The 144,179-nt window shown below is 43.4% G+C and overlaps 2 protein-coding genes across 3 annotated transcripts; one reads left to right on the top strand and one right to left on the bottom strand.

The window, feature by feature from the left end:
* The first annotated feature begins 5,715 nt into the window (after positions 1-5,715).
* Positions 5,716-118,451, top strand: LOC147438898 (Met-10+ like family protein / kelch repeat-containing protein). The gene is made up of 11 exons (XM_086484856.1): positions 5,716-6,327; positions 77,355-77,545; positions 77,635-78,032; positions 99,312-99,692; positions 100,038-101,042; positions 116,480-116,609; positions 116,710-116,945; positions 117,019-117,154; positions 117,410-117,486; positions 117,568-117,674; positions 117,818-118,451. Exons 1-11 carry the CDS (start codon positions 5,829-5,831, stop codon positions 117,922-117,924), a joined length of 3,267 nt encoding a protein of 1,088 aa, XP_086340982.1. The 5' UTR covers positions 5,716-5,828; the 3' UTR covers positions 117,925-118,451.
* A 16,253-nt stretch (positions 118,452-134,704) lies between these two features.
* On the bottom strand, positions 134,705-139,718 carry LOC147438899 (splicing factor U2af small subunit B-like). Of its 2 annotated transcripts, none has more exons than XM_086484858.1 (6): positions 139,341-139,718; positions 136,481-136,567; positions 136,313-136,394; positions 136,111-136,237; positions 135,648-136,034; positions 134,705-135,131 (listed from the first exon to the last, which is right to left on the bottom strand). In XM_086484858.1, exons 1-5 carry the CDS (start codon positions 139,575-139,577, stop codon positions 135,668-135,670), a joined length of 900 nt encoding a protein of 299 aa, XP_086340984.1. In that variant the 5' UTR covers positions 139,578-139,718; the 3' UTR covers positions 134,705-135,131; positions 135,648-135,667. The 2 variants fall into 2 exon arrangements, with proteins under 2 accessions (XP_086340984.1, XP_086340983.1); XM_086484857.1 differs by having other exon boundaries at positions 134,705-135,537.
* Between the last annotated feature and the right edge of the window lie 4,461 nt (positions 139,719-144,179).

The following is a 144,179-nucleotide window of genomic DNA, read 5'->3' on the forward strand; positions in this document are numbered from 1 at the left end:
CTCCTTGGACCGATTGTTGTTGTTGTTGTTGTTGTTGGAAGTGCCTTGGGAATTATTTTGAGCATTGGATTTCCCCTTTGCATCATTTTTATCTTTGTTTTCCATGGGCTTGACATTACGTCTAGCCCCTTGATGGAAATTGATGCGTGAAGCAACCATGGTGTGGTGGATTACTTCGGTAATAGTACCGGGCCGTTGAGAGTTGATGTATTCGGCCATCTCTTCAGGTAATCCCGCACAGAATTGCTGTCTTTGCTCGGCAAAGTCTATCTTTTGAAAGACAGTAGCTTTGAGATGTAAATCCCAAAACTTGTCTACATACTTGTTGATAGACTCATGAGAGAGAAGCTTCAAGCCGCGCCATTCGGTAAGAACTTTATCTTTAGTATCGCTTGGCAGAAATTGCTTCATGATGGAAACTCGTAGAGTTTTCCATGTCTTTGGGGCTTCTCCATTGCCACGAAGGCTAGCCCACCATTGACGAGCTGATTTTTGGAAGTGCATAGCTACATGACGTAGCTTGGAGGACTCTGTGAAGCCCTCGTCCCCAAAGGCCGCGTCAAATTGCTGGATGAAGGCCAAGACTTTGTCGGTAGCACCAAAGGTGCCATCGTACGTGAGAAAAGAGATACTCTTTCCTCCCTCCTTGAACTTCTTTAGCTTTTGTGACCTTCGCCATGCAGGAAATGATTTGCGATGTCCTCCCCTCTTGTATTCTCTAGGAGAATAGCCATAACTTTCATCGGAAGAGGAGGAAGGTGAAGAAGAAGGAGAAGAGGGTGACCTCTTCCTAGCCCTTTTCTTACTTTGTTTCCTCTCTTGCCTTTCAGAGTGATGAGGAGAAGGACTATGGGTTGCTCTTTTCCTTTTGGGAGGAGTAGGCGATCGTCTAGACCGCCTTCTTCGTGGAGCCACATCTTCAGAAGAACTTAGACTTTCATTGCTTTCTTTCTCTTTGGATTCCTCCTCTCGAATGGGAGAGAGTCTTCTTTTGGGGGTCTCTTCAAGAGGCCTCCTAAGCTCTCTCTCCTCTTGGAGAGGAAGGGAAATTCCATAGGCACGAAGTTGTTGAGTAACTTCGCCTTGCAAGGTAGGGTTGCCCATAGCTTGTTGCAACCTAGTCACAAGATAATTCACAAACATGGGAGCATCATCATTAGCACCTTCATGTGCAAAATCAAAGCTATCAATGTTCATTCTACTCTCTTGATTATTGTCAGCCATGTTAACAAAATTTTATGTATGTACTTAGTGTATGCTTTGGCAATTCAAAACCTTAGTTGCCACTCCTCTTAGCCTTTGAAAATTGGCTCTTAAGTATCTACACCCACGGCTCAAAGTGGTTAATTATAGAGAGTAGAGGAGTAGGTCTAACATAGCAGAGTTGCCAAGGGCTAGCTCCTTTCGGACTTCTTATGGCTCAATAATGGTAAAGCCGTAGGCAAGTCTAAAAAGACTCCATTATTAAGTCCAAAGCTCCCGAGGTGTGCACCATCCCCCACATAGTGGGCTTAACAAAACCGATATTAGATCCCAGTTCCACTTACCCTATTATAATTAACAACATCAACCATTTATAGGCTACTTAAGGACCTCTCTTCTTAAGCAAGAAAAGAGAAACCAAATGCTCTGATACCAATGTAATGGAATTAGCCTATTCAATCTTGAGAATAGTGGAAATTAATGAGAATACTTTCGAGAAATAACTTTGTGAGCATAGCGGGTAGACATAATTGAAGATAGCAACATAATCATAGCAATTAGTTAACTTGGCATGAACAATACTTTTGCAAGAGAGAGAATTTAGAGAACATGACAACAGTTGAGGACCGGATTTATGTGGAGCCGGTCCCCCCTCCAATAGGCATTTGTATTATGATTTCTCCCATTAAGAGAGACTTGTTACAATACATTCTTTGTGTTCCTTGTGACCTAGGTGATGCAATGAAGATGGAAAGCTTCATGCATCACAATCATAGCATAACATGAACTTGAAGAAAGCTTTAATTGTCCCAAGCCTCAGTCCCAAGACCTCAAACACCTTCGAAGGTGGAGAGAGCTAGCAGGGAATGAGGGTAGGGAAGAGGAAGAAGAAACATTTCATAGGAGAAAGAACTAGTTCCTCACTTATCATACTCTTGTTGCTAGCATACATAATAGCATAGTAATGAAGAAGAAGGAGATGCCAAGCTCAAGCATTGAAGCATGGCTCTTGGTTGGATTTGCACTCCATAGCCAAGAGTGTTGGTGTAGGCTCTCAACCTCTACTTGCTTGGAGAGGGAGCTCTTGCAATTTGCATAGCACACAATGAGAGTGATTGTGAGTGTGTGTGGGTGAGTATACCCCTCAAGCAAGCCCCTAGCTAGCTTGGGTCGACTCCCCCTTGTAGCTCATGCTTGAAGCTCATTGGACCCCTCCAGGCCTAGCCAATCACAAGCAGGAGCCATTACAAGCAACATGGGTAGCCTTGGGACAAGTGTCCCCCTTTCCCCTTTGAGAGAGAGGACTTGATAAATGCAAAATCAATTAGATAATTCAAGTAATTTATCATTGGACCCCTTTGAAGCTTAGCCAATAGGCTTCAAGCAACACATGAAGGTAACATGGGTAGGGGCCTGACATGTGTCCTTGCTGCCTCTTCAAGTTGGGGCTTCCCTTGTGTGTGTGAGTGGGTGTTCTCTCTCTAGCCCCTAGGAAAAGGGCTCGCCCCCCCTCTTGTAGGAATGCTTTTGACTTTAGGTGATCAAGCACCTTACTCACCAAGCATGACAAAGCACTTGAACTAGGGGGTGTTCCCACAAGCATCTTAGGCAAGCTTCTCAAGGCACCTCAAGTACCTTAATCATGCAGCAAGTCAAGCACCTCAAGCATGGAGCCAGTCAAGCACCTCAAGCATCTTAATCAAGCACCTCAAGCATGACAAACACCTCAAGCACGACAAGCACCTCAAGCACGACAAGCACCTCGAGCTTGGGCCGGGTTCCCACCTCAAGCTCAACCCTAGCTTACTTAAGGTCAAAGGACTTTTACACACATTTATTGGAGGTCTTCAATGAAGCTAACCCTAAGGTCTTATGCTCCATTGGTTAGCCTTGCTCTTTGATAGACCATCTCCCTTTTGGGCCCCTTTACCATTGGCCCCGTGTTGAGATAGATCTATAAGCACATATCTATATCTTAACACTTGTTCCCGTTTATTCTCCCACATTAAGTGATCAATTTAATATGAGAAAATCATTTGGGTTGGTTAGATATTAGATTTTATGACACCTAGTTAGCTTGGCATGAACAATACTTGTAAAAGAGAGTGAGAGAATTTGAGAAATTGACAACAATTGAGGATCGGATTTACTTGGAGCCAATCCCCCCTCCAAAAGGATTTTGTATTATAGATTCTCCCATGAAGAGAGACTTGGTACAATACATGCTTTGTGTTCCTTGAGACCTTGTTGATGCAATGAAGATGGAAAAATTCATGCACCCAATTTATGCTCGTAACTACCTTGCAAAAACATTAACTTGTCCACGGCTTCAATCCCAAGACCTTAAACACCTTCAAAGGTGGAGAGAGCTACCAGGGAGTGAGGGAAGGGAAGATGAAGAAGATGTAGTATACGAGAAAGAAGTAGTTTCCTCACACATCATTACTCATAGAGCATAGCATAGCATAGTAATGAAGATGAAGAAGATGGTAAGCATTGCTTTGAAGCATGACTCTTGGTTGGATTCACATTCCATAGCCACGAGGTGTTAGTGTAGGCTCTCAACTTCTCAAGCTTGGAGAAGGAGATGGAGTTCTTGCTCAACACAATGAGAGAGTGTGTGAGTGTGTGGGAGAATGAGCGAAAAGGAGCCTCCCTCCTAGCCTTGGTTGACCCCTCTCACTCCCTACTCTTGCTTGCACCTCATTGGCCCTTGCAAAGCTCAACCGATCACAAGCTTAGGCCATAACCAGCAATAGAGGTAGCAAATGGACAAGTGTCCTCCTTTCCCCTTTGAGAGAGAGACAGAGGGCTTGAATAATTATTTAATTATTCTAAATTCTCATTGGACCTCTCTAAAGGTCATCCAATAGGCTTTAGGCACAATATGAAGGCAACCTTGTTAGGGGCTTGACATGTGCCCTATAGGCCTCTTGTGGAAGGGGTGGCTCTTGGTGTGTGTGGTTGAGTGTTCTCTCTCATCCCCTACTTCTTGGGCTCACCCCCTCCTTTGTAGGCCACTTTTTGACTTTCAAGCACCTTAGTCATGAAAAACGACAAGCACCTCAAGCACCTTAGTCAGCTCAAGCACAACAAGCACCTCAAACACCTCAAGCACAAGCCTAGCTTGCCTAAGGTTTTAAGTACTTAATGGTCCTAGGTCTAAGGACTTTTAACACTAACCTTTAGAGGTCTTTAATGAAGCTAACCCTAAGGTCTTTTAAGCTCCATTACCTGCTTATTGCTCTTTGGTAGACCATCTCCCTTTTGGACCCTTCATGAGATGTAGCCTTCTCTCCCTTTGGTCCCGTGCTGAGATAGGTCTAAAAACAGATATCTATATTCTAACTCTTGTTCCCATTTATTTTCCCACATTAAATGATCAGTTCAATATGAGAAAATCATTTGGGATAGCTAGATATTATATTTTATGACATACCCTTTTTATTCAATTGGCCATAGGTTTACAAATTTGTAGGTTTAGACAATGTACTATGTTGATATATACAAATTTGGCAAATTAGACAACCTAGCTCCTTGGGTGACATTCAACGGTTTAGGTATTACTATATATGGATTTCTTTTGGAAATGAAGCTTTAAAGTGTTGATTTATTAGTTTAGGTAGCATGCCTCCTTGTTGTTCTTTATGCAACATTGTACAGGGATTGGTTTCAAATGTGCCGATTTGCTATTATAAGTAGCTCATCTCCCTAGTGATGATTGCTAGCTTAAGCAGCACCCAGGGATTCCTTTTGGAAGAGGCTGACCAGCCTTGCAAATTTATTGGTTGATTGGAAAGACATGGCAAGACTATGGATATGGATATGGACCTATTATAGGTAGCTCATCTCCCTAGTGATGATTTGCCAACTTAAGCAGCACCTAGGGATTCCTTTTGCAAGAGGCTGACCACCCTTGCAAATTTATTGACTGATTGGAAAGACTTTGGGACAATACTATGGATAAGGATCTTTCTTGTTATGGACATAATTTTTTTTGTACAAAACACTTGAATTATTGATGTGGCTAATGATCTCCTGTTGAGTCACATATGACACATACTACTTATTCTAGTATCACAAGACACTAAAACATGTAGTATGCGGATGACCAAAGGCATAAGACTAGAATCACGAACTTCGTTTGTGCGTTATCTTAGTGTGTTTGGAGGGCCACCTCGCTCTCGACTCTACGTGACTAAATGATAATGTGTGTGATGGGATCAATGATCTAATCCCACCGCCCATGCCAATATCTAACATGGGGTCTTAATGATCCCAAGGCGGTGGGATCGACGACTGCACGATTTTTGTGCGAATCTCAGGGAGGACAAGAGATAGAAAAAAGTCAATGCGTTGACCCGTTTCGTTCACGTCGAAGATTCAAACCCGAGACCTCACCTTTGGCAGCCCAACTCTCTAACCACATGCCTGCGTGGGATTGCTCATCCCCAAAACCATTCCACTCCCTTATAAAGTGAACTCGGACAGGGGGTCCGAGCTTCGCGAAAACTCTTAGTCCGTCGATCCCACCGCTGGCACTTCATTTAGTATAGTCGTGAGGACTGACGGCCGACAGTCTTATTAGGCTCTACCCCCTCGTGAGATCGACCGAAGAAACTTCCATGGACTTTGGGGTTCGTAAGCTCTCAGCGCTCAAGTCGCTCTCTTCACCAGAACCCGACAAATCTCGTAAGGGCGGGGTGGACGAGCCCATCATCCCCCTCATCACGCGCATCAATGCTCATCCCTCCTACTTCACAACCAGCTCTTGTTCAGGACGCATCTCCATCTCCGTCTTCCAAGACAGCCTCGAAAAAGTAACTTTGAAGAGTGATGGGGATGACGTTCCAGAGCCTCACACTGAAACGAACAGCAAGCCAACAAAGAAGAAGAAGAAGAAAGGAGGTAATTGGAGCTTTGTCTCTCACTCTTATGCAGATGCTGAGGACGTTGTCTGCACCGTCTTGCATGCGTGTCAACGCTTCAAGGAGGAACAAGAGCATCCAGTTGACCTCATGGTGTTCCGTTTTGAGCCCTTTATTCTGGCAGTTGAGTGCATAGACGTTGAGGCAGCTCAAACCCTTGTTTCCTGTGCCATTTCATCAGGATTCAGAGAGTCTGGTAGGTCTACATTTTACACTGTTTGAAGTTGTAATTTTATCATTTCAATAGTAAGTTTTCTCCCTTTGTAGATGTGCACATAGTTGGCTTTTATTTATGATCAGTTAGGTTTTGAACTATGATTTGCTTGCCTCTGACCGGCTGTAAAGTATGCATGTTTGTTTGCATCCATGCTTTGTCAAGGCCCTGCTTTTCCATAGTCACGACAACAACTCAGTATGTAGACCTTTGTGTTGATGTGCTCGTGTGTTTGTGTGTGGTGCATGCTGGGAGCGTATATTCATTCTTAGTTCTCCACCGACATTGGACATTGACAATGTCAGTGGGAATGTCCTAGTCAATATTATGCACGATAGAGCTGATGTTTATATTGTGTTATGGATAGCTACCATGAGCTTATAACTTGCAATTCGGCTACTCGATGGATCTAAGATTTCCTTAAATTCATCTAGGTATATGTGCAAGTGCGCAGATGCATGTGCTCACATGCATGGACACACACAAGCCTATACTTAAAGCTGTTGTAAATTTTCTTACATAAGGTCATAGGTGCACACTATCACGCTGCCTTCAGTCCACAAGGAGAAAGTAGTTCAGTCCACCTTGAGCCGGTGAGAAATTCAAGGTAGCTGGTTGAGAAGAGATTTAAAAGAAAAAATTCTGTTTGGATTTTGCAAGACAATAGTGTAAAAACAGCTATAATATTGTATAAGTTGCTGCTTTTTTTTTTTGAGGATTGGCGTGAAGGGATTTGTGTATGTCCGGGTTAAAGGGTTTTTCAGAAAACTGCTTTGGCACATGGACTTTTGGGCATTTGACTTTTGGATTCAATGGCGCCCAATATTGGATATTTGGCAAAGTGAAAGACTTTTAGCTTTTGAACTAATGACCGTCCAACTTCATAATAGTGCTTTATCTCTTTGGGCTCCCACATGGCTTTCGAACAACTTGGCCTTTTGGCCACAATGGTCACCCAACATGTTTTGGGGCGTGGCTTTGGGCATTACTTGGTTTTGTACATTATTTGTTCCTAAAATAAATTGTATTTGGTATGATGGTGATCATGAGGTCTATGAGAAGAATTTTAACAATCCGGAAGGATACGAAGATTCATTCGAGTCAAAGAGGTTTACCTTTTCCACCCTATCTTGGTAAAGGTGGTATCAAATCGATATATGGCTTGTAGGTTGCTGACTTGCTGATAAAGGGGTATGAAGAGGGTGAAAAAGAGGAGTCTTTAGATCATAGAGGGTTTAGAAATAATGTTGCTAACCATATTGTTGAGGTGATGCCATCTTATCGAAACTTTAGGAAGTGAATCTAACCCTTTCTGGACAAAAATCTACTTTTTGGGTTAATGAGGTCTTCATTGGACATATGTGCAGTCTTGAAGGACAAAGGCCAAGCTTGCTAATCAATATGAAAGAGATATTGTCACAAACTAATGAAGTGGCATGCATGTGGCATGGCCTAACTAACAGAATTCAGCCGAGGAGCCTAAAACCTAATGGAAGAAGCAGAAGAAGGTTTTACCAACTATCAGATTCTTGCTAAGTGGCCTAAAGAGGGTTAGGATTTAAATCCTAACCCTACCAACTTATTAAAACTTGGCTTGGTAAAACTTCTTCTGCCGCTTCTGCTTCTTCTCTTAGGGTTTAGGCCCCGGGGCTGAGATCTGCAGGCCGGCTAGGGTTGGGTTTGGGAACCCCCAACCCGTCGGGTCCTCAGTGGCTTGACATGTCAGCAATTTGTGACATCTCCCCTTCTTGAAAGAAGAGTAATTGTCCGCGATTACAATATACATGCAAAAAAACTGAAGTTAGCTCAAAATTTTTTGAGGGTCATTCCGAGGGACAAGCGGAGCTCTTGATATTCTGGCGTAGCAAAATTAGCTTTCACACCGAGACCGCGTTGATTTGTAACAGGTGTCTTGAGGCACTAAAATTACATACCGAGTCAATCTCACCCAATTAGGAATATTCAGTGGTTGGCACATCACAATGCAACACAAATGCTCACATATGCATGTTACAAGACAATGCACAACGCCGCTAAGCATTCCCCTGAGACAATCTGTGGTATGAAGCTACTCAACGACTACCTCGTCACTCCCCACGCGCACCAACCTTAAAAGGTCGAGGCCATGAGCTCAGAGGAGAGATACAACCAAACGCTCCCCAGGCTGCAGCCTGCGGCGCTCGGAGGTTCTAAACGCTCCCCAGACACCTCGTCTTTGTCGTTCAGAGGTTTTCCAACGTACAACAAAACGCTCCCCAAACATCCCGTTTGCGTCGGTTCTAGGCTCAAATGTTATCAAACAGCTTTTCTCACACTCCACTCTCAAGAGTAAATCACCAAGCTTTGAAACCAATCTATTTCAAACAAATTTGAAACAGTCTTTCTTAGACAAAATTCAAAAGCGTTCAAATACAAAACAACATCGTGGACGTCCGTACAATTGTCATGACATCATCTTTTACGCAAGAAATTTGTGTGTTGGTCTTGCTTTATTTTTGGTCACTTGGGTGCCATCGGACGGGGTCCCATAAGTTGGTGGGAACTCTTCTTTAAAAATAGGCCTCTCGGCAAGACTTTGTAAGTTGGTAAAACTTCTTGTGTTGCTTCTACTTCTTTTGCTATTTCTTCTTAGGGTCTAGGCCCTTCAGTCGGGATGTGTAGGTTGGCTCCGTTCTTTAGTGGCAAGCTTGACACGTCAGCAGTTTGTGACAAATTGTTGTTGGAACTCCAATGCTTTCTTCCAATGCACTGGATCAGGGTCAGATGGCGGCACCATATTCTTGAAGACTCCCCCGATCAGAACAGACGGCTAGGAAGGTCGTCGGTTAGAAGCTCTCGTACTTTTGGGTGCGGGAGGAGGGGGTACCACGTGGGGCATTTGAGGGGATAACATGTAATTTAAAAACTGTTGGAACCCCTGCAACATTGGGAGATTCTGCTGCGGGTGCCGTGAAAGAATGTTGCGAAGCTCGTCGAGGAGAAATTGCAGTTACTCTATTGAATCCATGAACGCCATGGTGCTTCGTGTGTTCTGGGAAGGACCGGTATGCTTTAGAAAAGCACACGACTAGAGCTCTGATACCACAACGGACAGGCACCACGTGCCAACGGAAGAGAACAGACGAGATAACTTTAAACACTTAAAAACAACTGAATTGAGAGAGAGTGCATGATACATGAGACGGGGATTGACGGAGTTCCACCCCAAGAGAGCTCTAACCCCAAATTGCACCCCTATCGGTATTTCTTGATATTGCTTCACCAAAGTATAAATGCTGGGACTCTTGCTCTGCTTCACCAAAGTAAAAACGTTGGGACTCTTGCTCTGCTTCTCCTCCTGCGAGGATGTCAGAGAAGAGATCTCCAACCTGTATTTAAAGGCCCTTGGCCTACCAAATGCAGTTACATAAAAAGCATCCAACTCTAAAAGCATATGGTCTCCAAAAAACAGCTATCACAATTTCAGGGAAATCCGTAGAGTCTGTCCGCCATGTCATCAACCAGCAACATAAAATGCGGAAGTCCGTACAGATTGCCACGTGGCACTATGAGCACAAATCACGGGCGTTCGAGAGTTGCCACGCCATCATCTTTTACGCATCAGATTGTGTGTGTGTGTGGGTCCTGCTTGCTTATTTTGTAAGGTGCAGCGGAATGAATGTTTGAACTTTGCTCAAGATGAGTGCTCCGAACTGTGCTCAAGGTTCCTTTTGTTTTTATGGAAGGTAGAGCCTTCCGTTCTTAATGAGAGAGTGCCATGATCACAACAAAGTAAATGGACACTGTGCGTGCAAGTGTATGAGACTAAGAGATAGAGATCTGCTTGGCGATGAGGCTTGATGAAAAATGCTATCTGATGGTGTCTTCAGGCGATGCAATCTGTGATGAAAACGCTAGGTTGATGGGATGAAAAACGATAGCATGGGGAGTCTTCTGTTGGGAGGGAAATCGCCACCAAGGGTTCTTGCATGAGAAGTTGCCCGTTGAGCGATGGAGCTCCTGCTGCCTCTTCTACCAAATAGTGCTAGTCTAGGTTTGCTTATATACAAACTTACTCAATTTGCCCTACCTACTTTCCAACAAAAGTCACTTAAAAATAATAAGTGAAAAATGTCAATAATAGGGTAAATAGGCTAAATGCACTGGAAAATCCCCTGAAGGATTTTGATGGATTCTGATGGGAATGCTTATGATCATGCTGTGTGCAACCAGAGGATATGCATCTACACTAAGTGACTGGGCATGCACGGTTTGCGAACAGACTCACAAAAGTGCCAGAACACTTGCTAATCTAGACTGACTGAACCCTTGTGTAACAAACTGCTGACGTGTCAAAGCCTGAAGAATGGAGCCAACTTACAGATGTGGCCGAGGGGCCTAAACTGTCACAAAGTGATGACGTGGCTGTCCGAGAGTAGAAACCCTAACTCTAATTTTTGCCAAAACCCTAATTGATGAAACCCTAATTTTGGAAACCCTAATTTTGTCCAAAACCCTAATTTTACTAAAACCCTAACCCTAAAATGTGAAACCCTAATTTTGTCTTTGCAATGAAGGATTTAGGTGATGCTGAGCACATCTTGGGCATGAGAATCAAGAGAGATAGAAAGCTGAAATTGCTCATCTTATCTCAAGAAAAGTACATTGCTAAATTACTTGACAGGTTTAACATGGTTGAAGCTAAGTCACTTGGAGTACCTTTACCTCCACACACAAAACTTAGCAAAGCCGATTGCCCAAAGGATGACGTGGCAATGAATGCTATGAAGGGAATCCCTTATGCATCAGCTTGTGGTTCTCTTATGTATGCGATGGTTGCCACTCGTCCTGACATTACCCATGCGATGGGAGTTGTTAGTAGATACATGTCCAATCCAGGCAAAGCACATTGGGAAGTTGTGAAATGCATTCTGAGATACTTGTCAGGTACACAATCTAGGTGTATATGCTATGGCAAAAGTGACTCGAAGTTGCAGGGCTATTGTGATGCAGATATGGCAGGTGACTTGGATACCAGGAAGTCCACTAGTGGCTATGTGTTTGCTATTGCTGGTGGTGCTGTCTCTTGGTGTTCACGACTGCAGAAAATTGTGGCATTGAGTACTACTGAGGTTGAATATATTTCAGCCATTGAGGCTTCTAAAGAGGCCATATGGTTGGGCAGACTTGTCAAAGAGCTTGGTATGCCTGCTAGTACTCCTGTCTACCCTATTTCTGTCCGAAACCCTAACCCTAATAAAAAAACCCTAACCCTAACCTTAACCCTGATTTGCTGACATGGCGGGCTAACACGTGGCTTGCTGTACGGACACCAGCGCGATTTTACGAAAAGCTGGCAGTTTTTTGGCTTTGCTTTTGGACCAGAAGCTTTTGAGTTTTAAAAGCTTTTTACTGTAACTGCTTTTCAGGCCAAGGGCCTTCAAATATGAGGCTAGGGCTCATTCTTTGGCATGCTTCCTGGAGAAGGTGCAGAGTCTAGAGTACCGGCTTGTACTGTGTTGATGCAATATAAAGAAATACCGAAAGGGGCGCCAAGGTTTGGGGCCAATACTCTCTGGGGTGGAATTTCGCCACTCCGTGTCGCGTGTCGTGTCTCTCTTTCAGTTCAGTTGTTATTGAAGTGCTAAAAACTGTATGTTCTTTTCTATTGGCACGTGGTGCCCGCCTTGTGACAGTGGTATCAGAGCATCAGGCGTGTGCTTTTCTGAAAGCATACGGGTCCTACAAAAGAGCAGACAGAGCTATTGGAATTTTATTTGACTCCAACCCGGACTTATTAGCCACTCCCACCGCGCATCGGGCGCGCTCCCGTCTTCACCGCTCATGTCTTACAGGGCATAAGCCATTAAGATCACTTGCAAAGAAGGATCCGATATTTGTTTCAAGTCACTGTTTTTCTCAAAAGCAGTGCCATGCAGATGTTGATGTCTATAGCTACCAAGCTGCACACTCCAAGTACTTGGCAAGCCTTCAAGAAAAAAATTTTGTCCGAAGTTATTTTGTTTCTGACATCTTCCTTCGGAGTGCAACTTTTGGCAGAGTGGGGTATCCTGAAATGCTTGCCATGGAAATCCTAACAGATTATAACTTGAAGTTTTTCGACATCTCCGAGTAGATGTCTCCTCACGATCAAACAACCTTGGAGGTCCAGTGCGATTGCTATCTTGGGACTACCATCGCCGCCAAAAAACATTGTTTGTCCAAGAGTTGATGGACCATGCTGTGCTCGGCTACGACCTTATGGAAGGAACCTAACCCTAATTTTTGATGTAGGTTTCAGGATGGAAAGTCAGTCGACTTTTCGAGTCGATTGATGTCGAGATTGCTTTTTGAGTTTGACTTCTGTTTGAGAACTTCTTCGATGATCTTGTTTGAAATTTGTTTGAAATGGATGGTATCTGTTTTGAACCTGTGTTGGTGCTGATTTGAATTGTTTGACTCTGGTTTAATACTGGCTTCATTGATTGGTGATTTTACTCCGGGTGTAGTAGTGAAAAATGATGTTTGAGAATGCTTGTTCATACTCATGGCCCAGACCCTTGTGGTTATTTGCGGGGGGAGTATTGAATGATTGAAAAGTGACGTTTTTACTCATGGCCCGGACCCTTGTGGTTATTTGCGGGGGGAGTATTGAATGATTGAAAAGTGATGTTTTTACTCATGGCTCGGACCCTTGTGGTTATTTGTGGGGGGAGTATTGAATGATTGAAAAGTGCTGTTTTTTTACTCATGGCCCGGACCCTTGTGGTTATTTACGGGGGGAGTATTGTTGTGGTTACTCATGGCCCGGACTTGGATGGTTATGCGGGAGGAGTATTAAGAAGTCTGAGTAGTGGTTACTCTCAGCACCTCTAAATGACGCAGGCTGCAATTTGGGGGGCGTTTGGTTGTAAAAGGCCTCTATATCTCCCGGCCCGGACCTTTTTAGGTTATGCGGGAGGAGTGATGAGGGAGTCGTTGTATATCTCCCGGCCAGGACCTTGTTAGGTTATGCGGGAGGAGTGTTCATCGGCGGCTTTATGTTTCTATGTCTTGTAACATGCATATGTAAGCATTTGTGTTGCATTGTGATGTGGCAACCACTGAATATTCCTAATTGGATGAGATTGCCTGGGTATGTAATTTTAGTGCATCAAGACACCCGTGGAAGATCCGTACGGTCTGGGTGTGATGGCTAATTTTACTACGCGGGAATATCAAGAGTTCCGATCTGGACAAAAGGAGAAGCTAACTCCTTGATCAAAAGAGCAGAAAGGAGAAGCTAACTCCTTGATCAAAACAGCCGAAAGGAGAAGCTAACTCCTTGATCAAAGGAGCAGAAAGGAGAAGCTAACTCCTTAATAAAAAGAGCAAACTCATTGTCCCTCGGAATGACCCTCGGAAATTTTTGAGCTAACTTGAGTTGTTTTGCAGATATGCTGTAATCGCGGACGATTACTCTCTTTCAAGAAGGGGAGATGTAACAAACTGCTAATGTGTCAAAGCCTAAAGAATGGAGCCAACTTATAGATGTGGCCGAGGGGCCTAAATTGTCACAAAGTGATGACGTGGCTGCCCGAGAGCAGAAACCCTAACCCTAATTTTTGCCAAAAAACCCTAATTGATGAAACCCTAATTCTGTCCGAAACCCTAATTCTATTGAAACCCTAACCCTAAAATCACAAACCCTAATTTTGTCCGAAACCCTAACCTTAAAATAAAAAAACCCTAACCCTGATTTGTTGACGTGGCGGGCTGACACGTGTCCTGTTGTACGGACACCAGCGCGATTTACGAAAAGCTGGCAGCTTTTTGACTTTGCTTTTGGACCAGAAGCTTTTGAGTTTTAAAAGCTTTTTACTGTAATTGCTTTTCAGGCCAAGGGCCTTTAAATATGAGGCTAGGGCTCATTCTCTGGCATGCTTCCTGGAGAAGGTGCAGAGTCTGGAGTACCGGCTTGTACTGTGTTGATGCAATATAAAGAAATACCGAAAGGGGCGCCAAGGTTTGGGGCCAATACTCTCTGGGGTGGAATTTCGCCCCTCCGTGTTGCGTGTCGTCTCTCTCTTTCAGTTCAGTTGTTATTGAAGTGCTAAAAACTGTCTGTTCTTTTCTATTGGCACGTGGTGCCCGTCTTGTGACACCGTCCACGGACACATAGGGTTGGATGTGTCACGTGACATCCCCTCCTTTTCAAAGTGAGGTACTGGTACCGAACTGTATGGCGTCGAGGGAGATTGCCAATAGCATCCGGAATCCTGGAAGGGACTCTTCATCGGCCCACTCTGATGTGTGGGTTGTGCGGTACTTGATCTTCATAAAGGTCTGCAACGCTTGCTTCTTTGGGCCACGCCGAAAGCGACAAAGTCTTCTGTGGCTCCTTCAATGCTTCAACTTCGTCGAGAGTAATGCTTCTTTCTTCTTCAAGAATCTCCATGGTTGAAAATTCCTGAAACCACTTCCAATCCAAAAACATGAACATACCCATTCCATGTAAAGTGAGTGGAAAAAATCTTGTCTTCCTAAAAGACTGTGCATGCAATGTAGATGAACAAAGAGACAGAGTGCCAAACCATTCACCCAACACACGCAAACAATGAGATCGAATCTTGTCGTGATGATCTAAATCAATCAACTGTGGCAATTCACAACGGAAATGCCCATGCTTGGTGCTCATACTTTCATGTGCTCGTTCTATGAATGTGTCATGCCAAGGAAGAGACATGGAATGTGACTTCCTTACATACATACTTTTTAGCTTTTCATGAACAATCCGCATACATTCGTGCTCATTCATGAGTGAAACGTGCCCAACGTACAATATGTCATGCCTAGGAAAAGGGATCACATAAAGACGCTGACTAAGATACAGGAAACGATCACGAATAAAATACTCGATCAATGCGTGCTGACTAATCATGCGAACACATAATACTTCCTGTGAGGGTTCTTTGGACCTAGGCTCGAGAGCCAAGATCGGTTCTTCGTGACTGATCGAATCTGCAATGAGGTTAGCTTCACTAGAGAAAGTATCAACTAACACATCATCCTTGTGAACAATCACATCATCTTCATGCAACTCATCATGCTTGTGAGAAATCACATCTTGATCATCATGCTTGTGAGAAATCACACCTTGATCATGCAAATCATCATGCTTGTCATTGTCATCCAAATCATCATGCTCATTATCATTCAAATCATCATGCAAATCATTGTCATTCAAATTCTGTGTATCATGCTTTGGAGAAGAAGAGACTGAGAGAGTCTCCTTATCTCGAATCTCTTGCATCTGTGCCTGAACTTGAGAAAAGAGTCGCAAGAATTCTTTCAAGTGAAGTCAAGTGTAGTGCCAAGATTTTCAAATACAGTACTCCAAAAAACACTACAAAATTTTGAGTCTCGATCAGAAATAGTCACTTTAGGCAAACCATGATATGGAAAAACAGTTTTCAGAAACAAAAGTGCAGCTTGATGTGCTGTGAGTGTTTTCTTACATGGAACAAAGTACGCTTGTTTAGAGAAACGATCAATAATAGTCCATATCATGTCATGTTTGTGTGTTGTGAGTGGGAAACCAGTAACAAAATCCATGGAAATATGTTCCCAAGGTCTTTCAAGAATTGGGGAGAGGGTGTAAAAGTCCCAATTTCTTACCTGTAGCTGCTTTGATGTTTTGACAAATCAAACAAGTTGAAACATACTGTTTAACATCCATTCTCATAGTAGGCTAATAGAAATCACGACATAAATTTTGAAAAGTTGCAGCAAATCCTCTATGTCCAACATAAGGTGGTTTGTGCAATTCTTCAATAATTAATGTACGAAAAGGTTTAGTTACACACAATTTTTGTTTGAAATAAAGGAAGTTTTCTTGAATAGTGTATTCGAGGAATGTGTGTACAGAATTATCAAGCATGTGCAACCATGTCGTTTTGAAGTCATCATCATGTGCATAAGTGTCAGGCATAGTATCAAAGGAAGTTCCCGTAATGGTTGATAGATGATTAAGTGAGGGTCTTCTACTCAAAGCATCAGCTATAATGTTTTCTTTACCAGGTTGGTATTGAATGTTGGGCTGGAAACTTTGAATAAAAGCGGCCCACTTAATATGTCTATCATCTATTAAGGGCTGAGAAAGTAAATATTTGATACTTTGTTGATCAGTTTTAATGATCAAGTCAGTACCCATTACATAGTGTTTCCAAATTTTCAATGCATGTATCACAGCAGTTAACTCTTTATCATAAGTACTGAACTTTGTTTCAGACGGTTTGAATTTACGACTTTCGAAAGCAATGGGATGGTTATCTTGCATAAGGACTGCACCGATACCTTTCCCACTAGCATCCGTGACTACCACAAAGAATGGTCTTTCAAAATCAGGCAATTGCAATACAGGTGCATTAGTCAAAGCATGTTTAAGTGCATTAAATGAGCTTTCTTGCAAATCAGTCCATTCATAAGGCGTCTTTTTCTTCAATAAGAGAGTCAAATAATGTGCTTTGTAAGCAAAATTACGAACAAATTTCCTGTAACAGCTACAAAGACCAATAAAAGATCGTAGCTCATGCAAGTTTTTGGGTCTAGGCCAGGATTGAATGGCTTCAATTTTCTTTGGATCGACATGTATTCCCTTACCCGATACAATGTCCCAAATATTCAATTTCAGATTGGAAAAATGAACTCTTGTCAGGATTCAAATACAAGTGATTTTGTGCAAGCAGATCAAATACACGTGTTAAATGTTGCTGATGCTCTTCTTCAGATTTACTGAAAACCAAAATGTCATCAAAAAATACAATCACAAAATCTTGGTGGTCAATGAAAATGCGATTCATCATGCGTGTGAATGTAGCTGGTGCATTTGTCAAACCAAATGGCATGACAAGAAATTCATAGTGTCCAGTTTGTGTTCTGAAAGCAGTTTTGTAGACGTCATGTTCAAACATTTTGACTTGGTGATATCTTGATTTAAGGTCAATTTTGCTAAAGATGTGTGCCCCTTTCAGTTTGTCTAATAGGTCATCTACTCTAGGAATTGGAAACCTATTCTTAATGGTGATCTTGTTTAAAGCCCTGTAGTCGATACACATACGAAAGGTTCTATTTTTCTTCTTGACAAGAAGTACTGGAGCTCCGTATGGTGAACTACTAGGTCGGATTAGGCCTCGGTCAAGTAAATCAATGATTTGAGTTTGTATTTTCCTGTGTGCGGTAGGATTTACACGATAAGGTGCTCTACAGGGAGGTTCACTACCCGGTATGATGTCAATTTTGTGGTCTTCGGGGCGTGATGGTGGAATTCCAGGTGGCAGATCATGCATGAAACAATCTTTAAATTGTGAAAGAAATTCATCGTGTGTGGAATGACGTGAAGTTTCAGTTTCAGCAGAAATTTGATTTACCAATACTAGATATGTTTTCCCCTGTTTTCGAATTGCTCGTTTGGCTTGAGTGTGAGAGAGAAGTGGAAATTTTTGTTGTGCTAGTGTTGCTTGGATGGAGAATGTTTTATTATGATGAGTGAGAGACATTGTACGTGTTTTATAATTAATCAACGGGTCAAATTCATGACGAAATGGCATTCCCAAAATCATATTGAGTCCATGCAATGGTGCTACCAAAAATGTACGTGCTTGTGTGAATTCACCAATGCAAACTTCAACAGTGACTTGAGTTTTACAATTAAAACGATGATTATTAAAAACAGTTTTGACCTTGTGAGGTGATGAAATTTCAGAGAGTGATAGTTGCTGTGCCAATTGTGTGGAAATGAAATCATGGCTACTACCATCATCTAGCAGAATGGTGACATTTTCACCCTTAACAGTGCCTTGCACTTTAAACAAAGTGTGAGGAGATATAGGAGTACCTGAGGATGGGTTGTCATCGTTATCATAATCAGGATCATATCCCTCACCGTAGTTAACTTCCACTTCATTGTCGTCGGGTGTAGCATCTTCGATGAGGGTAAGAGTAGCTCCGTTGGGGCGGTTGTTGTTGAAGGGTTTTTGATTTGAATTTCTGTTGACTCCATTGGAATGGCTATTGGATTGACCATTGCCCTTAGCATGACCATTTGGGCACTTGTCTGCATAGTGACCATATTGAAAGCATTTAAAACACTTCACCTTTTTGTTACCATTAGAATTTGGAGGAGAACGCTGGTTGAAAGGATGTTGGTTGCCTCGTTGCTGAGTGTTGTTGTGGTTGTTGCTTGTATGAGGTTGAGCAGTGGTAGGAGGATTGTCAAATCTTCGTCTTTTGAAAAAAGTACGGCTTTGGTGTTTACTTCTGTCAAAGTTAGGAGAAAAAGGAGGTCTCTTGTTGCGGTTAGTCCTAGCAGGTTGATCAGTGTGAGAAGAATGTCCACCTTTCTTCTTTTCTGCGTTGAGAGCCAAATTAATAGCCTTTGACAGAGAATCTGGTTCGAACATATCTACCTCAACACCAATTTGTAGTGCCAAGCCTAATATGTACTTACGCTTCAATTTCCTGCGACTAACATGTTCAATAGCTTGCAGTTGAATTAAACAGTTTCAAAAACGATCAGTGTAACCCTGTACATCTTCATTTCGACCCTGTCGAATTAAATCCCATTGACGTCGTGCTTTAGCTTTGTATTGTGTGGGCAAAAATTGAAGTAAAAACACTTTTTTGAATGCATGCCAGGTGCGTGGTCTCCTACCGTGTTGTTTGGTTGCGTTCCACCTCAATGCAGCGCTGCTAGTGAGATGATTGGATGCACACTTTACCATTTCACGCTCGGGAAAGTCTTCATCATGAAAATAGTCACCTAGTTGACTAACCCATGCTAGAACCGTGCTAGCATCTTTAGTGCCATCAAAATCTTTGAAAGTGAAGGCTTTTCTGCTAATTTTGTTTTTCTTGGGTGCCGATGCAGATTCGGTGCGTGCAGAATGCAATAATTTATCTTCAAGTTCTTGCCTTCGCATGCGTTCATATGTGAGTGACTGCTGTAAATTTTGAAGTTGCTCTGCAATCGTGGAGGCATGAGGAAGATGCGCCATGATTGCGTGCTTTTCTTTTTCTTTTCTTTTTTATTTTTCTATTTTTTATAAATAATTAAATGGTAATGCTTAAAAAGGCTATTTGGTGATATTTGCAGATGCAATATGCGGAATAAAATAAAATAAATAACAGAAATGTAATGTACTTAGCTGAGAACGAGCGGTGGCGTCCAGTCCAGAATGGCGATGCGCTAGGAAATTGCTAGAAGAGTGAGCGGTCCGATGGTGCGTCTGCGAGTCGGTTGAATTTCGTGGCGCTCGATATCTCGTATCCCCAAAGCAAAAAGCAATAGCAGTCGCAAAATTTTATCGCAAGTTATTCAGGTGACGTGCTTCTTGGCGGATTATTGTCGACTCAATTGTGATAGCCGGTTTTCAAAAAGAATCAATTTTGTTCTTTGAAAACTCGACGACTTCGAAAGAAAATTTGTCTCCGTCGGTGCCGATTAATTTTTTTGTTTTATTTTTGGCCAGTTTGAAGCTGAAGAATTTCCATCGGTGCCGACCAAGATTCACTGCCGTGGCGGATGGGTGAGTTTTGTCGAGGACCAAGAGTATTGAAAGAAGGGGTGTCTGACTTCTTAGAAAAGGAAGACTTTTAAGTTAAATTGGTGGGTTTGGTATTTAAATAGCAAAAGGAGACTTTTAAGCTTTCAAAACGGCAGACGACTGAATTCAAAGTCTTCAAAGTTAAAGTTAAGTTAACTTTTATGCATGATAATGTCTTGGCAGCGAGTACAAGAGGAAAACGAGCAGGCTGTGATGATTTGGGAGATAGCACTTTCTACAATGGAAATTGGGCTTTGTGATAGTAGGAAAGTATGTTCCCCAAGCAAAGGCGATTCTCTTGCTACCAATCAAAGGCACTGGTGCTACAGGAAATATGACATATCAGTCTAAGTGGCTCCATAACTATCATCCACTGCCAGTTCAACGTGTTGTTTATCTTGCTGATGATATTACTTGTCAAGTAAAGGGTATTGGAGACTTATATCTTGGTACCTTATTTTCTTCCACTCGAATTTTGCGAGGAGTATTACATGTACCAGATCTTCAACGTAATCTTCTTTCAGTTGCTAGACTTGTAGATCTTGGTCTGTTTGTTGGATTTGATCATACCAAATGCCGAATTGAGAAAGATGGACAGACTATAGCCACTGCTCCTCGAAACGGTAATTTGTTTGAACTCTCTCTCAACGATGCTATAGCAAATATTGTCACCGCTCCAGGTGATCATGATTGCAAAGTATGGCATCACCGTTTTGTTCATGCTGATTTCTCAAAACTCCTTGATCTTCAACGTCGTGATCTTGTTCATGGCATGGATCTTAAAGCCCATCCCCATATGGGAATTTGTGAATTTTGTGCTCTTGGGAAACACAATCGTAAACCCTTTCCTCTTTCAAATACAACTCATTCTCATGACATATTGGATCTTGTTCATACTGATATAAGTGGACCTCTACCTTCTTCGAGATCACAATATCGCTACTTCATTACTTTCATTGATGATTTCTCAAGGTATACGACTGTATTTCTACTTAGATAAAAATCTGAAGCCTTATCTGTTTTCAAACAATTCCATAAGGCTGCTGAACTTCAAACTGGTCGTCGCCTTAAGAAGCTTCGTAGTGACAATGGAGGCGAAAATGTTTCTCGAGAGTTTGTGAGTTACTGTGCTGACAGTGGAATTCATCATGAACACACTATTCCATATTCGCCTCAACAGAACGGTGTTGCTGAACGAAAGAATCGCACTATTCTCAATGTTGTAAGATGTATGCTGATTCATTCTGGCTTATCTCGTGTTTTCTGGGTTGAAGCTACTTTGACAGCAGCATTTATTCAGAATCATCTTCCTACTACTGTACCCTCTGGTAAGATACCCATCACAGCATGGACATGTGACATTCCTTCTGTATCTCATTTTCGAACCTTTGGATGTATTGCTTATATTCATGTTCCCAAAGAAACACGAACAAAGCTTGATGCTCCTGGTCTTAAAGTTATTTTTATTGGATATTCTGACACTTCCAAAGGCTATAAATTCTATGACCCTTCCTCTAAGAATATAATTGTGAATCGTGATGCTATTTTTAACGAACAGGTTATGGGAGGCTCATGGTCTATGGATGATTCTGATGATACCAGATCATTGCTTCAGGCTTTTCCATTTCTTTCAGAAGATGAAACTCTTCCTATAGAGCAACTTTCCTCTTCATAACCATCCATTCCAAATGTTACCAATGATGATATTGATATTGTTGTTGATCTGCCTATTGATTTTGAACATGGCTCATGTCATGTTTATGATGACGATATTGCTGATAATGCTTTTTCTACTTCTGAAGATCCCGTTACTTATGATGAAGCTATCTCTTCACCACAAAAGGATCAATGGCAAGAGGCTATGGAAGCAGAGTACCATTCTCTTATCTCTAAAGGTACATGGATACTAATTGAATTACCTCCCGGTCTTACAGCTATTAAATGTAAGTGGGTGTATAAGACAAAAGTAAAAGCAGATGGATCTTTTGACAAGTTTAAGGCGCGTTTAGTTGCAAAAGGTTACTTCCAAGTAGCTGGTGTTGATTATCAAGAGACTTTTTCACCAGTTGTTCGCATTACAAGTGTTCGAGTTTTATTGGCATTTGCTGTTCAATTTGATTTAGAAGCTCATCAAATGGATGTGCGAACTGCTTTTCTTAATGGTGACTTGGAAGAGGAAATTTATATGGAACAACCAGAAGGGTTTGTTATTCCAGGTAAAGAAGACCTTGTTGCTCAACTCCATAAGGCACTATATGGTCTCAAACAAGCTTCGCGAGCCTGGTATACAAAATTTGATCTTTTTCTCACCTCTAAAGGATTCATCTCTTGCTCGTCAGACCCCAACTTATACATAAAACGCCAAGGTAGCAGTTTTGTGATTCTTGCTCTTTATGTGGATGATACCATCCTTGTTTCCAATGATTTGGGATTTCTTCAGCAAGTGAAAAAGTTATTGTCTTCTGCATTCGATATGGTGGATCTTGGAGAGATTCACTCTTGTCTTGGCATTCAAATCCAACGGAACCGTACAATAGGTATTTTATTCCTTCGACAATCAAAGTTTATTATAGATACTATTCAAAAATTTGATATGGAATCTGCACATTCAGCCAACACACCTTGTCTTCCGAGCTCTACGAAGAATACTTCTGACAATGGCGGTCAACTTGTCACAAATCAACCTTATGCTAACTTGATTGGATGTCTTCAGTTTGTTGGCATGAACACTCGTCTTGATATTCTGTTTGCTGCTAATTATCTTGGACAACATCTTGCATGTCCTTCTCTTAAGCATTGGTCTGCTGCAAAGCGTGTATTGAAATACTTGAAAGGCACTACAGATTTTGGTTTAGTCTATCGACGACAACTCACATCGGATTCTATGAAATCTCTTTCTCTTTTGGGTTACACAGATGCAGACTGGGCAAGCTCACATTTATCTATGCGATCTACTAGTGGAAATTGCTTCTCTATAAATGGTTGTTTTGTTTCTTGGACCAGCAAGAAACAACGTTGTGTTGCAGTTTCTACGACTGAGTTAGAATATGTTGTGGCATCACTTGCAGCTCGTGAGTTGATTTAGCTTCGACAAATGCTGGTTGATATTGGTCACTCTCCTCTTTCTAGCACACCCTTGCGGTGTGACAACCAAAGTGCTATTAGTCTTGCAAAAGACTATGTTCAACATAATAAGTCAAAGCACATTGCTGTCCATTATCATTATGTCAGGTATGAAGTACGCAAAGGAACCATTATGGTTGAACACTATCCAAGTGACCAGATGATTGCAGACATTTTGACCAAAGGCCTCAATGAGTCACGTTTCATTCTCTTGTGCTCGGAGCTTGGAGTTGCTTCGGCCTCACTCTTTCTAGATTAGCTTCTTTGCTATTGTAATAGCTTTGTACATATGACATTGTAATCTTTTAGGTACCATGCACTATGCACACTCCACATTTGCACCTTGTGATATCTAAGTCACTTGAATATTTGTACATAGATGCACAATTCACCTTCACATCATCACCGCTGGTTCATATTTCACATTGTATAGGGGCTTGGGTTTTTCCCTTGAACTCCCCAAGGGTTTTTTCATCCAAAGAGACCTTCGTTTGAGTGGGGGGTGTTGGAGCTATATATGGCTCACTCTACTGAACTTGGTCTCACCTATATATTTGTATCTTGTCCTCAATATGAATCAGTCTTTGGGAGCGTATATGGTGCGTCTCTTGTCTCGTCTCTCTCTCTTTCTCTCTACATCTCAACATGATACCACTGTTGGTAGAAGAGGGGGAGATCGACCACTTAGAATATTCAACACAAACTTTCAAGCCATCACCATCAAACTGTCCACCTCTTCTTCCAATTTCCAAGCACACACACTCACCTAGACTATGACACACACACACATACAATAAACATAGAATTGACATAGACATGCTTGTAAGAGAGTATAAGAGATGTGTAAGAGATGGAGACTAGATTAGAGAGTACACAGCAAATAACCATAGCTTAAGAGAGTAGAGAAGAGAATCTGCAAGAGAAAGGTCTAAATTTAGCCCCAAACTCCACGGCACCACTCTTGTGGAGTTGGTATTTAATATATTACTTTGAGTTTAAGGTGCCAAAAATTGAGGCCCCTCTTTTACAACCACTTTACTTTTGCAAATGAGTGAAGCTCATTAGTTCTTGCATGACCCATAAGAGGAGTTCCCACTACAACTATTTACAAAGCCATAGTGGCTTATTGAAATGATGTTCTAAGATACTGTGCAAATATAAAGTGGCCAAGAGTAGTTGCCGTCGCCTCTTCATCAACTCCCCGCATTATACTCTACAAAACCATCATCAACTCAATTAGTAAAATAAATAGACAGTACATAATTAACCATTACGCCCAGCTATCCCAATTGCAGCTAACCACTACAATAGGAGGGTGCCCAGTCTCGTAACATCCCTCCCACCAGGGATAGCAACTGTCCTCAGTTGCTCAATAGAGAAATCAACTGGACCGTGAGTGATGGAAAGTGTGGAGAAGGTCGGGAAAGTTGCGAAAAAACTTTTCAGGCATCCATTTGGCATCTTCTCTAGGGTAGCCTTTGAAAATCAAAAGGTAACGGTTATAAACCATTCCAGTGCGTGTAGTGGTGGTGTCATGGTCAACTTTTTTGTCAGGGATGAGCTGCTCTTCTTGGTCTACATGTGAAGGTGGGTCTTCATAAATGTGGTGTGTAGGTAGGGGTCCTCGGAATGGGCGTAAAAGACTAATGTGAAAGGCATTGTGAATATGCCAATGTGCAGGTAGGTCTAAACGAAAAGAAACATTGTTAATGACCGCTGAGATTTTGAAAGGTCCATAAAAACGACGAGCAAGTTTAACAAAGACATTAGTATCAACACTTTTGATCCTTCGTTTGTCGATGCGAAGTAAAACATGATCACCTTCTTTGAATTGGTGTGCCTTGCTGTGCTTGTTAGCATGCTTGGTGTAAAGTTCTTGTGAGTGTTTAATGGCAGAATGCACACTTGCATAAATATCATGGAAGTCAGTAGTGAAATAATCAGCGGCAGGCACAACATTAGAAAGACGTGAAGCAGGAGTAGGAAGTGAGTGACCATATACAATTTCAAAGGGAGATGTACCCGTGGCAGTGTGAGTGGTGTTATTGTATGCAAATTGCAAAATATGTAGGTCGTCATCCCATTTCTTAGGTTGAGAGGAAACATAAGCCTTCAACAAGTCAATAATAGTGCGGTTGGTCACTTCGGTTTGACCATTAGATTCATGATGAAATGCAGAAGTGAAGTCAAGTGTAGTGCCAAGATTTTCAAATACAGTAGTTCAAAAAGCACTACAAAATTTTGAGTCTCGATCAGAAATAATCACTTTGTAAACCATGATGTGCAAAAACAGTCTTTAGAAACAAAAGTGCAGCTTGATGTGCTGTGAGTGTTTTCTTACATTAAACAAAGTATGCTTGTTTAGAGAAACGATCAATAATAGTCCATATCTTGTCATGTTTGTGTGTTGTGAGTGGGAAACCAGTAACAAAATCCATGGAAATATGTTCCCAAGGTCTTTCAGGAATGGGGAGAGGGTGTAAAAGTCCCAATTTCTTACCTGTAGCTGCTTTGATTTTTTGACAAATCAAACAAGTTGACACATACTGTTTAACATCCATTCTCATATTAGGCCAATAGAAATCACGACATAAATTTTGAAAAGTGGCAGCAAATCCTCTATGTCCAGCATAAGGTGGTTTGTGCAATTCTTCAATAATTAATGTACGAAAAGGTTTAGTTACACACAATTTTTGTTTGAAATAAAGGAAGTTTTCTTGAATAGTGTATTCGAGGAATGTGTGTACAGAATTATCAAGCATGTGCAACCATGTCGTTTTGAAGTCATCATCATGTGCATAAGTGTCAGGCATAGTATCAAAGGAAGTTCCCGTAATGGTTGATAGATGATTAAGTGAGGGTCTTCTACTCAAAGCATCAGGTACAACGTTTTCTTTACCAGGTTGGTATTGAATGTTGGGCTGGAAACTTTGAATAAAAGCGGCCCACTTAATATGTCTATCATCTATTAAGGACTGAGAAAGTAAATATTTGATACTTTGTTGATCAGTTTTAATGATCAAGTCAGTACCCATTACATAGTATTTCCAAATTTTCAATGCATGTACCACAACAGTTAACTCTTTATCATAAGTACTGAACTTTGTTTCAGACGGTTTGAATTTACGACTTTCGAAAGCAATGGGATGGTTATCTTGCATAAGGACTGCACCGATACCTTTCCTACTAGCATCCGTGACTACCACAAAGAATGGTCTTTCAAAGTCAGGCAATTGCAATACAAGTGCATTAGTCAAAGCATGTTTAAGTGCATTAAATGAGCTTTCTTGCAAATCGGTCCATTCATAAGACGTGTTTTTCTTCAACAAGAGAGTCAAATAATGTGCTTTGTAAGCAAAATTACGAACAAATTTCCTGTAATAGCTGCAAAGACCGATAAAAGATCGTAGCTCATGCAAGTTTTTGGGTCTAGGCCAGGATTGAATGGCTTCAATTTCTTTGGATCGACATGTATTCCCTTACCCAGTACAATATGTCCCAAATATTCAATTTCAGATTGGAAAAATGAACTCTTGTCAGGATTCAAATACAAGTGATTTTGTGCAAGCAGATCAAATACACGTATTAAATGTTGCTTATGCTCTTCTTCAGATTTACTGAAAACCAAAATGTCATAAAAAAATACGATCACAAAATCTTGGTGGTCAATGAAAATGCGATTCATCATGCGTGTGAATGTAGCTGGTACATTTGTCAAACTAAATGGCATGACAAGAAATTCATAGTGCCCAGTTTGTGTTCTGAAAGCAGTTTTGTAGAGATCATGTTCAAACATTTTGACTTGGTGATACCCTGATTTAAGGTCAATTTTGCTAAAGATGTTTGCCCATTTCAGTTTGTCTAGTAGATCATCCACTCTAGGAATAGGAAATCTATTCTTAATGGTGATCTTGTTTAAAGCCCTGTAGTCGATACATATACGAAAGGTTCCATTTTTCTTTTTAACAAGAAGTACTGGAGCTCCGTATGGTGAACTACTGGGTCGGATTAGGCCTCGGTCAAGTAAATCAATGATTTGAGTTTGTATTTCCCTGTGTGTGGTAGGATTTACACGATAAGGTGCTCTACAGGGAGGTTTACTATCCGGTATGATGTCAATTTTGTGGTCTTCGGGGCGTGATGGTGGAATTCCAGGTGGCAGATCATGCATGAAACAGTCTTTAAATTGTGAGAGAAATTCATCGTGTGTGGAATTTCGTGAAGTTTCAGTTTCAGCAGAAATTTGATTTACCAAGACTAGATATGTTTTCCCCTGTTTGCGAGTTGCTCGTTTGGCTTGAGTGTCAGAGAGGAGTGGAAATTTTTGATGTGCCAGTGTTGCTTGGATGGAGAAATTTTTATTATTATGAGTGAGAGACATTGTACGTGTGTTATAATTAATCAACGGATCAAATTCGTGACGAAATGGCATTCCCAAAATCATATGGAGTCCATGCAATGGTGCTACCAAAAATGTACGTGCTTGTGTGAATTCACCAATGCAAACTTCAACAGTGACTTGAGTTTTACAATTAAAACATTGATTATTAAAAACAGTTTTGACCTTGTGAGGTGATGAAATTTCAGAGAGTGATAGTTGCTGTGCCAATCGTGTGGAAATGAAATCATGGCTACTACCATCATCTAGCAGAATGGTGACATTTTCACCCTTAACAGTGCCTTGCACTTTAAACAAAGTGTGAGGAGATATAGGAGTACCTGAGGATGGGTTGTCATCGTTATCATAATCAGGATCATATCCCTCACCGTAGTTAACTTCCACTTCATTGTCGTCAGGTGTAGCATCTTCGATGAGGTTAAGAGTAGCTCCGTTGGGGCGGTTCTTGTTGAACGGTTTCTGATTTGAATTCCTGTTGACTCCATTTGAATGGCCATTGGATTGACCATTGCCCTTAGCATGACCATTTGGGCACTTATCGGCATAGTGACCATACTAAAAGTATTTAAAACACTTCACCTTTTTGTTACCATTAGAATTTGGAGGAGAACGCTGGTTGAAAGATTTTCATTGACCAGCAAGATTTTGTGATTGTATTTTTTGATGACATTTTGGTTTTCAGTAAATCTGAAGAAGAGCATAAGCAACATTTAATACGTGTATTTGATCTGCTTGCACAAAATCACTTGTATTTGAATCCTGCCAAGAGTTCATTTTTCCAATCTGAAATTGAATATTTGCGACATATTGTATCGGGTAAGGGAATACATGTCGATCCAAAGAAAATTGAAGCTATTCAATCCTGGCCTAGACCCAAAAACTTGCATGAGCTACGATCTTTTATTGGTCTTTGCAGCTATTACAGTAAATTTGTTCGTAATTTTGCTTACAAAGCACATTATTTGACTCTCTTGTTGAAGAAAAACACGCCTTATGAATGAACCGATTTGCAAGAAAGCTCATTTAATGCACTTAAACATGCTTTGACTAATGCACCTGTATTGCAATTGCCTGACTTTGAAAGACCATTCTTTGTGGTAGTCACGGATGCTAGTAGGGAAGGTATCGGTGCAGTCCTTATGCAAGATAACCATCCCATTGCTTTCGAAAGTCGTAAATTCAAACCGTCTAAAACAAAGTTCAATACTTATGATAAAGAGTTAATTGTTGTGGTACATGCATTGAAAATTTGGAAACACTATGTAATGGGTACTGACTTGATCATTAAAACTGATCAACAAAGTATCAAATATTTACTTTCTCAGCCCTTAATAGATGATAGACATATTAAGTGGGCCGCTTTTATTCAAAGTTTCCAGCCCAACATTCAATACCAACCTGGTAAAGAAAACGTTGTACCTGATGCTTTGAGTAGAAGACCCTCACTTAATCATCTATTAACCATTATGGGAACTTCCTTTGATACTATGCCTGACACTTATGCACATGATGATGACTTCAAAACGACATGGTTGCACATGCTTGATAATTCTGTACACACATTCCTCTCACACTGAACAACCTGCTAACACTAACCGCAACAAGAGACTTCCTTTCTCTACTAACTTTGACAGAAACAAACACCAAAGCCGTACTTTTTTCAAAAGACGTAGATTCGACAATTCTCCTACAACTGCTCAACCTCATACGAGCAACAACAACAACAACACCCAACAACGAGGCAACCAAAATTCTTTCAACCAGCGTTCTCCTCCAAATTCTAATGGTAGCAAAAAGGTGAAGTGTTTTGAATGCTTTCAGTATGGTCACTATGCAGATAAGTGCCCAAATGGTCATGCTAAGGGCAATGGTCAATCCAATGGCCATTCAAATGGAGTCAACAGGAATTCAAATCAGAAACCCTTCAACAAGAACCGCCCCAACGGAGCTACTCTTACCCTCATCGAAGATGCTACACCTGACGACAATGAAGTGGAAGTTAACTACGGTGAGGGATATGATCCTGATTATGATAACGATGACAATCCATCTTCAGGTACTCCTATATCTCCTCACACTTTGTTTAAAGTGCAAGGCACTGTTAAGGGTGAAAATGTCACCATTCTGCTAGATGATGGTAGTAGCCATTATTTCATTTCCACACGATTGACACAACAACTATCACTCTCTGAAATTTCATCACCTCACAAGGTCAAAACTGTTTTTAATAATCAACGATTTAATTGTAAAACTCAAGTCATTGTTGAAGTTTGCAGCGGTTTGCGTACATACCCGAAAAGCAACTTCTGTTTCAAAATCTCAGCGGTCATTAACAATGTTTCTTTTCGTTTAGACCTACCTGCACATTGGCACATTTACAATGTCTTTCACATTAGTCTTTTACGCCCATTCCGAGGACCCCTACCTAAACACCACATTTATGAAGACCCACCTTCACTTGTAGACCAAGAAGAGCAGCTCATCCCTGACAAAATAGTTGACCATGACACCACCACTACACTCACTGGAATGGTTTATAACCGTTATCTTTTTATTTTCAAAGGCCACCCTAGAGAGGATGCCAAATGGATGCCTGAAAAGTTTTTTCGCAACTTTTCCGACCTTCTCCACACTTTCCATCACTCACGGTCCAGTTGATTTCTCTATTGAGCAACTGAGGACAGTTGCTATCCCTGGTGGGAGGGATGTTACGAGACTGAGCACCCTCCTGTTGTAGTGGTTAGCTGCAATTGGGATAGCTGGGCGTAATGGTTAATTATGTGCTGTCTATTTATTTTACTACTTGAGTTGATGATGATTTTGTAGAGTGGAATGCGGGGAGTTGATGAAGAGGCGACGGCAACTACTCTTGGCCACTTTATATTTGCACAGTATCTTAGAACATCATTTCAATAAGCCACTATGGCTCTGTAAATAGTTGTGGTGGGAACTCCCCTTATGGGTCATGCAAGAACTAATGAGCTTCACTCATTTGCAAAAGTAAAGTGGTTGTAAAAGAGGGGCCTTAATTTTTGGCACCTTAAACTCAAAGTAATATATTAAATACCAACTCCACAAGAGTGCATGGTACCTAAAAGATTACAATGTCATATGTACAAAGCTATTACAATAGCAAAGAAGCTAATGTAGAAAAAGTGAGGCCAAAGCAACTCCAAGTTCCGAGCTCTACGAAGAATACTTCTGACAATGGCGGTCAACTTGTAACAAATCAATCTTATGCTAACTTGATTGGATGTCTTCAGTTTGTTGGCATGAACACTCGTCCTGATATTCTGTTTGCTGCTAACTATCTTGGACAACATCTTGCATGTTCTTCTCTTAAGCATTGGTCTGCTGCAAAGCGTGTATTGGAATACTTGAAAGGCACTACAGATTTTGGTTTAGTCTATCAACGACAACTCACATCGGATTCTATGAAATCTCTTTCTCTTGTGGGTTACACAGATGCAGACTGGGCAAGCTCATATTTATCTATGCGATCTACTAGTGGACCTCTACCTTCTTCGAGATCACAATATAGAAGAAGCTACATAGCAGAATCATGCCTGAAAAGCAACTTCAGCTTTTTGTTTTTGATTTTTCTGCTAATTGAAAACGATGTTGCAGAAACTACCCGCAGGAGAGATCGGAATCGATGTGGTCTACAACTTTGCAGAAGGAAGTTTTTTCAAATTCTTCACCGATTTTGAGTTATCGTTCGCGGACTGCGTACATGCCTGAAAAGCATATATACATCATCTCATGTGTGTATTCTACATACTTTGGGGTTCTATTTCTGTGCTCTCTCTTTCTCTCTCAATATGGTATCAGAGCAGTACGTTTTTGTTTTTGATTTTTATGCTAATTGAAAACGATTTTACAGAAACTACCCGCGTGAGAGACCGGAATCGATGTGGTCTACAACTTTGCAGAAGGAAGTTTTTTCAAATTCTTCACCGATTTTGAGTTATCGTTCGCGGACTGTGTACATGTCTGAAAAGCAATTTTCGCTTTTTGTTTTTGATTTTTCTACTAATTGAAAACGATTTTGCAGAAACTACCCGCGTGAGGGACCGGAATCGATGTGGTCTACAACTTTGCAGAAGGAAGTTTTTTCAAATTCTGTACCGATTTTGAGTTATTGTTCGCGGACTGCGTATATACCCGAAAAGCAACTTTTGTTTTTTGTTTTTGATTTCTCTGCTAATTGAAAACGATTTTGCAGAATCTACCCGTTAGAGAGATTGGAATCGATGTGGTCTACAACTTTGCAGAAGGAAGTTTTTTCAAATTCTTCACCGATTTTGAGTTATCGTTCGCGGACTGCGTACATGGTTGAAAAGCAACTTCCGCTTTTTGTTTTTGATATTTCTGCTAATTGAAAACGATTTTGCAGAAACTACCTACCAAAGGGACTGGAATCGATGTGATCTACAACTTTGCAGAAGGAAATTTTTTCAAATTTTGCACCGATTTTGAGTTATCGTTCGCGGACTGCATACGTGAAAAGCAAGTTTCGTTTTATGTTTTGATTTTTCTGCTAATTGAAAACGATTTGCAGAAACTACCCGCGTGAGGGATCGGAATCGATGTGATCTACAACTTTGCAGAAGAAACTAGTCGCTGCAGTCATCGGAATCGATGAGAAACTAGTCGCTTGAGCCATCGGAATTGATGTGGTCTATAACTTTGCAGAAGAAAGTTTCTCTAAATTCTGCAAAGTAATTGTTGTTGTCTATAACTTTGCAGAAGAAAGTTTCTCTAAATTCTGCACCGATTTTGGATTATCGTATCGCGGACTGTGAATATGTTTGAAAAGCAAAATTTTACTTTGTTTGATTTTTCTCATAATTGAAAACTTCTCAATTATATTTTTTCTTCATCGATCATATATTTGTTACTGACGTAACTTTCCTTTAGAAGCCAGTTACATATCGTTCCGATTCAGTCGAGTAGTTGATGATTGTCCAAATTCTATCGAGCTACTGTTGGTACATGATCTTTTGTTATATGATATACTCGTTCATTGATTCTCGTATAATTATTCTTTTAGAGATATAGTTTCGTCGTTTTATTGATAATTTCTCGTTGATACCATAGTGGTTTTGATGGTACCATGATGATGTTTTGTTAGTACTTTGGTCATGGTGATTTTTGTTGATACCATGATGATATTTCATTGATACCATGGTTATTCTCGGTGATGCCATGATGATGTTTCGTTGATACCATGATGATATTTCGTTAATTCCATGGTGATTTTTGTTGATATGTATGAACTGCCTACTTCCCAAAGCCTCAATGAGTCACGTTTCATCCTCTTGCGCTCGGAGCTTGGAGTTGCTTCGGCCTCACTCTTTCTAGATTAGCTTCTTTGCTATTGTAATAGCTTTGTACATATGACATTGTAATCTTTTAGGTACCATGCACTATGCACACTCTACATTTGCACCTTGTGATATCTAAGTCACTTGAATATTTGTACGTAGATGCACAATTCACCTTCACATCATCACCGTTGGTTCATATTTCACATTGTATAGGGGCTTGGGTTTTTCCCTTGAACTCCCCAAGGGTTTTTTAATCCAAAGCTAGAGACCTTCGTTTGAGTGGGGGTGTTGGAGCTATATATGGCTCACTCTACTGAACTTGGTCTCACTTATATATTTGTATCTCGTCCTCAATATGAATCAGTTTTTGGGAACGTGAATATAAGCAATACATCCAAAGGTTCGAAAATGAGATACAGAAGGAATGTCACCTGTCCATGCTGTGATGGGTATCTTACCAGAGGGTACAGTAGTAGAAAGATGATTCTGAATAAATGCTGCTGTCAAAGTAGCTTCAACCCAGAAAACACGAGATAAGCCAGAATGAATCAGCATACATCTTACAACATTGAGAATAGTGCGATTCTTTCGTTCAGTAACACCGTTCTGTTGAGGCGAATATGGAATAGTGTGTTCATAATGAATTCCACTGTCAGCACAGTAACTCACAAACTCTCGAGAAACATATTCGCCTCCATTGTCACTACGAAGCTTCTTAAGGCGACGACCAGTTTGAAGTTTAGCAGCCTTATGGAATTGTTTGAAAACAGATAAGGCTTCAGATTTTTGTCTAAGTAGAAATACAGTCGTATACCTTGAGAAATCATCAATGAAAGTAATGAAGTAGCGATATTGTGATCTCGAAGAAGGTAGAGGTCCACATATATCAGTATGAACAAGATCCAATATGTCATGAGAATGAGTTGTATTTGAAAGAGGAAAGGGTTTACGATTGTGTTTCCCAAGAGCACAAAATTCACAAATTTCCATATGGGGATGGGCTTTAAGATCCATGCCATGAACAAGATCACGACGTTGAAGATCAAGGAGTTTTGAGAAATCAGCATGAACAAAACGGTGATGCCATACTTTGCAATCATGATCACCTGGAGCGGTGACAATATTTGCTATAGCATCGTTGAGAGAGAGTTCAAACAAATTACCGTTTCGAGGAGCAGTGGCTATAGTTTGTCCATCTTTCTCAATTCGGCATTTGGTATGATCAAATCCAACAAACAGACCAAGATCAACAAGTCTAGCAACTGAAAGAAGATTACGTTGAAGATCTGGTATATGTAATAGTCCTCGCAAAATTCGAGTGGAAGAAAGTAAGGTACCAAGATATAAGTCTCCAATATCCTTTACTTGACAAGTAGTATCATAAGCAAGATAAACAACACGTTGAACTGGCAGTGGATGATAGTTATGGAGCCACTTAGATTGATATGTCATATTTCGTGTAGCACCAGAATCGACAATAAAAAGTGATCTATCACGTACATGAAGTATTCTGTCTGGAGCAACTGAACATAGGACGAAGCTTGTTTCTGGTACAATGTTATTTCGATGTTCAGTAGCATATGCTCTATTCCGATCTGTGTCGAATCGACGCTTATAGCACATATGAGTGGGATGATCAGATCCTCCACAATATTCACAAGAAGAAGAAGAAGAGTCTTTAGATAAACGTGGTTGTTTTGTGGTAATATTGTGTTCTTCATCATATTGACGTGCCCAACAATGATCTTGAGTATGGCCATTTCTGTTGCAGTAAGAACATTGCGTATTAGGAAATGTGAGACGAGAGAAAATATTACCGCGACGGCCACCTCTGCGGTTTCCTCGTTGAAATGGACGTCTTCGAGCATAAAAAGCACGTTCCATCTGTTGTGACTCAGTCTCCTCTTGTGAAATCATAGCTGTATCGTGACCAGCATTCCGACGTTCTTGACGTTGAGAGTATTCAATTAAAGACATGCAAGCTTGGTCGAAATCAAGACCATCTTTATTAGAAAGAATAGTAACAATGTTATCATAAGAAGAGTCCTTCACCATATCAAGGAGAAGTGTAATCAGTTGCTTTTGTGAAACAGGATCATCGGCAGCAGCAAGTTGATTAATAATAGATTTGAAAGATTCAATATGTCCCGTCATGGCAGTACCAACTTCATATTGTAACTTGTTAAGCAACCCTCTCAAATAAAGTATTTCTATAACAGATTTCTTCTGAAAGTTTGCAATAAGATACTTCTATACATCGTGGGAAGTAGGCAGTTTATACACCCAGATTTGTGTAACCTTAATTATAGACAAGAGTGCACCAGCTGACATCGACGGCCATGGCGGCTGCGAGCTCGTCATAGTAGCGGCCCAGCCAGCTAATAATATATTTGTATATTTGTAGATTAGATTTGCCTTCATTAGTGTCAGCATGGGAGGTGGAAGAGAGAGCATGCTTTCTGGACCTACCAAATCAGGAGTCCCCTCCTGCTTGCTTCCCTTATCCACGCTTCTGATGGGTCAGCTTTGACGATCCCTGTAACAAAAGATGCTTGCTGCTTTTGTCCACGATTCTTGACGCTTCTTGTAGTGATCCATGCTACCAGCTTATGTTGAGCTATATATAGTATCTCTCTCTCCCTCTCATCTCTCGTCTCCCTCGTCAACATGGTATCAGAGCTTCAACTTCATGCACGGCTCTAAGAACTAGAAAGTAGTTCTCGACAAACTCTACCACAGATGACGGTTCTGTAAAGAACGGGTGGATCACTACGAGGATGACTAAGCTGTTGACGAGGGAGACGAGAGATGAGAGGGAGAGAGAGAGAGAAAGAGAGAGACGGCTCCACAATATTTGCAAACCCCAAGAGTGTGTAAAGTTATCACACGAGATAAGTTTATATAGAGGGGACCAGGGTGCTATATATAGAGATACTATATATAGCTCAACACCCCCACTCAAATGAAGGTCCCTAACTGTGGATGAAAAAACCCTTGGGGGCTCGAGAGAAAAACCCACAGCTCTATATATATCCACTGTTATATTGAAATATTTCAAATATATATTTACAATGTTCAAAGGAGCTACATCACTCCTGTTTTACAATGTGCCCTCTCAAGGGTCTTTAACAAGCTTATACATACAATTGATGCAAATTCTTCAATATCTTTGAAAAGCTTTAATATCTTTGAGTAGCTTGAATATCGTTGAGCCCCACATCACATCGGCAACTTGAATATCTTTGAACCTCTATACACAGTACTTGACATGCCTTTCATCCTGTAAACAATATCAACTCAAGAAACATATCGAGATGCGAAGGTTAGAAATAATCACATCAAATTGTCCTTAGAGACGATTCGCGACACCGCTTTAGAGACGACATAGAAGCAAACGTAATGCCGATGCAATCATATGTGCAGATGACATAGAAACAAATGTAATATCAATGTAATCACATGTGCACACATATATACAAAGCCGAGATGTAATGAACATATTGGGACCCCCAAGATCTCAACAACTGGTAGTTGTCATCATCATGGCTTTACGAACCATGGCAACACGATATTGACGATGACATAAGAGACGCTCAGAAAAGCTTTGAAATAGCAATCATCATGGTTTTACGTACCATGACATCAGAGACGTCTTCTTCAAATCAAATAAAAACTGTAAAATAGTAATCATCATCATGGCTTTATGTACCATGGCATCACGGTATTCACCATGGCATTAGAGACGCTTAGAAAAACTTTGAAATTTCAATCATCATGGCTTTACATACCATGGCATCAGAGACTTTTTTCTCAAATTAAATAAAAACTATAAAATAGTAATCATCATCGTGGCTTTACGTACCATGAGATCGGAGACGCTAGTTTTGTGTAAAACCTCAAGACAATGATTAGTTAGTAGATAATGTCAGAGGAAAACTATCACACACATTAGTATACGGTCCCATAAGACGATCATAAAATTACGTGAAATATTTATGACAAATTGCAACAAGATCAATAGCAACAAATTACAAGTTCTGACGTCCAAACATACAATCTCAATATGGCAAGACATCATAACTTGCAGGACAAGGACGCTTGTAATAGACTTGTCGCAGGATGAGGAGGCTAATAATAGACTTGCCGCAGGATGAGGAGGCTAATAATAGACTTGCCGCGATTGCGTAGCACCTCAGTATACAAATTAATCGGCTATTGATCACCATGTGCTAGTATAAAGCGTAACATACGCTCGTATGCACGCTCGCCACTCCAAAAATACAAGCCGCTAGGAGGATTCTAAGGATAAAACGCAACATACGCTATACAAAGCTCCGGCAGTATGCACGCTCTTCATTATATATATACATATATATAAATCTTTGTATTTCCTTAAAATAAAAATAGCATTCTGTTTCTCTGTTGCAGTCCCTTCACGAAACACAGATGATATCCCTTCAATCTTCAAAATGGAATATGCAAGAAATTAAGAATATAGTGTACAAGAAGGCTACGGTTACTCTACTAACGCTACGCTTGCTACTGTGTTTTTATCCTCGGGCAAGTTCTATCCTAATTTGGATTAGCACGGCAGAGTTTCCTTGAACTAGAGTTCCTGAGAGTCAGGGTAGAAGCAGTTCTCTCTATCGAAAACGTGAACCCCCTTGCAACATGATCTTTATCCTCTAAACAAAATAAATAAGAACGTTCTCTTGAGAGGAACAAAAATATGACTTATCTTAGATCTTGCGATTGCTGTTGCAGCATGGTGCTCTGCAGACCACGACATATGCATGAACATTTTTCTTGGTGCAAATTGTTGGGAAATCGGTTGCAATATCTTTCAATAGGCCTCTTTATACACCTCTTCCTGCCTTGCGCTATGACACAACCTGTTGCTTCGTCTCACACGCCTCTTTTGCAGCGACTTTTCGAGCGCCCACTTTACTTAGGATAGGCTTAAGTGTGCTGCCAAATAAAGCGAGCAAGCAAAAAATTAGGCCGTTATGCGGACACCAGCGAAACTGCCCAGTATAAAAGTCTGGCTGAGTGTAGGTTTCTCCACAACGTTGTACGTTTTTCTGGCTCGCCGGAGATGATCTCATGGGTTGAGAACACCTAGATTTCTGCAACCTTAATTATAGACAAGAGTGCACCAGCTGACATCGACGGCCATGGCGGCTGCGAGCTCGTCATAGTAGCGGCCCAGTCAGCTAATAATATATTTGTATATTTGTAGATTAGATTTGCCTTCATTAGTGTCAGCATGGGAGGTGGAAGAGAGAGTATGCTTTCTGGACCTGCCAAATCAGGAGTCCCCTCCTCCTTGCTTCCCTTATCCACGCTTCTGATGGGTCAGCTTTGACGATCCATGTAACAACCACTTTACTTTTGCAAATGAGTGAAGCTCATTAGTTCTTGCATGACCCATAAGGGGAGTTCCCACTACAACTATTTACAGAGCCATAGTGGCTTATTGAAATGATGTTCTAAGATACTGTGCAAATATAAAGTGGCCAAGAGTAGTTGCCGTCGCCTCTTCATCAACTCTCCGCATTCCACTCTACAAAATCATCATCAACTCAATTAGTAAAATAAATAGACAGCACATAATTAACCATTACGCCCAGCTATCCCAATTGCAGCTAACCACTCCAACAGGAGGGTGCCCAGTCTCGTAACATCAAATCTAATCTACAAATATACAAATATATTATTAGCTAGCTGGGCCGCTAGGAGGATTCTAACGATAAAACCCAACATACGCTATACAAAGCTCCGGCAGTATGCACGCTCTTCATTATACATATACATATATATAAATCTTTGTATTTCCTTAAAATAAAAATAGCATTCTGTTTCTCCGTTGTAGTCCCTTCGCGAAACACAGATGATATCCCTTCAATCTTCAAAATGGAATATGCAAGAAATTAAGAATATAGTGTACAAGAAGGCTACGGTTACTCTACTAACGCTACGCTTGCTACTGTGTTTTTATCCTCGGGCAAGTTCTACCCTAATTTGGATTAGCACGGCAGAGTTTCCTTGAACTAGAGTTCTTGAGAGTCAGGGTAAATGTGTTGGTCTCTCTTTTCTTTGATGGATTTGTTCTCGCGATCAAATTCTGCTTGTCTTGCTTTGTTCTTTGCTTGTCTTTCTGCGCGCTCACGATCCAATTTGGCTTGTCGTTCTTTGGTTTCGACGTGTGCTTGCTCGCGCTCACGCGCTATGGCTGTCATTCTTTCTTGGTGTTCGTGCCAAGGTTGCATCCGTACGTACGTAGGGATTCTATCCGTACCGTAGGGTTCAGTAGGTATGGATAGGTTCGTTCTCTCCCCTCCCCTCCTCCTCTCCTCCTTTGATGATTCCCTCAATCCTATTTCAGCCGATCTCATTCCTCATCATCATCTTCAGTCCTATTTCAGCCCTGTTTCAGCTGAGTGTGCGGTTTTTAGTGCTTACTAGTTATTAGAGTCGGGACTCTAGATTGCAATCTTGGATTTATCATTTTCATGATTCATTATGTATTTATTTTGATGCTCTTAGTTTTATGTAACCCTGATAGCAGACATCTGATACTATTTATTTGTAGACATTGATCAGTGGTTAGCTAATCTCAGCTTTGCCTTTTCATTGTTTAGTTAGAGTCGTGGACTCCATTTTTGGCATTTGTAACGGTGTACTGTTGATTTGCTAGTCTTTATTTGAAGTCTTGGTGAATACATAAGTAAATGTATAAAGTACTCTCAGTTTTAGGCTTTGTGGAAAAAAGGACGAATTTTTACGTACCTAAAAACTCAATCCATTCTGTACTACGTACCTTATGTACCGAATTTGTACTGAACACTACGTACCTAACTACCTTGGTTCGCGCTCCATTTCTACTTTTCTTTCTACTCTTCTTGCTTCGCGTTCTAACTTCCTTTTCATAAACATATGGTCCAAAGCCTCCATAGGAGTTAGTGCAATCCTTGACGTAGATGGGGAAGGGGGAGGGTCGGAAAAATGTGACAGACTTGGACACTCCAAGTCAAGAATCAATCACGACAGCACCAAATAACCACTTCAAAACAATTCACAGATCACAATAGATTTGCACTGGCCCGGCGGAGTTCCGTGCCTAAAGATATTGGCCCCAAAGACTGGCGTCCCTTTCGGTATTTCTTTATGTATTAAATCAATGTCAAAGTACAAGAGAGCGGTTAGGGTTTCACTCTCAGACTTTGCGTCCAGATGCTCTCCAGAGTGAACCCCTCACCGCTTATTTAAAGATTACAAGGGATGCCCAAAAGTAGAGCCCCAAAAGCATCCAGAATTAAAAGCAAAAATTCTCTCTCTCTCTCAGGAGAGTAAAAATAAAGCAATCAGTTTCTCTCTCTCTCTCTCTCTCTCTCTCTCTCTCTCTCTCTCTCTCTCTCTCTCTCTCTCTCTCTCTCTCTCTCTCTCTCTCTCTCTCTCGGCCCATGCGTAGAGAAAAGGAGAAAAGTGCGTCGCTAGCTGGGCTTTTTGTCATCTCCGCAAAATCCGAAAATATCCGTACTACTTGCCACGTGGCATTTCAGCCGCCAGGTTAGGGTTTCAGCCACTTTAGGGTTTCAATCAACAGTTAGGGTTAGGGTTTCCAGAAATTAGGGTTTTTGTAAATGAGGGTTTCTGACAAAAATTAGGGTTTGCAGGAATTAGGGTTTTTGCTCTCGGTAGCCACGTCATCACTTTGTGACATACCCCCCTCTTGAAAGCATTGTAATCGCCCGCGATTACGCCTGCAAAACAGACAGAAGCCATAAACAGTCTTAGCAGACACTGACTGTTAGTACCTACGTACTAGGAAGACACATCTAGCACATGTACCAATCGACAGTCACATCACACGACATCATTGGACATCACATGACATTCAACATTCATTCGGATTTTAGACCATGATTTATCGGCAATGTAGGTAGCAATCGCATCTAGATCCAATCGGGACCTCATAGATGTCCGATTGACTAACCCCTATTGCAACCATGTCTATTCGAGATCAATCAGACCAAAATGCTGCAGTCATTTCGTCTCTCAGTTCCTGCACTTTAAAGAAGTCGAGAACAAATCAGTATCATAATCAGGAATTCCATTTCATAAAGTCATACAGCAAAATACTGTCAGCTTTCAGTATCCCTGAAGCTCAAAGAGACATGAATGACTCTAGTATCTAAATCAAGGCATCTGTTGACAAAGGAGCGGAGTAACTCCTCTCTTGTGCATCCCACTGCACCAGATCTCCGGCCAAGCTGAATTCTGGGTTCCATTTGGAGTAGACTATGCTAAACCAAAAGCATCGAGGTAAAGTTTCACAATCTGAGGAGTATCTGCTAGGTCCTCCTCCTCCATCCACTTCGCATCCAATGCAGGATAGTTCTTGAACTTAATTAAGAACCGCCTTCGGACTTTACCTTTAGTCTTCGTATCCTTATGTGCCAAATCTGTTCAGAAACAAGGATCTCCTCGTTTTCTTCCACTTTGGGTTGCTCATCAGGCTCCCCATCATCAGGCACATCACCCTTAAAAAGATTTCAAGAGGCTCACATGAAATGCATTGTGAATCCTCCAAGTATCTGGCAGTTTCAATCGGAAGGAGACATCATTTATCTTTTCAGTTGTCTGGAAAGGTCCGTAGTATCGTATACTAAGCTTTGGAAAAAGCCTCTCCTTTCCCTTTTTCTCTCTGAGGCGTGCCTTCTTAAAACTTAAGAGCACCCAATCATCCTCCTTCCATTTCAAGTCTCGACGATGGTGATCCGCTGCCTTTTTCTCTCGTTCTTGAGACATCTGCAAAGTCTCGCGAACCTTGGCAAAAGTCGTATCCAAATCTCGTATATATTTATCCGCTTCAAAAATCTTATGTTTCGTGCTTAGGAAGGGTGGAACCTTCGCAGCACCTTCAATAATCTCAAATGGCGCCTTCCCTGTCGAAGAGTGTATCGTGTTATTGTAGGCAAATTCCACCAAAGGTAGGTACTTTTCCCATTGAGTCTTCTGATTTGAGATATAAGACTTCATTAAATCTAGAACCACTGAATTTGCAATCTCAGATTGCTCATCAATCTTCGGGTGGAACGATGACGAGAACTGCAACCGTGTGCCAATTTTCTCCCAAATTGCCTTCCAAAACAAACTCGTAAATATGGGGTCTCTGTCGGAGACGACCGTCTCAGGCATGCCATGTAATCTGAAGATCTGGGCCACAAACAGTCTCGCTAAGTGATCCGGCTTGATTGTTTTCTTCACTGGAATGAAATGAGCCTGTTTGCTAAATCTGTCAATAACAGTCCAGATACCATCGTGACTACTCTGTGGTTTCGGGAGATCAAAAATGAAATCCATTGCAATACTTTCCTAGGGGCGGGTGGGTATGGGTAAACGTTGTAACAATCCCTGTGCCTTATGCCTGTCAAACTTGACCTTCTGGCATACTAAGCAACTGCGCACAAACTCTTCCACATCCTTTTTGAGTCTCGACCAAAAGAAGTATCTCTCTACCCCTTTCATGGTGGTAGCAATGCCGCGGTGACCCGTAAAAGGTGGACAGTGGCATCCAGTCATAGCCTTTTCCCTCAACGGCTGTGTAACGCACAACATGGTTTTTCTCATCAAGTAGCCTTCGCGAATGGAGTATCCTGCTAGTGTCTCCTCATCCCGTATCCGTGTGAAAATATCTGCAATATCTGTATCTGTGGCATACTGATCGACCATATCCTCGAAGCTCCTATGATGTATCGCGGAAATAGCGAGAAGTAACGGCTTTCGAGACAAAGCATCTGCCACCACATTCTTCTGTCCGTGCACATGGACAATCTCGAAGTGAAACTGTGACAAGATGTTCGCCCACCGCATCTGCTTTTCCGAAAGCTGCTTCTGTGATAAGAAGTAGCGCAAACTCTGATGGTCTGTAAAGACAGTTAAATCCGCTCCGAGTAGGTAATGCCGCCACTGAGTAAGAGCATGGATAACCGCCAAAATCTCTCTCTCATAAATCTGTGCTGTCATCTCCGGCCTAGAGAACAATCGGCTCTCGTAAGCAATGACATGGCCTTCTTGCATTAAGACCGCACCCAGACTAAAACCACAAGCATCACAATATACTTCAAATGACTTCTGCAAATCCGGCAAAGTCAAAACTGGTCCTGTAGTCAATTTCTCTTTCAATGTCTGAAAGGCAGTCACCTCTGTGGGTCCCCACGAGAAAGGGACTCCTTTCTGTGTCAAGATATGCAAAGGGGAAGCAACCTCCGCAAACTTTTGAATGAACCGTCTGTAGTACGAACACAATCCCAAGAAGCTTCTAACTTCATGGACAAATTGGGCCAATCACGTATAGTCTCTATCTTGGCCGGATCCATTTGCACTCCTGTTGCTGAGACAATGTGTCCCAAAAAGTGTATCTCTGGTAGAAAAAATTCACTTTTCTTTGCATTAATCACTAACTTGTGATCTCGTAATGCCTGAAAGACTTGAAGCAGATGATCTTTGTGTTCTGCCTCATTCTTGGAGAAAACAATGATGTCGTCAAAGAAAGTGCCAACAAATAGCCTGTATTCTCGAAAAATCTTGTCCATCATTCGGTTAAAGGTCGCAGGAGCATTGATTAAGCCAAAAGGCATCACCAAAAACTCAAATAACCCAAAAGTAGTCGGAAAGGCTGTCTTGTAGACGTCTCCTGGTGCTATTCAAATCTGATGATATCCACTCTTCAGATCAATCCTGCTAAAGCACGAGGATCCCTGTAACCTGTCGAGTATATCATCGATCCTAGGAATCCAAAATCTGTTCTTGATGGTGATTTTGTCGAGAGCTCTATAATCGATCCACATTCTCCAAGATCCGTCTTTCTTCAAAACCAACAACACTGGAGAGCAATATTGTGAAGTACTAGGCTGGACAAGACCCTTTTCCAAGAGGTCTTTCACTTGGTTCATAATCTCTTCATTCTGTGCTCGGCTCACACGGTAAGGTGGCTGGTTCGGTGGTGTGCTTCTAGGTATCATATCAATGGTATGATCTTCAGGACGAGCGGGTGGTAACTCGCCTGTTAGGCCCTCTGAGAAGCAATCGGTGTGAGAGTGGAGAAAATCTTGGCGTTCTTTATCAAGTTTAGACATATTTGTCCTATCCTTATCGCTCAATTCTTTCATAAAGATCGAGTAAACAAATAGACTGGATTTCATTAATTTTGAAATGGCCGAAGCCGATACAATAGGGATAGACTCGCCCTTCATTTTGATATCAAGTACAATGGTTTTGCCCTTCTCTGTAGCCAAAGTCGCTTTCCTCGCCTGATAGTCGACCACGGCGTTGTTCTTGTGGTACCAGGGAATCCCTAATAGAACATCACAACCCTCCAAAGGCATTATGAAGAAGTCCTCATGCCCCAAATACCCCCGACAATGCAACCGAAGTTTGCCAATGACAGGTGTAATGGCTACGTCCCTGCCGGGTGCCGCTAGAACTGCCTCCGTAAGTGGTCCCATCGGATCGGGAGTGATCTCGAGCTGCGCCGCCAATTCCGATGAAATGAAGTTGGCTTTGGCTCCTCCATCAAAGAAGATCAGGGCCTCTTGATCTTTCACTTTGCCCCAAGCTCGGCAAAGTTCTGTACTCTCGTCCATGGTATTGAGATCGATACCCACACAATCAGGAACCAGTCCTGTTTTCATCTTGCCTTTTCGTCCACGTTCCTGAGCTGCTCTCTAACTCTCAGGCCTGTCGTCGTCCTTATCATTCTTTCTTTCTGTGCCTTTTTAGGGCACTTCGCGGAGATAATGTCCATGTTCCTCGCATCCAAAGCACTTCCCCTCCTTGATGAAGCGAGTTCGCTCCTGAGGAGTAAGCTTGGATCATGCATCCTTTTTTCTTTGGGTTGCTCCTTTTCTTTCTACTTTCATTCCCAGAAGTCTATTCAGCTCGTTGTGTCATGGCCTCATATGTGGGGTAGGTCAGACTGCCAGAGTGAATGGCAAAGCCCCGCTTCGCATGACTCATCAACTCCTGGATAGAAGCTGACTTCTGCTCCAAGCAGTGATCTCAGATCTCTGTAGGTAGACCCAAGGTGAAGCGCTCAATCTGTTCTCTGAACGAGATCTTCTTGAATGAAGAGGCATGTGGAAAAGAGCTCCAGAATCTCTCACAGTAAGCATTTATTGTATCTTTCTTGGTCATTCGAAGATGGTTCCAAGCAGCTCGTATATCGCGTTCATACTCTTGCGTCAACCAAGAAGAAATAAAAAGCTTCTTAAAATTTCAGCCATTTAACTGGCGCAGTCTTGTTTAAAAGAAGTGTGGACCACCAAGTGCGAGCATTCCCCTTAAAGTAAGAGGTAGCTCTTCGAATCTTGGAGTGCTCTGAGTAGCGTCCTCCCGTGAAAGCAATGTCAAACTGCTGTATACAAGACAAAGTCTTCGAAGCATCTGAGTATCCTGAAAAAGTATCAAATTTGATCGAGTGTCCACCTTCCTTAAACTCTCGGACTTTCTTGCTTTTATCTTCCAGAAAGTCATACTGGTTGGCTTTATAAAAATAAAAATTCTTCTTGTTTGCATAAAAGTTTCTGTCATTGGAGTCTAAACTGTTTGTAGACGAGTCCTCAATAGAACTGTCAGTCACTGGGCGAGATTTAGCCTTCTTTGTCTTTTTCTTGCCCTTTCCGAAGCATTTTTTCTTGCTTCGCTTTTTGCCTTTTCTGTCTTCTTCGCTCGAATCTGTAGAAGAAGAAGAAGAAGAAGAAGAAGAAGAAGAAGAAGAAGAAGAAGAAGAACTGGGTACTCCTTCAAAGTGAACACGCTTCTTCTGTTTCTTTGCTTTGTCAAATGTCGATTGACGACCCAAATAACCCGGGAAGTCAATGCCTTTCTTCTGCTTTTTGCCGTACTTTTTAGCTTTCTTTTGCGTGTCAAAAGTTGAGCAATCCGTGCATCAACCACCTCTTCTAATTCCTTCTCTGAATATTTCTTGTGAGCAAAAGGTTTCTTGAGAGCGGGTTTCGTAGGTGGTGGTGTGGTTTTTTGCCACTGCTCGTACACTTCCTGAAAAGAAGTCTCGCTCATATATTTTGCAAATTTTGGGTCCTTCGCAAAATTGAGCATCATCTTTGTTGCATGGCCGATCAGTTGACGACGCTCCATCTCTCGTCGCTCCGCCTGAATAGGCCGTGCGGGCCATACTCTCTGCCGGAATCTTCGTTGTGATCCCTGCTGAAACAAACAAGGACAGAGGATCTCCCGACTACACAGATCGCCTACAGATACGCGTCGGACGAACCACCCGACCATAGCCACCATCCGGTAGCTCCCCCGTGCTGGGGCCAGCGTCTGAGGACGTAGGTGTGCACCTGTAAGACCGAGCATCCCATACCACCCGGCCTCACCTCCTCGAGGTGATCTCGCGCACTCCTAGCCTCGCGGGCTAACCACTGCCACTCTGCCTGTGGGGGTCGATAACTGCAAATGAGGCCTTGGCATCCCTTTTATAATAATGGCCGGCCACACTGGCCGTGTTCACACTACGTCCGCCCGGACACTGGACGCCCATCTCGACGACATCTGGGCTAGATCCCCTCTCCTGTGAAGAACTCAAAAATAAAGTCACTTTTCAGTTTCTGCAAGTCCTTGAGAAAGAACGACACATTAGATATTAAAAAGCTCTACAAGCACTTAGAGACCACCTCGCCAATCATCAACTTGAAGACTATTGCAATCCATGAAAGTGTGTCAAGGGACGACACAGTTGAGGAGGAAGGAAATGTTAGCAGCAAACTAACCTATATAACATTTTTTGGGAGCTTTATTGTAAAAACACTTATTCTTTTGATAAATCGGGAATATTGTAACTCCTATTTGCCAAGTACTTCCCCCCTTAAGAACCATTGATGTCCTCATCAATGAAGTGGGAATACTGAGCCTTCAAAGCTCTAACAGGTTCCCAAGTAGCAAACCTTTCAGATTGACCCTTCCATTTAATTAAGTACTCGTCATAAGCCTTTTGACGCGAATGACGGGTACGATGATCTAAAACTGCTTCTGGTTCTCGAGGAATATACTCAGCTTGCATATCTTGCTATACATTTTCCTTGATAGGCACAACAACGTCGGCTTCGCCTAATTTCACTTTAAGGCGGCTGACATGGAACACTGGATGTACACTAACATCCAAAGGAAGAGCCAGTTTGTAGGCAACCTGGCCAATTTTCTTTGTGATCAAGAACGGACCACAATATCTAGCTGAAAGCTTATAATGCTTTCCTGTTCGCATAGTCTTGGAATCCTTGGGTATCTTCAGATAGACCCATTGTCCCACATCTAGAGTCCTTGGAGACCTCTTTTGATTAGGATAAGTAGTAACTCGGTCACGAGCCGTTCTTATACTATCCTTGGCCAATTTGAGCATTTCTTGCATTTCATACAGGAAAATCACGAGCTTGGCGTTCCTTGACTTTCTCTAAGCCAATAGCAATTGGGGATTTAGCCTCAAATTCATACATCAGCATGAACGGGCTAAATCCAGTAGCAGAATGCTTGCTACTATTATAGGCAAACTCTAACTGTGGAAGATACCTTTCCCAATCAGACTGCCTGTGAGAGACATAAGCTCTCAACATGTCCTCTAATGTCTGATTCATCCTCTCAACTTCGTCTGAAGATGAGCAAACACATCTCGCCAAAATCGGCCAGTGAACTTAGTATCTCGATCACTGACGATATCTTCTGGCAGACCATACAGCTTATTAAGCTGATCGACAAATAAAACCGCCGACTCATGGCTTTTTACTGTCGACTTCGTTGGTATAAATTTCGCTATTTTTGTGAGTCTATCGACCACAACCCAAATAGCATCATTGCCCCGACTAGTATATGGTAAACCAACGATGAAGTCCATGGAAATACTCTACTACTTGGCATGTGGGATTTCCTATGGGTGTAGCAAGCCAGTTTTCCTAAGGCGCTCTGTCTTATTGACCTGACACTGAGCGCATCTCTTCACATAGCTCTCTATGTAAGAGCGCATTCTTGGCCAATAAAAATATCGTTTGACCAAAGCCAAAGTTCTCTGGATCCTGGGTGCCCTGCGCTAGGAACATCGTGGCATTCGCACAAAATCCTTTGTCGAATCTCATCGATTTCCGGCACGCAGACTTTACCATTTCTGAACGATAGTCCATCTCTAATGGAATATTGTCACTGTCTCGTCTCTTTATAACGACTCACTCGGGTCTCCGGACCACCCAAGCTTGTATGCGAGTCATGCCCCGCTTTGACCTCGTTCCATATCTTGCCAAAATGGCCATCGGATCGACATAGCCCTCGGAGAGAGAGATAGAAATCCGTCGAGATCAGCCATAGACAAGGCATTAACCTCAGGAATCCTGCTGAGCGCATCGGCAACTCGATTGCTGGATCCTTTTCTATAACGGATCTCAAAGTCAAACTCTTGCATAAGCTCAACCTATCTAGCCTTCCGGCCTCCGAGATCACCTTGATCACAGATATAGCGCAAGGAGTGATGATCTGTCCATGCAACAAACGTAGAGCCATACAAGTAGTGCCGCCATTTCCTCAGGGCGTGGAGTACAACATAAAGCTCCTTTTCGTACGTTGGATAACGCGTTTCAGCGTCGGAAAGCTTCTTACTTTCAAACGCAAAAGGACGTCCATCCTGGTATAACGCCGCACCAATAGCATAATCACTAGCATCCGTTTCAACCACAAACGGTTTGCTAGGATCCACAATGTCCAATATTGGCGCAGTAGTCACCAAGTGCTTTAGTGTCCGAAAGCTCTCGTCGAGACGCTCATTCTAGACAATAGGGGAATTACCTTTACGATGAGGACCCGAAGTCTTTGGGCCTTTCACCCCTCCTTTTAAAAGTTGCGTAAGCGGAGCAGCAACTTTAGAGTAATCCTTGATAAACTTGCGAAAGAATCCAGTAAAGCCTAAAAAGGACTTTACTTGGCGTACATTCTTTAGAATGGGCCAATTTCGCACTTTATCCAGCTTTTCAGGGTCAACACGAATTCCATCGCGAGTAATGATGTGACCCAAGTACAGAAGCTCTTTCCTAAAAAATTCACACTTAGAAGGCTTAGCATAAAGCTTCTCAGTTCTCAGTACTTTGAGAACAGTGCGTATATGCGCTAAGTGCTTAGACAAACTTCGGCTGTAGATCAAGATACCATCGAGAAATACAACAACGAAGTTGCCTAAAAATGGTCTCAGCAGATCATTCATCATCTGCTGAAATGTAGCTGGAGCATTGGTCAAACCAAAGGGCAAGACCAAAACTCGTAGTGACCATAACGCGTATGGAAGCCTGTTTTAGGAATATCTTCCAGTTTGATCCGTATCTGATGATAGCCTAATCGCAGGTCTATCTTCGTAAAATACAACGCTTCATGGAGTCGATCTATCAGATCGTCCATGCGCGGAAGTGGATACTTGTTCTTGACAGTGAGCTTGTTCAACCCTTTGTAATCGACGCAGAAGCGCATAGTGTTATCCTTCTTTCGGGAGAGTAACACTGGCGCCCCCCACGGGGACTTACTTGGTCGAACAAAACCCCTGTCGAGTTAATCTTTTAGCTGCCGTTGAATCTCGTCCTCTTTGGTTTTACTAAACCGATAGGGTTGCTTTGAGAAGGGTTGGTTACCAGCTACCAACTCAATGCCATGATTTACTCCTCTCGAAGGCGGCAAGCTAGGAGGTAGATCATCAGGAGAAACATCCTCGAAATCAGTCATGATTTCTCGGATAAGGTTGGATTCGTCGGAATCCCCAAGTTCAATAGAAGAACATGAAACATTTTTACGAAATTCAGTGACAGAAGTAGCAAGCACTAATGAATCAAACCAAGAAGATGGTACACATTGGTAAAAGTCAACATCAAAAGACTTTATTTCTTTATACATTTCTTTATACATTTCCAAAGCAGTAACAACTGGTATTGCAAAACCATTATTTACAGACTTTTGATTACAAAGCGACACAGTACATGAGGTATGTTATGCTTAACAAAAACAAGAGAGTGATGTACATAGTCTATATACAATGAGTCTTGTTTATCATAAAACCATGGAATTCCTAAAATAACATCTGCTCTGTCCAGGCGCATGATGTGGAAATCCAGGTTCTCTTTGTAATCAGCTAGCTCGAGCGACAAGTCTGGAACCATCCGATTCCATACATCCGTATCCACGCCACGAGCCATCTTCACGCGCTACTCATGGTCACTGTCCCGCGTCCGCAGGCTCAGTTTCTGCACCAATTTTGCATCCACAAAATTGTGTGAGCTTCCATTATTAAGGAGTACGGTCACGTCGTGACCATTGATCTTCCGGGGGAAAGGGAGAAGATCGTGCTTACCAAACACTTTGGTGCTAAAAGTACAGTTAGTGTATGAACTGTGCGCTAAATGATGGATTTCAACTTGAACAACATCAGAGTTACCTGAGATCTCGTGAATCTGAACCGAAGTACGACCTTGCGGTTTCTGTGTCTTCGTCTTCTAGGGGAAATCCTTGATTTGGTGACCCGTCTGGCCACATCCGAAGCAAGCCCCCTTCTTCACTGCATCAGCAACTGAAGCATTCCTGGCTTTCTTCTTCTCCTGAGAAGATCTCGGCGGTGATTTGGGCTTATGCTGGAATCGGGGTCGCTTCCTCGAAGCACCCTTACCGGATTGATGGTCTGTAGTTCTTTTCTTCTCATAATTCGCTCCATTTATTAAATGAAACGTCGTGGCCTTTGCCATTGCATCCTCGACATCAGTCGGAGCTTTATCCTTAATTAAGGCCCAATGGTAATCCTAATGCAATCCTAGTAAATACATGTGCACAGCGTGCGTAGAATCCACCTTCCAGAAGGTGAGCACCTCTTTGAAAGCTGTCGTATACTTCTCAAAAGATAGAGTTTTCATCGAAAGACTCTGCAGTTTGGCATAAGCTTTCAAAGGGTCCATTTTAGTGAAATCCCTCTTGAATTTCACACAAAAATCAGCCCACGTCGTAGGCTTCTCTGTCATGTCGCGCCACCAGGTAAGCGCCTTACTGCGCAGATAGAGAGGAATCGTCTGAATCCTCCGTTCATCATGCTCCCCATGGAGATCAAAGTATGTGGTCCACTGGCGTAGCCAATTATTTACGGCCAGTTCCGCACACTCCTCTTCCCCTAAGAAATTTTTAGTTTTGTACGGAATCGTGGCAGTCGGACCACCCTGTGAACGCCCAAAAGCAGCAATATGCATCCGCAATTGCTGGAGATGGGTTTCGCCCTCGGAAATACGCGCAGTCATCGACGGAGCCATATTTTCGAGAGTAGAGAGTCGGGAACTGAGCCCCTGTAGGACCCCTTCGAGAGAGGCCAAGCAAAGGTTCGTCTGAACATTCGCGTTTTCCAGAGCGGTGACATTTTGGTCGAAACTCTGGAAAGTACTTGTAATCCATGTGTAGAGAGCATGCGTGAATGGAATTTGGATATTACGTGGCGCGTCGTCACGTTGCACATCTGAGCTGGAGGAATCCATGGCGAAGTGCGTGAAAAACTGGAAGTTTCACGCGAAACCGGGTCTTTTCTGCACTTTTCGGTCGCGAAAAGTTGAAGTACGAGGAGCTCCACGCGTCGGCGTGAGCGTCTGAAGGCGAGCAGGTGATGGCGGGAGCGCGGGAGCACGAGCAGGTGAGAGAGAGAAGGCTCGAGAGAGAAGCAGAGAGCTTAAAAGTGGATTCTCTGCAAACTTGTGAGTCCCTGTAAGTTTTTTGTAATAACCTGCAAGTTTCATACGAAGTCCTAAAAAATCAAAGGGCCCGTGCCCACACTTAAGTCACTTTGGCATGTTTTAATAAAAGGGCACTTGATAAATTAAGTGCTAGCGTAAAACTCCAGCGCAGGCCTTTAAAAAAAATCGAGCGCTGCTTTGCTCTGTACGGATGCCGCGTGGAGAGAAAGGGGGAAAGAGCTACGCGTGCCTGCTCGTGCCCAGCACGCAAAAGGTGTGCCAATTTTGGAGCCGATGTGGAGGAGCAGCCAGCGTGGAGGAGCAGCGCATCCTCTCGCCGGCTTTGCCCTGTACCTCCCCTACAGGCTCAAACTGCGCAAGCAAAGAGAGGTAAATCTCTCTCTCTCTCTCTCTCTCTCTCTCTCTCTCTCTCTCTCTCTCTCTATGCTTCGCACAGAGGGACTTACAGAGAGAGATTCGAAAGGATACAGCATGCTGAATTTTAATCTAAAACCAGCAATTCAATGAGTAATCCTTCGATTTAATAAGTAATTCATTGAAAAATTCCAATTTTCAGCACTTTCACCTGCCAATTTACTGATTTTTGTCAAAAATCAGCAACCAAACATTATTTTCTTACCTGCAAACATGCTTTCGAGAAGAAAAGTAAGTAATTTCAGCAAATTACGTGAAATTAAGACTCGAACCAATCCGTAGGTGTGCACACGGTCCTTCGTGCAGCCAAGCCGGCTCTGATACCATGAAACAAACAAGGAGAGGATCTCCCGGCTACACAGACCGCCTACAGATACGCGTCGGACGAACCACCCGACCATAGCCACCATCCGGCAGCTCCCCTGATACCATGAAACAAACAAGGAGAGAGGATCCCCCGGCTACACAGACCGCCTATAGATATCCGTCGGACGAACCACCTGACCATAGCCACCATCCAGCAGCTCCCCTACGCTGGGGCAAGTGTCCGAGGACGTAGGCGTGCACCTGTAAGACCGAGCGTCCCATACCACCCGGCCTCACCTCCTCGAGTGGACCTCGCACACTCCTAGCCTCGCGGGCTAACCACTGGCACTCTGCCAGTGGGGGTCGATAACTGCAAATGAGGCCTTGGTCTCCCTTTTATAATAATGGCCGGCCACACCGGCCGTGTTCACACTACATCCGCCCGGACACTGGACGCCCATCCCGACGGCATCTGGGCTAGATCCCCTCTCCTGTGAGCGAGACATAACACTTGTCCTCATCTCAAGATGCAGAGGGAGTCGACTGATCCTTGCGTGAAGCCATAGGTGCCGCGGAAAAAAAAAATGGGAATCGGATTTCTCGTAGAAGAGAAATCGGCCGTGCTTTGATACCACTGTAACAGACTTGGACACTCCAAGTCAAGAATCAATCACGACAGCACCAAATAACCACTTCAAAACAATTCATAGATCACAATAGATTTGCACTGGCCCGACGGAGTTCCGTGCCTAGAGATATTGGCCCCAAAGACTGGCGCCCCTTTCGGTATTTTTTTATGTATTAAACCAATGTGAAAGTACAAGAGAGCGGTTAGGGTTTCACTCTCAGACTCTGCGTCCAGATGCTGTGCAGAGTGAGCCCCTCACCGCTTATTTAAAGATTACAAGGGATGCCCAAAAGCAGAGCCCCAAAAGCTTCCAGAATTGAAAGCAAAAATTCTCTCTCTCTCTCTCTCTCTCTCTCTCTCTCTCTCTCTCTCTCTCTCTCTCTCTCTCTCTCTCTCAGGAGAGTAAAAATAAAGCAATCAGTTTCTCTCTCTCTTGGCCCATGCGTAGAGAAAAGTAGAAAATTGCGTCGCTAGCTGGGCTTTTTGTCATCTCCGAAAAGTCCGAAAATATCCGTAGTGCTTGCCACGTGGCATTTCAGCCGCCAGGTTAGGGTTTCAGCAAGCAATTAGGGTTAGGGTTTCCAAAAATTAGGGTTTTTGCAAATTAGTGTTTTTGGCAAAAATTAGGGTTTGCAAAAATTAGGGTTTCTGCTCTCAGTAGGCACGTCATCACTTTGTGACAAAAGACCTCCTGGTGGGGAAAATTCTTCTTCGCCTCTCTCGTGCTCATCACCTCCGAGCGAATTATCCATCCCGCTTCGAGTGATGACCATGCCCTATGATCTTTGGTTCCTAAGTTCACGAGGAACTTGGGTTCCTGAGGGTTTTGGGTTCTTGGTGTAACTAAGTCAGACTTTGTAAATAATTAATTTATTTACGAGAAAAGAATTATCTAACTAGTTGTGTGTACACCAGAATAGACCTAGCAGTTCTAAGGCCTCAGGTGAGCCTAAATGCGGGCCACAACACCTCAGAGGGACCTTAGCAGAAATTACCCTGAAGCCCTAGTGATTGGGAAATCGGGTCTTCAGAAAGGGGTAAGCAGTAGCCTCAGATTTTAGGCTCAGGAAAAATACGTGCGTCAGTACAAGCACATGAATGAGATGGGGTCCTTAGAACAGTGACCCTAAGGCTAATAAAGCTAATAAAGCCTTAGGGTAAGTTTCGTTAAATTAAATTTAACGGTCCGTGCCCGGGCAGGCTGCCGGACAAGTGTGAACAGGTAAAGGCGGTGCAGTGCAAGTGCAGCATTGCGCCGGCAGACCTTTGGTGTTCTCATAAAAGAATCATTGGTAGCATTTGTTAGTTAGTTGCACATTTTTAATTAATGAGCTAGAAGTTTTTAAAGTCAAAAGTTGAATGGTTTTTAAGTTTTTAAAGTAAGTGTGCCAAGTGGCACACTTACCAATGCAAACTAACTCTCTCATTCTCACTCTCACCCTCTCTCTCTTCCTAGCGCCCCCTCTCCTTGATGGCTATTTAGGAGCCCCCCTCTCCCATTTTCAGGGCTGGCAGTGCACCTACCCCCCCTAATGTGAGCGTGCTCTACGCGGTGGAGCCCTCCATTGAAGCTTGAGAGCAGCCCCTTGCGACATATGTGGTAGCCTTGTGCTCCCATTGTCAAGAACAAGGGATCTCACAGTCATAGACACCTTCTGGTGAAGTTTCATCGCGAGAAGCTGCCGTAGACGCTCTCTTAGCAGAGTGCGGCTGCTGTAATTCTCTGTTTTCAGCCCCTAATCACCTCGATTAGGGCTGTTTTCAGCAGATCAGCCATAGAAATTCTCTTCTCTCTCCTTATCCTAAGTCTACATCAAGTTTGGCGTGATTCCATCGCGAAGAAGTGTGCACAGGTAAGAATTTCAGGTTATGTGCAGAAAATTACAGCAAGCATGTGCTTGTGCATTTTGCTTGTTTCTCTTTTGTGTTCGATGCATGAATGAATGAGCTTAAAGGCAACACATAACGGAAGATGGACTCTCCTCTGTGAGAGCTTCCGATGAGCTGTTTTGGAAGATAGACTCTCTTTTCGAGAGCTTCCAACCAGTGTCGCAGAAGATGGGAAATTCCCTAAGCAGAAAGAAAGTGGAAACACTTTCTCAGTCAGTAGTCAGAACAGAACAGAAGAAAGAATAGAGGACGGGCGTATGTCCCGTTCCTGTGCTTGTAAAGATTCTCCCTTAGTAATAAAGATATTCTCTTTATGGGGGGGGACCAGCCCATCTTCTGGTCCCCAATGGAGTGTCAAGTTTTCTCTCTCCCTCTAATTCTCTTGAGTATTTGAAGTGCAATTAAACGTCAGTTTACGCTTCCGTATTTTTGTGACACTTGGGTTCTTGAGGGTCTTGAGATTCTTGAGGTTTCCTTTCACTTGCACTCTGTGTTTGAGAAGGATCTTCTCTTCACCCGAGTTCTGCTCTTTTCCGCGGGCGCACCCGCACCCCTCGGTGGCCTTGCGCTCACACCAAGGTTGCTTTTTCCCACCTCACGTCGATTGGCCGGCCGCTAAGTGCACGGTCCGCTCTCAATGAGTGAAAAGAGGCACAAGGGGAGGCTGGACAAGCCCTTCTTTCCTGGGATTCCTGTCACTCTTAAAAAACACAATTAGGAATCGACATGCCCAAGCGATCGTGCGACCGCAACAAGCAAAAAAATTTCTTGTGATTCTTGTGGTTCTTTCCTTGAGTTATACAGAACACTGCCAAAGCTCTGATGCCAATGTAAGGTGCAGCGGAATGAATGTTTGAACTTTGCTCAAGATGAGTGCTCCGAACTGTCGTCAAGGTTCCTTTTGTTCTTATGGAAAGTAGAGCCTTCCGTTCTTAATGAGAGAGTGCCATGATCAGAACAAAGTGAATGGACACTGTGCGTGCAAGTGTATGTGTCTGAGAGATAGAGATCTGCTTGGCGATGAGGCTTGATGAAAAACGCTATCTGCCAGTGTCTTTAGGCGATGCAATCTGTGATGAAAACGGTAGGTTGATGGGATGAAAATGCTAGCATGGGGAGTCTTCTGCTTGGAGGGAAATCGCCACCAAGGGTTCTTGCATGAGAAGTTGCCTGTTGAGCGATAGAGCTTTAGCAATGGAGCACTCAATGTCGGCAAGAGAATGGTTGAGAGGAGGCTCAATTGGCTGCCAATGTACCGGATCGCAATGGGGAGATCGCGAAGGCAGATCCAATTTCACAAACTGCTGACGTGTCAAAGCCCTAGAGAAGGGAGCCAACTTACATATGCTGGCCGAGGGGCCTAAATCCTAAGAACAACAAGTAACAAAAGAAGAAGTCCTACCAACTTATGGGGACCTCGTCTGATGGGGCCCCAAGTGACATAAAGGATTAAAATAAAGCAGGACCACCCACACACACACTGAGAAGGGCTGGCGGAGCAAACTGATGACGTGGCAAGCTGTACGGAATTCCGCGTTTTGCGTTGGCTGATGACGTGGCAAGCTGTACGGATTTTCGTAAATTACGTTGGCAGCTTTTTGGCTTTGCTTTTGGACCAGAAGCTTTTGAGTTTGAAGGCTTTTTATTGTAAACTGCTTTTGGGGCCTAGGGTCTTTAAATATGAGGTTAGGGCTCATTCTTTGGCATGCTTCCTGGAGAAGGTGCAGAGTCTGGAGTACCGGCTTGTATTGTGTTGATGCAATATGAAGAAATACCGAAAAGGGCGCCAAGGTTTGGGGCCAATACTCTCTGGGGTGGAATTCCGCCACTCCGTGTCACGTGTCGTCTCTCTCTCTCTCTCTCTCAGTTCAGTTGTTATTTGAAGTGCTTAAAGTTGTTCAGTCTGTTCTTTTCTATTGGCACGTGGTGCCCGTCTTGTGACAGTGGTATCAGAGCATCAGGCATATGCTTTTCTGAAAGCATACCGGTCCCACAAAAGAGCAGACAGAGCAAACGAGAGACCTTCTGGAATTTATTTGAGGTATCTTCGGCCTCCGACCTCGGACTTATTAGTCACTCCCACCCTTACTTCATCGCGCATCGGGCGCGCTCCCATCTTCACCGCTCATGTCTTACAGGGCATAAGCCATTAAGATCACTTGTAAGAGAAGGATCCAAGATTTGTTTCGAGTTGCTGTTTTTCTCAGAGACAGTACCATGCAGATGTTGATAGCTACCAAGCAGCATACTTCAAGTACTTGGCAAGCTTTCAAGAAAAATTTTGCCCGAAGTTGTATGGTTTCTGACATCTTCCTTCGGAGTGCAACTTCTGGCAGAGTGGGGTATCTTGAAATGCTTGCCATGGAAACCCTAGCAGATTATAACTTGAAATTTCTCGACATCTCTTAGTAGATGTCTCTTCACGAGCAGATGACCTTGGAGGTCCAGTGCGATTGCTATCTTGGGACTACCACCACCGCCAAAGAAACACTGTTTGTCCAAGAGCTGATGGACCATGCTATGCTCGGCTACGACCTATGGAATGAACCTAAACCTAATTTTTTGGTGCAGGTTTCAGGATGGAAAGTCAGTGGACTTTTTGAGCTCGACTAATGTCGAGATTCCTTTTTAAGTTTGGGTTCTGTTTGATCTTGTTTGGTGATCCTGATTAGAATTTGTTTGAAATGGATTGTATTTGTTTTAAACCTGTCTTGGTGCCGATTTGAATTGTTCGACTCTGGTTTTAAAACTGGTTTCAATGATTGGTGATTTTACTCCCGGGTGGAGTAGTGAGAAATGATGTTTGAGAGTCGTTGAATAGCTCATGGCCCGGATGTGGATGGTTATTTGCAAGAAGAATGTTCATCGGTGGCTTTATGTTTCTATGTCTTGTAACATGCATATGTGAGCATTTGTGTTGCATTGTGATGTGCCAACCACTGAATATTCGTAATTGGATGAGATTGCTTGGGTATGTAATTTTAGTGCATCAAGACACCCGTGGAAGTTCAGTACGGTCTGGGTGTGATGGCTAATTTTACTACGCCCGAATATCAAGAGTTCCAATCTCGACGAAAGGAGAAGCTAACTTCTCAACAAAAAGAGCAAACTGATTGTCCCTCGGAATGTCCCTCGTAAATTTTTGAGCTAACTTGAGTTGTTTTGCAGATATGCTGTAATCGCGGACAATTACTCCCTTTCAAGATGGGGAGATGTCACAAACTGCTGACGTGTCAAAGCCCTAGAGAAGGGAGCCAACTTACATATGCCGGCCAAGGGGCTCAAACCCTAAAAAGAACAAGTAACAGAAGAAGAAGTCCTACCAACCTATGGGGACCCCGTCCGATGGGGCCCCAAGTGACATAAAAGATTAAAATAAAGCAAGACCCACACACACACACCTGGCGGAGCAAATTGAGGACGTGGCAAGCTGTACGATTCTCGTAAATTACGTTGGCAGCTTTTTGGCCTTGCTTTTGGACCAGAAGCTTTTGAGTTTGAAGGCTTTTTACTGTAAACTGCTTTTGGGGCCTAGGGCCTTTAAATATGAGGTTAGGGCTCAATTCTCTTGCATGCTTCCTAGAGAAGGTGCAGAGTTTGGAGTATCGGCTTGTACTGTGTTGATGCAATATAAAGAAATACCGAAAGGGGCGCCAAGGTTTGGGGCCAATACTCTCTGGGGTGGAATTCCGGCACTCCGTGTCGCGTGTCGTCTCTCTCTCTCTCTCAGTTCAGTTGTTATTTGAAGTGCATAAAGTTGTTCAATCTATTCTTTTCTATTGGCATGTGGTGCCCGTCTTGTGACATCCAAGCCGTTCGGACGACGGAAAGGGGTGGAAGTCTGAAAATGCTGGGTGCTGATCTGGAAACGCTGGTGCTAATTCGAAAACGTTGGTGCTGATCTGGAAACGTTGGTGCTGATTTGACGATTTCCAACAAAACGGTGAGGGTGATCTGAAAACTGGAAATGCTAGGCTGCTCTTCTGCTAGCGCTAGGTGATCTACAACTTGTTCAAATGCTTGGCTGTCCCGTTCCCTTTATAGGGCTGAATTTTGAGTTATAAACTCCCTTAGGCTTAGGTAGGGCAAACTCTCCACCATACCCAACAAAATAAATCATAAAAATGATTTTTTAATAAGTTTGGCAAAGGGGTAGTTTCTCTGTGTGAAACTGTCACACATCTATCCACCCAAGAATCCAATTATGGCTCGTTGGATTCCTCTAACCTAGAACTACATGCACGTCATGCCAGATGCCCACCGTAGTGTAACAACATTTGTCAAAATGCGTGTACAAACCATTTATGCAAGAGGGTTCCAAAACTAGAAAACCTAATCTAATGGACTCGTTCGGACATGTAGGTCCTACAAACAAGCTCACAAAATTGCCGGTACTAATCCTTCTAGGATTCTAGACACTCCTATCTAAGAAGAAGGAGAAAACTCACTTTGGAAGTCGATGAAGGATGTCCACGTGGCACACACAGCCATGCGCACATGACATGTTATGTGCAGCGGAATGAATGTTTGCGCTTTGCTCAAGATGAGTGCTCCGAACTGTGCTCAAGGTTCCTTTTAGTTCTTATGGAAGGGAGAGCCTTCCGTTCTTAATGGAAAGTGCTATGATCACAAACAAAGTGAATGGACACTGTGCGTGCAAGTGTATGAGACTGAGAGATAGAGAGAGAAGAGAGATACGACACCAGAGACGACGTAAAACCCTCCTCCGAAGGCCCCACTCTCGTCGGCGAGAGTGATCTACTATTGATTGCACAAAGTGGTACAATGACGATGCAATGGACTGATGCAACTTTGGACTATGTCGGTGATGATGACGGTGATGACGACGACGACTTTAGGGCTGAAATCTGTAACTTTCTGACTGCTGAAAATCTGTTAAATTGGGGCTGTTTTGGGCTGCTGAAAAACGCAGGTGTGGCTGCGTTTTGAGGGCTGAAACTTCTTGACAAAAAACGCTGCTGTCTGCAATGCTTTAGGGCTGAAAACGCAGATCTGTCTGCTGCTGAAAACGCAAGCTCAACTACTGCTGAAAACGCTGGTACATCTGCTGCTGTGTTTTTATGCTGAAAAACGCTAATGGTACTGCTGCCTTGAGGGCGATCCAAAACGCTAGGAACTGCAACTTGAGGGAGATCTTGGAAACGCTAGGCTGTAGGAGATCGGGGCGGTCAAGCAATGCTGAAAACGCCAAGTGAGGGGAGGTGTTGACGATGTCCAAAACGCTAGGGAGGTTGGAAAACGCCAATGCTTGAAGGTCTTGATGGTTCTTGCTGAGAAGATGCCTGTTGAGCGGGGAGCTCTTGCTGCCTCTTCTGCCATTTAGTGCTAACTTGGGTTTGCTTATATACAAACTTAGCAAAATTGCCCTACCTACTTTTGTTGGGAAGTCACTTAAAAATAATAAGTGAAAAATGTAAAAAATAGGGAAAATAAGCTAAATGCACTGGAAAATTCCCCTAACTGATTCTAATGGGTTCTGATGGGAATGTTGATGATCATGCTGTGTGCAACCAGAGGATATGCATCTACACTAAGTGACTGGGCATGCACGATCTACGAATAGACTCACAAAGTGCTAGATCACTTCTAAATCTAGACTGACTTGACTGACCGAACCCTGATCATGCTGTAGCTTGTCCGTGGACACATAGGGTTGGATGTGTCACGTGACATGACATCCCCTTGTGCTCAGGTGAGGTATTGGTACCGAACTCTATGCACGCCATAAGATTGTTTGGATGAAGTTCCTTCTAGATGATGTCCTCCAACGTGACTTTTGAGAGAGAGGCTCCCCTGGGTGATGTGGAAATGTCCAAAACACAAGGATGGTGATGATGCATCTACTCGCAAACAATGGATTTCCTCTTGGATCAATGATGCCCTTGTTGGCTATAGGCAAACAATAACCTTTGCTGTCCAACTCAGATGGTGTGAACCAAACTGCAAACCGCATGGATGCTCGTAGATTGAACGACTGGGTATGCAAACGACGATGTCCACGAAGGTTACTGGCTAGCCTATGTTGCCCCTACACGGCAAGATTGGCAAGAGCAACACCGAATGGGAGATGAAGATGGATATATTCTTTGGAATGTCCACGAACCATGGGAAGTACTCTGTATGATGTCTCATGAAACCGCCAAGTAACTCCTCAAAGGTGCTCCTCTTGGGGCTTCGACTAGATTGCTGTATGATGGAAGCTCTAGATGAATTCTGGTCTGTGCGGCTGCGAATGTAGGCTCAGGATGCCTGCGAACTCCCGTAGTGGTTGCCTCGGATTGGATCGCTTTGGCTCCGGATTCATGGCTATCGATTGCTAAGAAGATGCAGATGGGCTGGATTCGATGTGTTGCCAAAGATGTGTACAAATCAATGATGATGCAATGCCTCTTCTGGAATAATGGAATTCTCCAAGTAGATGGGAGAGATGATTGTTCAAACAATGCCAAGACCCAAAGCTAATAGGCTGATCTGGATGGCGCCTTCCTTTGTCGTCATAGGCGGCTAACAAATCCTGATACTTGCAGTCAACATCTTTATGTTTCCAATGCATGTCTTCAATAATGCGATCTGTCATGTCGAAGAAGTTATGACTGCAAATATCCATGCTAGGATTTTTTCTGTTGAGGTGGTTGAGCGCGCACACCAAGTCAACTACCTTCTTGCAGGTGCACCGCAAGTGTAACTCTGGTATACAATGTTTGCATTTCCTACGCACAAGGCTCATGGTCCTATGCACAATAACAGGTCTTGCAGTTCCCTGAGTGAGAGAAGCATCCTTGGGTGAAATGCTACAATACACACTCGGACATTAGAAAGAGAAAAAACTTCAAGGATTAGAGGATTAGTACAAAATCTTCAAAGCTCTGATACCAGTGTCAGGTGCAACAGAGTTGAAATGGTAAAGATCTAGGTTTTACACTTCCACAAATCCTTTTCTTTCTTTCCTTGCGTTAGTGATTCCTTTTAGCTTGAACGATGGTTCCTTTTACTTTTCCTTGAACAGAGGGAATGATGGAGTGCGGTAGAGATGTTTAGAGGGAGAGAGAAAGAGAGAGAAGTGGAGAATGACACCTGATGGGGTCCCAACCTCTCAAGGGGCCCCCCACACCGTTGCCGATGTGGTATTTGCTTTTGATTGCGTAAATGGAATGTACACACATGCAATACCTCAAGTGCAGACTATAGTGACTCGAACGATGATTGTCGCCACGGTAACTTCTTAAGACGAGGCACCTTTGGGGTTGATTTGATGCACCTTTGGATCCTTCTCGATGTGGGATTGCGGATGGCCACCAAGGGGTAGATCTGGGGCTGATTTGCACTCCCGATGTGAGAGGAATGAAGGGCTGAAAAGGCAGATCTAGACATTGCCGATGATGGACAGCAATGGAGCGCTCAATATCGGCGAGTACCGGACCACAACTGGGAGATCACGAATGCAGATCCAAGCCGTTTCTAGTGACGGAAAGGGGCTGAAATCTGAAACCACTGGGTGCTGATCTGAAAACGCTGGTGCTGATCTAGCGATTTCCAGGAAAACGCTAAGGCTGATCTGAAAACTGGAAACAGTAGCTAAGCGCTAGGTGATCTGCAACTTGTTTAAATGCTTGGTTGCTCTGTTCCCTTTAAAGGGCTGAATTTTGAGTTAAAAACTCCCTTAGGCTTAGGTAGGGAAAATTGTCCACCAGACCCAACAAAATTAATCATAAAAATGATTTATTAATAAGTTTGACCAAAGGGTAGTTTTTGGGTGAAACTCTCGCACATTTGCCCACCCAAGAATCCGATTGAGGCGGGGAATGGCTCGTTAAAATTCTCTAACCTAGAACTACATGTATGCCATGCCAGATGCCCACCGTAGTTTAACATCTGTCAAAATGTGTGTACAAACCATTTATGGGAGAGAGTTTTAAAACTCGAAAACCTAATCTAATGGACTCGTCCAGACATGCTGGTCGTGCGAATACGCTCACAAAATTGTTGGTACTAATCCTCCTAGGATTCTAACACGTCTATCTAGGAAGAAGGGGAAAAATCACTTTGGAATTCGATGAAGCATGTCCACGTGGCACACAAAGCCATGCGCACGTGACAACTGGATCTGGTTACCACGCTCTGCTCATGTTGCAAAATCATTGCACCAGCCCTTAGGAAGGGGGCAAAGATTTGTGTGGATACAGAAACATGTGCACGTGACAACTGGATCTGGTTACCACACTCTGCTCATGTTGCAAAATCATTTCACCAGCCCTTAGGAAGGGGGCAAAGATTTGTGTGGATACAGAAACATACGAAAGCTATTAGGAAATTGAAAAAGATGATGTTAAGTGTCACGTGACACATCCAACCCTATGTGTCCGTGGACAAGCTACAGCACGACAAGGGTTCAGTCAGTCCAGTCAGTCTAGAGTTAGAAGTGATCTGGCACTTTTGTGAGCTTATTCGTAGACCGTGCATGCCCAGTCACTTGGTATAGATGCATATCCTCTGGTTGCACACAACATGATCATCAGAATTCCCATCAGAATCCATTAGAATTAGTCAAGGGAATTTTCCAGTGATTTTAGCCTATTTTCCCTATTTTTGACATTTTTCACTTATTAATTTAAGTGACTTTCCAACAAAAGTAGGTAGGGCAATTTTGCTAAGAAAATATATAAGCAAACCCAAGTTAGCACTAAATGGCAGAAGAGGCAGCAGGAGCTCCCCGCTCAACAGGCATCTTCTCAGCAAGAACCCCGCAGTACCCCCAACCTTGGCATTTTCCTACCATTAGCCTAGCGTTTTGGTCCTCGCCATCACCTCCCCCCTAGCCCTGGCGTTTTCAGCCCTGATCATCGCCAACAGTCCCAGAGCCCTAGCGTTTTTCACTAACGCTACAAGGACAGCAGCGTTTTTCATTTTCAGCCGAATGTGAAGCAGATAGTCAGCGTTTTCAGCATGCATGAACAACAGTCAATTCAGCCCTAGGCATTGCAGAAGAACCCCATTTTCAGCCCTCAAAAACGCAGCCAAAACAGAGTTTTCAGCCACCCCGAAACAATCCCAGATTTTCAGCCATAGCGTTTTTATGGACAGCAGATAGATGACCGCAGATTTTAGCCCTTAAGTCGTCGTCGCCATCACCGGCATAGTCCCAAGTTGCATCAGTCCATTGCATTGTCATTGTACCACTTTGTGCAATCAATAAGTAGACCACTCTCGCCGACGAGAGTGGGGCTTTCGGAGGAGGGTTTTACAACGTCTCTGGTGTCGTATCTCTCTTCTCTCTCTTTCTCTCAGTCTCATACACTTGCACGCACAGTGTTCATTCACTTTGTTTGTGATCATAGCACTTTCCATTAAGAACGGAAGGCTCTCCCTTCCATAAGAACTAAAAGGAACCTTGAGCACAGTTCGGAGCACTCATCTTGAGCAAAGCGCAAACAATCATTCCGCTGCACCTAACATTAAGTGCTCCTGTTGAGGAAATTAATGACAAGTGCGGAAGTCTTGTGATTGTGATAGACTATAATGGATACTTGTCCTCTAGGGGTAGGATGATAAAGAAGGACACAACCATTGCTTGGGACGATTGCAAGCTATTCCACATGACATTGCTTTGCTCAGATGGATGGCTTTTATTAAGTCTCTTAACCCAGAATTTTACCACATTGTAGGGAGAGAATCCTATTGCACATATTTTGGCTAGAGCAAGATACGATGATGAAGAAGAGATGGTTTCTACAGAGGATGATGTGTGATTGAAGTTCTATAAGACTTCATAGGTGCATATAGATAGTGAGATGACTATTCATGTGTTGCAGTATTTTTTGAGGATGAGTATGATGGAGTGTGGCTTCTTATTGGACGTTATTTGGGTACTCTGAAAATGAGTGGAGTGATTAAGAGCACAGATACAGAAACTTGAAAATGAGAAAGAAATCCTAGAGGTACTTTCTTAGAGAGGTCATTTGTGGAAGCATCTAAAACAAAGAAGAAGAGCTTTACAAAGGTTTGTTTGTAATGAAGAAACTCAATAGAAGATCATCAAAGAGTTCCATGAGAGTTTATGGGCAGGACACAAAGTAGTGTGAGCTAATTCTGCAAAGATCAAAGATCGATATTGATGGAGAGATGTTCAAAGATGTGATGGAGTTTGTTGAGAGTGGTGCTACTCGCCAGTCGTACTTGAGTGTATGGTATCAAGATGGTTTGTACCCAATTTATCCATTAGCTATGCATCATAAATCAATTGTGGACTTAGCGACTATGCATGTGGGATTGTGGCATATGAGATATACTATGCCAGGGAAGATTTGACCATTCAGATTAAGGGAAGAGCCTTGAGAAATAAGATGACAAGGACAATATGTAAATTTTTACTTGGAGACATGGTATGCGGATATGGATGTTTCGGAAAGATCACAAATGATAGAGGTGAGTTAGATGCAGATGAAGTAAGAGAATTCTTTAATCTTTTAGGAATTTGTCAGGTGCGGCGGAATTGAAATGGTGAAGATCTTGACTTTACACTTCCACAAATCTTTACTTCTTTCCTTGCTTGAATGTGTGCTACTTAGCACGAGTGATGGTTCCTTTCTCTCTCTCTCTCTCTCTCTCTCTCACACACACACACACACACACACACACACACACACACACACACACATGTATATATATACTCGAGCTGAGTTTCTATCACCTTTGGAGGTGATGGGCATACCCAGCCATGACAAATGCTTTACCCAGCCATGATGAAGGCTAGCATTTGTCAAGCTAGAGCAAAATTACTAGCAGCACTAGAGATCAAAACATCCAAATAGTGTGTTACTAAGTCAAACAGTAAGTGGGCTTTTAAGCTCCACACTTTTATTGAATTTACTACTGATTATTTTGAACATTCAAAGGAACATAAACTTACTACGATACAAAAATGAACGAACGTTTTTCATGATTCTTTGGAATGAGTATCCTTTCTCAACGAGTAAAGAAATACGATGGCACGACTGAATAACAAAAGGAGGTTTACTAGAACAAAGACGAGAAAATCTAAGTAGCCAAGAGCATATGACACCCTACTTAGCTAAAAGAGAAATGTTTGAAGAAATGTGAGGCATGCGGATGGTATTTAGATTGGCATATTCGGTTCAAGGCGTTTATCATAGATAACTACTTTCAATCCCAAGGGAGTTTGAAAAATCTTAAGGTCTAAAAAGGCACAACAATCACTATTTGTGGTACAATTATGTTCACAAAACTCCTTAGGATAAATTGTCACAAAATGATGACAGATAAAATGACTATTTTATAAGTTGTTCTCAACTTATGGGGTCCCGTCTGATGGGGCCCAAGGGACACATAAATAAAAGAAAAAAGAGAGATACAAAGCAGCGGCCCAACGCAGAAGAAAAGATAAGACGAAAGCAAGAGTGGTATCAGATTTTGTGGGAACCGCTGACCGTTATCAGATGAACGAAAATACCGAACTTTGCAAAGCATTGGGCAAAGTGCGAGACCAGAAAACCCTTTGTGAGAGTGCGCGTGTGAGGAAGAGGGAGAGAGAGAACACAAACACAAACGCTAGATGTGATAGAGGAAGAGGGGGCGATCAACCCCCCATGATTACAGGAGCAGAAGACCCAATACACAATGATCAGATGATGGAAGTAGGTACCCCCCTGGCCCCATAAATAGGTGCCCAAGGGGAGGTAGGGCAATGCCAGATAAAATCCCCCAGGACCCAACAAGAAATAAATGAAATATGAGGACGGTCGGCCCAGAAGTGGGCAGTTGGATAGTGCAGTTTGTATCCGTACGCAAAGGGTGGCTAGTGCGGAGGCACACTAGCCGTAAATGTATGCCCTAGACCTGTGAGGCAGCAGAGTGGTGTAAATCTAACACCCCCTCTTAGCACCTGATGTTGAACAAACCACATGAAGCCGAAGATGTGAGGCGAATGATGAAGATGTATGTTGCAATGTCCACTGAAGGACAATACTCCATGAGTGTAGCAGCAGTCTGGGGTGTCCCAATCGTTAAGAAATCTCCATGGTAGAGTGCCGTCACGAGCAATGTAGTAAACTCCTTACTCCGCCGATACAGGGTGAAGATATCGCGTGAAGGTTCCGAACTGAGTGTGAAAAACAACTCCTTGTTGTGAAAGAAGCGCCAATAGACCTGCAAGTGTCCTGCCCAATAGGATCTGTGGTGTTTGTAGTCAAACCGTCCGGAGAAAATGAGGAAGCCCAGGAACCGTCTTCAGTATGATCGGAAGCTTGTCAATGCATGAACCCGCAACCTAGGTGTGGCCAGGTGGCTAAGCTGCATAAAACTCCAGGAAGGCCAGATGTAGCAATCTATGCTGTAGACGTGCTCCGAAACAAGAAAAGCCAGACTAGACATTCTGCACTGTAGAAGCTACCGTAAGCTAGAACAGTCACGGGCCACCATCGGATGGTGTCCTGTTAGTAGGTAGGGTAATTCAAGATGAGGGGAAAGCCAGACTCAACAGTCTGCCCTATGAAGGGCCTCTGAGAAGAGGTGTGGTCAGGCCAAGCTGTCTGCACCGTAATCATCCTGTAAAAGTAGGGAAGCCAGACAGAAGTCTGCATTGTGAAGAACCTTTGAGAAGAGGAAATGCCAGACCAATCTGTCTGCACCGCCTTGCTTGTATCTTTGCACATATTGCCGCACCGCGTAGTTATGATCGATGCCGCTAAGAGTGCTTTTAAAGCACTCAAACTCAATCATAAAAGGGAAGAAGGAGGTGGATGAAACTAGAGGGTCAAGCCATCGGCCTGTGAAGAGCTAGAGATGGCGGTTGCAGACGTCTGTCGAGAAGCCGTCCCATCCTCAGGATCTGAATCCTTCTTGCGGTCCCGCCGTCGTTTATAACATTTTGCTACATAATGACCTTTCTTTCCACCATAGGTACAAGTAATGGCACGGCGAGAAGGTGTACAACCAGGTCGAGACTGTCCGGGAGCACTACCACCCCTACTGGATGTAGAGACCAATGCAGTAGAACTCGAATGAGGATGGATTGCGACACATTATCATTGATGAGAACTGTGAACTTCTCCCGATTAGCAATGGACTTAAAGCTAGGAAACCACTTAATATCCAAAATGATATCACATCGTCCAAGATTAGAGATTAGAAAACAACTGAGTGAATTGGGTTTGCTGAATGACCAATTTGACATCATTACATTCTTGTGAGATCGAAGCGTCCATGCTTTCAGAGATCTCTTGCAACGGAACAATTGGAGTAGGATAAATCTGAAGACGTGCACGTTTCACAAGAGATTCACTTATGACATCTTGAGAACTTCATGAATCAAACATCACAATGACCCTTTGACATTAACATGTTCATTGCGTTTTATGAGTTCATCATCATCAAAAGTTTCCTTTTGCTTAGCTTCTTGCTCTACCACACTCATAGCATTCACTTGAGGGGTAGAGTCAGAAGTTGATGCAGTAGCACAATCCTTTTTCATTGACCTACTGTGTGACAAGAACACCACCTACGTTCCCTTTGCATACAATGCTGCTCTTCTTTATTCAATTGACCATCTACAATTCCTTGAGTAACTTTCTTATTAGGTGTGAGTTTAGGTTTATCAAATTTTTCGTTACCCCTATCCTTATCTTTGTTACACTTAGATTGAGATGTAGATGGAGAATTAGATTGAGACAAAGAATTGAGAGAGTTCTTTTTATTGTTACCATTCCCATTAGAATTTTTGTCGTGTCTTTAGAGGAGTCATGAGAGGAAGAGTTACCATTATCGTAGGCTGTCTTGAGCTTACCCTTGTTGTGCTTCATTTCTTGGAGTTGAGGCAAGCATATTGTCTCTTGTAATGTCTTTGGATCATCGGTTTCCACGTCAAACTGGATCAACTGGTCCGATCCAAAGAGAGGTCTGTAATCTTTCCTGATGCGATTTTCTCAATTGTCCACCTAACTGGGATACATAGTTAGCATATGACATCATAGGCTTACCTTGTTGAAGTAAAGCCCGAAAATCCTCCTTCAATCACCTCAAGTACTGCAGAGGTAAGAAGCGCGTCACAAATTGATGACGTGGCATGACCTTTGGACAGATTTTGGACAGAGAGGACCCTAGGGAAAGTGGTAGAGAAAGTTTTGCCAACTTACAGACCCTTTCCGACAGGGCCTAAACTAAAGATTTTAATAGATTATAAGTTGTTCCAACTTATGGACACTTGCCGACAGGGCCAAAGGGACACAAGGATTAAAAACTTGCCCAGAAAACGCTTGGAGTTGATGACGTGGCTGGTTGTATGGACGCCCGTGATCTGCGCTGTTGGCGTGGCAGGTGTACGGAATTTCGCAAATTGTGCTGGCTGCTTTGGGCGCTAGCTTTTGGCACCAGATGATTTTTGAAGTGAAGATTTTAATGTAAACTGCTTTTCCAAGGCCAAGGGCCTTCAAATAAGACCCTCTCTCTTGCTCATTCAGAGTTGGCGAGCCAGTGATCAGAGGAAAGCCCAGAGCACTTGTACTTGCTCAATTAATTTAATACAAAAAGAAATACCGAAAGGGGCACCAGTCTTTGGGGCCAATCTCTCTAGGCACAGAATTACAGCGGGCCGTGTCGACTCAATTGAACTGTGATTGAATTGTGTGAAGTGTTTTAAGTAAATCGTGACACATTCTAGACTTGGGGTGTCCAAGTTTGTTATAGTGGTCATACATCATTTATCTTTTCTTTAATCTGGAAAGGGCCATGATATCTCATGCTAAGCTTTGGAAAAAGCCGCTCCTTTCCCTTTCGTTTCTATAGGGGTGCCTTCTCAAAACGTAAGAGCACCCAATTATCTTCCTTCAACTTCAAGTCGCGTCGATGTCGATCCGTTGCCTTCTTGTGCCATGCTTGAGACTTCTCTAGAGCCTCGCGAACCTTGGCAAAAGCATTGTCCAAATCCCTCGTGTACTGATCGGCTTCAAAAATCTTGTCTTTTGTGCGTAGAAAGCAAGGGACCTTCTTAGCACTTTCGATTACTTCAAATGGCACCTTCCCGTCGAAGAGTGAACCGTATTATTGTAGGCAAATTCCACCAAAGGGAAATATTTTTCCCATTGAGTCTTCTGATCAGAGATGTAAGACTTCAATAAATCCAAAACCACTGAATTGGCTATCTCAGATTGCCCATCTGTCTGCGGGTGGAAAGATGACGAGAACAGCAACCGCGTGCCAATGTTCTCCCAAATAGCCTTCCAAAACCAACTCATAAATCGGGGATCTCTGTCGGAAATAGTTGAGTAATGAATAGCCTCGCTAAATGATCCGGCTTGACTGTTTCCTTTATTGGAATGAAGAGAGCTTGCTTGGTAAATGTGTCAATGACAATCTAAATGCCATCGTGCCCACTTTGAGTCTTTGGGAGATCAAAGATGAAATCCATAGCAATGCTTTCCGAGGGGTGGGTGGGAACGGGTAAAGGCTGTAGTAATTCTTGTGCCTTATGCCTGTCAAACTTAACCTTTTGGCATACTAAACAACTGCGAACAAAATCGTCCACATCCTTTTTGAGTCTCGGTCAATAGAAGTAACGCTCCACACCCTTCAAGGTGGTATCGATGCTGCGGTGACCTGTAAAAGGTGGAGATTGGCACTCTATCAAGACCCTTTCCCTCAGAGGCTGTGTAACACAAACATCGTTTTCTTCATCAAGCAGCCAGTTGATGGGGAGCCTGTTGAGCAACATGAAGCAGAAGAGAGCGAGGAGATACTCGTTTCAAAACAGATTTTGGCACATAAGGAAAGAAAAGTGAAAGGTAAAGTGATTCGGCGGTTCTTAGTGAAATTTAAGAACTATCCGGCCTTGGATGCGAAGTGGATGGAGGAGGAGGACCTAGGAGATACTCCTCAGATTTTGGAACTTTACCTTGAGGCTTTCGGTTTAGCTGCGTATATTCCGAAAGATCTCGCTGATCAGCAGGGTTGAATCTGGTGCAATGGGACTGCACAAGAGGAGAGTCACTCCGCTCCTTTGTCACAGATTACCTTGATGGAATAGAGTCACTGATTTTCCTTTGAATTTCAGGGATACTATTGTGCTGACAATATTCTACTGTATGACTATGGATGATGAAAATGGGAATTCCCGAAAGTGAACGTGAATGATGTGTACTCTCTCATGTGATTTGTTTGAGTGCAGGAACTGAAAGACGAAATGACTGTAGCATTTTGGTCTTGAGAATCTCTATAGACATGATGGCAATAAGAATTAGTTAATCCGACATTAGTGAGGTCCGGGATGGATCTAGATGCAATGACTAAATACATTGTTGGCAGTCATGGTCTGAGATTTGGAATGAATTTATTTGTGATTGATTTGATTTGAATGTGATGTGAAGGTTCAGTGACTGTCGTCTTGGTGTAAGTGCTTGATTTGTGTCGTCTAGTATGTCGGTACTTAGAGTTAGTGTGTACTGAACTGCCTTTGTCTGTTTTGCAGGCGTAATCGAGGGCGATTACAATTCTTTCAAGAGGGGGGTATGCCACAAACTGATGACATAGCATGACCTTTGAACAGATCCAGGATAGAGAGGACCCTAGGGAAAGTGGCAGAGAAAGTTTTGCCAACTTACCAAACCTTGGTGCCCCTTTTGGTATTTCTTTATATTGCTTGAACTTAGTACAATGGCGGTACTCGCGCTTTGCACCTTCACCCGGAAGAGTGCTAGAGACTGAGCCCTCTGCACATATTTAAAGGCCCTTGGCCTATGAAAAGCAATTACATGAAAAGCTTTAAACTCAAAAGCATATGACCCAAAAGCTGGCATTGAAAATCAGCCAACGTAAATCACGAAAATCCGTTCAGGCGACATGTCAGCGTAAATTGCGGGATTCCGTACTGTCTGTCACGTTATCAGCAACTACACATTAGAATGTGTTTGTGTGGTCTTGCTTTATTTTATCTTTATCTCTAGGCACTTGGGCCCCATCAGACGGGGTCCCATAAGTTAGTGGGAACTTCTTTAAAAATTTGCAAGTTGGTAAAACTTTCTGCTGCCGCTAGGGTTTAGGCCTCTCGGTCGGAATGTGCAGGTTGGCTCCGTTCTTTAGTGGCTTGACACGTAAGCAGTTTGTGACATGGGCCACCTTGTGGGCGTCCGCCTTCTTCTCCATCCACTCATTCTTCGTCGAGGTGATAGCATCACCCGTGATATGCATGGAAGCCAAGAGAACTTTGTTATTATGAGACTTCCTAACAACCGCAAAATAAGATGTAAATTGATGCCAGCAAGAATAAATGACAATCACATCCATCTTACCGTCATACTTATTGAATGTAATCTTCTCAGGAATTGATTCGTTGATGGTTCGTGTAGAATTGGTCGCCTCTGCAATGGTCTTGGCAAGGCTTTTGTAATCCGGATTTGAGGATGGGGAATCAGATCGGACCGCCAGAGATGTGATGACATCACGCATGGATGCCCTCTCTTGCCTACGAGCCTCGGCTTTGGCCGCCAATCGACGTTCCTCTCGCTTCGTCGTTGCCACACACTCTTGTCGGCGTGCCTCTTCTTGCCGCATCATCATCTCCATCATCATCCGCATCATGGAATCCATGGAATTGGGTGGCAAGGATGGAGGGGTATGGGGAGGACTACTTGGAGGATCCAAAGGAGAAACTTGCTCACCTTTTGAATTGGGGAAGGTCTCCATATCGCTACTATTCTTGACCATGCAAAGATTTTTGTTGTTGGTTCAAGGAAGGTCGTAGGCTTATCTTCGGGACCCAATCTACCTCCTCATTGGTGCACGCCCTGGTATACGATTGGTTGCTATTTTCCGACGCTCAAGGCGCACGGTCCCACACGCTATGGCAGGCTTGTTGTTCCAAGAGTGGGAGGAGTGTCACCGAAACATTGCAAAACCTTTTGGGGATTAGCGGATTACTGCAAAATCTTTAAAGTTTGACTTTACACTTTGACAAATCTTTACTTCTTTCTCGCTTGAATGTGTGCTACTTAGCACGAATGATGGTTCTTTTTATTTCTTTGTAGAGAGAGAATGAGAGAGAGGAGAATGACACCTGATGGGGTCCCAACTAACCTTCTCAAGGGCCTTCGACTCCGTTGCCAATGTGGTATTTGCATTTGATTTTGTAAATGCAATGTACACACATGCAATACCTCAATGCAAACTCTACTGACTCAAGTGGGGAATGTCACCGCAGCAACTCCTCAAAATGAAGCACCTCTGGGGCTGATTTTGTAAGAGTTCGGGTGTGCGGAAGCGTGAGAGAGGAGAGGAGAGAAGAAGACAGAATACAAAACGCTAGATGTGAGAGGAGGGGGACTAATCAGCCCACCATCAACAACAAACCTGCAATGTATAGTGTGCCAAACAAACTGACTGTGGATACCTCCCTGGCCCCTCATATAGGTGCCCAAGGGGGAGGTAGGGCAATGATGCAATGTACACACATGAAATACCTCAATGCAAACTCTACTGACTCAAGTGGGGAATGTCACTGCAGCAACTCTTCAAAATGAAGCACCTCCGGGGCTGATTTTGTAAGAGTTCGGGTGTGCGGAAGAATGAGAGATGAGAGGAGAGAAGAAGACAGAATACAAAACGCTAGATGTGAGCGGAGGGGGCTAATCAGCCCCCCATGACCACCATCAACCACAAACCTGCAATGTACAGTGTGTCAAACAAACTGACTGTGGATACCTCCCTAGCCCCTCATATAGGTGCCCAAGGGGGAGGTAGGGCAATGCATAAAGAAACCCCACGACCTAGCATAGGATGGGCAGCCGGACAGTGAAGTGGGTGGCCAGTCGTCGACATACTAGCCGTACATGTATGTCCTAGACCTGAGTGAAGTAGCAGGTGGTGTAAGTCTGACACCCCCTCTCAGCACCGCATGAAGCCGAAGATGTGAGGCAAATGATGAAGATGTCTGCTGCGATGTTTGCAGTAGTCTGGGGTGTCCCAACCTTCGAGAGATCTGCATGGTAAAGTGCCGGAACGAGCAGTGTAGCAAACTGTTGTACTCCGCTAATGTAGTGTCAAGGTTTTGTGTGAAGGTCCCGAATTGAGTGTGAAGACCACTCCTTGTCGTGAAAGGAGGGCCAATAGGCCTGCAAGTGTCCTGCCCAATAGGATCTATGGTGTCTGTAGTCAAACCATATGGAGAAAATGGGGTAGCCTAGGAATCGTCATGAGAGTGATCGGAAGCCTGTCAATGCATGAACCTGTAACCCAATGTGGCCAGGCGGCTAAGCTGTGAAAAACTTCAGGAAGGCTAGATGTAGCAACCTACTCCGTAAACGTCCTCCGAAACAAGGAAAGCCAGGCTAAACAGTTAGCATTGTAGAAGCTACCGTAAGCTGCAGCAGCCACCGATAGACCGCACGGGATGGTGTCTTGTCAGTAGGTAGGGTAATCCAAGATGAGGGGAATGCCAGACTCAATAGTCTGCGTTGTGAAGGGCCTCTGAGAAGAGGTGTGGTTGGACCAAGTTGTCTGCACCGTAATCATCCTGTATGAAGTAGGGAAGCTAGACTGAGCAATCTGTGTTGTGAAGATCCTCTGAGAAGAGGAAAGGCCAGACCAATCTGTTTGCGCCGTCTTGCCTGTATCTCTTGCCTCCAATCCTCCGGTGTCAACCAAAACAAAATCCACGCCAACAATGCCACCAAACCGCATCGCGGTGTGGCTCTCAATGTAAATGAGTTGGGAGTAGCCTACTGCCCAGGTCGGGGGATAAGTCTGCTTTAAGTTAGCGAGGGTGAGTGTAAGTAACTCTGAAGGTAGCAATCCAAATGATCAGGAGTGTAGAAGAGCAATTGCACTACCATCCAAGCCAAGCTCTGGGTGACTCCGGATGTAGTCGCGGGATGCCTGATCTCCCGCATCCCACGGGTAAACTCTTCAAGAGAGGTTAAAGCACTGAAGTCCCACTCCAGTCTATAAATCCAAGCAATGAACCTGTCCAAGAAGACATTCAAGATCCTCTCCCTAAGTCCATGTAGATGCTCTTGTGTAAGTGAGTGATCTGACGTGTCGAGGTCAAGTGATTAGTGTCTGTCCACCCAAGATGGTGGTGTCTTCTCTGGGAATGTCGGAATCCCATATGCCATGAGCATGGCCATATCTCGTGTGAACTCCTATGATGAGTGCATAGGTGTGTCTATAGCAACCACAAGTCACCACCCCCTCTAGAGTGCGCAACCATATTGTCAAACATGTAAACGACAATGCTATCCACAAACTAAGTGAGCTATATGATACAATGCTGAAGGTGCGTATAGCAAGGAAACGAATCAAATTGTTCAAAAAGCGTGATTAGAGATTGAGATGGAGGGCCATAGTTTGGATCGACAGGTTAGTGATGATGAAGAGGTTGATGGAGGAGATGTAGAGATAGTGCTAGACCAAGGGTAGTTATAGAGTGGCACATGCCAGAGGATGTGCAGGTTCAGAGGACTTTGAGTCCACAAGGAGAAACATGGGAAAATAATCAAGTCCACCTTGAGGCTTGTAAGAAATTCAAGAAAGCTGGTTGAGAAGATATAGAAAAGGAAAAGTACTTTTGGAATTTTGCAAGAAATAGTGTAAATACCGCTAAATCTTGAGGTTAAAGGGATTTGTGTATGTTCAAGATAAAGGATTTATCAGAAAACTGCTTTGGCACATGGACTTTTGAGCACTTGGCTTTTGGCTTTTGGACCCAATGGCCGCCCGATATTGGATATTTGGCAAAGTGAAAAAGGCTTTTAGGTTTTGAACATAATGACATTCCAACTTAATGATAGAGCTTGTATCTCTTTGGTCACCCAATGACGTCTGGATAGCTTGGGCTTTTTGTCACAATGGCCGCGCAACGTTTTTTGGGGGCTTGGCTTTGGGCATTACTTGGCTTCACACATTAGTTCGGCTTTTGCACCAAATGAAGGCCGCCCATATTGTTAATAAGGCATAAGGTAAGGTGAATCGGTTGAATCAAATGCAAGGATATGGCGTGAATAGTTGAGATGCCTCTTGTGCTTTTAGAGCTTGCAAAAGCTGCTATAAAGCTTGGATTGGGAGACTACAGAAATGAAAAATCTCCTAAAGGGCTGGGCGATGCTTTTTGGCACTACCGGCAGAAAATGCCATGCCGTCCAAGTTGTGGGCTGCCAAGCCATTAGAGAGCTATCCCATGCGGATTTGGTAAAGCAAAAGCAAAGTAGATTAGCTTTTAAGGAGTTTTTAGCTTTCATTAGGATAATCTAGGAGCTATTTATAGGACGCCTCAATGCTTGTTGTATTCATTTAGAAAGGATTCGAGTGGGAAGCAAACTCAGAGTAGGAAGCGAGAGAAGAGCAACTCAGTGGAAACCCGAGCAAGCAGGAAAATCTTGTAGTGCTGGGATATTTGCTAATAAATTGTTCGTGTTTAAGGTATCAAAACATTCTTTCGTTCCCCCCCCCCCCCCCCCCCCCCTCAAAAAAAAAAAAAAAACCCTGATCTTTGCGTAAAGTGGTGTAACTAGATGCCCGGCACCTTTCCCTTGACGAACCCCCTTATGGAGTTTTTCCTCGACAACGTGCACACACACACACACACACACACACACACACACATACACACAAGCCAAATAAAAGGTGCTTATTTTTGTTCTTGAAGTTTTCAGCTCTAGTAATTCAGCCCCTCCTTTCATGAGTAGAAGCTATTGAATTAGGATAGTGGCCTATTGGAGCAAATCATAGACATTTGGCTCAATACAAAGTAGGACTTGGTAAATGTGGAGGACCCTGAGAGCTTGGGTGATTATGCCCATGTGTGACAGATTTAATGATCCTAGAAGATACAGAGGAGTCAACCCTTGCCTTTCATGAGTAGAAGCTATTGAATTAGGATAGTGGCCTATTGGAGCAAATCATAGACATTTGGTTCAATACAAAGTAGGACTTGGTAAATGTGGAGGACCCTGAGAGCTTGGGTGATCATGCCCATGTGTGACAGATTTAATGATCGTAGAAGATACAGAGGAGTCAACCCTTGCCTTTCACGAGTAGAAGCTATTGAATTAGGATAGTGGCCTATTGGAGCAAATCATAGACATTTGGTTCAATACAAAGTAGGACTTGGTAAATGTGGAGGACCCTGAGAGCTTGGGTGATCATGCCCATGTGTGACAGATTTAATGATCGTAGAAGATACAGAGGAGTCAACCCTTGCCATGCCTTGTGAAGATGGCGCCAGATCCTCTCTAACCCCCCTCTAACCTCTGTTTCTTATAATTTGTCCTTAAAAGAGGTAGATTTGTATATCCTACAACTTTAGGCAATGCTTGTGCTATATTTTCTCTCTAGCCTCACTTCCTGAGAATTTTTGTAGATCTTAGAATTCTTGGCATTGGGTCCTTATGTGCAGTTTTATGTCCAGTTGGCTCCTTTTACAATTGTTTCTGAGACAGTTGCTTTGTCTCTTCATAAATGTTTCCTTTTTGGTAAGTTTCTAGAAACATTGTTTGGGTAGACGTCGTGTGAGAAAATTCTTTTAGTATGTGAGAAAACTCTCTTAGGATACGCATGTTTGGGTGATATGGTCAGGCATTACAAGTGCTCGAAGGCGCATTATTGCAGCTGTTCGGTGTACAATTCGCATTGAAACTCCTATTGCAAAAGATGGCCAGCTCTTAGTTTCTGAAGACTACCTAAGATTTCTTGTACAATTTGCAAATGAGAAAATGTTGAGCAATAGTCAGAGGATTGAGAGATTCTTTTGTGCATTCATAAATCAGGTATCGACCTTAAATTCTTTCTGCTCTGCGTTTCTTCTTTGCTTTCATATTTTCTGGTGTTGCATTAGGGTTAGTTTTTCTTTTTGCAGGTGGAGGGCCTGGTGCACAAAGAAGCTCCAGATTCTATCTGTGAAGCCAATAAGACACAAGTAGCCAAGTCTGAAACTCAACTTCGCCCTCGTAGCATAAAGAAATCAAAGGGATGCGACACACAAGCGAGGAAGTTTCTAGATCTGGAAAGACGACAAGTGGGATTACTTTTGAGACTTGATGAAGTGGAGGCATCATTTTTTGGCCCGAATTCAGGACATGTGGGTGTAAGTAAGTCCTTTTGTGGCATGGAAAATGTTTCAAGTAGAGAGTGCAAGGACACCTCTTTAGAGGCTGTGTGTCAGCTGAAATTGTCACTGAAAGACCAGCTTACCATCTTAAACACTGCAGCTCAAGTCCATCAAAGAACTGTTCGTCCTTCAAATGAAAGAGGTAGGTAAGGTTCCTGAGAACTTTACAGATAAGTTTGATTAGCTTGATATCGGCTCGTAGTTATGCTGGATTGTTGGAATGTTATTGATCAGTGTTGGGACTAATCCCATTGACATCTCACACTACACAGGCGTTGAACTTCTTAGATTTGTAGATTCTATCACCATCATGATATTGCATCGAATATGCTCAAAGAGGATAGCTAATTGTGGGCCTGTCCTAATGACTTGTTTTCTTGTCTGCCATGAATGCTGACTCTTCAGTTTCAGATGTCTCTTGGAGGAGTGGGCCACTATGTGTCGACACGTTTCTCTTGTAGTTGTCAAGAGGACGTCACATTTTTTTTGGCCCAATGACAACTCCAATGATTAGATTCAAAGTGCATGTTTTATAGGAGGGTTCCTTATGGATGAAGGAGGCTGTTTATGATATCATACATGACCAGAAAATGGTAAAGGGGATTGGAGCCCTATGGCTTCGGATTGATAGCCATTGATTGCTAAGAAGATGCAGATAGTGTGGACCTGATGTGCTGCCAAAGATGTGTACAGATCGATGACGATGAAATGCCTGTTTTGGGATGATGGATTTCTCCAAGCAAATTGGAGAGATGGTTGTCCAAAAGAATGCCAAGACTCCAAAGCTAATAGGTTGATATGGATGGCATCTTCCTTTATCGTCATAGCCTGCTAACAAATCCTGATACTCGCAATCAACATCTTCATGTTTCTAGTGCATGTCTTCAATGATGCGATTTATCATGTCGAAGAATTTATGACTGCAAATATCCATGCTAGGAATTTTTTATGTCGAGGTGGTCGAGCGCACACACCAAGTCAACTACAAGCGCACCACAATTGTAACCCCCTGTATACAGTGTCTGCATTTCCTACGCTCAAGGTGCACTGTCCTACGCGCAATGGCAGGTCTTGTAGTTCTCTGAGTGAGAGAAGCGTCCTTGGGCGAAATGCTACAACACACACTCAAACACTAGATTGTGTGTAGAGAGAGAAAAAAATTTAAAAGATTAGCGGATTAGTTTCAAATCTTCAAACCTTTGATGCCAATGTCAATTGCAATGGAATTGAAATGGTGAAGATCTAGGTTTTACACTTCCACAAATCTTTACTTATTTCCTTGCGTTAACGATTTCTTTTAGCTTGAATGATGGTTTCTTTTACTTCCCTTGAAGAGAGAGAGAGAGAGAGAGAGAGAGAGAGAGAGAGAGAGAGACCCAATGGGGTCCCAACCAACCTCTCAAGGGCCCCCCACACCGCTGCTGCTGATGTGGTAATTGGTTTTGATTGTGTAAATGGAAAGTACACACATGCAATACCTCAAGCGCATACTCTACTGACTCATCGAATGCTCCCATTGTTATCCATACCGACTTCATCATCATCTACATTTCCAGTCATGCATTGTGCGACGGATCGGCTGCGTTTTTGCAGCCAGCTTTCAGCCCTCGATTCCTCTCACATCAAGAGCGCAAATCAGCCCAGTTCTACCCCTAGGTGGCCATCAACAGCCCCTCATCGAGACAGATCCAAAAATGCATCAAATCAACGTGTTGGTCAAGTCGGTTTGTCAAATGGGCACAAAATAGCGAGTTATTGTCGGAAAACTCCCATGTGCGCACATTTGCACATTTCTCCCGAGCTGGCTTTAAAAGCCCTATATAAGGAGCACATGGGCTAGCATTGTGCACATTCTAGTGTTTTGCAATCAGCCAGCCCAGCGTTTTTGCTCCAAGCAGCAGATCAGCCTAGCACTACCCTTGGCAATAGATCGGCCCAGGGTTTTCAGATTTCAACCCTCTCTCGCCGGAACAGGCCCGGATCTGCTACCGCTAGCCTCTCCGTTGCAGCCCGTTACTTCTGCAGCCCATTGAGCCTCTTCTTGGCCATTCCCCCACTGCATCGAGTGCTCTCATTGTTGCCTCTTCTCAATCATTCCCTCGCGGTGAACGCGAAATGTTGCCTTGGTAACTCTTCAAGATGAAACACCTCCGGGGCAGGATTTGATGCACCTTTGGATTTGTCTCGATGTGGGATTGTTGATGTCCACCAAGGGGTAGATCTCAGGCTGATTTACACTCCCAATGTGAAAGGAATGAAGGGCTGAAAACGCAGACCTCGATGAGGCTCAATGGCCTGTCGAAGGTCCAGGCTGCAGCAAGGGAGATGGCCACCGTAGATCCAACCAATCTCCAGCGAGGAAGATGTGCCAAAAGCTGAAAATGCTGCTATAGAAAATGTTGGGGTTGATTTGCAATATAGAGCCAAAAACGCGAGGACATGCAAATGCAAAATGCTGGGCTGATCTTTGATAGCGCTCCAACTTACGAGGAAAACGCTTAACTGAGGGCCTCCATTACATGGACTCTTTAGGTCAAATTGGGAAATTTGTGCAAGGGCGGGAAATATGCAAATGTGTGCACATGGGAGTTTTCTGACGATAACTCACTATTTTGTGACCCTTGACGAACAGACGGGACTGACACGTTTCTTTAACCGAGACCTACATGCACGTCATGTTAGATGCCCACCAAAGTGTAACAACATTTGTCAAAACGCTTGTACAGTCCATTTATGCAAGAGGGTTACAAAACTGGAAAACCCTCTAACAGACTCGTCCGAACATGCAAGTCTTGCGACAAGCTCACAAAACTACCGGTACTAATCCTCCCAGAATGCTAGACACTCCTATCTAGGGATGGATGCAAAATTGGTTGTGGTAGTTGATGAAGCATGTCCATTTGGTACAAAAGCCATGTGCACGTGACAACCGAAATGGGCAAATCTACTTCCTCCACAAGAACATCAGGAGCTGGGTTGAAACCATGGCCAACTATCGAAAATGAGCCTTGTGTCACAAGGCTGTGACGACCACTAACCTTAGTTGTTGGTTTCTTTCCCTTGATTTTTATTTACTTTTTGGGACCCTCTTTTTGAAGTCACAAATGGTCGGACATTGTGTGGCCAATGTGAAACGGCCGACAGCTGAGAGTTTCACCCGTAGCAATAAAGGCTAGGTCGCCACGAGTTGTCCTAGGTGTCCTTAGGCCCCTCAGCAAAGGTCCATAAGTTGGAACAACCGGTCACCAAAGGAAAGTACCTGACAGTTGGGACACATTGCATTTTTGGATGTGGTCCCAATGGGGATAGATGGTCAGAAGACCAGTGGGAGCCCAACAGAAGCATCTCCTAAAAAATAGGGAACTGCTATTTTGGGCCATGAAATCTGTTCGCGTCATTATCTCCAGAATGACAAGGGGAACATTTTAGAACTTTGCTGCAAAGTCAACTGGGCAACGAGTCGGGAAATTTTTAAGCGGTAACCCCGAAACAGGAAATTGCTTGTAAACGTGCCAAGTGGCACAATTTGGTGCATTTTCCTCTTGCAAAAAAATGGGCGCTGAATTTTAAGCTGAGAGGAGCTTCATTTGCAGCTTGCCACAGGTTAAGAGCTATTGACTGCAAGCTTTCCCTCTCATTACTACACCTCACACTGCTCTCTCTCTTTCCTACTTGTAGTAATGTGATGCCCCATAAGAGGGCTCTTCATTTGACTCATGTACAGCTGTGCGGTTACATGCGTTTTTGCTAAGGCAAGAGCCTCCCTCAGCAGGAACATGAGTAGCTGACTGCTGCTCCAAAAGCAGGCACCGGTGAGGGTGATAACCTCACCGTACAAGTGCGATGTCGCGCTGGTTATGTGCTGTATTTTGACTGTTTTTCAGCCATATGGACGCCAGAACCCTTGGGAATAGTGTCCTACTGCTAGAGGGCAGTTCCGGGACTGTTTAGGGCTGAAAACAGGGCAAAAACCCATAAATACGGCATGCTGAATTTACTGTTTTTGGGCAGGAATCAGAGGGTTTATATCCGTAGAAGCAAGTTCCAACAGGGGAATTGGTTTCGAGCAAGTTTTGGGCTGTTATGCTGCCGAAATTTTGCCAGAACAGGTGGTATCTAGCTGGATACAGGCAAATAATTCCCAGGACTCTTCTTTGTAAGTACCCTCTTAAAGAATAAAGAAATACCGGAAGGGGCGCCAATTTTGGGGCCTACAGGTTGTCGGCGTCTGCTTGGAGCATTCTAGCTTCCGAGCCGTGTGTGTGCTTTAAGTGTTAGTTCCCGTTGCAGGTTACTTTTCAAAAGTACTCTGTGTGTGTGTGTGTGTGTGTGTGTGTCTAAAGTAAAGAATTTTGGGTGAAAGCCAAAGCCTGCTGCGCCACGGGGCGGTTTCACCCCCTCTGGAGATAGAGGCGCTTACCAGATTAGTCTTGTTGTATTTGCCTTCAGGCCAAGTGAGAGGCGTTCAGTTTTATTTCTCTTTGTAACCCCTCTCACTCACTCTAGGGTTGCCATTGAATTTGCAGAAGAGGGGGAACAAACCTTAATCAACTCTCCGGGGGGAAGGGGTCTCCTAGGATTGGGGGTATTAGAACGATGTCACTCCCGAGTCCCAGCTTCAGTGTTGCCAAAAACCAACTTGGCTGGTTCAAGGAAACGCTTTGTGGCTGCACTTGCTTCCAATACACCACTTCAACTTATGAACAGAACAAGAGAAGCTAGGAAGAATGGGGGGGTGATAGTTGATAGGGGAGGAAAGGATTTACCATGAGAGACTTCAAGAATGCAACAGTGGCTTCCTTGACATAGAGGACACGTATTTTGCTTACTACACACACACACACATTCTATACGCATGGCGATTATTACCTTTGTTTTTAAAAGAAATATCAATTATAAAAACATTTTCAAGTTTAGTTTCTTTTTTCATTCATAGCGCATGATAGGTCAATTAAAATGACCCCAAAGGATGTTAACGAAGCCTTTCTTTCTTTGTTGGTGTGTGTGTGTGTGTGTGTGTGTGTGTGAGTGAGAGAGAAATGAAATGTAATATTAAGGTCTTCAAAAGGCCAAAATGACCTATGAGACCAAAAGGTTACATGTGGTGAATCTAATACTGGGTACAAAAAGTACAAAGAACTGAAAAGAAAATAGTGGGTAGGGGGGTAGGGGTGGGGTGAAAGCTTATACAAAGGGGGGTTGAGCTGATACAATGGAGTTCTTAGTGGCATCATATACATATACATCAGTATCCAAAAGGACAGCTCCTATGTCGCGCCAGTATGGTATGGATCCTCTGACACAATCTGCGCTGATGTCGAGAGGGCTCCCCTCGTGCGTGGGCAACGGGACCTCCCCAACTCTATTGTCCGATCAAGCAATATGCCTATGGTGCCTTTGGAGCTGCGCTGCTGTGGGGGCTGCTCAAACTCCTCTGTCTATGACTAAAAGAAATCTGTAATCTGCCGCTTTCGTTGGATCTTTGTCATTGTGCCCCTCTTCAAGAGGTCCTCTCTGTGTCTGCGAATCTCTAGTAAGTATAATCCGAGGCATCTCTAATCTTGGTATCTCATGACTCTAGAAAGTGGTCCAAAACCCTCTCTGAATAGACAATGAATGCGGCCTCGTATCTCATAGAGGATGTGCGTATCTGACCAATAGCACATTGTGTGTGTGTATATGTGTGTGTGTGTGTGTGTGTGTGTATATATATATATATAGATAGATAGATAGATAGATAGATAGATAGATAGATAGATAGATAGAGAGAGAGAGAGAGAGAGAGAGAGAGAGAGAGAGAAATGAAATGAAATGATATGTTAATGTCTACAAAAGGCCAAAATGACCTATGAGACCAAACTGATTACAATGGTGAGTATAGTACCAAGTTTGGGTACAAACAAAGAAAACTACAACCTAGAAACTGAGATAGGAGTGCTACCGACTCCTATGGGTGGCTGGTAAGCTGAGCAATGGTATAATGCCACAAAGGTACAAGGTGGGGATAAGTGTCACTATGATACAATATAGTAGTATCTATCCTGATCGATACTCTGGGTGTCTTGCTAGAATTCTGTGGATCCTTTGTCGCAATCTCCGTCGGTGTTGCGTGGCTCCCCTCCTCAGTCGTGGTCATCTCAATCTCCCCAACTCTATAGCTCGGTCAATGAGAGTACCACTGGTGTGTGTATGGGTGGGAACCGAGCTCTGTGGTGGTGGTGGCCCCTCTGCCTCTATGGTACTCGGACTGAAGAAATCTGAGATGCGTCTCTGGGATTGTCTCTGTCTATGCCCTCTCAATAGAGAGTCTCTATGTCTCTGTATCTTAAGTAGAAATAATCAGAGACATCTCTCATCCTGATATCTTATGACTCTATCTAACGAGTCAAAACCATCTCTGAATAAGCAGTGAGAGCGTCCCCGTATCTCATAGTAGACTGTGCAATGACATATGTAGTGAAGCTCTGTCTCTGGCTCTGCATGGCATAACTTACATATCCTATTGTCTGCTTGTGTGCCTCTGAATCTACCTGTCTCAATCCCAAGCTGGTGTGAAGATGTGCGTATCTGGCCTATGGCACATCGTAACCCATGAGATAGATGTGTGTCCATGTAGCTGGGCCGTGTGACAAATCCGTCTGTCGTGAGTTGGAGAAGATGCTCTCTATAGAAAGCCCTCTTCGTACCCAACTCCCGTGATGGCTCTATCCATGTCCTCCTGGTATGAGGCTGGATAAGATCGTGCCGAATGAATCTAGTAATCTCCATCCGCGTAAGAGCCAAAGATGTGCATCAAGAGAATACTGGAAAGGGGGCAGCCCGTCCATGCTGAAACCATGCCTCTGAAACCATGAGCTCATCTGTGCATACCAACATGATGTGTCTCCTTGTAATGCCAGCTGTCTGGGCGACTCAAGAGCAAGCCTAGCATATCTGTCCTTGGTGGTGTCCCATAAGCTGTGTACAAATGATACTGATCTGGTAAGTGCCTCGATCTCCATAGGTGGGGCAGCCAGCTCCGCTCGTCTAATGTCATGTGGAACTGAGGCCTTGGCTCTAATCAGCCTAGAAATCATAGATACCAAGGGCCTCTCCATATCACTCCATCCAGCACTGTCAACAGATGGTCCCCAAACCTGAACCCCGTAGTGCATAACTGAAGCGAACCAAAGTGTTGAAGAGCCAGAGCTTTGTTCGAGGTTCCTGGAACTGAACTTGCGCACAAATCCTCTCTAAACCGCCTAGGGTTGCATAGGCACGAGTCAATCTAGTGTCTATTGCCACTCTCAGTGTGAACCTCGGTCCACTAAAGACCACCCCAAGATATGTGTATGCATCAGTGTACTCCATACTGTCCTGGCCATATGTGAATGTAGGTGTTGATTTCCTGACCCATTGTGGCGTGGTATTAAATACCATGACCTTGGTTTTACCAAGGTTGACGGACAATCCACTAACCCCTGCAAAACTATGCAATGCGTCCAAATGTCTCTGTATACCCTCTGGTGAGTCTGATATCAACTCGATATCGTCAGCATACAATAAAAGAGGGATCCATGTCCCTGCGAGCTGAGCACCTCTATCTCCTCCTCTGTATATAATCAGAGACCTCATCAACATGCATACCTAATAAAGTAGAGGACAGTGGGCATCCTTGTTTCACTCCGATAGTGGAGTGAACTATGTCAGATATCCCCTTTGGGGTGCGTACTGATGAGCGCGCGGCGGTGTGTGCAAGTGAAAGAGCACGCGAGGAAGTGCAGTGTGTGTGTAGAGAGGGGAGGCAAAGAGCAGCACGAGAGGAAGCACTAGCAGAAGAAGAGGGAGAGAGAGAGAGCTCACGTTTTTGGGGAAAACTCAATAAGTGAGTTTTGGGTTTTCCCACTTTTATTATAAGTGACCTTTAAAAAATGTGTCCAGGTTCAATATGAACCTGGACAAAGTATAAAAGTGTACAAAAAGGGGTTATTTAGGCCTTTAACCCAGGAAAACTCAATAAGTGAGTTTTGGGTTTTCCCACTTTTATTATAAGTGACCTTTAAAAAATGTGTCCAGGTTCCAAAGTATAAAAATGTACAAAAAGGGGTTATTTAGGCCTTTAACTCAACAACCTCCCACTTAAAGGCATAAATGGCGCCTTTAAGCTACGTGACTCCCACCATCTCTATGCATAGATGATGTTGTGCTTTGGGTAAGCACTTAGTGAGAGCATCGGCTGGATTTTGTGATGTATGGACCTTAACCAATGTAATAAGGCCATCCTCAAGCACTTCTCGTATGAAGTGATACCGCACATCAATATGCTTTGTGCGTGCATGAAACATGGCGTTCTTTGCCAGACATATGGCACTTTGGCTATCACAACCAAGCATAGGTGCCTTGGCAGGCAAACCAAACTCACTGCATAGGCGTGCTAACCAAATAACTTCTTTGGAAGCCTCAGTGGCTGAAATATATTCAGCCTCTGTCGTAGACAATGCAACAATCTTTTGCAATCTAGAACACCATGAAACAGCACCTCCCGCAAGAGTAAATACATAGCCACTTGTGGATTTCCGTGTATCCACATCACGAGCCATGTCAGAGTCACAAAATCCCTTCAACTCCATTGATCCTTTACCATAGCAAAGGCATTGGTTTTTAGTCCCTTTCAAGTACCTCATAGTGGACTTCACTGCATCCCAATGCAACCTGCCTGGATTAGCCATAAACCGGCTCACAACTCCCACTGCATGGGCTATGTCAGGCCTAGTAGCAACCATAGCATACATAAGTGAACCACAAGCTGAAGCATAAGGCACACTTTGCATGGCATTGGCTTCTTCCTTTGACTTGGGACAATCATCCTTGGAGATTTTAACATATGGCTGTAATGGCACACCAAGAGGCTTTGCTTCAGCCATGTTAAATTTGTCCAACACCTTTTCAATGTACTTTTCTTGCGACAAATACAATAGGCGCTTGTCTCTTGGCGTGTAACACGCACTCCAAGTATATGTTCAGCTGCCCCAAGGTCTTTCATTGAAAACGCAGATTTCAGCTGCCCTTTAAGAGCATCAACAATGCTTCTTTTCTTTGTAGCTATCAACATATCGTCTACATAGAGCACAAGAATGATAGGGCTGCCATCCTCATCACGTTTGGTATATAAACAATGGTCTGCATGGCTTCTTTTGTAACCATGTTTAAGCATGAAGCGATCAAACTTCTTGTACCACTGTCTACATGATTGTTTCAGCCCATACAAGCTTCTATTGAGCATACATACCAAATGTTCCTTGCCAGGGATAACAAAACCCTCGGGTTGCTTATGTAAAGCTCTTCTTCCACATCACCATGCAAGAAAGCGGTATGTACATCCATTTGGTCCTTTTGCAAATCAAGAGCAGCCACAATGGCAAACAATACACACAAAGTGGTCATCTTCACAACAGGAGAGAACACTTCTTGAAAGTCTATGCCCTTGGTTTGAACATATCCCTTTGCCACAAGCCTTGCCTTATACTTGGGTTTTGCATCAACAGTCTTGATTTTCTACACCCATTTGTTAGGAATAGCCTTCCTTCCTTTGGGCAATTCAACCAAATCTCAAGTATGATTAGCATGCAAAGCTTTAATCTCTTCCTGCATAGCAAGCTCCCACTTGTCGCTGTGCTCACATGTCTTTGCCTCTTTATACGTAAGAGGCTCTCCCTCATCTGTCAACATAATGTAATGCAAAGAGGGGTCATATCGACGCACAGGCCGTCTTTGACGAGTAGACCGCCTCACCCAATGATCCACATTATCCGGCAATGGGTTTACATCAGGTGGCACTACAAAATCATCAACAATGGGCTGCTGTACATCATTTTCAGCACCATTTTCAGCATTGTTTCTTGGCTGCAAATGCCCTTTAGGAGCCTCAATTTGCTGTCCAACATCATCTGGCTCAAACACCACTGGATCATTTACATTTTCAGCCATTTGTGGTGCATCCTGAGGGTCAAAAATAGGCCTAACAGGTGGCTGGTCATGCTGAAATTTCACTCTTTTATGGTCATGCTTTGAGGCACAATTGTTTTGAAGCAGCCTTGCCTCATTAAAAAAAACATCCCGGCTGCGTACAACCCTTTTGAGCTGAGGTAACCAAATCATGTAACCCATTTCGCCTTCTTCACCATATCCCATGAAAAGGCCTTTAATGGACTTCGCATCTAGTTTACTCCTCAACTCAGGTCTAACATGCACAAAAGCTTCACAACCAAAAATGCGTAAGTGATCATATGAAGCAGGCTTGCCAGACCAAACCTCTTCAGGGATGTCACCTTTCAAATACATGTGAGGGGATCGATGGCATATATGCACTGCAATTTTCAAAGCTTCTCTCCAAAATCCATGAGAGAGATTAGCTGTGGACAGCATGCATCTCACCCTCTCACAAAGTGTCCTATTGAATCTTTCAGCCACACCATTAGAAGAGGGGTTGTATGGCACAGTAAGCTCTCTCTTAATGCCCAAATTTTCACAAAACTTATTAAATTCAGCACTTGTGTACTCCCCCCCATTGTCTGTACGCAAGCATTTTAGCTTTCTACCAGTTTGGGTGGTCACAGATGCATGAAATCTCTTAAATGCAGCAAAGGCTTCATCCTTAGACTTAAGCAAATAAACCCAAATTTTCCTAGAATGATCATCAACAAAGGAGACAAAATAACATGCACCACCCATAGACTTAGTAGGCATGCTACATACATCGGAATGCACAAGATCAAGCACACAAGATTTACGAGAGACACCAGAGTAATAAGAACGCTTTACTTGCTTGCCATATTGACATTCATTACAAAAGTCAAGCTTTGTGCCTTAGCATCAAGCTTGTTCAAAGTACAAAGCTTAGAAAGACCCTTTTGGCTCATATGGCCAAGCCTCTTGTGCCACAACTCCATGTGAGAGTTAATTTCAGCCAATGCAATAAACTTGCCCAACACGGCCTTTCCATGCATGCAGTAAAGTGTCCCTTTCTTTGTGCCCTTTACAATCAGCCTTGAGCCTTTAGTCATTTTCCATGACCCTCTCTCAAACAAGATGCTGTAACCATGCATATCCATCTGACCATCAGAAAGCAGACTCTTCTTGATTCCCGGCACATATCGAACATCATGCAAGACAAGCTCATTTGTGCCATCTATGGAGAGATGCACAGTGCCAATACCCTCAATGGAACATGCATGATTGTTTCCAAGGTATACATGGCCACGCTTGCCCGCATCAAAAGTAGAGAAACACTCCTTGATAAGAGTCACATGAAATGAAGCACCGGAATCAACAATCCAAGTCTGGGACAATGCATTATTGACAGTCAATAAAGCATCAATAAGGTCACTCTTGGTGATCTGCATGTCCTGTGAATGAACATTTAGAGAGGCATTAAAGTCATAAGCATCATCATCTGACAAAGTGGCACACAAGATGTCCTCTACATTTGACAGCTCCTCAATCACGACACTAGAAGCCACATTGGCCTTCTCTTTGTCCTTTGAGCTATCCTGTGCATGTGCCTTGACTTCCTTCTTCTCTTTCTTTTTGTCTCCGCCATCCTTTCTTTACTCTTACTCTTACTCCTTTGTGCATTTGTGCATAAGCATTCTTCTTTTCTGTCCTGCCTCTAACCATGTTGGCAGAGCTGCCTCCCTCTCCACTTGCTTTCCTCCTGATTTCTTCATTCAAGATAGAACCCATAACACCATCAAAGGTCAAATTGGGGTTATTGGACAACGAAACCACCAAAGTTTCCCATGACTCAGGTAAGGTCATAAGCAAGAAGATAGCTTTCAGCTTATCATCAAAAGGGGGCAAGCCAGAATCCTGTAATTGCGACAAAGTACCTGAGAACAATGACAAGTGCTCTGCCGCGCTCTTGGACTCATCTAGTTGCATGCCAACAAATTTTCGCATCAAGTGCACTTGGTTGACAGGCGTTGTATTTTCATACATTCCCTTTAACTTCTCCCACACATCAAAAGCAGTCGTGAGACCTTTCACATCAATGACGGTCTCATCTGTCATGGCCATTTTAATGTATGTAACGGCTTTCCTGTTCATGCTAACCCATGCTTCATCTGTCATATTTTGTGGCTTCACCTGTTTAAGTGCCCCTTCACAATCCTTAAGAAATAGGATTCCCTGAATCCTGTCTTTCCAAAGATCAAAACCTGTACCATCAAACCTCCTAATCTCGAAGAGGTTCTTCACATCCGAAGAAGATGAGGCCATAGTTGCACGAAATAAGAGGGATAATACACTGAATTTTTGGGCAAAATGCGCAAAAATCGGAGTATAGCCTCACAGAGATGTGCACAACAGCTCTAAATGGTCACAGGAGCAATTTGGGGCAAATTAGGACGATTTGGGCACAAAATTCAATTCAATTTCTGAAATTTAAGTGCAGGAAATTTCAACGAGCGAATTTGTGCTCGAAAACAGCGAATTTAGTTGTTTTTAGGCTCAGAAGATATACATAAGGCTAATACACAGCCTTTAGAAGCATGTAAGCGCAAAAGCCCCAATTTGTAGCATCAAAATTGCATGAAATTGAGCCACAAATGGTCATACATCGACAAAATTTGTCAAATGTGCGTAGATTGCATCAATTTGCACTTTCCTCAATGTAATCTCACCATAAAAACACTTGCAAAAACCTGCGTAAATCTGAAATTTGCTTAGACCACCTGTTTTAGGGCTTGTTTTTCGGCAATTTCAGGGTTTTCGGGTAGAGGGGACTTAGCAAAAGTATTCCCACACCTTAATACACTATTTGCAAAACCTGTATTTTCGCTGTTATAACCTGTAATTTCCTGTTTTTGACAAATTTCAGCCTGTTTTAGGTCAATTTGGGTTGCCGGGAGCTCTTTAGTGTCCGGGGACGAGTCCTTTGGCGACGAAATTGCAAAATCTCGCGAGAAAGTTGACCTTCGTGGCTGAAATTCAGCGTTTGTAGGTTTGTGGGCAAACCCTAATCGGGCTCTGATACCAGTTGATGAGCGCGCGGCGGTGTGTGCAAGTGAAAGAGCACGCAAGGAAGTGCAGTGTGTGTGCAGAGAGGGGAGGCGAAGAGCAGCACGAGAGGAAGCGCTAGCAGAAGAAGAGGGAGAGAGAGAGAGCTCACGTTTTTGGGGAAAACTCAATAAGTGAGTTTTGGGTTTTCCCACTTTTATTATAAGTGACTTTTAAAAAATGTGTCCAGGTTCAATATGAACGTGGACAAAGTATAAAAATGTACAAAAAGGGGTCATTTAGGCCTTTAACCCAACACGTACATGACACATCACTGAACTGTACAATGCCATAATCTTCCATATCGGCTCTGTGGGTACCCCCAATCCCATTAGTCGGCGCATCAATCTTGCCCTCGGTACTATGTCAAAAGCTTTGCGGAAGTCCACAAAGGTGCAATATATCCGTCTACCATGTGCTCGACCCTCCTCAATGATAGCTCTGAGTGTAAAGACACGATCCAGTGTGGAGAAACCCCTCCTGAAACCAGCCTGTCCAGGTGCCCGTATGCCCATAGTCTCTGCCCAACTACTGAGCCTATGCTCAAGGATCGATGCATACAACTGTGCAAATGTGTGTCCTACCATGATAGTACGGTAATTCCCCGGCACTGGGGGTCTCTTGTCTTGAGGATAGGTACAATAGTAGACAATCTCCAAGACTCAGGAAAGCCCTCACACATGACACGGTTGAACAACCGTGCAAGCATCTCTGCCAACAAGTCCCCAGCATGTATAATGTGCTCTGCTACCAAACCTTCATGATCCTGTGCCCGTCTGGTCTTCATCTTGTCAATGGCCTCCTTTACCATCTCAGTGGTAAAGAAGGTGCTCGTAGCCAGACATGGCTGTGGTGGATCCGGTAGTTGTGACTGTCCTGGTACAATGTATTATTAACATCTTCAAAAGGCCAAAATAACCTATGAGACCAATCTGTTACAAAATGGTGAATCTATATATATATATATATATATATATATATATATATATATATATATATATATATATATATATATATATATATAGAGAGAGAGAGAAATGAAATGAAATGAAATGTTATATTAACGTCTTCAAAAGGCCAAAATGACCTATGAGACCAATCAGTTACAAAATAGTGAATCTAATACCATGTCTGGGTACAAAAGAACTAGAAGTGGAACAAAATACTACTACTACTACTACAATCTAAAACTACGTGGGTGTAGCAGCTGATACAATAGGTACCCGGTAAACTGGATGTAACAGTGTGAGAAACAAAGATGGAAGAAATGGTGAGGATCCATCCTCATCTGCACTCTGGATGTCGAGAGAGTATGGCTCGAATCTTCTGTTGTAGTCTCCGTCGATGCTGTGTAGCTCCTCTCCTCAGTCGCGGTCGTCTGTATCTCTGTAGCTCCAATGCTCGGTCGATGAGAGTGCCAGTAGTGGTCGAATGAGTGTGGGACGAGCTCTGCAGTGGTGGCTGCTCCTCTGGCTGTCCCATATCTAGTGAAAAGAAATCTGTAATGTGTCTCTGGGACTGCCTCTCTCTAGCTCTCCCCAGTAAAGTGTCTCTATACCTGTGTAACTCAAGTAGATATAGTCCAAGACATCTCTGATCCTCATAACTCATGACCCTAGATAGAGGACCAAAACCCTCTCTGAATAAGCAGTGGAAACGCCCCCGTATCTCATAGAACACTGTGCAATGACATATGTAGTGCAACTCTGTCTCTGGCTCTCTCTGGCATAATCGGCATATCCTGCTGTCTGCTGGTATCCCTCTGAATCTACCGGTCTCAATCTCGAGCTGATGTGAGGATGTGCGTATCTGACCAATGGCACAACGCAAACCATGAGACATATGTGTGTCCATGTAGCTGGGTCGAATCACAAACCCATCTCCTGTGAGGTGGAGAAGATGCTCTCTATAGAAAGCCATCTTTGTGCTCAACTCCTGAGGCGGCTCTATCCATGTCCTCCTAGTGTCGAGCTGGATCAGGTCCTGACGAATGAGTCTAGTGATCTCCACCCGTGTAAGAGACAGCGAGGGTGCCTGAAGAGAATACTGGAAAGGGGGCAACCTGTCCATGGTGAAGCCATGCGTCTGAAACCATGAAGTCATCTGTGCATACCAGCATGAAGTGTCCCCCTGTAGAGCTAACTGTCTGGAAGACTCAAGGGCCAATCTAGCATATCTGTCTCTAGTAGTATCCCATAGGCTGTGCACAAAGGACACTGATCTGGTAAGCGCCTCAATCTCCATGGGGGGGGCAGCTAGCTCTGCTCGAATGATCGCGTGAGGTACGGAGGCCTTGGCTCTAATCAATCGGGAGATCATAGATACCAAGGGCCTCTCCATACCTCTCCAACCATCCTGGCCTACAGAAGGTCCCCATACCTGTACCCCATACATCATAGCTGAGGCTACTAAAGTATCAAAGAGCCATAACTTTGTCCGAGGTTCCTGGAACTGAACCTGCGAACACATCCTCTCCAAGCCTCCCAAGGCCGCATAAGCTCTGGTCAGTCTAGTCTTTGCTGCTCTCCCCAAAGAAAACCTCGGCCCAGTGAAGACTATCCCAAGGTAAGTGTATGCATCTGTATACTCCACAATCTCTTGACCATACGTGAAGGTCGGTGCCGATCTCCTGATCCACTGCGGTGTGGTGTTAAACACCATGACCTTGGTTTTACCAAGGTTTACAGACAATCCACTATCCTCTGCAAAACTGTGTAATGCATCCAACTGTCGCTGCATACCCTCTGGTGAGTCAGAGATCAAGACAATATCATCAGCATATAACAACAATGGGATCCACGTCCCTGCCAGCTGGGCACCTCTATCACCCTCTCTGTCAATGTAATCAGACACCTCATCAACATACATACCAAATAGAGTAGGAGACAATGGGCAACCCTGTTTCACCCCGATAGTGGAGTGAACTAAGTCAGATATCCCCTCTGGGGTGCGTACATGTCCCATCACTGATCTGTATAAAGCCATAATCCCCCAAATCAACACTGTGGGCACCCCCATCTCCTGCAGTCTGCGCATCAGTCGAGCTCTCGGTACCATGTCAAATGCTTTGCGGAAATCCACAAAGCTACAATAAATCCGTCTCCCATGTGACCTGCCCTCCTCAATGATAGCTCTGAGTGTCAGAATATGGTCAAGAGTGGAGAAACCCCTCCTGAAACCTGCCTGTCCCTTTGCCCGTACACCCTCACCCTCTGCCCAGTTACTCAACTGCTGCTCAATAATGGATGCATACAATCGTGCCAGTGTGTGTCCAACCATAATAGTGCGGTAATTTCCAGGCTCTGTAGGATCACCTGCCTTGAATATAGGCACAATAGTAGACAACCTCCAAGTCTCAGGTAATCCCTCACACATGGCACGATTGAACAACACTGCAAGAACCTCCATCAGCATATCCCTAGCATGTATAAAGTGCTCCGCTACTAGACCGTCATGATCGTAAGCCCTCCTGGTCCTCATCCTGTCAATGGCTCTCTTTACCATCTCAGTGGTAAAGAAGGTGCTCGTAGGTGGACATGGCTCTGTAGGATCTGGAAGGGGATCCTGCCCAGGAACCGTATATAACGATGTCGCATACTGGCCCCACACATCAGGAGAAGTAATCACTGGGGGAGGGGAGTGCTCATGGAAGAGTCGCCATGCCTCGCCTGAGTCTCTACTCAAGAACAACTGATACAAGTCTCGCTCCATCTGGGCCAGGTAAGCTCGTTTCTTCTTTCGCACAAGGCGCCGGAAAGCAATCCGCGACTGTCTGTAGGTGATGACTCCTAAATGAAGATCCCTCTGAAGCTGGGCTCTCATCTCTCTGCACTCCTCATCATACCAACTATTCTGGGGCATGCTCCCAGAATGTCGCCTCCGATCCGGTTGAGTGTGTGGGTATGCCTCTGATGCTGCATCATGTAGTGTCTCAGTCAATAAAGTAGTGCACTCCTCTACTGAGAGGCCTGGAGCAACTGTGCATAGACGATCCCAGATCGCCTCTGTATAAACCGAGTCATCGACCTCCTCCATGGTCAGTACTCTGGTTGGGCGTCTTGCATGTCGAGATAGAGTGATCTGTATCTTCTGTTGTAGCCTTCGTTGGTAGTGGGAGACCCCTCGAGGTTGTGGGCGTCTGGATCTCCCAAGCTCAGTGGTTTGGTCAAGCAGCGTATCTCTAGTATGAGTAGGCTCTGAGATCTGCTGTAATGACTGCTCCGTTGGCTCTCCTCTGGCTGGTGTAAAGAAATTTGTGATTCGTCTTTGAGACTGTCTTTCCCCTGATGCCCTCAACAAACCCTCCCTAAGTCTGCGCAGCTCTAGCAGGAACAATCCGAGACACCTCTAATCCTTGTATCTCATGAATCTAGAAAAAGGTCCGAAACCTTCTCTGAACAGGCAGTGGAAGTGGCCACGTATCTCATAGTATGGAGGGCAGTGACATGTGTAGTGCAGCTGTCTCTGGCTCTAAGTTACATAGGTGACATATCTTGGCCCCTAGCTGCACCCCTCGAAATCGGCCAGTCTCGATCTGGAGCTGATGTGAGGATGTGCGTATCTGTCCAATAGCGCATCTTATTCCATGAGATAAGTGTGTATCCATGTATGCAGGCCTAGTCACAAAGCCGTCCTCCATGAGTTGGAGAAGATGCTCTCTGTAGAAGGCCATCTTCGTGCCCAACTCCTCTGTCGGCTGTATCCATGTGCTCCTGGTATTAGCTGAATCGGATCTTGACGTATGAGTCTGGTGTGATCTCCGTCCGTGTGAGAGACAAGGAGGGTGCATCGAAGGAGTATTGAAGCGGAGGTAATCTATCCATGTTGAGACCATGCAACTGAAACCATGCTGTCATCTGTCCATACCAACATGCTGTATCGCCTTGTAGAGCTAGTTGTCGAGATGACTCCAGGGCAAGCCGAGCGTATTTGTCCCTGGGGAGATCCCATAGACTGTGCATAAAGGATACTGATGTGGTCAGTACCTCCACCGGGGGGGGGGGCTAGCTCGGCTCGGATAATCTCATGTGGTAATGAGGCCTTAGCCCGAATCATCCGAGCGATCATAGAGACCAGAGGCCTCTCCATACATCTCCATCCATCTGTGTTGCCGGATCTCCCATGGTGGTCTACTGAGGGTCCTCGTACCTGAACTCCATAGAGCATAGCTGGAGTCACTAGAGTGTCAAAAAGCCAAAGCTTTGTTCGCGGTTCATGAAACTGAACGTGTGAACACATTCTCTCCGGTCCTCCCAAAGCTGCATATGCTCTCGTCAGTCTAGTCTCTAATGCTCTCCTTAGTGAAAACACCGTTCCATCGAAGACTACCCCAAGATAAGTATATGCATCTGTGTACTCCACAGTCTCCTGGCCATACGTAAATGTGGGCGCCGACCTCCTAACCCACCGTGGTGTGGTGTTGAACACCATAACCTTGGTTTTCCCCAAATTGACAGACAATCCACTGTCACGAGCAAATGTATGCAGAGCATCCAAATGATGTTGCATCCCCTTTGGAGAGTCAAAAATCAGCACAATATCAACATCATATAGTAACAACGGAATCCATGTCCCTGCTAGTTGAGCCTCCCTGTCCCCCTGACGCTCTACATAGTCCGAAAACTCATCCACATACATCCCAAAAAGAGTCAGGGATAGGGGGCATCCCTACTTCACTCCAATAATGGAGTGGACCATGTCAAACATTCCCTCAGTGGTGCGTACCCGGCCCATCACTGTCCTGTATAGAGCCCAGATACCCCATATCAGCTCTATAGGCACACCCATGTCCTGTAGTCTGCGTATAAGTCTGGCCCTCGGCATTGTGTCAAAAGCTTTGCGGAAATCCACAAAGCTACAATAGATCCTCTTGCCTTGGTGTCTACCCTCCTCAATAATAGCTCTGAGTGTCAGAATCTGGTCAAGAGTGGAGAAACCTCTCCTAAAACCTGCTTGCGCGGGTGCTCTTATGCCCTCTCGCTCTGTCCATCTACTCAGCTCTTGCTCAAGAACGGATGCATACAACCTAGCTAATGTGTGACCAACCATGATGGTGCGATAATTCGCGGGAATCATGGGATCTCTTGACTTGAAAATAGGCACAATCATAGACATACTCCAAGTCTCCGGGAAGCCTTCATACATGGCTCGATTAAACATCATAGCTAGGAGCTCTGCAAGCATATCTCTGGCATGGATGAAGTGCTCTGCTACCAGACCATCATGATCATGTGCTCTCCTTGTCTTCATCATGTCAATGGCATTCCTTACCCTCTCGGCAGTAAAGAAAGAACATGTCTCTGGGCATGTCTCTAGTGGGTCCGGCAGAGGTGGTTACCTTGATGCTGTGTAGAGAGATGTGGCATATTCCCCTCATGTCTCAGTGGAGGTGACCGTTGGTGGTGGTGAATGCTCGTGGAATAGCCTCCATGCTTTGCTTAAGTCATGACTTATAAATAACTGATAGAGATCCCGCTCTAGCTGAGAGAGATAAGCCCTTTTCTTTCGTCGCACTAGGCGGCGAAAGATAATCCGTGACTGTCTATGTGTGGTAATACCCATGAGCACTTCCCTTTGTAATTTGATCCTCGTCTCTCGAGTCTCTACACTCCTCATCATACCAACTATTATGGGGCATGCTCCCAGATCGTCTCCGTGTGGGCTGGCTGTGGGGATATCCTCTGATGCTGCATCATGGAGCATCTCTGTCAATATCTGAGTGAGTTCATCTAGTGGTCATCCCGGCTCCTGGGTGCATAGCTGCCTGTATATCTCATCCATATACACAGAATCCGTCTCCCTCATGAAGGTATACCGAGTATGTGTGGGGACCTCTCCTAATGGAGCTGTGCTTAACTGAAAGGTCAGGGTGAAAGACAAGATAGCATGATCAACTGCTACTCCAACTGGCCTAGTACCCACCATGAAATCCTGAAAGAATGGAATGAGACGTGGCTGGGCCATAACATAATCCGCTTTGCTGGCACCATGTCGGTGTGGAAAGCAAGTAAAACCTCCAGCTGTCGAAAATCTTTGTAGGCCATTCACAATGGCCAATATATGTGCGGTTTCCATATCTATCACGTATCTGCCATATTCAGTGTATTCCTCATCTTGTGATAGTCTGGATAGACCCATCTCTGTGACGTCCAACTCCCTAAGCATCTCCTTGGAAGTATCATAAAATATTGTCTGGTGGTGGGCAGTCCTAGCATTGAAATCCCCTAGTATGATTATGTTACCATCCTTGGAAAACTCCCATATGTCATTATCCAAAATAGCAAAGGGGGATTGTCCTCTAGGTGATGCATATACCGACGTCTAGGAGGAAAGTAACAAATAGCCATGTAGAGGTATCTGTGCGTCTCTGCCCTGAGCTTCACCCACATGTACCTAGCCTGTTCATTCTTGCGTGCTATATGTATCAGTGGCTGCAACTCCTCCCTGAATAGAACTGCCACTCCCCCTGAGCCCCGTCCTCGATGCTCCGATCTGGTCTCCTGTCTGCAGGCTGTCTCCCATCTATATCCGCTCACCTGTGGCATTGATTGCCCAGGTGCTTGATGCGTCTCAGAGTAGAGAGAGAGAGCATGTAACGCTTTACAACCTGCAAGACCAAGTGCTAGTTATTATTAATCAATTATATAGATTTGATGGCATATGTAGCATGTCTTTTCTTAATTTTAGAGTCCGTATGATGTGTGACGTATGAAATTTGCAGGAGATTTGCACCATACTTTTGCACTTGATTGCGTTTGCTGTATGGTTGTCGGATGGAATACTATAGCCGTGTTATGTAGAGTAGAAAGTCGGAAGCTTAGAACAGGGAACCAGACTGAAGTGTGTCTGAAGAGCCCATGAGGGGAGCTGAGAAAAGGGTTTGGTTGTGCAGGGGAAAAACCATTGATTATGGTGCAAGTATCACAATGATTTAGGGGCAGGGGGGTTCAAAAGAGATGCGTCACATGGTCTCTCTGTAGAAAATGAGGCACAGAGAGCTAGATGGCAGGCCAAAATGAAATTGTGTGAATAATAAACGATGGAGGACAGGAGGTTGATTATACGGGGAAAAAGAAAAATGACCATGGTGCTCATGGTGTTGCCCATTGATTATGGTGCAAGTATCACAATGATTTAGGGGGAAGGGGGGTTGAAAAGAGATGCGTGACAGGGTGTCTATGTAGAAATAATAAACGATGGGAGGACAGGAGGTTGATAATTCCTTAGGAAAAGAAAAATGACCATGATGCTCATGGCACATTCAGGAAAATTATTTTCCATTGAAAAGAAGTAGAGTTTAAAGACTTGCATTTTGTTTTGATCATGCTTTTAAGGATGAAATAAGCAAGAAGCGGCCTTCAGCATTTTTGACCATACCTTTTTCTGTACAGGTTCAAATGTATTCAATTAAACAGTTTAAAGGCTTCAGAACTGCTGTACCGCTGGGGCCACTCTGCGTGTCCTCTGCCTCCCAGTTCTTCCATGCCTTTATCCTCCTTATTGATTTTTGGTGGCTATGGAGGATCCATCAAGCAGGGACGTCAAAATGATTTGGTTTTATTGACTATTGAGGAGGGCAAAGTGCAATCAATTGATGCCACGAACCCCCCAGTCGCAAGAATGGGCCATACTGCCTGTTTAGTTGGGCAAGATATGGTGGTGATAGGAGGTAGAAAAGATCCCAGCAAGCTCCTAGGAGATGTTTGTGTTCTCAGAATCGACAAAATGCAGTGGACCTACCCAAAAGTAGGAGGGGCGTACTTCCCCCCAAGGTAATTTTTTGAAGTAAAAAGTGCCTTAAGACTCCCTAGGATGTAGTTCTTTTTCAATATTGTAGACCCCTTAGTTATGCATGCAAATTTTCTTGTAAGCAAAAAGGACTGAAAGATGTTTATACTAAATCTTCACCAAGCCTTTTCTCTCTTTCGTATGGAAATAGGAGATGAAAAAGTGTCAGGTTAAGGACTGAAAGACGTTTTGTTTATGTCATCTGTAAACCAAGCCTTTTCTCTCTTTCGTATGGAAACATGTTGAACTGAGGACTGAAAACTGTCTAGTTTATGTTATCTGTAACTCACCATCAAGCTTTCTCTCTCTTTCATTTTATGCACCTCCAGACATCGACACGCAGCAGAGGCTTTTGGGGGGAAAATATATGTTTTTGGTGGACTCAACAATGACAGTGTACTGGGGGATTTATTTTTGCTGGATACTTTACAAATGAAATGGGAACAATTGATTTTTGCAGAATTGATGCCACCACCACGCTACTCTCATTCTATAGCCATAGCAGATAAAAAGCTCTTTCTTTATGGAGGTTTTGATGGAAGAAAAGTCTATGGAGACTTGTGGCTCCTAGATTTGAATTTTCTGCATTGGAGGACTGTGGTGTTAGAATCAATACCAAGGTTTTCTCACTCTATGACTTTTGCTGTTGGTCATTTGGTGATTCTAGGAGGCTGTCCATTGACCAAGCATGCAAACGCAGTCTCTTTTCTGGATGTGGAAAAGTTGGAATGGGTACATGGAGCTGTTGATTTTCCAAGCGAATCCTTCTTTGTACGTCATAGTGCAACAGGCATCGGTGATACCATAGTAATTGTTGGTGGGGGTTTGAGCTGCTATGCTTTTGGGATAAAATTCAGTCCACCTTTTTTGGTGGATCTGCCAGTGTCACCTTACTTTGCAGGCAGGCATAAGGTCAAAGAATTTGCAACCTTAAACAAAGACCATTATGAAGAAAATGCCAGGGGTGTGTATTTTTTAAGGGTTGATAAGGCACACGCAAAGGTCTGCAAGGATCACTTGAAGCTGCTGGGTCGGTTGGACTCCAGAAGAAAATCAACAGCAAGTGAGGATGGTATGCACATACTCTTTCCGTTGGTAGCAGCGAATGGTTGTGACTTGGGGGCTGCAGACCCGAGAGAGATGCTGGAATTAAATAAGGCACAATGCAGTATTTGTGCCTTTGATTGTCATATAAATTTGAAGATGGTAAAACTCGAAGCAGGAACTCCATTGAAGCCTTTAAAAGACCCACATGAAATGCTTCTCAAAGCATTATCACCATTGTTGCAGAAGCATAAATATCCTGTTTCTCTCCTGAGGGAAATACCAAAAAGGTGAGTTTACATTTGTTTCACGCTGGTCATTGATTGAATTAGGAATATCTTATGTGCTTTGATGATTTTTTCATACTGAGTGGAGCTTCTAAGGTTCTCATATCATAGCTAATAATGGAATTGCCCGTGTGACAAACTGGCTAATCTAAGTTCTGGACCTACACAATATGCATGTGAAATTACCATTGATGTTTTTTGTGTACATGAGAAATTCATGAAGCAAACTTGAACTGCTCCAATTGTCTAAACTGATCCAAAGACGATATCTCTGTAGACTGCTTTCTATCCATTGTCCTTTTGAACGGAAGGGGGCATTGGCAGGTATTTCATGTTTCAATCACTTTTGTTTCAAATTTGGTCGCAGAATAAATGTAGCAGTCTTTGGTGTAAGAAATTGCAAAAAATGATTTTAAGAAGGGCATTTAAGGAAATTTATAAAGAGTATCTAGGCTTATTTTTGTGAGGATCATCATGTGGTTACCACGCTTTGGACTGCACCCTCTGATACTGACCAGCATCAGGTGCCAATGGGAAATGTATGATACTACTTTAATAAATGTAACTTGGGGGAGGTGGGGGGGACTGGGGGGGTTGTCAGGACTGAAGTCTCCTGCTTCAGGCCAATTAGGGCAGCCTCGGGTGTGCTTTTAGATGACTAGCAAAGGGTGCCAACAGCTGAGGAGGCTTCTATCATCCCTAGGGTGTTTGATTACAGACCCCATAGCCCTAGGGTGCCCATTTCATCTCATCAGCAATGCCCACATTAAGGCAGTTTTGCCTTGTTCTCTAGACACACAACTAGGGGCAGTCCTGTTAGGGATGAGAACTTCATTCCGTCCCATGTGTATCTTTTCTAGTCATTTCCATTAATGTGTGTATATAGCCATATGTGTACCCCATGAGGTGTGTACCCCTTTGCCACGTTCACCTACCTATTACCACTTGTATGTCTTGTGGAATAAGCTAAGCATCAGTTCTAAAAGCACTTGACCCTAAAAGCATGCGCACCAAAAAGTATGCAAAAACCTGCCCTGCCTTACAACCAGCGCCAAACACGGAAATTGGTATAGTAGTGCCACGTGGCAGCCAAATCTGTCTCAGCCCTGGTGCTTTGACTTTTTATGATTTACACAAATCTGCCTCAGCCCTAGTGCTTTGAATTTTTAGGGTTTAAGGCCCCTCGGCGGGTGTTACAGAAGTTTTTTTTTCCCAAGAAAAAGATCCTTAAATTAGTTAATGAAACTGCCCATAGGACCTCTTCGAGAGAGGGCTACAATAACCATGATGGGGAGACTCTCCCAATGAAAAAACGCATATGTACAATGAGGCTAAATCAAGAAATGGGAGGAGGGAAAAGCCACACAGGTGGACGGTAGTGCCATCTGAGTACACCCTGGACCATGGTGAAAAAAGGCCCAGGACGCCAAAGTCGGAGGAAGGCCTCTCTGTGCTCCCTCATGCGGTCGGAGCTGCCCTGAAGTCTCTCGAGCTGTCCTCTGAGAGTGTGGATCAGCTCTAACCAAAGATCACGAACAGTCTCTCCTGGTGGTACAGGGCGAGCCTCAAAGAAGCGGAAACAACGGGCCCACTAGATGAACCAGAGTGTCAAGCCACTGATGAGCTCCCAGCACTTCTCTCTCACTGCACCACTCCTGTGGAGTAAGCTCTGTGGCAGGCTGGAGTGTAGGTCGCCCCCCTTGCATCACTATCATCCTGCTGGTGGAAGATAGCTCAAACTGAAGTGCCAGGCCCGTGAGAGTGGACCAAGCAGCTACCCCCCAAGTGTATTGCCGAGCCGTGGAGAGAGCAGGCATCAGCCGAAGAACACGAAGCCACACCTGTTGTGCCAAGGGACAGTCCCAAAGACAGTGGCGCTGACTCTCCACAAGATGGTCACAAGCTGTGCATGCGGCCGAGAGACCACTATGCAGAAGCGAGCTTCCAATTGTTGTAGCTCTGACCAGCCACTAAAGCAAAGTGACTCATCTCGGCTGTCTGGAGTCCCACAACCTCTCTCAAAAAGCTGCCAAGAACTCAACTGTGATACCCTCCTCCTGCCAATGAGGTGCTGCAGCAGGGCGAGCCTCTCTCTGTGTTGCCAGAATGTGATGTCCCAGTTGAACAGTGTACTGAAAGAAAGGGACACTTGGGTGGTCTGCAGAGAGAAAGGGTCCCTCCATAGCCACTCTCCAGGATCCCACTGTTCTCGTGCTAGTGAATAGCACTCCCAAGCCCAGAGTCTCCATTGTCTAGTCTCAAGAGTAGCTGGGTCAGGATCGATGACACAAGTCCTCCCACAGATGCCCACCACTTGGATCCTCTAAAAACAGCACTCAGCCACCTGTGGGGCCTCTACTGCAACTCGCTGTAAGCGTCCCTCACCCTGTAACTCGAAAAACAGGGAGGGAACAATCTCTGAACAAGCCCGAACTGAGATGAGAACCTCCAGTCACGTGAAGGCTCCCATCCATCTGGGCGCTACTGACTCAAGAGGTGTGAGCCACTTAGCTGGTACTGCCTCGGAGATGTCTTGGCACTTGCTCTGCACCCCTCTCATGCCCTATAACTGAAAGCCCTGCAGCTCCTCTAACAAGCCTGAAAACTGTAGCCAGTCACCTAAAGAGCGTGCTAGACCCGTTGCCATGGGACCCCAAGAAACATGAGGCCGACGCCTCTCTGAGTGCTAACCATGGGGTTCCAAACAAGGGGTTGCGCAGGCGCTCCTCCATGCAAGTAGGCTGTCGCTGCTCCGGGCCTCGCCGCAAGTGCTCCCAAGATCGAAGCAAACCCACAGCAAAGCGGTCCTCCAGTCTTCTGCTCAAACCAACTCTACGCATGTCTGTGAAGATCCATCTGGTCGAAGGTTGCTAGGGGCCTCCTGCCTGAGGCATCGTAGCACGAAGCCGCTGTAGCAAGAACTCCTTCTAGGGCTCCTTACCTGGAAGAAGTCCCGGGACAATGAACTTCCCAAGAAGGGCTCTGCTCTGCTGTGATGGGTCTATGATCCCAAGCCCTCCCTGTGAACAAGGAAGAGTGATGACTTGCCAAGCCACTTTGGCCCGGGTTGTCTGAGTGTCACGCCCTGACCAAAGGAAGTTCCTGATCAGCCTCTCTACCTGGCTGATACAAGATCTTGAGAAGATCCAACAAGAAGTGATGTACCACATAGTAGCCAACAACACCTGGTTGGCCACTACAACTCTGCCAGCCAAAGAAAGTCGTGCGGAGCTCCAATGTAGCAACTTCCTTCTGATAAACAAGAGGAGGGGAGCAATCTGCTGCTCGGGAGACAAGTCTAAACCAACCTGACAGCCCAAGTACCGAACTGCAGTCCCTGGGGGAATCCACCTGAAACCCTCTCCTGGCATCCAATCGGGTACAGGAGCACTACCAACCGAGAGAGGCACTGTCTTTCTCCAGTTGATGAGTGTGCCAGATGCACAACAGAAGGTCTCAAGAGCTTGCTCACAACTGTGAAGGTTGGCCTCATCGCCATCCAAGTACAAGGCTGAGTTGTCAGCAAACTCAGCGTCCAATAGCTCATCTCCCCGAGTAGGAAGTGCTAAGCCTCGTAAACCAACCTGCTGCGACACCAAAAACCTGCTCATCGCCTCAGCATAGAACAGAAAGTGTAAGGTGCAGCGGAATGAATGTTTGAACTTTGCTCAAGATGAGTGCTCCGAACTGTGCTCAAGGTTCCTTTTGTTCTTATGGAAGGGAGAGCCTTCCGTTCTTAATGAGAGAGTGCAATGAACACAAACAAAGTGAATGGATACTGTGCGTGAAAGTGTATGAGACTGAGAGATAGAGAAGAGAATACGACACCAGAGACGTAAAACCCTCCTCCGAAGGCCCCACTCTCTATGGCGAGAGCGGTCTACTATTGATTGCACAAATCTCTACAATGCTTGGACTTGCCGACGATGTCGACGACGATGAGGACGACGACGAGACGGGCTGAAATCTGGAAACTCTAAGGGCTGAAATCTGCAAATCTTCTATCTGCTGAATTCTAACTCTATGTCGGTGACGATGTCGATGACGACGCGCTGAAAACGCAAATGCTGAAATCTGCTGGGACCAAAAACGCCGGTTTGGGCTGAATTCTGCCAGCTGAAAACGCTGGTTTAAGCTGGCAAAAACGCTGATATTCTGATGCTATGCACTGCTGAAAATGCCGGGGACGTAAGCGATCATGGTCTGCTGAAAAACGCCAACAAGGGGTAACCTATGGCGATGAGACTTCTTGATGAAAAACGTTGGATGCTGCGAGGTCTTGGCGATGAAGCCCTGCTGAAAACTCTAAGGTGAGGGTGCTGATGGCGATGAGGATCTTGCTGAAAACGCTAGATGCTGTGGTTTCTTGCTTGGAGGAAAAATGTCACCAAGGGGGGGTCTTGCTTGAGAGAGAGGGGGGGGAACCTGCTGCCTGTGGCGTGTGTTCTCCTTTCTCTTCTGCCAATTAGTGCTAGCCTAGGTTTGCTTATATACAAACTTAATTTGCCCTACCTACTTTCCAACAAAAGTCACTTAAATTAATAAGTGAAAAATGTCAAAAATAGGGAAAATAGGTTAAATGCACTCGAAAATTCCCCTGGAGGATTCTGATGGGAATACTTATAATCATGCTGTGTGCAACCAGAGGATATGCATCTAATCTAAGTGACTGGTCATGCACGGTCTACGAACAGACTCACAAAAGGGCCAAATCACTTCCTATTTTAGACTGACTTGACTGAACTGAACCGTGATCATGCTGTAGCTTGTCCACGAACACATAGGGTTGGACGTGTCACGTGACATCAGCTCCTTTTCAAAGTGAGGTACTGGTACCAAACTGTTTGGCGTCGAGGGAGATCGCCAATAGCATCCGGAATCTTGGAAGGGACTCTTCGCCGGCCCACTCTGATGTGTGGGTCGTGTCGTACTTGAACTTCATAAAGGTCTGCAACGCTTGCTTCTTTGGGCCGCGCCGAAAGCGACACAAAGTCTTTTGTGGCTCCTTCAATGCTTCAACTTCGTCTAGAGTCATGCTTCTTTCTTCTTCAAGAATCTCCAGGGCTGAAAATTGTTGAAACCTCCTTCCACTCTACGGTCCGTATGAGAGAAGGCCAGGCTGTCTGGGTGCTTCATAAAGCTAGAGTGCTGCCACACATCCGAAACCCTCAGAGTCGTACAAAACCTCTCCCAAGCTGCCAGCAACAACTCCATGCACAGTAGCATGGCTACCACCAATCCTGTCAGAAGGGTCCTCCAACATGTTGAAGTCACCCCCTATGCACCACTGCTCTGCTTGCGGCAGAGGCTCAAGAAGCTGTGACCAAAACTTTGCTCGTGCACTCGCCACATTGGGCGCGTATATGTTCAGAAAGCCCACAAGGAAACCTTGAACCTGCATAGTGATCCACTGAGCCCTGACTAGCACAATAATCCCTCTGCCCACAATAGCCTGCTGCAAAGAATTTGCAATAGTCATACATACCCCACCCTGGATGCCTCGAGGTCCAAAAGCAGCTGACCAAAAAGTATCATATCGTCCACGCAAGAGCTGACCACGTCTAATGCGGCTCTCACATAGATGATGCTCCTGTAGCATAAGGAGATCAATCTCTCCTCCCACATGGCAACGATGAAGCTCCTGACGTAGTTGGCCCCTCTGACGGTGAAACTGGGGCCCACCTAGTCTCTGCACATTCCATGAGACGATCCTCATGGGGAGCGAGAAAGATCAGATGTTGCCGCAATAGCTAAACGTGTTATCTTCGAGGCTAGCTTGGATGGGAAGTAATCCGCATTTGAGCGTCCTCTAGATAGGCGTGACTGCAAAGAGTGTCTGGCCCAAGCCCAAGTAGTCCGAGCCGTACGTAAAGCAACCTCCTCTGTCCAGGAGTCCTCATGAATGTATACATAGCATGGCGAGCACCAAGTATCAGCAAAGAAGTGAACCACAATGTGTCTACATCCTGTTGCAGCCACTCAAACACTGAGTCAAGGGTCCACTCAGTCTGGTCCCTGCCGCAAAGGGGAAAAGAGAAGCCAACTGCTGAGTCCAAGGCCTCCATCCCACTGGCTGCAAGGAACAGAACATGAACCCTGAAGTAGGTTGCCTCAAGGTCTGATGAGGAGTCGCCGAGAAAGCATGTAAAGTCGTAGGCAAAGAAGTCCCATCGGCGCCGAATGTCAAAGCTCGTCAGACCTCGAGGGACTGCTGCAAAGGAGACATCTGTACCTGTAGAGGGGGTCGCAAGAAAGGTTGTCCCTCTCTCACCAAGCGACTCGTGGCAAAGGCGCTGCCAAGAGATCTCCTAGCAGCCGGAGATGGCCCTGCCCCTTGAGTCAACTGTAGAACTGGAGCGAGAGGGAGGGGGTGAAGGAGCAGGGGGAGTTGGGGGAGAAGAGGGGTGGGGGGGACCGGCAAAGGTAGAGGGGCGAGGGGGAGAGGCGGTGGGAATAGGAGACGGGGGGGAGGAGGGGCTGTCGAGGGTGAAGTTGAGGTGGGAGTTGGAGCAGGGACCTCGTCTTGCTCAAGAGGACCGAATCGGTTCCCCATGGGAACCCACTGCTGGTGGGCAGGCGCCTGAGGACCACTCTGAGTGCCAGGCTGTCGCTGTGGCCCTTGCCGGCGTCGACCACAAACCTGCTGCCATCCCTTCTCCGCTGGAGCCCCAGGCTTGGAGGGTGGCTTTGCCTGTGTGCTTTGTGTCTCTGCTTGTGGTTGTTGGCCAGCACTTGCAGGTTGGGGCTGAGTCTGTGGTGTAAGTCGGGGCCTCCTTTGTGGACAGGCCTTTGCAAGATGGCCCATCTGTCGACAAATGAAGCACTGGTTCGGGAGGCTCGAATACTCCACGCTCTATCTAAACCAACCCCCACTCACTCGAGGAAGGAGGATGACCTTCGGGACAGTGTGAGTATCCCTCATTAGAACGCAAACTGAGGGAATGCCCGCCGCCTTGGCAGCTACCGAGGCTGCCCTACGAGGTGTCTCTAGGACAGTCCCAATCGCTGAGCCTATCCTGGACAAAAGTGGTAGGTACTCCCTCCGCAAACCAGGAAAGCAGACGGAGATGGGAATGTCTCCCTCCTCTACCAACACATTTGAAGCAGGGTCAAAACCATGTCTCCACTGTCGAAAGTGGGCTCGAACTGCTCGGATGGTCAAGGGGCTCATGGCGATGACCTTGGACGCCATCTCGGAGGCCTCAAACTCGATTTGATAGTAGCCTCGTCCGAGGATCTAAACGTCCAAGATCTTGCCCACCTCTGCAAGAAGGCGGGCCTGGAGAAGGTCACGCAGCTCTCCTCTGCTAGGTCTAGTGCCGAGAATCTTGCAAATGACAAAAGTCGCCTACAACCGCTCTACCTCTGCGGCTAGGCTTGCTTGCTCTGTCCGTGAAAGAGCAAGTCGAATGGTGGGCTCAGCGGGGTCGGGCGAGGGGACTTCGGAGGGGTCCCTCTGTGGCGGAGCTTGAGCATCCATCTGTGTCTGTTGCTGTGAAGAGAAGGCGAAGAGTCGTTGACGAGAGGAGGCCTTCTGCGCCCGAGTACGTCGAGGAAGAAGACAAGCGCAGAAAACCGGGGATGCGAGGCAAGGTTGGCGGGATAGGAGGTATTGGGAGGCGGGGCTGGTGGGCTGAGGCGAATGGCGGGGCGGCAAGCGAGTGGGGCAGTGGTGAAGGACGGGCGGGCAGCGGGCAGGCGCGGGCTGGGCAGCGGGTTTGGGGGGGGGGGGGGGGGGGGGGAGGCGCGCTGGGGGGCTGCGCGCAGCAGTTGAAGACAAAGGGCGCGCGAGGGCAGGGGTGGCAGCGATGGCGAGAGGGGGGGGGGGGCGCGGCAGCAGCAGCGAGCGCGTTTTTATGCCTACAATACTTTCTCACAAGGGGAGGGGTGTTACAGAAGTTGACAAGGGGTTAGTTTTTAAACCCTTCAAATGAGAGTTTTTAAAACTCTAATGCCTTGTCCTCTCAGCCGGTGCTACATAAGTTGACAAGGGGTTAGTTTTTAAACCCTAACCCCTTAGGCCTCTTGGCCACATTTTCTGGGTTAGAATTTTTTAAACTCTAATGCCTTCTCCTCTCAGCCATTTCCTCAGGTTGAACACGCCATGTCACCAACTTGTGAGATAATCCACCGAATTATGGTCAACTTTGTATTGTCAGCTTTGTCAGCATCCCCAATTTCTCATGGAGAAATTAGTTGACTTTATTACCATCTAGGCAATATGTGACAAAGAAGTGGAGCCGGTTCTCTCTTGTGCAACACCCGCTGTTACAAACGAGAGTGCATAACAATATCAAACATCCTCCGATAAATAGACATTATTACTTAATGGTCAAGCCAATTTAGAGAGAGAGAGAGAGAGAGAGAGAGAGAGAGAGAGAGAGAGAGAGAGTTGGGGACCAGAAGATGGGTTGTTCCCCCCATGTAACGAGTATCTTTATTACTGGGGACAAGTCATCATACAGACACATGAATTAGAGGCATTTCCACGTCCGTTCTAGATCTTAGACTCTATGGAACTTGGAAGCCTCTGCTTCTTAGACTCGAGGAAAACCCCTAATCTTAGGAAGCTCTACTTCCTAAGATTAGGAAGAGGAGACAAGTTCTTTATATAGAGGTAAGCTCTTCATGGCTCAAACTGGTAGGGCGTGTTGTGTCCCAGTCCAGAAAGGGAAAGGAGGCCTCCATGCAGCTCTTTTCTTTGGAAATAGTAAGGTGTTGTAACTTGCGTTTTTTTTTTTAACTCTGAAGTTTTACTTTTAAATCTTGCTGAGTTGTTTAGGGCAAGCAGATTTGTCGCCACGTCATCACACGACCTGAATTTTTGTTTTTTGTTCTTTTGAGCATGGGGGTTTTGACCGTTCTAATTCCAATTCAAGTGTCTGTTTCTAAAATTCTGAACGGAAAGGTAAGAAATAAGCTGCACTATGAAAGTCTTGAAACATGACAATTTAGTGCTCAAAACATCATTTTTACGTAATGAATACTTAGCCTTCTACAAAATACACGTCGCTTGATAGGCAGACATCATTTGTGCATTCTTTGGATGCTTTTACTCATGAATACCGAATGCTCAAGCATTTCCAAACATCACTCAATGCAAGTTATCATGCATTTCTTACTTTGTGTGTCTAAGGTTGATTCCATCCGGACCATACACTTGTATCCATTCTATATCTCTCTTCCAATCAGGTAAGTGGATATAGTCCTTCATGCTTTTCAAGCATATCAATGACCATTCACCCTTCGTCAGTTAGGGATAGAAGTATGTCTAATCAATCTTGGTTCTGTAGACGTAGGAACAGGTGTCCAATTTTGTAATGTTTCAATCGGAAAGACAACATTCATAAATTTCTTGATACAGGGTTTCAAAGGCTGATGACAAAAAGCAATTGCATCTCTTTAAATCTACTCAGGGTCCATCTGCATTCAATGCTCGTCTCTTGTTCTATTGTGCACAACCCTAACTTGGTTCGAAATCTCTCTTAAGTATGGAATATTCCCTATTTGATGCCCCTATCACCCACCATGTGACGCATCAGGAATACCCATCACTTATTCCTTACTCACCGAACTTACCGAACAACTCCTTCATGATACTCTTTGTAACCCATCCCATGACGCATCAAAGATCTCCGTTGAGGATGGTCGAATACTTCTTCTCGAGCCACCCATTTGATGTGATGCATGAGAAGTATCCGTTCTTGGTTGCCTAACAGATATTTCTGTTCATAGAGCTCTTGCCATTCCTACAAATGACGCACTATACTTGGATATCTCGAGCAAGAAAACCCTCTCACTTTTGGATCCAGCTATTTCCAATAATTCTTTGAGAATTATATTTCTCTCAAATAAAGCTAGTTTACCAACTTGGACTGCACTAGATTCAACTTGCACTTTTGGAATAGTCATAGCAAAATCAAAAGGTCAATCTAAAACTTTGAGGAGTATCTGCTAAATCCTCTTCCTCCCACTTTGCATCAAGAGCTGGATATTTCCTAAACTTGACCAAATACCTGCAGATCGGCTTACCCTTCACTTTACTTTCCTTGTGCGTTGGGACATGCTCTGGTATAGGAATCTCCTTTGTTTCTTCGACCTCTGGCTCCTTGTCCTTTGGCACCTAAACCTTTGAAAGGTCTCAATAGAGTCACATGAAAAGCGTTGTGAATCTTCCAAGTATTTGGCAACCTCAACCTGAAGGACATATCATTGATCTTTTTCGAAACTTGGAAGGGGCCATAGTATCGCATAATTAGCTTTGCGAAATCTTAAAAGCCTCTGCTTATCCTTCCTCAAACGGAAGGAGCACTCTATCATTCTTCCTTAGTTGCAAGTTGCGTCAACATTGTTTGCTGCTTTTCTTATACCATTTAATTGTTGCAAAGCCTCCAACATGCTCACCCTAAGTATGTCCAGACGCACCTCTTATGGAGGCAAGTCCATCGTTATACTCTCTCATGGTCTATCCGGGATAGATTAAAGGCTGTAGGAATCCTTTCACTTTGTGTTTGTCATACTTCACTTTTTGACATACCAAACAAGTACGCACAAGCTTGTTTACATTCTTCTTGAGCCACGGCCAAAAGAAGGATCTCTCAACACCCTTAAGTGTCGCCTCGATGCGCCTGTATCCAACAAAGGGAGGATTGTGACACTCCGTCAACACCTTTTTGCCTCAAACCATGCCATGTGTCACACACATCATGGTTCTTCGCATTAAATACCCATGAGAAAATATCGTGTAACTTCTCCCCACTCTGTACCATGTCAAAAATCTCATCAAAATCTGGATCTTTGATATACTACTTCCGTATCACTTCGAAGTCCTCATGATGCATTGATGTAATAGTGGAGACGTGTGGCTTGCGAGACAACGCATCTACCACAACATTCTTCTTTCCCTTTAGATTTACAATCTGAAAAGGGAACTGTTATAATATGTCCACCCACGTCGTGTGCTTCTCTGAAAGCTTGTTCTAGGACAAGAAGTATCGTAAACTGTGATGATCCGTGTGCACTGTAAAGTCTGCCCTGAGCAAGTAATGCCTCCACTCAGTCAAAGCTTGAATGACTGCTAAGAGCTTCTTTTCATAATATGTGCATCCCTTTTTGGCTTAGACAACATCCGACTCTCATAAGCGCATTAAGACCGCACCCAAATTGCTCCCACAAGTATTGCAGTAAACCTCAAAAGATTTATGCAAGTCTTTGCAAAATCAAAGTTGGCCGAGTAGTCAGCTTTTGCGTGAGTCTCTCGACTGTTGCAATCCGTGGAGGTCCCCAAGTAAATGGTACCCCTTTTCAAGTCAAGCATGCAACTGTAAGCAATCTTCTCGCAAATTGTCTGATGAACTGTGTGCACTATGTAGCAAGAGCGTAATCCCGACAAGATATGAACATCATTTACGTGTCTCAATATAATCTCTAATGGCCCCCACTTTAGTTGGATCCATGCTAACATCCGTGGATGAAACCATGTGTCCCAAAAAGTGTATCTCTGGCAGAAAGAACTCGCTCTTCTTTCCATTGATCACCAATTTGTGTTTGCGTTGTGCATTAGACACTTGTAAAAAATGCTTGTGATGTTCTTCTCATTCTTGAAGAAAACAATAATGTCATCAAAGAATGTGCCCTCAAACACTCTATGCTCCTGAGAGATCCTATCCATCATCCTATTGAATGTTGTAGGAGCATTTATGAGACTGAAAGGCATCACCAAGTACTTGAACGTGGTCTACATCTCCAAGATTGATCCCGATCTGATGATGACAACCACTTTTGAGATCAATTCTACTGAAACAAGTAGTATTTGTTCGTGTCAAGTATATCATCAATCTTGGGTATTGGAAACGTGTTCTTGGATGGTGATCTTTTTAAGAGCCCTGTATTCTTTCTTTTAACACAAGCAACACTCAAGTACAAAAGGGTGAAGAACTGGACTGGATGAAACCTTTCTCCACAAGGTCTTTCACTTGGCTCATTATTTCTTCATTCTGGGCTTTGATTACTCTATAAGGTGGCCGGTTCGGTGGAGCATTGTCAAGTACCAAATCGATGGTTTAATCTTCCACTTTCCTTCATAGGTAATTTGGGGTTTGCCTGGATTCATCTAGGTGTAGGTAACTCGCAAGGCAAACCCTCTAAGAATGAGCCGGCGTGAAAATTTTGTTGCTTTGACTCTTAACTGTGACAAATTTGTGTCCTTATTTTCGTCCAAGTTATTTGCCCGAATGGATGCCAGGTGAGGGTTTTTGGTGGATTCCCCCAGGGACTGCAGTTCGGTACTTGGGCTGTCAGGTTGGTTTAGACTTGTCTCCCGAGCAGCAGATTGTTCCCCTCCTCCTGTCTATCAGGAGGAAGTTGTTACATTGGAGCTCCGCACGATTTTCTCTGGCAGGCAAAGTTGTAGTGGCCAACCAGGTGTTGTTGGCTACTATGTGGTACATCACTTCTTGTTGGATCTTCTCGAGTTCTTGTATCAGCCAGGTAGAGAGGCTTATCAGGAACTTCCTTTGGTCAGGGCGTGACACTCAGATAGCCCGGGCCAAAGTGGCATGGCAGGTCATAACTCTTCCTTGTTCTCAGGGAGGGTTGGGAATCATAGACCCTGCACAGTAGAGCAGAGCCCTTCTTGGGAAGTTCATCGTCAGAGGAGTTCTTGCTTCAACAGCTTAGTGCTAGGGTGCCTCAAGCTGGAGGCCCTTGGCGACCTTCGACACGATGGATTTTCACAAAGATGCGCAGAGTTGGCTTGAGCAGGAGACTGGAGGACCGCTTCTCTGTGAATCTGCTCCGGTCTTCAGAGCAACTGCGGCGAGGCCTGGAGCAGCGTCAGCCTCCTTGCATGGAGGAGCACCTGAGACAGCCCCTTGTTTGGAACCCCATGGTTAGCACTCAGAGAGGCCACTTGGTTGGTAGTCGGTCTCATGTTTCCTTGGGTCCCATGGCAGAGGGTCCAGCACGCTCTTTAGGTGACTGGTTACAGTTTTCAGGCTTGTCAGAGGAGCTTCAGGGCATTCAGCTACATGGCATGAGAGGGGTGCAGAGCATGTGTCAAGACATCGCAAAGGCACACCTCTCGAGTCAGCAGCGCCCAGATGGATGGGAGCCTTCACGGGACTGGAGGTTCTCATCTCAGTTCGGGCTTGCTCAGAGACTATACCCTCCTTGTTTTTCGAGCTATAGGGTGAGGAACGTTTACACAGAGTTGCAGTAGAGGCTCCACAGGTGGCAAAGTGCTATTTTCAGAGGATCCGAGCGGTGGGCATCTGCGGGAGGACTTGTGCCATAGATCCTGACCCAGCAGCTCTTGAGACTGGCCACTGGAGACTATGGGTTTGGGAGAGCTGTCAACTGGCACGAGTACAGTGGGATCCTGGAGAGTGGCTTTGGAGGAACCCTTTCTCGTCAGCAGACTATCCAAGTGTCCCTTTCTTTCAGTACACTGCTCGACGGGGACGTCACATACTAGCAGCGCAGAGGGAGGCTCGTCCTGCTGTAGCACCTCATTGGCAGGAGGAGGGCCTCACAGCTGAGTTCTTGGCAGCTTTTTCGGAGAGGTTGTGGGACTCCAGACAGCCGAGGCGAGTCACTTTTTTCAGTGGCTGGTTGCACATCGAGCTGCAGCAGTTGGGAGTTGGCTTGTACATAGTGGTCTCTCGGCTGCACGTGCAGCTTGTGACCATCGTCAGCGTCACTGTCCTTTGGCACGGCAAGTGTGGCTTCGTGTTCTTCGACTGATGCCAGCTCTTCCCACAGCTCGGCAATACACATGGGGAGCAGCTGCTTGGTCTACTCTCACGGGCCCGGCACTTCAGTTTGAGCTATCCTCCACTAGCAGGATGATAGTGATGCAGGGGGGTCGACCTACTCTCCAGCCTGCTACAGAGCTTACTCCACAGGAGTGGTGCAGTGAGAGAGAAGTGTTGGGAGCTCATTAGCGGCCTAACACTCTGGTTCATCTGGCGGGCCTGCTACTTTCGCATCTTCGAGGCTCGCCCTGTACCACCAGCAGAGACTGTTCGGGATCTTTGGCTAGAGCTGGTCCATACTCTCAGAGGACAGTTTGAGAGACTCCAGGGCAGCTCTGACCGCATGCGGGAGCGCAGAGAGGCGTTCCTTCGACTTTGGTGTCCTGGGCCTTTCTGCACCATGGTCCAGAGTGTGGCTCAGATGGCAGTACCGTCCACCTGTGTGGCTCTTCCCTCCTCCCATCTCTTGATTTAGCCTCATTGTACATATGCTGTTTTTTCATTGGGAGAGTCTCCCCATCATGATTGTTGTAGCCCTCTCTTGCAGAGGTGGTTGTAGCCCCATGGGCAGTTTTCATTAACTAATAGAAGGATCTTTTTCTCGGGGGGGAAAAAAAAAGATTAAGTAAACAAAAAGACTTGATTTTAATAATTTGTAAACGGTCGCAGCTGGACTGAATCACCTTCCAATTCTACATCTAAGATCACACTTGCACCCTTAATATTCTTCAAAAGTATATGATCGATCAGAATCGTCAGAAGACGGAGGAGGATCCGTGTTTCAACTGGGTGATCGCTTGTGATGCTTTCTGACTTGCTGTGTGCTTTCTTTTCCTTGACTTTTGCCTTTCTTCCTCACTAATTGGAAGAAGAATAAGAGGAAGAAGAACATGTCGGCAGTGTTTCCTGTGGCTATCGGCCAAGGTAGCGAGTAAAAGAGACTTGGACTTCCAGCCTTTGCGAGAATATCCTGTGCTTCATCATCTCATTAACCTAGCATTCCATTGCTCGGTCAATTTCTTAGAACAAGTCGAAAAAGAAGACTTAATATCAGATTTCGGGTTTGATTTTACTTCTATTGCCGTCTATTACCGACTTGAGACGAGGTTCGGTGGCCTTCTGCCACCTCTCATAAAATTCTGTCATTAGCCAATCCTCCAGAGATTTGAAATATTAGGAATGACGGACTCCAACTAGGAGTAGAGACCAAGGACGAGGCAAAAGCGGGAAAAGAGGCACCTAAGGGAATGTACTTCATGGAATCAACAGGGTACTGTCTTAAAGTTACTTGACAAGATAAATCAGAGAGAGAAAGATTGTGGCAACACACAGTAAGTAGTTTATGAAGAAGCAACCTATTGGGAAGGCTAGAATCTATTGCCAGTTGTGTTATTTCTATGAGAAATCACAAGGTAAGAGACTAATTTCGATATGATTGTAGTCTACGCAATGATGGGGTGATACTGCACATGGAGGGGTGAAATGCCTTCTCCATACTTGCAGAGTTATCCATCATGTTTCAGTGTCAGAGAGATTATTTCCTCCAGTCTGCCAATTTCTCCCCAGATTGTTTACATGATTTTGAAAAGAATGACGTTAGCAAAGAGTTGCTTGGTAGCTCAAGTTTATTCAAATGTTCAAACAAAAATATCAGAGTTTCAAACCACTTTGCAACATTTTGTGCAGATGGGAGCGGCTCGATGACATGGCAATTCTTCCTGCAGAGTCTTTCACGAGTGAGTGTTGGTCTTCGTTTGGGCCAGTAGTTTGGCAAATGGTAACAAATTGCTTTAGTGTGAATCGCCTTGCTCGCCAGGTTGGTCAGCATTTTTTATTTGGCGTTTCTTGCTGGTGGTCTTGATCTGATGAGGGTCAGCTTGGGATGCAATGTTTATTTCTTTTTTTTTTATTTACAGGCTCGTATAAAACCAAACAGCACTAGGGATAGCAATCTAGTTTTGCTATATGGACATGATGGATGGGTTCGTCATCGTGAGAATGGTATTTTGTATTGTTTTGACGCCACAAAGTGCATGTTCTCTTCTGGCAATATCTCAGAGAAGTTGAGGATGGCAAAGTTAGATTGCAAGGGTGAGACAGTGGTGGATCTATTTGCTGGGATTGGTTACTTCGTCCTGCCCTTTCTTGCAAAGTAAGATGCAGGAAAACTGTAAGTACATTTCTCTGCGGATTGGTGCTCATGATGTCGTTTGGCTTGCAAGCAGGGCCAAAGCAAAGAAAGTTTATGCTTGTGAATGGAATCCTCCTGCACTGGACGCCCTTCGCTATAATCTCGATGCTAATGCCGTAGAAGATCGTGCTGTTGTCTTAGAAGGAGACAATCAGGTTACCGCTCCACAGGTGCTTTTCCTCTTTTCAAGCCTTGGTCAGTAATCACTGTTCTTGGGTACAACGAGACCGTTCAGTTATGAGGAGATGAATCTCTTTTGTCCCATCAGCATAACACTGGTATATGCTGCTCAATTGTTGGGTGAGAAATTGATTCTACGACTGACACTAACAGCTTGACTACGGGGTTAAGATCCATAGGCAATGCGAAGGAGCTTGTAAGTTTGTATTCTTGTTGGTGCTTTTCTAATTTGAAGCCTAACGCAGGGTGTAGCAGATAGAGTATGCTTGGGACTGCTTCCTACAAGTGAACACTGCTGGGGTGTAGCTCTAAAGGCTCTGCGGTATGCATATCTGTGGTATGCGTATCTTAATCGCGGACTGTTTAAGGTTAGCAGAAAACTGACTAAAGTTTTCATGATTAGGCCGGATGGCGGTGTGTTGCATATTCATGGGAATGTGAAGGACACAGAGGAGCAACAGTGGGTGGATCATGTCTGCTCATCTGTAGAAGTTTTGTCGAGAAATGAAGGTGAGCATGTACTTCCAATTTTGCATTCAACACCGCTTTGTTGAGCTCTTGGCATATGATTAGATTTTACGAGTCACACAAATCAAACTTTATCTGCATTCAAGTTTTTTTTCCTTTGCTGATTATGTGGGAAAAGCTGACAGGACGCAGTTGGAACGTCCATGCAGCCCATGTTGAAAGAGTAAAATGGTATGCACCTCATGTGAGACACCTGGTGGTTGATGTCAAATGTGTATCGAAAGGTGATTAAATGGAGTAGAGAGAACAGTCATACTATAAACGCCTTTCCTGCTGGGTGATTGTGTACTTAACATGGTGAAGCTATGAACACCCCATCGGAGAGCACTTGGACTTGAAACAAATTGTGATGGAGAGGAGGATAAGATGGGAAGAAGTTGAGTTTGCCTAAAGTGGGTTGTGCCAAGTGTGAAGTTCAGTCTCCCAGCCTGAATCTCCTCATAAGTTAAGTGAAGACCCTGAACCGTTGAGAGAAATAGGCATAACCAAATTTAGATGTTATTTTAGCTTAAAGAAGTTAGCATGCAGCCTCTTTGCCTGTTTGGGGAGAGAGAGAGAGAGAGAGAGATCCTCAAAAAAAGCAAAGTGTCCTATGACACTGAAGCAAACCAAGACTTATCGGAGGTTAGCCGTGTCTAAGTACAATCTAGGGATATGCGTGACAAATTTTGCGGTCATATACTGACTACAAAAGATGCGTTCAATGATATCAAAGGAATTACCCCACTGGGCAGTAGTGTGTTGTTTGTTCATGGATGATATGCTTGTGTCTCTACGATGTAGTAAATGTTGTGATGGTCTTTGATTGTTTTACAATAGTGTCTGGTAAGAAGAAAATATCATGTTTGCTAATGATTTTATACAAAATGTGAAATGCTCTTTTTCGAATTGAGAGGTAAAGTTAGTAAAATTGTGGCAATGACAAATAGGGGAAATGTGTGCGTTGTCTTAAAAAGTCAGAACCATAAAACCAATTTTTTAGAGGTTTTGTGTATTTCCAACCAACCATGACATAATCAAGTGACGAAGTATCACCTCGGTGTCAAAAAAAAATTTCAAGAAAAGTAGATATGGTTCCAAAATTTTGTTCACAAAAAGAAAGAACAAAAATTTGATTCCCATCTTCCTTCTTACTGCATAGAGCCTTCCTACTAGTTAGATTGGCAATTACCTAGGAAGATGTTTTGCAGGTAGTTTTTTTGGTCTCCCTCTAGTGTAGCTTTTAAAATTCCCTCCATCAAAACTAGAGTTTGATGAAATATAAGGGTTAAGAATGATGTAAGAGAGTTAGGGGAGTTTGTTAGAAAAATAGGACGATTGAGGGAAGGGGTAGTTTCTTCTTGCATGTTGGGTTTAAGTAGGTTAAGTAGAGTTTTGACTCCTTTGTAATTGCAATCTATGGTAAGACCAAGCTATGTGATTTTCTACCAAGGCATGAGTCAATTAAAGACAAGTCAAACTTTGTAGCTTTATCAAGAAATAAGAGTTCCGAGTTATTTAATATGTATCAAACAACATGATCAAACCAAATAATACTCTATTCACACGTTTTGTTATTGAGGAATTTATAGGTACATTTAATATATGGCTTGTAAATATTTCAGATAGAGTTAAGAGTAGTAATCTACATTTGACCTAATACCTTTTGTGCTTCTGTACTTTTCATTATTGGTGGACCATTTGAATGTATCTAAGAAGTTCATGGCAAAGGTAGCATTGATTAACTCTCCCTTATCCAAGAATTGAGTACCTTTAAGAATATTAACTTGCATTCATCCATCCAAGCAACAAGTAAGTTGGCAAGAAAATTCTAGGATTCAAGTGAAATTGGTGCCCGAAATCCTTGCAAGGTCCAAAGTTGATTATCAGCATTGGCTTCTTCGACCTTGACTTGTTTTGGAGAGAGAAAGGAAAAGCATTTAATAAGTGTAGTTACCATTTTCAAGAGTGTGGACTCACTAAACGAGTATAAATCTTGTTGAAAGTTATTTATAGTCTATAGTATTGTACAGCATTGCGGCTAAAAATATTGCTCGAGACATTGACCAAAGAAGTTATCAGCGTATTAATGAAGATAGGGTCAAGTCCAAATAACTTCTTTAGGAGATTTGTTAGTTCTATAGTTGCCAGTGATTAGGTGAATTTTATGTAGATGCGGGAGTTGCTTCAATTCATCATTCAAAAGTTTTGACTCCTACTTTATTATTCTTTATAAGAGTTGCGAAGAGCTAAATCGAGTCATTGAATGAAAGAACATAGAGTAGAGAATAAAATTCTACATTAGTAGAACTGATAGTAAGGTTAGACGCAATCGTATTCTATTATCTCCACATTCATGATTGTTTCAAAATTTTGTGTATTTGTAGTGCTTCAGGCAAGCCTTCAACAATCTGTATTTGAATGATGGTGTGCATTTTCAGACAGTTATTAGTTTGTAACAACATTGCCAGATTTTGAGTCAATTGAGTAGTTATTGTCACTTAATTAGTGGCCCAAGTGTATTAAAAAAATTCATAAAAAACTTAAGGCATCAGAGAGGATTTTATTAAGTTCAACATGTGCATTATCCATAATGGATTCCATTATTTCTTTATCCTTAGTTTTAACTTAAGTTAATTTCATCGTAGATTTGTGATATTGCCAGAATTCGAAGAAGTTGATTTGAGCAAGGTTTAAAGAGTAATCCTAGCTAAGAATATCTATACAGCCAGTATGTTTAGGTCAAGTAAGATAAGAAGTAATTAAAAGGTTTTTACTTAAAGTTGTTAAGTCAAGAAGATACTAGCAAAAAGAATAACTTATGTACTTAAAAATAATGTCTTATGCCAATGTGTTAGCAAAAACCGAATTGGTATAAGTGTGCAGATTCTAAATAGATCATAAAAGTTAGAATTGAAATTACCAACTTGGGATATGAGGCATCCCTCATGGATTGCCTTCTCTGTTGATCCCTATCTTTAAAAGTGACAAATAAACTTACAATTAATTTCGTTGTAGACATATGATGATGCCACGATTTTGAGAGAGATTTAGACTGGGCAAAAAAAGTCAGGTTCAAAGTTTAAAATAAAAATGTTATATCAAGCAGCTTTGGCTAGAAACTTGAGATTACCAAAAAGTTTTATTCAGGACTACTAAGTTAAGAAATTTTTGCACATAGAACACCTTACATACTGAACAGTGTTAACTTATGCTAATTAGAAATTGAAAACCAATTGGTATGAGTTCCAAGACATAAGTGAAATTCATGTGGTATGTAATAGAGCAGAAACAAGCATAATTGAAATAATTATCAACTGGGGCAGCAGAGGAGGAAGCACTGGAATCATTGGCTACTGATTTTTCTGCTCATATAAGGTTGTAGAAATCAAACTTCGAGAGCCTCAAAGTGTTAAAATTCCTCCATTGGTACCATGGGAGGAAAGAGCCAATGAATATTAATGGAATGGGTTCCACACATTGCAAACAAAGTTGAGAAGACAATGAAAAAGAACCTATGTGTTCTAGGCAAGGTACCTTTATACCATAACTCAAGCTAGATATAACTTAAACTAGAGATCATCCAACATTAATGCTCAACTTATTGTATATGATGAGCAAGCCCAAGACATCATTATAATTGTACAATGATAACCATGTACACTTTTTAATCATTAATGTGTTAGTGCACATCAAGCTTAAAGAGTCTTTCAAAAGGAATTTGGGGCCATAAAGAAGACAAGTAAGGTGAGCCTTAAGAAACAATTGTACAAAATAATCATGATTGAAGGGAGGACATCAAAAGCCTTGCAAATGGGGTTAATAGCATTGTCAATCCACTCATCTACATCACTATATTGGTTATTCACCATGGGACATGGCCCTTCTAAACATAAGTAATACGGTGGTTTACTACCTTCTGTAAAACCGGCCGTGAAGTCGCTAGGGTAGTTTTTTCATACTCCATCGTAGGCTGCCTCGCTGTCTCTGTAAAACCGGCCGTGAAGTCGCTAGGGTAGTTTTTTCATACTGCATTGTAGGCGGCCTCGCTGTCTCAAGAGGGGGTCTCTCCACTCATGGTGCTCTGCTCACTGCACAGAAATGGCGGCCTTCCTCCTCCCTCTATTTAAGAGGTGAGGGCACAACTCTGCCCCTCACTTAGCTTTGTATGTTGTTCTGCTTGCTTAAAGTAGGATTGTGTGTCTATTTCTCTACTATCGAAGTATGGAGCTTGCAACACGGGCAACTCAGGTTGGATACTCTGCGCACCTATTGTTTTAAGTTCAATATCACTGTATTAATGTTGCTTTTTTTTATGGTATGACTCTTTATGTGGATTTCACTCAATCTGGCAGAACCTGTTTTAGGTTCCTCGGTCGGTGAGTATATATAGGTGATGGTGTTTTTGGCAAGGCATTTGACCCCTCTACTGGGTTTCGGTTTGCTATTAACTCTGCGTAACTACTGTTCTTAACATTTTGAGATGGTTTTGGAGTATGCCATGGCTGCTTAAAACTCTGTAAAAACTATTTTTATGGGCTGTTTTACGTTAACTATTCACTGGCTTTTTTAGGGGTCGTTGTCGCTTGACTTAGCAAGACAGTACTCTGTCGAGTGTAACCGGACATACTATTGATGCTCATCAAAATACTTTCAGATTTGCTTATTACTATCGCTGTGTATTGGTTGGATATGGGAACATAAAAGGGGTGGTGTTTTTTGGCCTTCTGCGCACTGGTATTGAATGATTTTGTAAAGGCTCATAGGGGTGTTGGGCTCGGATGCACACTGTTGTTGTACTTAGTCATTACTTTATTAATTGAGATAGGGTTATGCAATGCATTATCTGCATTCACTCTGGCGGGTGTAGCTCCTTTTGTAGTTTTGGGGATTGACCTGGCACTAGCACTTAAGCATGGTTTATTGCATGGTAAAAACCTATCGCTTGGGATTGTTATGAGAAATTAATGGGGTTGACCTGTTGCGCATTGTTATTGGATGATTTTTTTTGGGTTTGAAGGGGAGTTTGCCCCAACTACCTATCATGGCGTTACTGGTTCAGTACCTAGATTTTTTAATGAGATGTTACAAATCACTAGGCAAGTGTGGTTTCTTGTTTTTTGGCTTATGGTTAATTGGGGCTTGGCGAGGCTGCATACGTGTATTAGATGGTGCTTTTTGGCCCGATTACTTACATTTACTGGATATATTACTGGTCGTCTTGTTAAAGTATTACTGTGATTTGTTTACATCCACTAATGAAAAATGAAATTGGAAACTTAAAGTGTAATGACACTTTTCCTTTAAACTTCTTGGTTGGACTCGAGGTCTGGCTTGAATCCGTTAGGACTCCTTGCCACTTGGTTTGCTAAAGAGATGTATAAGGTAAGTGATATACAAATTGGGGGATGATTTGATGCCATATACCATGATGGAAATAAATTGTATCTGACCTATGGCAAACATAAACGAGCTTGATGCGTTGTAGAACTATTAATGGAATCTTCTAATAAAACTTCTTTTATAAACTTCATATGGTGGAGTTTTTATTAATCTAGAAAGATAACTTATAAACTGATAAAAATATTAATGGGTGATTCAGACACTTGGATTAGAAGGGGTGATGGCCTTCTAATCAGAATGATATCCTTTTGCTAGAAACTTTGGGTTTTCTAAAAAAAGAAACATTTTTTACATAAATACTTTGGACTAAGCTTGTAAGTTAAAAAAAGTTTGTAAGATGGACATGGATAACAATTGGTATAGTCCATTGATACCTGTAAAACACATCCAAAGCTAACGAATTTGTTGTCTTGTTTGGATGGATGCAAGTAAGGACTCTATCTTATCTTGGAAAGTTTTTTTTGGCTTTAGCAAGTTGTCCGACACTGGATTACACATTCACCTATTGCAAGGGAAGTTGTTTTGTTATTTGTATACTGGAATGGGGCTTCATTCTTACAAACATTGTACAAAAATAATTCTAAGGCCAAGTTGTTTTTGTACTTATCATTTATTTTTTTCTAAAGCCAGTTGTATTTTGAATGTAAAAAGTTCAATTATATCTTATTTTTTATGGTAAAACAGCTACACACATCCGAAACATAAGGTTTTTTCATTTTATGGAAAAACCGGGATGCTCGCTTTGAAAACTAATTCTGAAAGTTAGTTCTAAGATGAACCCACAGTCTATAATCCTTTGATTGGTTGACTGGTGTTAGGTGGTCCATCATAGACTATTTTTATGGTCTCTTGCTCACGGCTACTATAGTCTTTGACTTTGCCGGTTTAAGGTTTGAATCCATTTGGAATGTTTTTCGGCCATATGTTAAATGTGCCTGCAAATTTCTTGACCCTAAAGCCTCTTGCGAATCCAGCATCATGTGGTTTGATCATGCCATTTGGTTTATTGTCAACCATCTTGACTTACGCTTCCCTGAAAAACCCGTGGATTTTCACCTCTCCCTTATTTGCTCCTAGTTGGGCGGCCAAGCTAAACAGATAGTAATTGCTCAGATTGCCTTTAACATCTTTCGTGGACTAATGCTGGATATCTTGAAGGAACTGAAATATGATGAACCTAGAATCTACCTAACCACTTATAGGTAAAGATTATCACTAGCTTACTCAAACCATGAATTGATGAGGATGATTTCCCTGCTCTGAAAAGACCCAATTCTCTTACTACCCTGAACTCTTTCACTTGTTTTTTAACACCTAGCTCTTCCTCTAACCGGGGGAGGTCTCGTAGCTACACTAGGGAAAGAGGTAGAAACTCCCCCATTAGGATTTTTCTTGAAATGTATTCCTTGGTGAAATTGCAGATTGCTGTGAGCCCTTGCGCACGAAGGTTTCTCAACAAAGTTGCTCCAAACCAAGGCTATATCTATGTACACTGTCTCTTCCATAATGTGATTCTCGATTGGATACAACCTAAAGCTCTTTTTTGTGAGTGCTTTGACCTACTTTTTGGCAATCACACAGTGCTCAATAATGTTCTCATTGGTTGGATGCATCAACAACCCATAAATAACTTGGTGTACAGTAATGATTTTCTTCGGCATGAATTTGTTCCCAAATGTACATGCAGTCAGTTTACCACTTTTTGCAAAAACTTTGATATATATGGTATCCATGTTTGTACTTGTGATCTTAGCATCATTGAAAATATCAAAATACGAAGAATCTTGGCCAATGGGCTCAATCACATACCTAACTCTCCCAAAAACCCTTATCTTGCTCTATCAGCTTTACTTAGCTGCCTAACTGACCTGTCAGTTTTCTCCGACTGGAGAAGACAGTCCTACTGGAACAAAAGTTGTGGAGGAATGTTTCTTTTGGAAAATCTCACAAATTCCTAGAAAATGGTTATCCACTGATAACTCCTTGTTAGCACCACAACTTGCTCTTGGTTTTCACAAAATAGCTAATAATTGGTTCATAGTATGGATGGATAAAAGCTCTAATTGTCCCACTCTTATCTGCAAAAACCTAGCTTAGAAGGCTGACCGCGATCGGGTTTCTGGGAATGAATTTCATTAGAACTAACTCTTCCTTACAAATAATTACCAGTAATATCTCAAGACACTTAGAGAATTTAAGCTATATTGTACATGACACTAAACTACCAATACTTTTTCCCACCTATAAAATACATAAACATAAATTCAGATGGATATCTGATGCTTCTAATGGTATCTTTATTGATATCACCAAGGATATCACACTATGCCTTGACCTAATATTAGCTGAGTTTGAACAAATTTGTGCCTCTAAACATAAAATCTGCCACGACTTTCTACAAATACAGTACAACCCTTTCTGGGTAACAAAAAACTCTACTGAGGCCTCTCTTAACCTCCCTAAACAAATCTTCCATATTTTTTCAGTAGATATCACACGGTGTTATGAAAACATTCCCCTCGATGGGGACCTTGGCCTTAAAAATGTTCTAGCAAAGGTTATAAAAATGGATTTCTCCAATGCAAGAAAGAGGAGTCTTTTATACATATCACTTTCCAAAAAACCTAGATGGTTAAAAAAGACTTACTCCGTACATCCCTTACACTTCAATGATGAGAAGCTTTGTCTTTACATCTCATGGTTGCTTGATAATTGTACTATCCTCTCTGGAGGACATTGTTTTAACCAATGCTTGGGCATCCCCATCGGGTTCTCTTGCACTCCACTTATGTGTAATATATACCTGGCCTTCTTCGAGTACAAATGGTTTCTCAAAGCCATGGAATATAGGAATAATAAATTGTCACTGTTTGGACACACTTACAGATATATGGATGACATACTAAGCATCAACAATAAGGCCTTCCTTGAGGAAATATGCCATATATATCCTCATTGCCTAAAAATTGAACCAACTTCTTTACACGAGTTCGTAATACCCATTGGGCCTTTTTGTACTTCGGTACAGTTCCTCCAACTTTTCTATCCCCCTTCATATTCCTTGTCTTGGAGGATACGACCAAAGATTTGTGTGAAAAAGAGATCTTCTTAAACTGCCACCTTTGGAGTTCATTAAGAGGAATAGTAATAGGCCTCACATAGCAGCACTTAGCACTTGTATTAGCCTGCTCTATTTGATCATCTACTCTTCCTCCAACTACCTCCTTGTCTGGGAGAATATAAAGTTACTAATAAAAAAGTTTGCCTTAATGGCTTTAGTAGAAACGAAATTAGTCAATAAAATTATACAATCTCTTACTCAGCATGACTGGCCTGGGTTACACTTTAACCGTGAAAATATCATTTCTCTAATAAAGTAGTAGGCCCATTCACAATGGGCCTACTATCGACTCATTGTGTTTGGTGCCTGGGACAGGGCGGCTACACACACACACACACTGTATTACTTACCTTTAAGAGTCCCTAGCATATTTAATGCTTGCTTCCTAAAGCCTCACTATATTGGTTATTCACCATGGGACATGGCCCTTCTAAACATAAGTAATACAGTGGTTTACTACCTTGTGTAAAACCGGCCGTGAAGTCGCTAGGGTAGTTTTTTTCATACTGCATCGTAGGGGGTCTCGCTGTCTCAAGAGGGGGTCTCTCCACTCATGGTGCTTTGCTCACTACACAGGAATGGCAGCCTTCCTCCTTCCTGTATTTAAGAGGTGAGGGCGCAACTCTGCCCCTCACTTAGCTTTGTATGTTGTTCTGCTTGCTTAAAGTAGGATTATGTGTCTATTTCTCTACTACACGGAAGTATGGAGCTCGCAACAAGGGCAACTCAAGTTGGTTACTCTATGCACCTACTGTTTTAAGGGCATTATCACTGTATTGATGTTGCTTTTTTTTATGGTATGGCTCGTCATGTGGGTTTCACTCATATAGAAGAACCAGTTTTAGGTTCTTCGGTTGGTGAGTATATATAGGTGATGGTGTTTTTGGCAAGGCATTTGACCCCTCTACTGGGTTTTGGTTTGCTATTAACTCTGCGTAACTACTGTTCTTAACATTTTGAGATGGTTTTGGGGTATGGAATACCAAGCCATGACTGCTTAAAACTCTATAGAAAACTGTTTTTATGGGTTGGTTTACGTTAACTATTCACTGGCTTTTTTAGGGTTCGCCGCCGTTTGACTTAGCAAGACAGTACTCTGTCGAGTGTAACCGGACATACTATTGATGCTCATCAAACTACTTTAAGATTTCCTTAGTACTATCACTGTGTATTGGTTGGATATGGGAACATAAAAGGGGTGGTGTTTTCTGGCCTTCTGCGCATTGGTATTGAATGATTTTTTCAAAGGCTCATACGGGTGTTGGGCCCGGATGCACACTCTTGCTGTACTTAGTCATTACTGTATTAATTGGTATGGGGTTATGTAATGCATTATGTGCATTCATTCTGGTGGGTGTAGCTCCTTTTGTAGCTTTGGGGATTGACCTAGCACTAGCACTTAAGCATGGTTTATTGCATGGTAAAATCCTACCGGTTGGGATTGTTATGAGAAATTAATGGGGTTGACCTGCTGCGCACTGTTATTGGATGATTTTTTTGGGTTTGAAGGAGAGTTTGCCCCTATTGCCTATCATAGCGTTACTGGTTCAGTACCTAGATTTATAATGAGATGTTACAAATCACTAGGCGAGTGTGGTTTCTTGTTTTCTGGCTTATGGTAAATTGGTGGGGCTTGGCCCGGCTACATATGTGTATTAGATGGTGCTTTTTGGCCGGATTACTTACAGTTAACTGGGTATATTACTGGTCGTCTTGTTAAAGTATTACTGTGATTTGTTTACATCCACTAATGAAAAATGAAATTGGAAACTTAAAGTGTAATGACACTTTTTCTTCAAACTTCTTGGTTGGATTCGAGGTCTGGCTTGAATCCGCTAGGGCTCCTTGCCACTTGGTTTGCTAAAGAGATGTATAAGGCAAGTGATATACAAATTGGGGAATGATTTGATGCCATATACCATGATAGGCATAAACTGTATCTGACCTATAGCAAACATAAACGAGCTTGATGCGTTGTAAAACTATTAATGGAATTTTCTAAAAAAACTTATTTTATAAACTTCATATGGTGGAGTTTTCATTAATCTAGAAAGATAACTTATAAACCGATAAAAATATTAATGGGTGATTCAGACACTTGGATTAGAAGGGGTGATGGCCTTCTAATCAGAATAATATCCTTTTGCTAGAAACTTTGGGTTTTTTTTAAAAAGAAACATTTTTTACATAAATACTTTGGACTAAGCTTGTAAGTTAAAAAAAGTTTGTAAGATGGACATGGATAACAATTGGTATAGTCCATTGATGCCTGTAAAACACATCCAAGGCTAATGAATTTGTTGTCTTGTTTGGATGTATGCAGGTAAGGACTCTATTTTATCTTGGAAAGTTTTTTTGGCTTTAGCAAGTTTTCCGACACTAGATTACACATTCACCTACTGCAAGGGAAGTTCTTTTGTTATTTGTATACTGGAATGGGGATTCATTCTTACAAACATTGTACAAAAATAATTCTAAGGCTGAGTTGTTTTTGTACTTTATCATTTCCTTTTTTATGAAGCCAGCTGTCTTTTGAATGTAAAAAGTTGAATTGTGTCTTATTATTTATGTTAAAACAGACACACACACACACACACACACACACACACACACACTCGGATTCACTCAACGGTGCCTTTTTTGGCACTTTTGACATCGCCCTTTGTTAGCATCGACATCAACATCAACATCGACGAGCACTCCCAACCGCACACTGGCATCTTTGACGAGTGGTGTCTTGACACACATAGGAGTGCATATTGATGTATGCTTTATGTGGTTCAAAGATTGATTTTCTTTGATTTTCAGGATAGCCGCGTTGGCTTACACGTATGGTGGAGACGAGGTTTACATTGTTTTAGTGAGAGCCTTCAACATTAGTTCTATGCATGTGATTTATGCGTATTAGCACCTTGCGAGTGCTTGTGCTGTATTGAGAGCGGTTTTCACTCCTTGCAGGGAGAGGTATCAGTACAGACTACTTGCACTCTTCTTTTGGCGCCTATTTGTGCGCAATTCTTGCCACACTAGCAGTGACTACCGTTACATGTATGTTGAGTTGCAAATACTGCCACTGTACGATGCTTGTTGAGATGATTTGGCTTGATATTTTTGGCAATTACCTGGCTATTTTTGAGACTCGATCTGGAATATCCCTTTCTGAGACCGTGGCTAGTCATTGAGTCTATACAACCTTTTGTGAGGGTCGTTGTGTGAGGTTATTTGAAGCCGAACAGTAAGGACCGGGTTACCCAATGTGAGGTGGATTAGATTGCTGAAGATCCCTTTTCATGGCCTCACCATAGGTTATGTATAGACGGATATAGGTGCTTTTGATGCCAAGTTGGCGATCATGCGTGCTCTATTAGTGGTTTATGCTAAGAGCATTTGATTTTTTTCATGCATTGTTTTACATTCATTTTGGGTTAAGATATTGCTCCCCGAATAGAGGAGACTCTACCAAATTTTTCATGTGAGTTGTCCACACGCATTTTTGGCACACTTGATTGTTCACACAATGATTTTGTTGCATATTGTTTTGAGGCTTTTCTCCTGTTATAGGGCAAAATCCATCCAAATTCTCCTATAAAATTTTCCATAAATCTTTTGGTCACATTCTCTTCAAATATGGCTGATAGTAGTGCTTCAAACAAGGATGAGTACTACATTAAGAAGTTTGATGGTACAAAATTTGCGATTTGATCAATAAGGATTTGAGAGCGCCATTGCGTGAGAGAAAAGAGAATGCATACACTGATGATCAGTGGGAAGATTTGAATCAGCGTGCTATGGTGACCATTCATCTACACCTTGGTGAATCCATTTACTTCACAATAATGGATAAGACCAATGCCAAAGATTTATGGGATGTCTTATGTGCAACAGGGGATGGTAAAACTCCCTCTAACCAGGTCTTTCTCATGAAGAAACTTATGCGCATGAACATGAAAGAAAGTAGCAGTGTTAGCTCTCATTTGAATAAGTTCAACCATATTTTTTCGCAGCTTACTTCCAAAGGTCTTCACTTTGATGATTAAATGAAGGCCATCTTCTCGTTATGTTTGCTGCCATCATCATGGGATAAGTTCAATATAGCCATAAGTAACTCAACATCTGGTGGGAAGTTAGTGTTCAATGACATTACTAGCGTGTTGCTCACTGAGGAGATTATACATCAGTCTCTTGATGCGCGTGGATATGGTGATGCGTATATGGCTAGTGGTAGCCATATACGCATGGTGATGCGTATATGGATAGTGGTAGCCATGAAAAGACAAGGCAGTGTGGTCGTAGTTGTGGTCGCTCTCAGGATCGCAAGAACAATCATAGCAAGAGTCGTGGAAGAGACATGAAGAACATTGAATGTTATCACTGCCATAAAAAGGGAGAGTTGAAGAAGAATTGTTTTGCATTACATCGTGAAAAAGGCAAAGAAAAGTGAAGTCTGACACACCTAAAAGCACTGTGAAGATGGAAGAACTTAATGTTGTTGAGTCCTCAACTGTTGAGATTGTTCCCGATGTGACAGACATCAGATGTGTTGATCTTCACCTCAATTTTGTGTCCTGATGCATTGTTAGCTCTTGATGAGTGTTATGCTTAGAATTGGATAGTGGATTCAGGTGCTAGCTTTCATGTGACTCCTCATAAGGAGTGGTTCTCCACATATACTGCTACACATGATACAATAGAATTGGGTAATTCTTATGAGCTCCATATTTGTGGTATTGGGACCATAAAATTTCTATGTGTAATGTCACCGAGTTTATGCTACAGATGTCAAGCATGTACCCAAATTGACAAAGATTTTGATGTATGTCGGGTGATTAGACGATTTGGGTTACAATACTATTTTTGCACATGGTTCTTGGATAATCAAGAAAGGAAACCTGGTCATGCTTAAAGGCCGGAAGTCTAGCTCATTGTATTCACTCTATGTCTCTTCAATGAAAGAGAATTCTATTTGTGTAGCCAAGTTGTCGTCTACAGAGTTGTAGCATAGTTAGCTGGGATATATGAGTTAGAAAGGAATAAAGGTATTGCAGTATTTTGGTTATATCCCCGTGTTAGATTACTCTGATTTTTCTTTACATGAGCACTGTATTTATGGAAACATACTAGGTTGACCTTAGCGCCTTTAGGCAATGAATTAGGAAGCCCTCTAGATCTTGTTCATATCGTGACTTATGCGGACCTATGCCTATTAAGTCTCTGGGGTGGGGGGGGGGGGGGGTAATATCCTTCCTAACATTACTAGGAAGGTGTGGGCTTATCTCTTAAAGTAGAAGAGGTGAAGTCTTTAGTGTCTTTCAAAAGTTCTTAGCAATGGTAGAAAACCAATCAGGTAGAAAGCTTAAAGCTTTGCGAACTAACAATGGAGGCGAGTATATCTCCTCTAAGTTCAAGGACTTCTGTAGTGAACAAGGCATTAGAAGACAATTCACTATGCCTTACACACCTGGTGAGAACGGTGTGGCAGAAAGGATGAATAGGACTATCAAGGAACGAGTCACTTCTATTTAGTCTATGGCTACTTTATCGTAGGAGATGTGGATGGGAAAACAACCTAATTATAATAGATTACGTGTATTTGAGTGTGAGGCATTCTCACATGTGCCAAAAGAACTTAGGTAAAAACTAGATCCCAAATCACACATGCATCTTCATTGGATATGATGCGGACGAGATATTGTCTCTGGCACCCGGAATTTAAGAAGGTCATACACAGCTCAGAGTTGATGTTCAATGAGTCTAGGATGCATACATAGCCAGTGAAAGAGATTGAATATCACAAGGTAAGGTTTGATGATTTTGCCTCACCAATTATGCATAATGTTGGACGTGCTAGTGATGCACCTTCCACTAGTACACAAACAAATGTCGCTCCAGAGAGAGAGAAATCTAGCAGTCAAGCACTTAGAAGATCTACTCGTGTATCTGTGCATCTGAGCATTTTCAGCCAAGATGGACTATTTGTTAGTCACTGACTGCGGTGAGCCCACTTGTCATAAAGTAGCTATTCAAATGGAAGATAGCAGCTGACCAACATTGAACGACCTTGACGGAATGGTAGTAAGGCTTGTTGAATATTTTAAGAAAGAGAAGAAGATGAGTGAAATAGAAAAATGTAATCAAATCAAAATGTACGCCTGATTGTTTCTTTTGAATATGTATAAGTGGAACAACCATGAGCCTTGTTCTATGAGCATACATGTATCTCTTGTATGACTTAATGCCTAGGATTGAATGGAAAATTTTATAGAAACACTACATCCCATGATCCAATGTCTTTTTATTTTGTCGAAAATATAGCTTCCCACATTTAGTATTGTGCAAACTTTTCATTACACAAGGCATGTAGGGTGTCTCGCACGACAGCTTTCCCTTGTTATACATTTTGCTTTCTCCTAGAGATGGATTACATATAGGATTTCACTCTCTTGTCTCACAAGCATAGATAAATTTTAACTCCTTTGTGTCCACAGCCATTTACAACACATAGAGTCAACAAGCTCTATGCTCTTTATAAACTTGCAATAGTTTTGAAAGTTAGAATTCTACATTGGATTACTCCAAGCTTAATTCACCTCCAAATGTTTCAAGGCATCAAAACATTATATGTGGGTCAATACTTCTTGAAGGCAACCTTGATTATTTACTTTCAAGAATGATCAAATACACAATGGCCAAGCCATTTGGAGACCTCTATAGGCCCGGTGTTACTTGAAAGCACCATATCACTAGATTTATAGAGGTTCCAAATGGTACAAACCTCTTGAGTTGATTAGTATTTAACTAATGTCCACGAGCATATGTACTTGATTAAGATTTTTTTGACTTTCATGAATGGTAAATTGCAATCTCCTAGCCTTTTAATAACCTCTTCGGAAAGATGTCAAGTAAAGGTACCAAGTATAAGAATAATTTTGCAAGTAAAATACAAACACAAAAGATTCTAGATGTTTCAAGAAAATGCATTGGGAGAAGATAGAAACTATTAAAAATCCTCCTCAAATGGCTATAATCACGAAGGTTAGTGACCCTTCCTCTGAATTCTTTTGGGAGTCAATACCAATAAAAGGCAAGCAGTGTTAAAAGACGAGCCCTTCTTTGGAGATGGAATTGAGAAGAGTTACTTCGTCTTGTCTTTGTTGCCAAAAGGCATCAACAGTTTAGCAATATTCTATGGGTAGCCACACCAAACCCCAAATCCTAAATGTGTTTTCATTTATCATTTGCGTGAAACTTTATTCATTAATTCACACTTTCTAAGTAATCTCACAAAAAAAGAAAAAAAAAAGTTCCTCTTTTCACTAGAAACTTCTAGTCAAACAATGCTAATAACATAGGCCACTTGACTCAGAAGTACATGTTCAAATTCCAGCTACTCCCACTTGGCTCCCACCAAAGTTTTCATAGTGGAGCATCTCTTGAAATTGCAGAACGCATACAAAAACTGGTTTTGTCATCCTTGGCCGAGGTGCAAGCAAGACACAACAAGAATACGATCAGCATGGAAAAGAAGCAGCCAACACAAATAGGTATGCCCTAGCATTGGTAGACGTCCTTACCTCCAAGGAGCATCACGTGATAGTACCAAATGCTTTCCGCATAATGTATTATGCTAGCCCATGGTCATCACACATCGCTCTAACAACCCTCACCTCCAAATTATCAAGTTGGATAGCTTTCAATACTTGTGGCAAATTTCATAGCAAATTTTAAGCACTCCAACCTTCTGAAGGTTCATAATAAGGCAATCCATGGAATAAAAACACTATAAAGTACATCAAGCAACGCCCACATCTTTGAAGCTGCTATTGTATTCTAAGGTTCTTACAAACCCAAGCAAGAGTGTAGAGCTTCCAACCTATTGCTACTAGGGTAAAAGCACCAATTTGAGGTCAACAAGGAAGAGATGTCTCAAACTTCATGCTAGAAACTAGCCGCAACATCATCCATAAGGTAGAGCAGGGCAACAAATCACGGCCCAACTTTTACAAGCACATCACAAGAATAGTGATTTTCAAAAAAAAAATTAAACATGCCCCCAAAGCCACACCATCCCTAGAAAAAGGAAATAAACGCCAACAAGGATTGAGCCCAAGCTTGCACCGATGCTTCAAGTTAAGTAGCCATACAACCTACTCCCTGTAGCATCAATAGAGCAAAATTAGCTTGTTGGCTGCTGAAGTTGTACGTATACTGAGATATGCATGTACAAATGTAGGTATGTTCGTGTATGTGTGTAAATGTGTACATCTTTGGAGTGCAGACTAATGGTTTTGTGTGGAGTTCTTGATGGCTTGCTTGGCCTTTATTGGAAAGCTGTGGGACTTTCCTTCAACTGCACAATCCTTCTAATTGGTTTGTAATTAATTCAGCTCATTGCTTGTGGAAGGTGAGTTGAATTTCATCATATTCTTCAATTGGCATGCATACAACCAAACGCTCTTCTCCAACACCTTGAAACAACTGCTCACCAGAAACAGATAGCAATTCGCAGGTAGATTCCAACATAAGTAAACTTAATGAAGAGTATTACAGCACCAATCCATGTCAAACTAAGGCAAACATTGATCGAGAATCTCTACATCGAGCAAAACAGTAGGCCCATATCAATTTGACATGATCTAGAATCTGCCACAACCAAAGCAAGCTTTCATACAGGGCAAGGTTCATCACTTCAAGCAAAAGCTGAAAACTCCATTTACATCAGCCAATGTTCTTTGAAGACCTTGAAGAATCCACCTAGACTGTAGAACAAAAGCAAAGATCCTGCAGAATATATCGGTTAGGAGCGAAGTTGAAGAGACGCCTGCACAATGCCAAGTATTAACAGGTTCCCTGTACTAAGCATGTGAGACCGTGCGGAAGCCACTTCAAGATTAACCTGCATCCTTGCCTGCAGCAGCACTTGTCAATAAGAACTCCACCTGTAAACAAAGATGTTGTTAGCACTAGCACCACTTGAGGCTCAGCAGAGTCAGGGAAACCTGAAACCTGCACACCTAAACAAGCATATGAGATAAGACATCCGAGAACCTAAACTTGAAACAACAAAAAATCCGTACAATCATTGACAGCAACGCTATATGCAACACCTGCCAATCCACCTATAGCTCCTCCAAAGCAAAAAGCCACGCAAACCAACCCTGCTTATCTTCCATCAAACCTAACCTGGCCCTGCGGCTGCAAACACGCACATTGCATACAATTCTTGAAGCAAACACGCACATTGCATACAATTCACCCACCCACATATCAAGTGCTTGCAACAACCCCCATCATGCATACAATCTAAATTCACAAGGCAGAGTGCAGCATCCTCAACCTGCAAACCTGCACAAAATCAAACTGCCTGTGAGCTACAAGAGTGTAGCTTCCACGTGCATGTGAAACGCAGTTGTCGTCCCAGGTAGAGCTAAAAGTAAAGGCAATGGCTTGATTACCTTACACATCATTGCTGATGCTAATAGTTATTGGCATTGCCGTGATTGCTATGCTGCAATTGCTCACGCTCTCTATTCCATTGTTCAATTTTGGCTCTTCTTTCTGCACTTCCCTCCCTCACGGGGCTTCGGTTCCTGTATCCAGCAGGGCTTCGACGACGACCAGCAGGGCTATAGCCCCTCTCGTCATCTCTTCTGCGATACCTTCTATCATCAAGGTCATATCTTCTTTCATCTCCGCCATACCTACCACCCCGACCACCACCATGAGGATAATAATCATCATGAGACCTGTCGCATCTATCATACTCCCTGTGAGGGCTGTGGCTCCTGCTGCGACTACGACTGTGCCTCCTGTGGTTCCCAAACAACTTCTTCCGTAGTTCCCTGGGGACATATCAACAAATTATACTTATTCTTTGCTTTCAACTCAAAATTCGTACCTTTGAACATCCAAAAATACCTGCTTGTCTTTTTCAAATGCATAAAATTACAATAGCCCCCTCGATTACATGTATTCTCCTCATACTGCCGGCAAGTGGCCTCCCTGAAGTCAGTTACTGGAGAAAAATCCACAATAATAGGACGACCTGAAAAAACAATAAGATGTCAGAAAAACCCAAGAAAACTATGCCAAAAACCATAGCAACAGTTTCAAGCCATACCAGCATAAAACCTCCCAGTCATCCCTTGTAAAGCTGCAGCCGCCTGTTCCTCCTCTCGAAATTGAGCATACACATTACCAACCTGAATAGCAACCAATCATAATCCATCAAAATCAAGAACGAACTTGAAGAGAAAGAACAACACAGAGAGAAACACAGAAATAGTACCATGTGATCAGCCATGTTGTCACAAACATTCAGACTTTCCAGCTCTCCGTACTTACTCAGCTCTTCGAATATGTCCTCGTAGAAATCCTGAAAAGAAAACAGAAGCATGTTCTACAGAAGAAAACGAAACAGCACAAAACAAATCTTAGGACAAGCAAACATAACGTGTAATTGGAGATGAAAGACGCCAGTTACTAATTGCAATAGAGTAGAAACAAAGCACCACGCTGATAAGACCTGATTTAGCAGCATAAAAACGACAAGAACATGATCAAGATCAATCAATTCTTGTCCAGACAATTAGGCTAATCTAGTAGACAAAAGGTTGCATGTGCATGCGGCGCGTTGCTTCTCTCCCACAATATCTGTAGACAACGACGTCTCCGCTGTGCAGCAAAAAGAAGGCAGGCACAGTTTTCTGTGCGCAGCGCGAAGACAGACAGCAACAACCGACCGCGCCGCCACCCCATCTACGCCCTCCACAACGGGCGACTAAGGGAGGCGACCAAGGCAAACTGGACCGGCAACTCTACAGCACCGAGGCTCCGAAGGCTTCCGTTGGCTGCGTGCGTAGGAAGGCCCGCTTAACCCTTGCATGAAGGAGGGTTCAACCCACCCCATGAGGGTAAGAGGCCAACACTTTACCATCAAGCTATTGAGCCTTGTTGTGTATAACAAGGAAGTAGCATACTTGTGTTGAAAAGAAAGCTAAAAAGAAAAGGAAAGCTTCAAACTTCAAGGAAGTAGTTTCACCCTTCCTTTTCACTTCTTGGAGGAAGGCAAATTTTCCTCCAAACATTCTGCTTTTTGTGAAGAATCAACAAAGGTGTTCTTACGACGAACGACACGTGAGCGCTACAATTTTCGCAAGGCGAGGTTCGCATGAACGAAAGTCGCAGAGCATAAAAAAACACGAAGACTTCAAGCTTCACAAGGTACAAGTTGACGTTTTTTTCTTTTCTCTTTACATTAGTGTGTGTTTACCATGGCCAGTGAGGATATCCCACCTACACACACTTTCGATTTTGAGCACGTAGATCAAAATCAGGGCACCAAGGGTGCTGCTGACACTAATATGCATTACGATGATGATCTAGGAGATCATGGCCTTGTAGATATGGCTGCTTTCAAGACTTTGAAAAATCGCCAAAGCGTACTTGAACGCAACCTCTTTGCACTCAATGCAAATGTTACAAATCTTACGAAGCTACTTGTGAAATTTATGAATTCACAGACGGCTCAAGAAGCCACAAGTGGCACGGTTCAAGGAAACCAAGCTCGCACGACTCAAGGAGTCCAAGAGACAAGTGCTTCATAAGATGTAGAAGGTAGCAATGCATTACTTAAGAATATCACCATTGCTGAGTTTCACGGGGAAGAGCGTGATCGCAACAAGGATGCGGTCAATACGTTCTTACACAAATGGAGAGATATTCATAGATTGAGACACACCCCGGGTATAAAGACGGCTGTGGAAACAAGTCTCTCTCTTAAAAACAAGGCCTATAAGTGGTGGATGACATTTCTAATAGATGCTTGTCCTCCGCCTTGGGCTGCGTTTCAAGCTTCTTTCTCCAAAGAGTTTTGGGACTCCAATGAAAAAGATAAGAATTGATTAGCATGGGATGCATGCCGCATGTCTGGCCTCTTTCTCACACAGTACCTTTCGAAGTATCGGGAAATCATATTTAAACAAGAAGGTCTAGATGAATTCCAAAAGATACGGGGTGTCAATAGGGTTCTTGACAAAGACTATCGTCTTCATGTCAAAACCCAACATCCGAAAACTTTAGAAGAAGCCTTCAGTCATGCCCAAAGATATGACGATGACCAAGAGAGGAAAGGAAATGTTCTCTACTCTAAGAATAATTTTGCTAAGAGCAATGTGACTAAGAGCCAATGGCGAGGTAGATCTCCCACCCATTCCAAGAGGAATAAGAGACAATCTACCTCTCCACACCCACAAGAGGCTAAGAAACCTAAGCAATCACGAGATACTCCACGTGGGTCTCTCAGCACTAGATGACCTATGATGGCTATTCGCTTGTATCCTTCCTCTTAGTAGCGTAATTGGCTTTCATACACTTTTACTCTACCTAAAGAAGTTGAACAACCATTCACATGCAAACCATGAGCATGAAACAAGCTTACCTACACTGAGTACATAATCTCATCACCTTCGATGCCAATTAAAAAGATCCATCCTTAAATAAGGATCAGAAGTGTATGAATGAGACCTTTTTCTGATAATAATTTCTGTAAACTGTTTTCTGCTTTCATGTGTTTTGTCATGTCATTGTTTCGACATGTTACCTTTTGTTTCATTTCGAAGATACCCCTACAGCTACGTGAAACCTTTTTGTTTCTTGCAAAAGATACCTTGGGTTGACCCCTTAATAGTAGTTTGACAGTGTTGTGAAGAGGGTTTTCACCTAGTTTTCACACTGTTCAAACAGTAATAGCACCTCTGAACGTACTAATCTGCATACGTCCCGGCAAGCTCCACATAGCTGTGAGTTTCTTTTATTCAAGAGATTGAAATCAAAACAGAAACATCTTAAGCAGAAAAGCTTAAGACGATGCAGACCAGGCACAATGACCTGACCCAAACATACAAATCTTGCATTTTTAAAACCACTATGCTACATGCATAGCAAAGTTTCAAGACAAAAAAGCTATCTTGTGGAAATTGAATGAGTTCAAAACAAAACCTGAATCCACAAAATTCTTGTAAAGCTGCAAAGTTAAGCTGACAGAATTGACACAACAATGGCCTTTCAAATTAGCCAGCACAATTGGAAGAAGACAAACGGGCCAAAGAAGAAAGAAACATTACGATGCAGATCGAAGAAAGGGATACCTCGAAATGTTCCTGAATTTTGCGAGGGTCAATATTCTGTGCAGGCACGTTGACTCCAGGAGTGGTATAATCAGGCCGCTGATACATGTTGGAAAACAGCAGGGTAGGGCTTATCGTGGGGCGGTTGTGCAGGCGAGAGCACCGATCCCCATGGCGACAAGCCCCGATCTTGAAATAGAAAGGGCAATTCACTCTGTCTTTTTCTGTCCCGAAAATGGAAGCCAAGTGCTCGGCCATGGCTCTCTCTCTCTCTCTCTCTCTCTCTCTCTCTCTCTCTCTCTCTCTCTCTCTCTCTGTGTGTGTGTGCGCACGCGCGCGCCCCTTGATGTCTCTCGCAACCTCGCCGCAGCGGGAGGCAGATGCAGGTTTTAATCAAGATGACTTTCGACTTCGTATTTATACATGTCAATGTAAATTGGTATGAATACTCATTGTAGTTAATGGGTAAATATACTCCAATACTGGTAGGGGTTACCAGCTGGCGTATAGTGACGAATCTGACGTGATACCAGCAGGAAATGAAAAGGAAAACGTTTTGCGCAGTCAGCAAAGGAAAGTTGGGATGGCAGGTGCGTGCACGACAGTTGGCGCACTCAGAGTAGCTGCAGGGTGGAGGAACATTAAGCGTGCCGCACCAGAGGACGACGAGGTGGAGGAGCAGGGGGATAAGCTGGCGTATAATCGAAAAAAGTGACGAATCTGACGTGATACCGGCAAGAAATGAAAAGGAAAACGTTTTGTGCAGTCAGCAAAGGAAAGTTGCGATGGCAGGTGCGTGCACGACAGTTGGCGCACTCAGAGTAGCTACAGGGTGGAGGAACATTAAGCGTGCCGCACTAGAGGACAACGAGGTGGAGGAGCAGGGGAATAATGGATTCTGAGGGAACGAGGGGGAGGCGAGAGGGATTTTTTTTAAGTGTGAAGGACACGGTCCCGACATCACGGGCCTCTGTCTAGATGGCTTAGCTCACCTCATTGTGTGCCGACTAAAAATTGTGAGGTTGAGAGTTCAAATCCTACACTTGCCTTTTGTGAGGGTAAGAGAAAGGGGGAGAGAGAAATTCCTGAAATCTTGCAGTGAGAGCCTGGGAGGAATCTCGCAAATGATTGAATAAAATAAGAAGGATACCAGTAGGATTGAGTATTTGGTAACACTTAAAAGAAATCCTATTAGTTTCGAATACCCCTCCCCTCCCACCCACATTCCAAAGGCGCTTCCTGCCTCGGTCTGCGCGCAACCATCTCCGCCTTCATGCCCCTCTTGCCTCTGCGGCTCTTCACAGGCGTTGGTGGTCACGTGAGAGAGAGAGAGAGAGAGAGAGAGAGAGAGAGAGAGAGAGAGATAGCTGTTGCCAGCATAGAGCTCCATGTTCAACTCTCCTCTAACAACCTCAGCGTGAGAAACAACCTGAGTGGAACGCATGAGAGATAGACGGAGAAGTTGGTTGCCCCTCCAGACTCCGGCATGCATCCAAACGTAAGGCAGGTAGAGGTTGAGAGAGAGAGAGAGAGAGAGAGAGAGAGAGAGAGTCCTACAAACATCACGCAAGAGAGAGGCCTCGACTTGAGAGAGAGAGAGAGAGAGAGAGAGAGAGAGAGAGAGAGAGAGAGTCCCGACAAGAGCATGCAAACTGCCCAGAGAGAGAGAGAGAGAGAGAGAGAGAGAAGTGTGCCGGTTCTTTTTCCCTTTATTTTCTTTCGCTACTGAGATGGAATCGTTTATTGATTCCATTTATAAATGACTTTTCTGAAATTGTAGGTACATACTATTGCAATGCGTATTGGCAGGCCTTCATGTTTATTCATTTTGCTTCCAAGAGATTCTTCTTCCCGCCGGCGAGCCTCCACACTATCTCACACGGGCAGCTTCAAATGGGATCTACGGTTGAGGTGATTTGGACCGTCATATGCACATTTGTAAATTTGAGACATTTGGTAAATTCGGGGAGAAAAGTAAATTCGGGTAGGCTTGTAAATTCGGGGCAGTCCGCACCCCATGTCTTAAACCCGCAACCTCTCCACTACGGGCCATGTGCACTAACCACTACGCTCTCATGCGTTCGTTGCAATATAGGGGATTCGAGTATGTCATATTGTAAATGTGGGCCGATTAGTAAACTCGGGGCGAATTTGTAAATTTGGGCAGACTAGTAAATTCGGGGCAACTGCCGAATCTGACGGTCAACGATTGGCGCGCCCCGCGTTTTCCTCCTCCACCATTGATCCCATTTGAGCATGCCCGTGTGATATAGTGATGAGGGCCTGCAAAGTTGGCGTTCCATGTGAACCTATCCAACGATAATAGTAATAGGCGTCAAGTGGGGTTCCAAACTCTTGCATTGTTGTTATTCTCGCATGAAAATCTATCACCCTACACCAACAACATGGACCCGTATGATGCACTACGCTTCGCTTGTAATCTTTAGAAAAAAGAAGCCGCGGATAGCTTTGCCATCGTCTGCATTCCAACGCCCCTCATCACCAAATGGACCTCCATCCCTCATTGCCTCTCCCAACACGTGGAGACCCTTCGCGACTTTTGTCCCCACGATGAGCGTCCAGCTTGCAGTGCGAGTTTGCAGGCTCTGTCAGATTCTACACGTTTAATGAAAAAACACCAGCCAAGAGTTCACATGCTTTGTCATGTTGCCGCATCTTCAAAGATTCTGCAGGTTTAATGAATAAACACCATCCCATACCGCCTACTATATGGGTAAATTTCGTGATAAAGTTTTTTTCTAAACAAGAAAGATAAAACAAAATAAAGATAGAAAATTATGTGTGACACATTTGTGAAATCTAAACCCCATTTTTTTTTGTAAAGGATGCATGTAAACTCTCCATCAAGAGAAATCACTAACCTTATGAGTATTGTCGTCACTTGAACAAGTTTGTTCGGCACCTTGGAGGAGCTACGAAAGAAAAAGGAAAGCCGTAGTTAAATTTTTTGTACTATTCTTTTTCTAAATATTAAAAAATTAAAGAGTGTACGGTTTAGGTGAGTGCCATACAGAAGTATGGTGGAGAGCATCAATGGAGTACCTTGTTTTCCTCTTAAGAAGGGAAATTCATTCTCATTGAGCTCAATTTCAAGCTCCTCTTCAATGCCTTCGTCTTGATACAAGAGTTAAGATAAATCAACATCATATTAGGATAATCCCTCAAGTCCAAGATTCTTAACACTATCAGTTGCTTAGCTTTCCATCGCTTAGGTGGACTCATTCTCTGTAGTGGACGCCTAGAAGAGCCATCCTCCTCTGTGATGATAACCTGAGAAATCCCTTTGCGATTTGTTGAGGCTGATCATACTAGAGGGATTATATTCCTTATTTAAAGATCGGGTTCTTTTCATTGGTAGAAGAACTTGCATTGTCTTTTGGTCCACATCCCTCACGGTAAGGCTAATTCTATCCCAATCATGGAAACAACCTTATCTCATACCTATAGATCTCTCTTCATAATATCTTTGTATTAGCAATCATCCATGTGGCCATTTGTGACACATGCACAATCCTTTCCATTTGATCTCACGAAAGCCGCTCACAAGTTGCACAAAGCAACAATGATCCATGACACATGAAACCCTATCTCGATAAACATTGAATAGCTCAACGTAATATGGTTGATGCCATTTTGAAGAGCTAGGGTTTCTATCATCTCAATCCCTTTTTCTCCGATCTCTGTGTTCGTCGTCGTCGTCATTGCCAACATATCCATTTTATCTATCCCTACGATCATCATGCTCTTTTTGAGTCCTTCGATCACCGCATCCTCGTGGTTACCTTCTAGATCCATCCTCTCTGTCGTGGTCTCTTCATCTTTCATACCTTCTCTCGTGTCCTCCATCATCATGTCAATCATGTCTATTGCGATCTCCATCATCGTCTCTTTTGCGATAATTACCCTCGTATCGACTATCACAATCAAATTTTCTATCATGTCTACCATAGCAACTACTTCTACAATGTTCCTCTTCTTTCTACCTAGCCTCATGCTCAAGCTCCTTTTTCAAACCTTTGATTCTCCCTATGTCATGAGGGACAGAGAGCCTAGGAGAGGCTAGTTCAATGCTTACTTATCCGTTTCTCCTTGTCTACAATCTTGGTATTAGAGGAAAGAACAACGTATGTATCGTTGGTGTGCAAAAGTAACAAAAGTCACTTAGTTTCTATAGGTCGTCATTGAACAAAGCACGGGGATATCAATTTCATGCATGCAAATTGCTCTAAGTAGTGTGGCTTTTGAGCCTTGTCTCCTATCATGCTTTTAGCTCGATGACAAGACCCTAGATATCCAATTGAGACCTCTACAAAAATTGTCTCTTTCCAACTTTATCCAAGCTCTCTCCACTTGACTCTGTAGCACACATAAAAAAGCAATCAATGTGATTTAAAAAACCCTGAGCTTGAAGCTATTGTCAATGCAACATCATACGATGCTGCTTTAAATCGACAATTTTGGAGCATGATAAGTGGATCAAGGTGTGTCTTTAGTTGAGAGAATCATCTTAAGCCAACCAAATAAATATATATATATGTTGTGATGTGCACAAGGTTGGACCAAACTCAATGTGCCCTGGAGCCTCCACAAGTGAGGCAGTTTCCTTACATTGACTAGTGGTCCAAACCAATTGGTTTACTCCACGAGAGAGAGAGAGAGAGAGAGAGAGAGAGAGAGAGAGAGAGAGAGAGAGAGAGAGAGAGAGAGAGAGAGAGAGGGGGGGGGGGGGGGGTGGGGAGATGAAGCGATTCAATATTGAGATATAAGTGAGACTCCCTTTGCTTCTGGCAGCAAAAGAAAGCATTTCTTGCTCAAAGAGAGAGAGAGAGAGAGAGAGAG

This window comes from Adiantum capillus-veneris, chromosome 16, assembly GCF_014529385.1.
Source record: "Adiantum capillus-veneris isolate H3 chromosome 16, ASM1452938v2, whole genome shotgun sequence".
Lineage (NCBI taxonomy): Eukaryota > Viridiplantae > Streptophyta > Polypodiopsida > Polypodiales > Pteridaceae > Adiantum > Adiantum capillus-veneris.

Excerpts from the sequence above, each read along its gene's own strand:
- LOC147438899 (XM_086484858.1), bottom strand. The coding sequence starts at position 139,577 with ATGGCCGAGCACTTGGCTTCCATTTTCGGGACAGAAAAAGACAGAGTG. Across the intron at positions 136,395-136,480 it reads ACAACATGGCTGATCACATG|GTTGGTAATGTGTATGCTCA; the intron begins GTACTATTTCTG and ends GTTGCTATTCAG. Across the intron at positions 136,238-136,312 it reads GACTGGGAGGTTTTATGCTG|GTCGTCCTATTATTGTGGAT; the intron begins GTATGGCTTGAA and ends TTGTTTTTTCAG.
- LOC147438898 (XM_086484856.1), top strand. The coding sequence starts at position 5,829 with ATGGACTTTGGGGTTCGTAAGCTCTCAGCGCTCAAGTCGCTCTCTTCA. Across the intron at positions 78,033-99,311 it reads CCTTCAAATGAAAGAGGTAG|GTTCAAATGTATTCAATTAA; the intron begins GTAAGGTTCCTG and ends TTTTCTGTACAG. Across the intron at positions 116,610-116,709 it reads TGAATCGCCTTGCTCGCCAG|GCTCGTATAAAACCAAACAG; the intron begins GTTGGTCAGCAT and ends TTTTATTTACAG.